The sequence below is a fragment of the Anser cygnoides genome, chromosome Z, assembly GCF_040182565.1.
Source record: "Anser cygnoides isolate HZ-2024a breed goose chromosome Z, Taihu_goose_T2T_genome, whole genome shotgun sequence".
Taxonomy (NCBI): Eukaryota; Metazoa; Chordata; class Aves; order Anseriformes; family Anatidae; genus Anser; species Anser cygnoides.
In genome coordinates this window covers 71,521,767-71,665,945 of record NC_089912.1, presented here as the reverse complement: position 1 = coordinate 71,665,945, position 144,179 = coordinate 71,521,767, and the positions used below count along the sequence as shown (strand labels likewise).

The following is a 144,179-nucleotide window of genomic DNA, read 5'->3' as shown; positions in this document are numbered from 1 at the left end:
GAGGGGATGATGGGTTTCACCTTCCCTCACTTAGGGCAGATCTGTTTCATAAACAGAGAATTGGTTTCTCATTCCAGCACTTGCAAAACAACCCTCTGATCCTTGGTCATGGTATCCTGGGCTTGTTTCTTGAACCCAAATAGAAGGGGTGAAGTTCTCTCATTGCTGGGCCAGATCTTGCCTCCATTCCCCTGAGCAGACAGTTCTACTTTTTTTTTTTTTTTTTTTTTTTTTTTTCCAGCTTGAGGCCATTATGCAGTGCCCATCCAGAAACTTGGACAGGTTCAGAACGCTGATCCTCATCTCATCTGTTCAGCTGAAAATGTAGAAACCCAATAAACTAACTTCTTCCCTCCTTCCTGGATGCCCTGGCATCCAAAGGACCTTACCCCCTTATCATACAGCCCCAGCAGCTCCGAGGGCTGGGAATGCCTTGAGCAGTGACCTCTGGGTGGCTGCAGGCAGCAAGTTCTGAATGCGGGGTGTCATCTGTGGCACGGTTCAGTGCAAGGGCTGACTAACTTCACAGTTTAACACGCTCCTTTAACAGCATGGCACAATGCCAGCAGCTCTGATCAGACCACTGCTGACAACGTCTCAAAATCATTTGGGGAAATGTTAATTCTGTTGGCTGCTTATCTCAGTTTCTCTCTCCCCCTTTCAAGCAATCAGAAAATCTTTCTGGGAAAAAAAAGGGCATTTTTTGAGAATTTGACATCAAACTCAGTATTGGGAGTGTTAATGAAGTGTTGTTGTCTTACAAGGGTGTCAGTTATGTCTGGAGCTTCCACAGAATCTCCATTGCCTGTCTGATAGGAGCCGAGACCCATCACGCTGCTGACATCCAGGCTATCATCACATGAACAATTGTTTACAGGCATATTAACACATTGAAGTATGCATGTTTTTAGAGGGTGACTGCTACATGACCTGTAGCTAAAATATTTTGCCATCCAGACAGAACAATGGTTAAAAAGAGATGAAACCATGTCAATATTTCTCTGTTTTTATCTAGGTTTTATGCAGTGCCCTTGAATGTGCTGTCTGGGCAGTACAAGCTGCTAGCTGTCTGGGGAAGAGGTTTTGTCTGATAGTTAATCTATTCTGGTAGTTAATCTATTTCTAGCACTTCTCCTCACATCAATACTTAATCAATTATGCCACAGTTTTGTGTGGTTGGAACATCCTGACTTATCATAATTCTCCCACAGCTCTTTCTCCTTTGTTATCCAAATAGCTTTACAAGCTCACCAAATTAAGCCTCACAAAATTCTCTCCTCAATTGAAGACTTCTTTTCCATTCCAATTTGCAGAGATGGAGTTCAAATGCACAGAAATGTTGGCTTGAAGTTCATCCAGACTCTGAAGCAAAGCTAGTGTTTGAACATTGACTCTCACTGTAGTGCTTCCCCTTTGCAACTAAGGCCTTCCAAAGATGAGACCACCAAATCAAGGCTGTAATCCTTTAATATTAAGCTTCCCAAAGCACTTTCACTTTGGTAACCCAGGCAAATTCATCTGGTAACAAGGGGCTCGATTTCACTAATCTCAAGTAGCACATGGTTTTGTGGTACCTTGTAAACAGTTACAGCTCTCTTCTGCAGCAGTTTCAGAGGAGACCTGGTGGAGTCCCGGCATGGCCTGGATTTTATTTTTCTCAGAGACTCCTTTGGGATAAAGGCTAAATTTTGCATCATAGTACTACGGTTTTATGAAGAAAATGTGTGTGCAATAGAGTAATTTCACCTGATACAGGAATTGTACACTTACGTCTTGGCTCATACTAAGAAGATGATTGAACAATTGCTTTCATGAAAGACTAATTTTAAAGAGTCTTTTGTCTAAGCATTTCATAGATTTTGGCATTGTCTTTTTGATGTATTCTATACAAGAAAGGATCTATTGGATGTAGTTCGTTTCTTTCAGCTGTAGCTAAACATTCACAACTATCTTTTGAACAATGTGAACCCAAACCCAGACAGCCACAAAGAAAGGATATCTGTTCACAGTTTAGAGTCTGTTCTACTACATATTTCAAACTCTTGCTATCGGATTAAATTATATTACCAGCTATTTCAGATTTATTGGCAGTTCATGTTGTTATTTAAATGTATTATTCATCTTTACTATAATTCACATCAATTAGTTTCTATTTTCAGACAATCTGAAGTTCAGATTAGATAAGCTGAGTTGTGTAATTGCATGCTGTAGTTTTCAAAGTTCATATTGATTCTATTTAAACCAAATGGGTCCATGTGGCTATTTCAGCCTCAAATACTTTGTACTGTGTTAAATTTATTTAGTCTTAGTGAAAAATTAGTGACAGGGATTACAAGTTTCTTTAACAGTAAGTTATTTAAGACAAAGTAACTTATTTTTAAATGAAAATATACTTGCAAATGAGCCATGCTGCCGTTCTATGTCTCTTCTGAATGTGATATATCCATCTGTACAGTTATCCCTGACTCACTAGAGCTGAATAGCAATTGAGCAGTGGTAAGACCAGACAGTGAATCACCAGTGCCACTTCTTGCAAACCATACTTGGTTTTTCATTAGATCTCTCTCTACCTATTGGTCTTCATAATATGAAAGATCTGAAAGGCCAGCATTCAAATGCTTGATTTAGGAAAACATGAGGAGTGTATAAGCCTAGTTTCTTTCTGGTTTCCTTCTGGATTCACTTTCTGCATACTACTTCATACAAGATTAATTTCCATCTGTCATATTTTCCCTGTCCTAATCCTTTCCAGTGTAATGTTTTGGGATGACTAACACCCAGGTGAACCTTCATGCTCCATCTGGCTTCTTTGATAGGGGCTTACAGGAAGATGTATATTCCTCCCATATTGCCTTTCCTCATTTCATCTTCAGACCTTGGTGTTTGTACCCATGCTGCAGTTCCCACTTGGTTTCTGCTGTGACGATGGGGAGCAGTACCAGGAAACAACATTAATTTTGAGTAGTGTATTCCTTTCTCAGAGCAACTCACTCTAAATAACCTACCACACTCTGACGTTTTATAAACTTTTGTCCTTCTTCACAGTTTTCAAGCCAAAATAAACTGGTTGACTGATTAAGTGTAGCTTTATTGTAAATCTTCTAACAGTCATCTGTCTTCTACAGCCTGCACAAACCAGGGCAACAGAGCTTCGCCAAAAGCAGATATGTTTGCTGCAGATTCTAAACATATGACACAATTTTTGTGCTGTATCATTTCAATTTTGTGCTGTTATCCTTTCAGTTAAGAGACTGCTGTTTCTTTTGTTCCTGGGGACAAAAGGAGAAAAAGCCAACACATAACAGACAGTCTCTGGTCTGCAGTACTGAAACAGATGAAGCATGTTTCGCTATCTTGACTGTATCACTGCACTCAAGCTGGATAAACGAACTGAAGAGGCCTATGACCCTATATAATGGTGTTAAAAATGCCTTCTTGAGTTATACTGAATAAGAACCGGCTCTATTTTTAAGAGGTTGTATCTACTCTCTCTGTCTCTCTGTGTTCAGTCCTGTCTCTCCCCCCTACCCTCCCACCCCGCCCGCTGCCTTTCCTTCTTAATTCATTTAAAGAGGGTTTCTTTCAGTTCAATTTGCATTCAAATGACTGTCAGGGGAATTTATGGAAATAATATAAGTGCTTTTATCATTGTGTATTTAGTCACATGTGCTAATTTTCAAAAGACGAACTTGTCTAGCATCTTAGCCAAAAAGCAAAAAAGAGAGTCATGCACCATCCTTGTCATGGCTACAGAGCCAACAATGCCCAGATCAGCACAGTTTAAAATTAAAAATAAAACCAGAAAGCCCAACAAATGATTTCTTGCCTCTGATGATGCATCTTTGTCTGTTTTTAACTTTGTCTGATGTTTGGCCCATCCCATCTATGGCCTGGGAGATCTTTTCTGATTCTTCCTCCTCATTAGCTGCAAGAGCTACCCATCACTAGGCCCACAATACAATGAGTACTCGTCTTTGTCTTCAGTAGTGAAACATAAATTTTACGATTTTTAGAAATTTCACTATGCTTTTTTTTTTTTTTCCTTAATTGGTGTCATGGCAATGGTTTTCTCTTAATTAGCAGAAACTCCACAAAGACCATCATGAAATGCCAGTAGTTACCTGTGTGTCACTGAGTCTCTGAACGCTGACTCTGTCCTCTTTTATTCTCAAAGTGGCAATCAGCAGGCTTCCCAGCCCTCACTACATTTGGTAACATCTTCAGCAGTTTCACAGCCAAGACGAACTTGATTTGACCAACCTGGCAGCAATGGCTTGTCAACTTGAGTATTTTGCTTAGGCAACATGAGGGACTTTTTGCTCTGGCTCATTTCAAACCAAAGTAACTTTGCCTGTTCTTTTTGGCACTTGAGGACAAATATTTTCTTCTTCCTTTTCATGAAAACTGCAGAAACTAGGACAAAATAAGACTTGCATGAAGCATTTAAGTCCTTAATAAAAATAACTGGTCGCAGGAGAGTGGTGGTTTCTCAGAAAATAGCCAGAGATTTCTTTTTTAAGATGTTTTACTGATCTGCCATCCTGGTACAAGGATGGCAAATTGTCGAGAATACTTTTATATATTTTCTAAAAGAAAGTGAGAAATTATGCAGTGTAAGTATGAAAATGAAAACATTTCAAGCCTTTCAACCTAGTGACCTGAGTTAGATTATGTGTTACCCTGCACTGCCTATTTAATATTAAACAACTATTATATAATTTTAAAAGAGAGCAATTAATTATGGGAGTGCCAGCTAATGATTTATTTGTGAAGTTCCTAAAAGGGAGGAGGGGTCAAAGGGGGAGCCACAAATGCTATTGAATCCACAGATCAAGAAAAATAATGCTATGTCCAAATATATTTAGTGAATGATAAGGCAAACCACAGGAAAATACAGAGAAGAGGAGAAAATACATTCCCTGGCTCAAGCTGGGAATTTATTGAATGCTTAGAGCCAGAGAAACAATAATTTAGAGGGGAGTATTTCCCTGGATTCTCCACTACTAATAAATCATTGCTGGTCATGCAATTTTTAGTGGTCCCAACAACGATTACTTCTTGTATACATTGGTCACACTTAGAAACTACATATTTTTCTTTGTTCTACTCTCTGTATCACTAATGCTTTGTGTGCTTTCAGACACTGAGGAAAAATGTTTTCCATATACAAAGAAAGACGTGTGTGTTTGTCTTTATGCACATATGTTCACACCACCCCTCAGGTCTAAGAAAAATATTATATATGATAATTTTTTTTTCTGAATTATTATCATAAAACGTTATCAAATGTCATCTATTGGGTAGAAGTCCTAAAATTTAAATGAAATTTTATCTATGAGCATATTTCCCCTGTAAAGAGGACAAGAAGCAACTATTACAAAACCTGCCAATCTACCTCAGCTGGTGAGAAAATGGGTTGCTTTGTGTTCACAAATACATTAAGATTCTTAGGAGAAAGGCAGTTAACAAACAAAAAGTATTATAACATTAGACTTGTGATATATGAAGCCTTTCCCTTAAGCAATTGTGATTCCTTGGGGTGTCAATGTTGGTAAAGAAAGTGCTGTAGGAAAATGGGGGGAGCAGCTTCCAGAGGAGGTAGGTTACAGCTGGTATATTTCTCTGGTATATTACCAGCTGTAAGAGCACAAAGCCTACAAAGTGATGGAGGAAAGAATGAGAGTATCTCACTTATTCTCATTAGGGGTGAGGGTAAATGTAATATAGGCGAGAAACAACTACAAAGCTATATACATCTTCCAAGTCTCTGGGAGAGCTATCAATAATGCAGTTATGGATGAAGTCATGAAAGGTTGTAATTATTGTTTGTTGGGTCAGAAAACCTTTCTTCCAGAAAGGACAAAATGTAAAACTACCCAGTACCTAATCAGGTCAAGAATGGAGGAAGTCACAAGAGATTGGGTAGTAGAAAGTTTTAAAAACATCCTTATGAACATCTGTGAAGGACACCAAGTACTTTCTGGAAGGCAGAGGTGTTCCTTCTTCCCTGGGGAGCTGGTGGAAGGACAGCCCAGAGACTGCAGATGAAAATCCTGGCACCAAGTGGTGAGACCGCCATTCAAAGAGAACCTGCCGAGAGGAACAGTAAACCTGCAGCCAAGCCCCAGCAGTGAAGGAGAAAAATTTCTGCAGATTATAGAAGACTGCCAGGTGTGCTGCTACTAGGGAAGCCACTGGATTGACTGGAACAAAGCCTGGAAGCAAGATTTGATCTTCCTTTGAAAATTCACCAAGATGAAAAGTCAAGTCATTTGTACTCTAAAACTGTATCTGACTTAGGTGTTGCCACGGTGTTGAAGAAGTGTCATTGATTTAAGTTCCAGCAGAGCAGGTCACAAATTAAAGGAAAAAATATTTTTTCTTAAGTTTGTCTGGTAAGTGGCTCACTAATTTGCTTAAAACGTAGACACAGATGAGCGATCTTTTAGAGCTTCTTCCAGTATTAGACTGAAGAGGTATAATATCTATTGACAAGGGGAAAAAAAAGGCTAGAGATAGTAAAAGTCTAGTAGTCTCCAAGCTGAATTGACTAGGTGCAAATCACTAAAGAGCTGAGGAATCATAAATGATCTTTTAAGTCAGAACTGCCTGAGTATAGGGAAATTTCAGTGCCTTTGACTGAAATGTCCAGTTTCCAGGTTTCTGTGGAATGGCTAAACTGGACTGAAGATTACTCCAACCCACAATCACCCTATTTGCACCTTTCCCAGACACATGGAAGAGCAATCAGGTCCTATGCTTGGATCCTGTTTTATTAAAATGGGTAGCCTCATGCAGTTAGTTGAAATGAACTGACAAACGTGTTCTGCTGAATATCAAAATGCTTTTCCTTATAGAAGAAACCCTTAGCTAGGCCAGCTAATAAAGCCAAGTGGAAGATGTATCGTATTTGGGCATCTTGGTGTTAACTAGCTCCCTTGACAACACCCATTTCAGAAATACTGAAGTATTTAGTGTCTCTGAACATCTGGACTTTCTACTTGTTTCATAAGTCTCTAACAAAAAATATCTACACATCATCCATCAATCCATGGCCACATTCTTTTCTCACCCTATCATGATTAGATTCCTAGGGAGGTTTTAGGTAAATTCTTTTTTTTTCTTCTTTTTCTTCTTTTTTTTTTTCCTAATGCTTTCTCCCAGTTTTTCTGGGACGTCTTTGTATTATTAATGGGCTCGATATGTGCTCACTTTGAGCCATTAGGAATTAAGTTAGTGTTTTTAGTAGTCATTATATAAGCTGGAAAGAGTGGGGACATTTATCATAGAATGGAATTATCATCATTTGGGGCCCTGACCTCCTTACTTATCAGCCACACCTGACCATTCTGGCAAAACTGAGACAAATCTCATTCACTTTTTGAGGAAAGCCCCCCCCTCCTCTGGCGATGTGGAGAGCAGTGGTGCCGTGTCTTGTCCAAGGCAATTTTTTTGATAGGAACGTCCAGGTCAGATGCTGTGTTGCTAGGGCTGTTCTGCAATTCCTGAACTCCTTCAGAACTCCTAAATGGTATATTTACTCTCTGAGCAAGTGGCTAGCTGCTTGCTGTAGACCAAAGTCCTCACAGTCCAAGGACTGGAAAAGGAGCTGCTAAGGACAGCTGGACCTTTCTTTCCTTACCACATGAGTGGACTGGGGGGCATGGCAAGGAGAGATCCGTGGAAGAAACTCAGTTCTGCCAGACATTTGTGACCTGCAGTGCAACAGAGATCTCCTGCATTCAGCCTGGTGTGGGCCTGGTCTCAAGGAACTTTAGGTTGGATATTAGGAAGAACTTCTTTACTGAAAGGGTTTTTAGGCATTGGAATGGGCTGCCCAGGGAAGTGGTTGAGTCACCATCCCTGGAGGTCTTTAAAAGAAGTTTAGATTTAGAGCTTAGTGATTTAGTTTAGTGGGGGACTTGTTAGTGTTAGGTCAGAGGTTGGTGATCTTCTGGTCTCTTCCAACCTAGAAGATTCTGTGATTCTGTGAAATCCTCCTGTACAGCCAGCTGTTGGTAAGACCTGAGCCACTGCTCTTGCCCTGCTGCAGCACTCCGTGGAAGTCTGCCCCATCCACATGGGTGTCCCTGGGCAGCGTCTCCAGCAGGAACAGGAGGGCAGCCAGGCAGTCAGGTGGCTTTGTGCAGATGCTAGGCCCTGCAGGCCAGTGCACCTTCCTCCCCAGTGTATGCTGATGGGCACTCCACCTCCCTCCACCGCCTGCCCACTGATGCCAATGTCTCCTTTTTCCAAGAGAGTTCTCAGCTGGATTAGTTCTCTGACCCATCTCAGTAAGTAATTGCTTGAGTATGATCGGTGCAAGGTAGCTGTAAAATTAGTTAGCTGTAAAATTCCTGAATGGGGAGCAGGAGGGAAGGTGGGGGCAGAGCAATCCAGACTGAGACCACCCGGGGCTGCTGTGGCAGGGTTTCTCATACCCTGAGCAACCCCTTGGAGCTGGCCAGTTTGCTGCCAGGTAACGTGAGGAGCGGGCTGATAGCGGAGTGTTGTGTGGGGATTGTTTCATCTGTCAGGCTGCCAGTGGATACAAAACAATTGCAATTTCCACCACTCCTCCCTGCCACAAAGATTAAGGGAGTTAGTCATGTGGAGCTGGGCTGGGAGACTGTTAAGAGAGATGATAACAATGCGCAAACATTGGACTGGTGTAAACAGAAGGAGAAAAAGAATGGTTCAAGGATGTGTGTAGTTGAGAATAATAGGTTGAAGAAAGCTTTTTTTTTGTTGTTGTTTTTCATATGTGTCTATTTTTATACAACCTCTGTCTGGAACTCAGCAAATAAAACTAAAGAGGAATACACAGTCTCCTCAAACACTATTGCGAAGTGAGACCTTGCTCCTGAAAATAAATCAGTGTGCCAGACTTCAGCTCATTGATTTTATTTGTCTGAATCTCAGGCTAATTAAGAAAAAACAGTCTGAAGAGCAGACCCTGCTTTCTGATCAGCCTGTGAAATAGTCCTGTAGGGGGAAATTGAGAGATGTTTTGTATGGTTAAAAACCCTAGAAACCCTGTTGTGAGTATCAGATATTTTGTCTATGTTCAGTAATAATCTTCATAATAAAAGTGATCTGAAAAATAGGGTATGTCTGACAAACAGAGAGAACAATGTGAAATGGTATTTTCCCTTCTGACCTTTTTTAATGCTAGGCAAGAAATTTCAGAAAAAAACATCGGCAACAATATCTGGGAAAAAAAAAAAAAAAAGCTTTTTATTTTACTATTAATCAGAAACACCTTGTAAGAGCCCAGACCACAGGATGAGAACCTTGCACCTCTCCCTGACCCCAGCCTGGAAGGTAAGAATGGACCCTTTCCATGTGACAGAAGTAAAAGAGGGGAAGATATTGTGGACTGAGGAGGACAAAGGTATCCTAGGAGTGGCTGATGAGCCCCAGTGATCCATCCAGGAGCTCTTAACTCATGATGCTCTCTGTTAGCACTCACCACTGGAAAGCCAGGCCAGCTCTTTAATGAGACACTTGCCTGGGCTCCTGTTTTGTTGGGCACCAGGATGGTGATGTCGCCAGACACGTGAAATCCAAACGTGTGATGCTCCCCACATGTGATAGCTCTTGGAGATCTGGAAAAGGGATGTAGGGTCTGAGACATTCTCTGAGGATGTAGGTCAGGGCACAAGGTGTGGAAAAGACAGGAAAAGGAAACAGAGAAGAGGAGGAAAGGTGAAAGAAATGTGGAGGGCATTGAGAGCAGTGGCAGTGTGTTAGCAAGTGAAAAAGGAGAAGGGTGGACAAAGACAGAAACACATTTTGCCAACACCACACTTCAGATGTGAAGTCATATGAGATACTCTCATCCATGCTTTCTACACCATATAACTGCTCCTAAGTGCCTTTACCCACCAAACACTGCAAAACAGTCAGCTCTGCATGCACTGGGCTCGTATTGCACCAAGGCAGCTGCAGCTACCCATCCAGCCCGCACTGGAAACTCAGGAGAAGGGAAAAAAATAAAAAGAAGTTGAATTCTGCAAGATGGGATGTTCCAAGAACTTGAGCCAGAAAATAGGTAAGTGTAATAGAGATTTAATATCTTGTCAACACTAATTAAAGCCATGCCTTTGCCAGCAAAACCATTACAGACCACCTTTTCAGACACATAGAACTTGGCCATAATAACTTGTTCTGGGAACAACAAATTTTCTTTAGTTATAGAATAAAAAGTCATTGTGGGACTGTTGAAACAATGGAAGCTGGGAAGGATAAAATGTGAGCATCAGTGGGGGAAGATGGCAAGGTGCAGGAAGAGGAATAGTCCCTTCTCACAACACCTTTAAGATACTGAATACTAAGTAGAGCAGAGATAAAAAGTTAGGCTCAAACTTAGGCAACTACCTTAAACTGATAACTCTAAGGATTGCAGTAAGATTTAGTTAAAAGATGGTATAAACAAATATGATTTTCACTGTCTTATGAAACCTGATAACCACATGATAACCACAAGGCTTTGGCACATTGCCAGAAGAACCAGTCTCATCAGTGGGGAGCCCAGAACTGCTTTGCTTCTACTTCTGAAAGATAAAACACCATGAGCTTGAAGAAAAATGAATGCAGCAGATTGTGGAAGCTGTGCAATGAGATATAGGAAAAGGGCCTTCCATCAGGTAGGTGACTCTAGGATTGCTCAGTGATTGAGAAATGAATCGTCAATACCTTTTATTGCACCACAAAACTACAATAGCAAAGGGTTGAGCAAAGGGTTTTCCTCTGCTTCAGGTTAAGTGTTCTTAAACCAAGGTTTATGAGTGAGAACAGGGAGCTTATCCTTCCAGATTTGTGGAATAGCAGGTATTAAGCATAAAACTCATTAACTTTACTCTGCCCTACATCCCCCCTCAGGTAGGGTTGGATATCACCTGCTTTCACACTACTGAAAAGAGTCCCATTAAAAATCATACGCTCCAGTTGCAACCTGACACTGAAGTCTATCTAACCTCTGACTTAATGCTACCTCCTTCTTTGGGAAGGTGCTCTTTAACAGTAGGAGCCTCGTTTTACGCTGGATAAGACAGACAAGTGACTTGCCACAGAGCAACTGAGAACCGACCAATGTGCAGCAGTAGTAGCTGTTTGTCTCAGGGATCACTAAGTAAGAACAAAGTCATATATTGATCATCCATCTAATTCAATGTGGGACTCTTCAGAACACTTCTGTCATATTAGTTATGCCACAGTATATGAAATTCATGCTAGCTTTATGCTTGCTGCAGAAGGTAATATATACTTCATGTGGCACAAAGCCTGTGGTTACAGCAGTAGCACAGTAATGAGTTTCCATGAGTTTCCACTGCATCACAGCTTTGCAGCATGTGGCATTTCTGGTCCAGTATGAGAAGTACCACAGCTGGATCTAGCTGGGCCATGGTCTGATCTATCAGCAAAGCTCATCTAATGCTGAAGAAATACACCAGCATAACAAATATATGTATGCATAATATATATATATATATACAGGCAGAGAGAGATAGAGGTTAATGAGTTAAGGATTTTAAAATTAGGCAAGATGTGAATCACTGGCAGATGGCCTTAGTAAAGTGGCCAGCCTAATTGTATTATACTGTATCATCAATAATCCATTAGGAGAGTGGCAATATTTTAAATGCAGCAACAGTTTGCTAAGAGAGTTCCATGTATTTCATAGCAATGGAATTCGTGATTATGTTCAGAGGGGAAAACAAACAAACAACCCTTTTAGTTTTGAAGGAAAAATTTAAAAATGCATGGTGTAATCCAGTGCACTGTCATGTGCTTCACTCCAATGAGAATCTGAAACAGTATCCCTGACTTGCATGAACCGTTCCAAATAATCTTAGTCTTGGTCCCCAGACTCAGGCCCTGCGTTCAGCAAGTAGCATTACAAGTGGCTATGTAATCTGGCATTTCATCAGGATGCCACCAAATTCAGCATTCCCTTGTGGAATTCCCTATTTTGCTGCAGGCAGTTGCTCAATCTTTTCTTTTCTGTCTCCTGACCTGCCCCTTGCCTTCTCTCCTTTCCCCATGGGGAGGAGGTAATAGGATTACAACGCACGTTCCCTCCACTCCTCCGTGGAGGCAGGCAGCAGGGGGTTGGAAAGCAACCATCCAAGCCGAGCCTGTGGCCACAGAGCAAAGAGCCAAGTGTATAGGATGGCACATTGGGCCTTGCGGGGTGCTGAGCAGCCGTGGGGAGCTGGGGAAGGGCTCCTGAAACTGGCTGCAGATCCCTGCTTCCCTGGCACACACGAGAAAAGAAGTTTGAGTTAGGTTTCCAAGACAACGTCATGGGAACTGAGACCTGGGGTATAGGCTGGGGCCATCAAAAGCACGATGGAAAAAATCCCACCCTTGGGAGTAATGGGGGTGAGGAGGGAGGGGATTTTTGAAAAATAATCAAGTGTTGCCAAATCCTAAACCTAGTCATCCGCCCCCTCCTCCCAAATCTTGACACAGAATATGATATTTTAGGACGCTTACGTTGTTGTTTCTTTTTCCACATTTCTTTATCTTTAGAATAGACATGTATATGTTTGTGTGTGTGGCAACCCATTAATTGTCTCACAGCTCTCCTGCATGTATGGAGCCAAGTGATTTTTTTGGCTTGTGTTGTGAAAAACTTCAGGGCTGCCTGGTAATGCAGAGCCTCAGCCTCCTCCCTTCCAGGTTTTCACTCGTTCCTCCAGCAGACACACACTTGTCCGTCCTCCAACTTAACAATTAAAAAATCCACAGCAACTGTTCTCCCCTCACCCCAGCTCCTCCAGTGCTGCCTGCCTGGCTCCATGTGGTGTCGTGTCTTGACTCCAACATCCATCTTCAGCTGGGGCTGCATTGTTCCTCCTGGTCTTGTAACATTAGCCTTCACTTTTACATCAGGGAACAGCACTCTGCTTTGGAAATCCCAAAAACAGCTAGCACATTTTACACTACTTAGTGGATATAAACATTACTGAGTTTGTGTGAGGATGGAGTACAAGGAAAAAGAATACTTCAGGGTCCTGAAAAGTGTCTAGAGACTGGTAAAATGGAATTTAGTCCCATTTTGCCAAAGGAAGGCTTTTTCTTCTGGAATTCTTGCAACGAAGCCATTCTGAGAAAGAAATTATGATTAGCTTCTACATTGTCATAGCTTTGTGAAACACCATGCTATGAATAGGCTCTTTATGCTCATGACTGTACATTCATATTAGGAAAAAAAAAAAAGTAGTTCTTGCACCACAGTCATTTTCTCTCCTTCTCATTTCACTATGACCTAATAAAATTGGAATTGAAGGAACAGGATGGCATCCTGAGGGTCTTCTCAGTTCTGCTTCTTCAAGCTCAGGTTAATGACAGGTATTTGCAACAGTACAAGTTTCACCTTTAGATTTACCAGCCATGGGGAGTTTGAAATCAGATTTTAACAGATAGGTTTCAAAATAAATTTCTTAATAGAACAACTGGGTTGAAAAAAATGCATATATATATATTATACAGTAACTGCCTATTGTCAGAATGTTGTGTCTCTGCAGGACAGTGGGCTGAGGATGTACAGGGGCTGTGAGGTGAGTGTGGATGGTCTAACAAACAGCTCTGTTGTTTTTGGCTGTGTAGCTGTGAAGTCCAACTCAACCTTGAAAGTCTCTTGTTTTTCTGTAGTGATATAAAAGACTAAACAGTTCAAACTTTGTTTTGTCTGACACTATAACTTACCACCAGTGTTGTTCATCTAAGCATTCTTGGTTTGTGATTACATTTTCATAAGGAATAGCAGCATTTACAGCTTGCAGAAGAAAACAAAACTCTCTGGGTTTTGTTTTATGCATGTATTTGTGTGGATGTTTGCAGACATGAATGGCTATTAGTAGGGTATTGACTGCTAACAAGATCCTAGCATGGTCAAGGCACAGTAAGCACAAATGTCACACCTAAGTATCAGGAAAGAGGACTCATAGGGAGTGTGAGTTGTGAGAGTGTGTTGTGTTAGTGAGCTATGATTTCAGGTGCTTTGAACTGGGCTGCAAATCAGTTCTTGCAATATGTTGCACAAAGCATCCCCAGATAAGAAATTCCCTTTAGTATCCTAATGCAACAGCAAACAGTTGTTTTGTATATATTGCCTAAGGTTTGGCTGCATCTCCTGCTCTTACTTTGATAAAACATTGGTATAATGTCAACAAACAATAATTTCTCCAGGGAAAATCATATCCATTTAATTAACAGAAATCGCCTGTTACTCCCAACCCTTAAAAAGAATGGAAATTCTAACATAGTTTAGGACATTTTACTTGTAAGATCTGGCTCTTGTGCACATGCTCACCTTCATTTTTGCCAAAGTCTCAGGAACTTAACGGATGAAGTTAAATGTGTGTGTAGAATTTGACCACTGCTCTTGAAAGCCTCAAGCAAGTTTAGCAAACAAAGCCAAATATAGAAAGATTAAGATTTATTCTGACAAGTACAATATATATTTGGTTGGACTGCATCAACAGAAAGAATTTTGTTTAAGTGGTTTCAACAAAATTTAGTAAATGTCTTTAAAGCCCTCTGTATTTTTTAACAGTGCAAATCTCTTCCTGCTGGGGGAGGGAGAGTGATGTGAGGACCCTTTAATTTCTGGGATGTGTTTTTTCATAATGCATAATATTATAAAAATGTCCTAATAGCTTTTTTTTTTCATTAGTGTTTCTTTGCTCATTTCTGATGCGTTTCAAATGAGCATACATTGATAAAAGAATCCATTTCCTATAAATCATCTTACACAGGCTTGCTTATTCTCTTTTACATTCTCTGCATTTTGCTAAAGGAGTAATGCTGAGAAATACATGAAACAATCTTAAAGATCAAATGGGAAATTAACAATCTGAACTGTAAGAAATCTCATATGGTCTGTGTTGATGTGTATACTTTTAATTACACTTCATTTATTAAAATACAGTTATAAGCCCAACGCAAAAAAATATTCAACAGTTGGAGTTTGTCAAGTTTATTAAATAAACCAAATTTTAAAACATTCTGTAAATGATTTTTTTTAAACCATTGACATAAATTGTACACTTAGTGAGATTAAGTTGCTAGCCCTTCCCTGCAGCTTTGCTGAAACAAAAAACAATCAGAAAATAACAGCTGCTCATTTAAAAGCTGTAAAGTGTCTGAGAATTTCCTTATTAAAAATAGTAATAAATAAATAAAATAACACTTCCACAGAAGTGATTCATCATTCAGGTTATATCTTCTGTCTTCCTCTAAAAGGCATAAAAATTAGTTGAGTGAAAAAAACTAACAACAACAAACCAATGAAATGGCTGCTATTCCCATAGCTTGTTACAAGTCTTTGTGTAAAATCACATTTTCTTCCTTTAAAGTGCCACTTAGATCTGAGGAAAAATGCTTTAAAAAATGCACAGAATGGAGCTCTTTTTCTCTCTCTCTCTTTTTTTTTTTTTTTCCCAAACTGAATAGGTCTACATAATTGGTGAGGGCACAGTCATCTCATAGTATCTGTTTTTTAGGTGCCAGTATTTAAGTATTTGGGTGCCACAATAGCAGCATTGGTGTTTTGTCTGGGACATTATTTCTTGCTAGAAGTTTGCATGATACAGTTTAAGCTTTTCAAACGTGATTTTTTTTTTTGAAAAAGAAAATATTAGAATACTTTATAATAGATACATCCTGTGTCAAGTTGGCTAAGTGTTATCTATTGTAGACAATTTTCTATCATGAGAGAGAAGCTAATCTGTACGGCATCAAAGCACACCTTATTATTTAGATGCTTCGAAGGTTCAAATGTTAACTTCCAGTGTTTTCAAATGTTAACTCCCAGACTGTTGGAGTTCTGCTTGGGTTTTTGATTGTAGACTGATTAGCTGTGTTATGTCACTAGTGTAACGAGAAATAATCTTTTTTTTTTTTTTTAATAAAAAGGAGGAAATTCATATTTCTAGCATTCAGTTTGGGATATGAAGCAAATTTCACAAACTATTGTGGGCTGCTATTTCTGTTTGCTACTATCTCTAGGTTGCCGTAGATGGTACAACATGGATGAAAGATAAGGAAGAATTCGACTTGAAATTCTGGGATTAAAAAAAGAATCAGATGTCTTTTCCAAGACAGTCACCATATGATTGCACTGCAGATGGAGAAAAAAGCCTTAAGTTTTTGTCTCCCATGCCCCCCTTTATATACTACAAGGGAAAATGCATCATGTTCGCTGAGTGGGAGATGTATTGCATTTTTAAAGAGTACGTAAGGTTTTTTTTTCTGCTCGGCAGGGAAAGTATATAACACATAAATTGTTAACTCTCCAACGAATCTTCATCTTGCAAACAGAAATCAATCAATTCAAAGAAAAAAATCAACACAAGCATCTCACAGACAGTGAGGTGATATTAAATGACAATATTATCTAGCGATGTTTCCATTGGAGTATAAACATGTCTCGGTTTCATGCTCTGGGAAGCAGCTGGAGGAGAGTAAGGGATACTTGCTCCTCCTCACTTTTGGTGTTTAAAGAGTATCCTAACCACGACGGGTTTCATTGGATGGGGCTACTAATTATTTTGTAGTCAGAAAGTGCTCTATAAAAGGCATAAGAGAGTAATTCAATGCAGTTTCCTTTTATCTGCCTTCCCAATTGATGTCTATACAGAGCAAGCGGGGCTCCCCAAACACGTCAGTCTGTTTCAGATACACAAGATTAAGTAGCAAGTGACATTCAAGAGCAATCGGCCCACCCAGGAGGAGTGAAACCAGCGGAAAAGCTGTCAGATTCCGCCTTTTCTCCATTAATCTTGAAGCTTTTCAATGCTGCCAGGTCGCATCTCCATCAAACAAGCTGGGAAGAGTGTGGGCTATTTTCTTTTGGCTCACCCCCTCCCCTCCCCATCGCCCCCATTAACCCCTGCAGTGCCAGGGTCGTGTTTGGGAACAGCTCTTGTCGTACCCCCAATAGGTGGGGCAGCATGTAGGGCTGGATGGAGCCCAGGGTAGACTTTGTCTTAGCTGCAGGCTGATATTTAGGTGGCTAGAGAAGAGACAGGCAGGGATTTCTTCCAAGATGGAACAGTTTTGAACACTTGTACAAGAAGGAGGGAAATAGCAGGTGTGTTTATCTTCTATAGACATATAATAAATATGTCTTCTATAGACCATATAATAAAGTTCTCTCTTCCAGGTCTTCCAGGTTTGGGGAACGAGCTGTGTTTTCAATAATGTTAGCTTAGAAGAGGGAGGCAGTTATGCTTTCCTTCACTTAGGGGTAAATTTTTGCCAGTTACAGTTGAGTTGGTTGCATCAGGTGAGATCAAGAATCTGACCATGACACAGAGGTATAATTCGTTCTTGCCCTGGGTGGTTCCTGCAGTGTGCAGAACACGTTGTGTAGCTGTCACAGAGGAGGCGTTCAGGCTGGCGGCAACCTTCAGAAGTTGAATCATAGAAGCAGAGGGTGGCTGAGTGGCCGGAAAGTGGCACAGATTGTGAAGTGCACATGGCAGGGATAAGTGATAATACACGTTGGAACAGGAGCCAAGTGACTGTGTTCCTCTGATATGAGAGGATGGGTCTGTTTGAAAGGAAAGAGGCCTCTTTCCTTCATTTCGTAGGGATGGCAGCCTGAGGATGATACTGGAGAGGGTGTGGTGTTGAGAGGGAGGAAACTATGGTGGAGGTAAAGTCCAGCTCTGAGAAGCTAGACACGTGAGCCTAACAGTTGGAGCTGTGAAACCAATGATCCATGTAGACTGAATCTCAAGTCAAATGTCTTGGGAAGGTGATATGGATAGATACCATCACGGAGTGATAGCTCATTGGATAGTCTTCTGTCTTGCAGCTTACAGATAAGGAATTCCCCTAGGCAGAGGTGGCATCTCTCTCTCTCCACCTCCCCCTTTTTCCTGTTTTGTGATTTTATTTGTGATGCTGATGTGTATTATTTTTGCTCAAGAAACCTCTTATGTTCCTCTCTCTACAAGTGATGTTTGGATTTCTAATGATAGCAGATATAGGGACTGTGGATTAGTTTCTACCATAGTCTTCCACTCTACTCTGCGCTGGTGCGGCCTCACCTCGAGTACTGTGTGCAGTTCTGGGCACCACAGTACAAAAAGGACATTGAACTGTTGGAGAGTGTCCAGAGGAGGGCTACAAAGATGGTGAAGGGCCTGGAAGGGAAGACATATGAGGAGCGGCTGAAGTCACTGGGCCTGTTCAGCCTGGAGAAGAGGAGGCCAAGGGGAGACCTAATCGCAGTCTACAACTTCCTCACAAAAGGCAGTGGAGAGGCAGGCGCTGACCTATTCTCCTTAATCACCAGTGACAGGACCCATGGGAATGGCGTTAAGCTAAGGCAGGGAAGGTTTAGGCTGGACATCAGGAAGAGGTTCTTCACCGAGAGGGTGGTTGCACACTGGAACAGGCTCCCTGGGGAAGTAGTCACTGCACCAAGCCTGTCTGAATTTAAGAAGAGATTGGACTGTGCACTGAGTCACGTGGTCTAAACTTTTGGGCAGACCTGTGCGGTGCCAGGAGTTGGACTTGATGATCTTTATGGGTCCCTTCCAACTCGGGATATTCTATGATTCTATGATTCTATAAATTAGAGAGTGAGAATTATGATGAAAGGAAGTCCAGTGTGTGCTCTGATACAATTAATATATTGGTATTCTCTTCCTCATTTTCAGGCATGATCAAAGCCAGAAATGGTCAGAGGCTGCAAACTAAAATGATCTCAAGTCTCCAACACCTGAGTTGATGAGCCTCGGGGTGAGATTATCAGGATTATCAGGAGATGATGACAATGGTTCGTCTCCAGGAGACCAGAGCCTGCAGCCTTGGATGCGCTTTGAGTGTTTCCACCAGATCTCACCTTGCAGGTTAGAGAGCGAAATCTGTTCTCAGCAATTCACTTGCAAACAGTTGTTTTTTTTTTCTTTTTTATCTTTTAAGCATTTTATGAAGAGTTCTTTTATTGATGTTATCTAAATCACTTCTAGTTTCTCCTTGTTAGCTACTGTCTTACTATACGTATTTTATTTAAACATGCAAAAATTGCATTTTAAAATACATTTTTCAATTTCTGCTTAAGTATGCCAGCAGTTAATATGTTTCAACATACATAGTTTCTTAGGCTAAGCGTGGAGATAATAGGCCTTCATCATTTTTCTAGACAGCTGCTTTTGGTGGCTAACTGTGCATAGCATTCTGCTCTGGCTCTTTATAAGTCCCCTGGCTGAGTAGTTCCACTGAATTTTTACCGATATAAATAAATTGGTCACTCTCCCGATACTGTACAACACTGCCTGGTTGGCAGTCTGTGTAAACTTAGTTAATTTTGTATGCAGACAGCACAATCTTCAGCAAATGGGCTATTAACACCTTTAATGGTTGTGACAGAGGAAGCAGGTTATTGGAAAAGCAGTTGTGTCATTATCAAATGCGCATGCAGAAGGACAAATGGAGTGATGTACAGAATACTGGGGGGGAAAAGCAGCCAAAGCTGAGAAAAGCCAAAATGGATACTTAAAAAACAATAGGTGTATTGCATGGGACTAGTGGGAGCAACACCACCACCCTGACTTTGTTCAGACTGCACTGGGTGAAGGGAAAAGATGCTTCATAAAACAATATATAAAACAATAAATACCCCTTAGCTACTGTGCTGGCTGCAAGAGCCAAATACCACTGTTCAGTATAAAAGCAAAAGGGAGACCTGCTATGCCATGAAAGAAGGAGACATGAAGAGTTTGGTACATCTAAGAGCACAAACAGGCTTAAAGACTTAATACTTTCATGAGGAAGGCTGAAGATTTCTAGATTTGGCAAACCAACATTAACCTATTAAATACTGAATTTAGGTAGGGAGAATTTGTCTATGTCAGAAGAGATAAAGACTTTAATATTAAACCAGGTTTAATCTCTAATTGACTGCTTGGATCTGTGGTAGCCTGTTGTCTGTTGTGAACTGGTGTGGTGCAGTTTCGTTAGCAGGTGTGATAGCAGAGGTCTTTACGAACAATCATCTGATTTCAGTCAAGCCTCTCCCCCCCCCCACTGTTTTGTTGAACATGCAGGCAGAAACATATGGACGTGCTGAGATAGTCACCAATGTACTTCATGTTTACTATTCTTTGGTTTGTACTCAGAAGTCAGAGCAGGAAAAAATAATGACATTACAGTGCTAGTGTAAGAGCTGAATAGCCCACTTGAATAGGACACCCTTTCCCCATGCTCACTACTCACCCACGCACCTGGCATTCACCAGGCCCACACAGCCAGTATGTCCCACTCCTAATTTTACACAATGGCTAGACATGAAGTTTTTCCATTATGTTCATCTATAATTCAATGACATTTATCTTTACTAACAACTACAGTAGCTGTCTGTTCTCCACAATGGATTACTGCCAATATACAGAATTGAATGACCTTAAAATGTCTCCCTAAATATCTCTCTGCTGTTTCTTTTCCCATGCACAGTCTCCACCATACTCTCCCCTTTCAAACTGCCTCCCCATCCCGTACTGAAAAATAAACTTATATCAATATTTCTTCCTTCAAAAATAAAATTGTTCTCCCACCTTCCTCTTTCTTTCCATTTTCTAACTTCATAACTCATGTCCTTTCCTCACTCTTTTTTTTTCCCTCCTGTTGTATCTATTTATTTCTTGTTTTGACTGCCTGGTTCTGCATGCCCTCTTAAGATAACCGATCTGTTCTGTAGCCCTTACAGCATCTATACTCACTTTATGCCACACACCTTTCTATAGTCATAAGTACTTCTGTACTGCTAATTGCTCAGTCTGCTCACATTGCCATTTCCATTCAATCTTTCATCATGTGCCATGAGCTTTAGGCTCCAATGCCCTTCCTTTCAGTCATTGGAGTTATATTTCTTTGCTTCTTCAGCTTCATTTTTACAGCTATATGCTAAACACAGGGTTTGGGACATTTTGTTTGTGCCTGCTAGGCCATGCTAATTAAGGCCAGAAGATCTTCATGACTTGTAACCTCAGTGGTACTTCTGGGTAATCCTATAGGATAGCAGTATATTTTGGAACCAAATTTGTTTCTGAATTTCCATGCAAAATCTCCCCTTAAAAAAGAAAAGAAGGTGGTAGGGGGGTGGCTTTGACATCATCTCCACATAAGTGTCAGTGCTCAGATGTGGTCATTCTCTTTGAAACAGCTCCTTTCCACAGAGTGTAATATGTTCCATTTCCACCAGTTTATCTTCCTGGATAGTCTCAGTGTTGTATAATGAAAAACAACCAGAAATTCCAAAGGTCATGAAAAAAAAGTTCATTACATTCCTGCCTCTGTTTAACTTTCTTCCACCCTTCTTTTACTTCCTTCTTCTTTAATTTTTTTATTTACAGCATAATTCAGACATGAAGGTTAACTATATATATATTTATTTAATCTAAAACTGCAATCTGTGAACTGAAAAAGATCTTGCTTTCATCAAAATGGTCTTTTGAAACCTGCACTATTTTTTCCAGAAGCACAAAACCAGCCTGGAAAGAACTACATTGCTACTTTATTCTCTCTCCTCTTCTAGTGTTTCCTAAAAGAATCAGACTTCACTGGATCAACAGATTCAGACGTGTTTTCCTGATAACATTATTAAGTTACTATCTAATGTATATGACTAGAATAAGTGATGTTCTAAATAATTGCCAGTAATCATACCTTAGACCAGACTGACTCACAAATAAATATAAGTAGGGCCAACATTGGTATGTTTAACATCTTATCTAGCTATTTATTAAATTCAGCAATGTTTCCCGTGTCATTGTCAGGAAAATGTAAGTAAACTTCTGGCAGAGGAAAATATTTAGGAACACTGTGACACTGTTAATACTTATTTATAGGGGGAATCATCATGTTCTCGCAATGATACTTAGAGCAACATGTTCCAAGAACATTTCTTTTCTTGTGGAGAAGCTCAGAGGAAGTTGAGCCCTGACTTTCATACACTTACAGTGTAAAGGAAGGTAAACTGAGCATACTTTGCAACTTCAAATAGAAAAATTAGAAGTCGTGAGTCTACCTGAGCAAGTAATAATTTTTTTTCTTTTTTTTTTTCTTTTTTCTTTTTTTCTCAAGTGCCATAAAGTAACATAATAAATAACTGCTCTAGAGCAGCTTTTATCTCTGTTTGGGTAGTAACTCAGGAATGAACTCTGAGAAAGTGTGTGTAATTTTATTGAAAAAAAATCTAGATCTAGCAGACAAAAGGTAGGAAAATAAAGTGGAATGTCTAGTAGACTTCTAAATCTCTCCAACCTTATACTCAACAGGATTTGAAAATCCTTTTATTATCAAATTTCAAAAATATTTGTGATTTTTTCATAAACTGTTTTATTGTTCTTAGCTCCATTCCAGTTACTGCAGCTGATTTATATACATATATTCAGTTATAGTTTAGAGGCTTTAAAATATTGTTTGTCAGCCTATACAGAAATGGTTACATTTTCTGTTATTCCACTATAACAGTGATGCAAACAGGAGCTGCTGTGGACCACAGAATGTACAAAAACAAGCATAGTCTGGCTGCTGTCTAATGCTGGGAGAAAAAAACTGAAGACTGGTTTTGAAAATGGATTTTTCCATATAGGTATCATTGATCACTTTGTTTTATGTTTACATTTCTAACCCGTCCTCCCCTCTCAGTTTTAAAAGAGAGCTCGTGCAAAGTAATAAAAGAAAGACAACTCAAAGCTACAGCCTCTGGGGTTTCAGAGCAACTGCTATATATTGCATTACAGGAGCCAGAAACCATGAAAAACCTCAATTTTTATGTTGGACGTACTTTCTAATAGAAGAGTATATTGACACTACTCTCTCAGTAAAGTGGAATTCTCCATGTCACTCTAGCTGGGGACTTCTGATGTGTTCAAGCACCTGCACAGGATTCGTATTCTACACACGTAGCAAAAGTTTCAACGTCTGACTTTGAAATCATAACTTACCTACAGTAAAGTAGTAATGTAGCAGCAGAGTAGCTAAAATGATAGACCTGAATTGTATGTCTTTTTTCTTTTTTCTTTTTTTTTTTTTTCCAGAGGATGACAAAGAAATTCCCCTGGCACCTGCTGCCAAAGGTATTTTGTGTTCTGATCATTGTCCTTCTTCCTCATTGGTACACATGCCTGCTTTGTTATGCACACATAGTCTGACCAAAGGGTAAGCATGTTTGCAAAGACATTTTTGGCAGCAGGTTTGCTATTTTCTGAGACAGTAGATTTTAATACCAGAAAATGTGACAGGACCTTCGCTGTAATGGTGCTGTGCAGTCTCAGGGAACTTAACACAAAATTTTATGGCTGAGGTGTGAGAGAGACTCCATGTTGCATGTATGTGAGGCAGTGGAGGGTTTAAAGAGCGATAGTGTAAAAAACAAGAATAGTGCAAATTATTCATTATCAGGATAATAGTTACAAGATAAGAGTAATTTGTTATTATACATTGGAGCTTAAGAAAAATGTCCGTTACCTTGTAACTTCTTCCTATGTACCCCTTTCCAAGAGCAGTGCAAGCTGCTGCATGCTCACCTCTGCAAGCCAAGGGACAGCCATTGAAATCCCCACAGACAGCTACTGCACATCGGTATTCTTTCACATTAAGAATGAAACATATCCAGATTGATCAGTTTATCATCACTCCATCCATCCTGAGGTTCTGCTACACCTTGAGAGACAGGTATCAGTGAGGAGCTCAGCACTAGATACACCCAGCAGCGTAAGATACCAAATGGGAAAGAACACAGAGGCAGGCAGAACTCAGTTGAGTTAACATCCTTTGGTTTGTTTGGTTGGTTGGTTTTGGGGGTGTCGTTTTGTTAGTTTGCTTACTTGCTTTAAGATAAAATCTGTTTAGTTTTCTAAATCAGCCAAAAAGCTTTAAATTCTAGATCTTATTTGAAAAATAACATCCATTGTGATAAGAGAATTCAGGCAATGGAGTCATACCCTTACTGGCTTACCACATGAGGTTGAAAGGTTGTGCCTGTTCATGTTAGTGGAGACCGCACTCACAGGGTGTATTCACTAGTATAGCATTACACCATTTTTTCTGGTCTGTGACTTCCTGGCCCGCTATCATGGGTTCATGGCACCAACAACTACATTTTTAATGCCACGTAGAAAGAAATGCTTGCTGGTGCTGTGTTTTGAAAGGCAGACCTGCCTTGGCTGTTTAGGCCAGATGCTTTTTGTGAAAGTGATGCAAGAGCAACAGAATTTACTGTGATGATTGCACTTGCAGTGCAGCCATCACAGTAAATTCTAGTTCACCAGATATGGATGCTCTTCAAGACAGCATGTTCAAAAAACAACAGCAGCAACTTTATAATTCAGCAATGAATCAACTATGCAAAGCCTGGTTTGGTGATTTCATCTATACTTTTTCTCACTTCTGGAGTCCTTCAGCTTGCTCTTCAGAGTGCCTGGTGTCAGTACCATGAGACAAAGTTTAGCACCTCACATCCACGGTAACCAAACATTTAATTCCTTGATACAATTTTTTGATCACACACACACATGCGTGTTGCTAATACCATCTGATTGATCAGTAGTTTCCAAATCCACTTTAATGCTAGAACAAATGCTAAACCTACTTTAATGCTAGAACAGAAGGGAAATTCTTGTGTCCGTAGCCAAGCTTCAGCTCTTCACACACTTCCCTTGCCCCTTCCCTCATCTAAGATATATATATACACTTGTATATATGTGTATCATCTGGTATCTCCCCCAGTGCAAAACATCCTCTAGTCATTACACTGCAATGTATTTGAAGGACTTGTTCTTGAAAGCTGTTTTAGTAAAGCAGCTGTCTAATTAAAATAGTTACGTGCTACACAATAATCTATTCAGCATATCTCTGTTGCCAGTTTTTAAAAACCAGCAACCTCAAAGGATAAATTTTGCCACAGGACTTAGGAATTTCATGTAAAACTCATACTCTGTTTGGTACCTGGACAAAAATTGTTTGCTTGAATTCTGTTGAAAATTTTTAAAAATGAACTTTGTTTACATTCTTTGCTTCTTTTAGAAGAAACTGTTATTGTCACTGTTGTAGAAGAAAAGAAAATTTTGATCCACTGGAAAAAGTTAGTCTAATGATTTAACTGAGTTGTTAATATTAATTTCATTCAACTCTACACATTTATCTATGGTGGTTTTTTTTTTTTTTTTTTTTTAATCTGTAAAGTTAAATTACAATTCGTTTAGTTTCATGACAAGGGAATGTAATTTCAATAAAAGTTTACACTTTTTGTTATAAAAACTTAGTTTGTCAGTCCTTAAATGAGGAACAGAAAAGCAAAGCTATCTAAAGAATATCTTAACACATTGCCTTTCCTAAACAATTTGGGCTTAGCAAATCAGCATTTGTTGCAATCCTGATATACATTGACCATTGTCACATTGCAGTCTCCAATCTTAATGAATAACTTCCCTTTCTCCTTCATCTATCTTATTTGTGACTACACACAAATAACCACCAGATTAGCAAGCTGTGTTGCAAATGGAAGGTAAATAATAGTAGTACAATCACCACCACGGGCACTGTCATTCTAGTAAGAAAACAACTCCCATTTGTTATTTGTTGACTATAGTCAGCTGACTTTTCCTTGTTGTTTTAAAGTTTATACGTAAGACAAAGTATGTAGGGGGAGGTGATAACATTTTTAGGCCACCTGATGATAGATTTCTCTTTAAAAAAAAAAAAAAAAAAAAAGAAACTGAAAAGAGAGATTTATCCTCAGTTTCTAATGCTTCACATTTCTCTGTTTTAAGATAAGTTTCTGTTAGTCTAATCTAGTTCCATGGAAATGTCTCATGTATCAAAATATATTGAAACTGAAAGAGTTTCTAAACCATCAGAAGACAATTAAAAACTACTGGATTAATCAACTTCATGTTTGATTACAATTTACTTGTTAATGAATTAACAGTGTTTATCTGAAATTTTCCTTGAAAACAACAACAACAAAATTCAGAGCACAAGTTTCTTTTTTCCCAGTGTTTATCTGAAATTTTCAGTGTTTCCATTTGATCAGACTGATATCCCAGGTTCCTTACAAGCAAAATTCAGAGTCTGGCTGGTAAGCCACTGCCAACTTTTATACGTTTCCTACTTCTGAGAAAATTATTTGACTGTGATGTCTTATACTTACATTATCAAGTGCTGGTGTGAGTTAACTGCAGTAACACATTCCTTCACCTCCAGAGCATCACCAACTCTAATAACAACAAACCAATTTCCACTCCTATTTCAAATAATCTTTTTGGCTTTGCGTTGGACAGTATTTATAGTTGGAAGCAAACTGGTTGAACAGAAACCTTCAGTTAAGCCTTCCCTTTTGTCTTCAGACTGAAATGTACTTTCAGTATTGGAAGAGGCTCATTCTTTATGTATGGCCCTGTAAAACAAAATAAGTTTTATAGATACACTTATCTTCTAACAACACCTGGAGACAAAGCTATAGAGAATACTCTTGTCAAAAGAAATATTGCCAGCGGTTAAAATTGGGTATGCTCAACTTGGTCCTGCTTATCTTGTAGCTCTCTGTTAGAGTAGCTGTCTTAATATTGAAGAAAACTATACTCTGCCATGAGATTATTAGTGCTCTGAAAGTGGACAGCATCCAAGGCAAGATAAGGCTTTGTTTAGAGTATGTCCATTGATTACCACTTATGTTACAAAAGGAATAGTTTAAGACAGAAATGGCTATTGTAACAATTTGGGAAATGGAAAAAGAATGAGATAGAAAGTGATCAATGTGTTTAGTAATCAAATGCTGAAAAGTAATCTGATAGTTTTATTATTATTAGTAGTAGTAGTATTAAAACAGAAAACACTTACCAGAGAGGAATTATTGGCTAAATAGGTGTATGAACTGGTTATAGGCCAAATTAGTAAGGCAACTGGAATAGAAAAATCAGTATTTCAGAGGTAAGCCATTCTGGACTGGTATTTGAAACGCCGTAAGGATCACAAGGAATATAATTTTTCATGAGAGCAACTCACAAGTGTGTAAGTGGGATTTGATGCCAGGATAGAAGTCATTCTGATGTTGAAAATTAAAACTTGTGATTTGTATCTTGGGGTGGTTAACTTCTTGTATCTGTAACGGAGGCTTGAAAGGAGACTGAATTTCCATATATGTATTTTGCACTGTATTTTAAATACTTTAATCCTGCCAGCTGTTTACCTGCAGGGGCCAGAAGGATTTACATTTTCCCTCAGTGCATAATTTGGCTTTTGGGGAATGAGGGTAGGCAGGGTTACTTTCTTTTGAAGCATTAGAGAATGGCTGCAGAAAGTGATGGGATATTGGGGCAGAAATCATTGGTATTTTTTATGCTGGACAAAAACCTTTTCGGCCCTGCTCAGTTGTTTAGGAAAACCCTGACTGCCCAGGTCAATCAAGTTAAGTCCATTATTAAGTATAATACAATATTAAGCATGACCACTAAGTACAATATGCATTCCTCTCCCAGGTTCAGCATGTGTTGGCAGACTGTTGACAGAGTCTTTTCTGTTTTCTGCCTTTCTTTGTGGTATCAAGTAGTGTTCATTTTCTAGAATCCCCTACGCATTTTCTTTAAACAAATGCCCCGTTACTGCTAAGGCTGTGGTAGGGATGTTCATGACATCTTTATTTTTTTCCTACTTCATTCTTGCATATTATCCTCCCTGACAATTTTTTTTTGTCTTTATGCTGAAAGTTTTGGGTTAGATACAGAGTGGCAGAAACTTTTATATAGGATTTTGAAGTTTCATGGGGAAGTGCCATAGTTACATATTTAGGGCAGTCAGAGCAGATAGTTTTGTAGACAATTGTGGAATTTGTGGTTAGCTGAGATTGTTCCTTAGCCCTTCAATCTCACCAAATAATTGTCAAATCTAAGATTTTTAATTTGCTTTGGGAAAGACTGAAAAAAGAACTGTGTCTGAAATCCAAAGGCAGGACTGAATCCCCAAGCAGGCACCTCAGTTCAAGAAAGAATTAATTTGACTGGAACATTAGTCATGAAAAGTCCTGCTCTGTGGGACTAGAGCTATTCCTGTGGGAAGCAGACTGAAGTTCAAGGTGTTCTGTGACGGTAACTATTTAGAATAGGTTTGCTGTCCTAAAGAACATTAAGTATAGGCAATTGCTCCATATGTCCTTTAATTGAACATACTGAGAACATACAGTTTACAACAGACACTTTATTTTTTACTTTTTTTAATTTTATTTTTTAATGTAGTCACTCATATGCCCTTCTCTGTTTCACTGGTTCATCAGCTGGAAGAGTAAGTTCTAGCTTCTGATGGTGCAGGAATATAATAATCACTTATCTGTGTTTCCATTCTGACTTCATTGTGTGCACAGGTTGGCAGTATAGCAGGATTTTGTCTTTGGACAGTGATGCTGAAGATGTGATGTTAAGGGTCACAACCTTCTACGCCAAATGGCATTAAAAGCATTACTGCAACTTACTTATCACTATTTTTGGTACTGTTCCAAAAGCAGCCCAGAAGATTGGACAGCCTACAGTAGGGTCCTTGCTCAGCTTTGTAAGATGTCGCTCAACACCTGCTATCCTCAGGCTTGACACTTGGAGACTATAGGCCACTTCATTTATTTCTTCCAGATGTATAAAGCCAACCACTAGTTCTACAAGAAGATTTATGTCAATGAGCTATTTTTGGAGGAGGAACTCCTACTGAACCACCTCGGTCTTACATCTGCACCTTGATGGCACAGCAAGGTGCACCTTGAGTGCTGTGCACACAGCAATAGAAAACCCTATTCTTCCTAGAAGGGAAGAAATACTGATAGGGCTAAAATAAAAGTGCTTATCCCATTTATTATGAATTCCCTGACAAACATACTGGCTGGCCAGAACAGATTAGTTATTCAGGAAAGGATCAGTTTTCTAAAACCACAATGATCCAACCTGCTGGAGCTAATAGGATATCTATTCCCTGAGCAGAATTGTGATGATCCCTTAAAAGAAAAAGCACCTATATATCCTTAGTTGTTACTGAGTGAGTAAGTTATATTTGGAATTACAGCTCAGATGTGGATAAGACAGTATAGGATGTAGAGAGAATACCCAGCAATGGTTAACAGTACGCAGACATCAAACCAGTTGGATGCCCTCAGGGAAACATTTGAACATAAGCTTATTTGATTAAGCAGCATTTCAATCTTTATTTAGCTAGATGGTAAGCATCTCTTTCCTATCACTGGATTAGCATTTGCAAGGGACCAACAGTGAAAAACACAAATACTCACTCAAAGGAGACCAAATTGTTTCTTCTCCTACAGTTGCTGTTTTATTAAATCTATTTGTGCAACAAATCTTTATCTGTTGTGCATAAGAATATTTAATCCAGAGCTGTTACATGTTCCTCATTTGAGTCTTAGGTATCCCCACATCACATTCAGGGATGTGTAAAGGGACAGATCAAAGCCAAAGGCCTTTTATTTCCTTCCTTTATAAATCTGTTAAAAGCTTTTTAATAGCAGGGCATGGAATACGTGTGTGTGTGTGTACACACACACTCACAATACAAAAAATAGTTAATTTGTGGAAGTAATTCAAAGGAAGGAGAAAAAAGTATCATGTATTTTACTCTTGGACATGACTTCAGTGGCAGGAGGTAATTGCTGAGAGTCTGACTGAAGATTAAAGTACCACTCTATCAAAATAAGCATACATCCTAGACTTGTCCCGCAGGGAGCAGTGTTTCATAAATGCATAAACAGGTGGTATAGTGCATACTCCAAAGATGGGAGTATTTCCAAAAGAAGCTGCAGAAGCTTTTATGGAGTAAATCTTTATCTGTCTGGGGAGAAGATTCTCATTTAGCTATCTGTTAACATAGTGTATTTGAGTTAGCAATCCATATGGATTAGTTTGGGGAGAAAATGTGCAGCACTGCTTGCAAAAATGGTTTCCTTTTTTACTTTTTCAACAAAACCAGTCACCTCAATTGGGTTGTGAATGTTTTGGTAAGATGTAAGTCATCAAAAAGTCTTCTAACATATACAGCATATGAAGCCTTTTTATAGTATTTAAATGATTGACATGGAAGGCTTACAAATATTTGAAGGACAAATTTTTGCTTGGGTATTAAGGTAAAATGGAATTTTATTGGTTCTCAAGAAGCAGAATTAAAATACTCATAAAAGGTCCTATAGTCACACAGAGGCAATTTAATAAACAAAATTAATGAGTCAAAAAACAGCCCCCATTCATTTCACCTCTGATGCTAGAAGGGAAGTGCTCAGTAACTGCAGAGTAACCACACAGCAATTCTTTTGAGCATCTAAGAAGCTGGATGGATTGCTGTCAAGTACAAAGAAAAGCTGATAGTTGATCAGACTCCCTGAGTCTCAGGGAAATAGGAGGAGCGCTTATTTGGATGAACATAAGATTGCAAATTTTTATCATCAGCATCACTACAGGTGAAGGTTGTGAGAACAGCCTTATACACTGTAACAGGATCCTTCCACCAGACATGACAGAATGTTTTATTCTCTGAATCAGGATGTCAGGCCAGAAATTCTTGCATATAACAAAGACAAAATTTGGCTTCAAGAGAAAAGGATGTGCCCAATGGCACGTGACTAAGTATTCTTAGATCCAGGGTTATTGCTGCCTACGGATTTCTCTAAAATTGAAGCTAGTTTTACTGATTCCTGTTGATGCTCTGAAATCCAGAGTTTGCAAATTCTATTCTGCAGGATGGCATTAGAAATTATATTATTTTTCATTCTAAGCCAAAATTTGGCAGAGATTTGAGAGACAGCATATTCTGCCTGTGATCTGGCAAAGAAGATACCCTAAATTAACTAGAAGTGGGTGGGGAAATATTATCCCTGAGGATCTTGCCTGGAAATAAAACATGGAGCTTTTGAAGTTCCTTGCAAAGAAAAAAAAAAAGTGCAACAGAGAAATAAACTAGAGCAACTAATAGTCACACCAGCTTCCTAGGATACATCAAATCTATACTGAAGTTCTGGCTCCAAATCTGACCTAGGTCATTCTCATAGGAGACAAGTACCCTAACCATATTTAGACACATTGCCAGCTTCTGTCCCTTGATTGGAGCAGTCCTATTCTATACAGATAACTAGGTATTAGTTGGGCCAGGAAAATGGAGAGGAATTCCTTAGAATTCCTTAGAGTTTGGGAATTCACCTGGGATGTAGCAGCAGCAGGTGCAAGTCCCTCGAGTGTGCCTTCCCAGATATTATACTTTCCAGCTATTGGCTCATCTTATGCAAGTTCAGTGATTTGATCTGAAGTGCCTGGGCGGCAAAATATTTCAAAACTCATGTTTACTTAAGCCAGAATTTCCTCATAAATCACAATGATTTCAATGAATCCACATTTCCCAACATTAGTTCATTTTTTTCAGAGAATATTTTGCAAGCTGCCAAGACTGAGAGCTGTTTATGTTGCTGACAACTTAAACAGCAGGCCTCTGATAGGTTAAAAATAATTCAAAATGAAGCCTAAAAATAAAACCTTCTTGAGTTACCCTAGTACTAGATTAATGATATGCCACAGATAAAGAGAGTTAAGTGCCTAGACACTACTAGCAATTCTAATCGCAGATGAGACGGTTGGCTACACTGCCATTTTATGCCCTCAGGAGATGGAGAAGGTCATTCAAGTGCACAGATGTGGGATGCTGAGCCTACTGGCCAAAAAAGAAATTCCAAACTCCAAAAAACGTTGCGCCAGGATGGAATACATATAACCACATCATTCAAAGAATGACTGTGAGTCTTTAAGGCAATGCCTATGGAAAAGAATAAAAGGCCCAACAGGCGCCGGTAAGAACTGGATTTTTGTGTGACACCATTTGTTTTCTATTATGGATATTTGCGTCTTAGGTTAACATTCCTCTGAGATAAGACTTCATACCTGATAACATTCATCCTCAGGCCAGGCCACAGATATATGTCCCTGGCACCATACAACTATTTCTATCTGGAATCCAAAATACTCCCAAGAACCACATCACTTTGTCTCTCAGTTTTTGTTGTTGTTGTTGTTGTTTCTTTTTTTTTTTTTTTTTTTTTTTTTTTGGTGTAGAGACCTTGTCAGAAAAATTTGCCCGGGAATAGAAAAATGAATCGTGATCCTGGAAAGAGACCCTGAGCACATATGAAAGACCATATGGTAATGATCAAAGTTGAGGAAAAACAAAAAGCTGCCTTCCACCTGCAAAACAGAATTGTCTGCAGATAGTGAAATGGGAATGCTTTGAAGATAAGCCATCATGCAGTGTGGGAAAAGGAGGCAAGAAGTGAAACCTGGTTTTGAGACAATTTCCTAAGGTGCACTCTGTGATTGGTGAGTGGGGGAGCCAGGTGCTGATTATTTTCTACTCTGTTCTAACATGTAAAAGTCAGCAGCAGCAGTGCTAATTGCATTTGTTACCTGCTTTTCCTCATAACCTGCCTTCCAGCGGATAGAAAGCAGGCAAAGGAGAAACTGAAAATGATCTCAGCTCTTTCTCTGAAAAATATTTCAGGTCTGTCATCTCCCCTTCCTGAAATGGGATTCCTGTATTGCCTCCCATGTTCTTCTCCTGGAGCTCTTTGGGAAGATAAAGGTTTAAGTTCAAACATGGGCTCTGCATTTTCTCTCTCACATTTCTTAGTCTGAAATCCGAAGGTAGGCACTGATGGGAAGTGAGGATGCTATTTTGGAGGTCACATCCAGAGAAGTGAGTATACCTAACTGCATTCCTGTTGTGTTCACTCGTAGCATCTATGCCTCCGTCAGAAAATATGTAGAATCTTCAGACATTGGCAGGACTTCATTACTGAACCAAACTACTAGTGTGAGAAAAAAGAAAGGTAAAGAAGGCATTTCCTAGCCCATCTTTGTAGCAGGGACAGCTGCCTCAGCCATCTTTTTTAAGGGCGGCAGGAAAATACCTGGAACTTGAGATATGACAAAATAAAAATAAATCTGTAATTCAGGCTTAAGCTGCACAAGGCAAGGAGAGTCAGATCTAGTGATGTCATTTTGACAGTTTCAACATCCCTCAGTTAGTTAGATAATATTTTACGGATCAAAAAATTAATCATCGCTCAGACACGAACAGTGGTACTGATGACTGATCTTGACATGCTTACAGTGGAGATAGCAGCAGCTTAACTAGTCTCTGTTTATAGTCATATAAGCGATTATAAGAACATAAAGGTGGTTACCGTGGCTCCATCTAGCCCACGTCCTGTTTCTGATGGGGAATGAATGTAGGCAGCCGTCTAGGTCTGCAGGGATGCCTGCTGAGTCGTATACCTTCGAGTATTCTCACAGCCTCCAGTCATTTATGCATAAGGGATTTCTAAGCTGGAGGTGGCTTCTATGTGTTTAATAACCTTTAATGATCTCTCCCCCCCGCCCCCCAATAGCTTGTTTAGTCTCTCTTTTCAGACATATAAACACTTAGCATTCACATCACGCCTATGGGAGTAGACAAAAACGTACCTCTGAAGCTCAGTGCATCTCAGCTCTTCAGATTTCTACACTAGCTAAATGGATCAAAACCTACCAGCTATTAAAGGAATCCAGTTTAAGTGTGGATATCTGCACTGTGGACAGGTGGGTAGTTCTCACATCACCTCACATAGAAGCAGATACTGTACAAGTTACAGTGATGGGCTGCAGCAAAGTTGTTTCCAATTTACCTTTCTTTTTAAAATTTGGATTATATTGACAGTGGCAGGTTTTGCTTTTTTATAGCTTAGTTACTTAAAAATAATTTTGTTTAAATCATTTGATTTACATAGTTATAACACTTGCACAAGTACAAAATGTGGAATCTAGTTACTGCATGGTTTCACTGATGTTATTTAGCACTACTCCCTGTTGAGCCAAACGAACCATTCTCTCCTCTGAGTTGCTCTATGTATACCTGCAAAGAGCGATTGCAAACCAGGGATTATGAAAGTGTTAAAGAAAACATATTTAATTGTAGTGGTAACATATTTAATAGTTTCTTTTATAGTGTTTCAGTTCCTTTTTTTTTTTTTTTTTTTTTTTTTAATCTGATCTTATGCCAGTTGTGATTTTTGGGTATTTTACATGTTTAAAGTCTACACTTCAGGACGTTGACTGGTGAAGGAACTTTGCTGTCAGTACCCCTATAATAAACTCGAAATCTGTCTTGCCAAATAGAGAGAAAAAATGCACCATATAAAGCTAAAAATCTCATGACCTATGCAATATAATAATAAATGAGACAGTCTACAATGCAAAGGCCATGCTTCCCCAGCCATGTCTAACACTCAAAAAGATTTTCTCAAGCACTGTGCAGACACCCCAGATGAGGCAATAAAAGTGGTCAGGTGGGGGTGAGGGGGAAGAAAGCAAAAATACATTTCATTTCTGAGCAGCTCTCTATGTAATTTTGACAAAACACCTACTTGGCAGCAACTTATCAGATTGTCTGTAAACCAAAATGGTGAAACATCCAAGCACTGATCAGAGAATATATTAGGGACTGGTTGTAGTAAGTGTTCTGTTCAGATTTTACATTTACAGTATTTCTCAGTTTGATGTTTTACTTCCCTTAGCTGGTTAAAGCAGAAGGCAGCAATGACAAGCCTGCATTTGATTAGAAAAATCATCTCAATAGACTGACTAGAACTTTGCATACATATTCCTGTAACAGACATCCAAGGCAGGCTAAAAGACAACTGCTTTACTTGATAGACACACTAAGAATTTTCTCATCTTCTCTACATAATGCAGAAAATTTAAATATCTTCCAGTATTTATATCTGCAATAGCTGGGTAAACAGTATCTTCGAGTCTTCCTTGCTACTTCTGATTATAGTGATACCTGTTAAGAATAATTGTACTTACTGTATCGAGTACTGTAAAGCCACTGTTTTACTGGGATATTTTAGGAAGGTAACCTGTACGTATATGAAAATACTTAATATTCATTTAAATATTTCTGCAATATTAAAAAATAATTTTGAATCTGTGAAGTTTAGCCACATGTAAGTACCTGAGTATGATAACTGGCTTTTAAAAAGCTGATGATCACTACTGTGAAAAAAGAAACACCCTACTTATTCTTTTTTTGCCCCGAAATATCCAGCATTTCCAGCTCTCCAAAAAATGCACAAACTAGAAGTTTCTTGCTAAGTGACATGTATATACATGGTTGATCCTGTAGTTCACATACACTAGCAAAATCCTAGGTGTAAATTACATCCCCAAATCCAAGCAAGAACTTGACACAGTTTGTATCCAGAATAAACACACATATATGTGTTTATATTCTCCACTTAGTAGTTAAGATAGACAAACTTTCTGTTGGTCTGTTGTTACCTTTTCTTGCCTTTTATTTTTAGGTGCTACACTAATTCAATTCCACACATAATGTGATATTAAAGTACCCAGTGATGAGTCAGGAGTGTCTAGAGCTCCCACAGACATACTAACTTTACCACTCCGAGGTGTCGCCTCAGAACTTCATGCACAGTTTGGCAGGTGCAACACCCCAAGCAATGTATACCACTGAATACATGCTAGCTACATTAGTCTGGGAAGCCCAAAAGTTCTTTGCCACTGAATTCCAAAATTTGCTATGTGAAAACCCTCTGTAGATCCAGATGGATTACTGGAGTCACTTTGTTCACTGACTCCCCTGAAGGACATGAGAAAGTGGGCTACAAAGATGGTGAAGGACCTACAGGGAAAGATACGTGAGGAGTGGCTGAGGTTGCTAGGCCTGTTCAGCCTGGAAAAGAGGAGGCCAAGGGGAGACCTCATCGCGGCCTACAGCTTCCTCACGAGGGGCAGTGGAGGGGCAGGCACCGATCTATTCCCTTTAGTGACCAGTGATAGGACCTGTGGGAATGGTGTCAAGCTGCAACAGGGGAGGTTCAGGCTGGACATCAGGAAGAGGTTCTTCACCGAGAGGGTGGTCGCGCACTGGAACAGGCTCTGCAGGGACGTAGTCATGGCACCAAGCCTGTCAGAGTTTAAGAAGTATTTGGACTGTGCACTTAGTCATATGGTCTGAATTTTTGGGTAGACCTGTGTGGTGCCAGGAGTTGAACTCGATGATCCTTGTGGGTCCCTTCCAACTCGGGATATTCTACAATTCTACATGTGTAAAGTGAGTTACTTTCTTAAACAGCCAAACTGACCCATCCTTTTTATATTTTATCTGTGCATGGCAGTATATACAGAGACCACTGGAGGGGAATAAAACAAACAAACAAAACAAACCTGACATCAGATTTGTCATGTTCTGTTATTCAGGTCAAGAAATAGTTTTAAGCGAAATGTTTAAGCTACAGATAATAGTTCCACAATTTCAAGTTTCTTTAGGCCTGACAGCCTTCATATTTATTCTAATCACGTCTCCAAAAAGTTTCCATTTATATTTTCTGTGCAGGAAAGCTTCCAGGCAGGGACATTTCTATGATCAGTCATGATAAATGTGGATGAGAAGAATCCTTATTTTAAATCCAACTGAAATTCAACTTTCAATACAATGTCAAAATAATTTACCTTTTTGTTGTTATTATTGTTGAGTTACTGTAGACACATTTACTTCAGAAATCTTCTGCTGTTGCTGATACTCTCTAGCATTAGTCAAGTACTTAAAAAAAAAATCCTCCTCAGAATGTAAGGAGAAGATGACAAGGACTTACCAAAGAAAGCTACATTGCCAGACATACTGTAACTTATCATATGACTGTCTAAAATTATTTTGTAGGTTACCTCAGGTTTATTTGTAGTTTTGTTCTTTTTGGTATAATAAAATATGCTGGCATGCCCAGTAACCAAATGTAAGGTCAGATGTCTGTATGTCTGGCAACAACAAACTACACAAGTTCCTGGTGTGAAATTACAAGTAAAAGCTAAAACTAGTCCAAATTAACTTTTCCTTCTCTACCATGACAAAACTTTGCAGATACGGGTAATTAAATTTTCCATTTCATAATATCACTTAATAGTCTGATTGTTTTAAATTATCCATCAAACTGCACAGTTAAGGAATATAGTAGATAGAAATCTGAAAATGTGCTCTTAGGTCCCTGACAGTCTTTAGGTTCCATTACAACATCGTAATTTTAAGTTTTAAATATTTTTAATAAAAATGTATTCATAGGAAATATGAATGCTACCCTATCTTCAAAATAATGTGTCCCATAAAAACCTTTATATTTTTATACATAAAATACCTTTATATTTTTATTTATATTTTTTTCACAACACAAGCAAAATATATCAAAGCATACGCAGGTACACACCCACATTTAGTAGGAAATCTAATACTGCAAAGAGTATATTAAGTATTTGTATGTGAATTCAGCAATAGGATGGGGAGCATTTACTTGCAGCATTTTAATTTTGTTTAGGTAAGAGAAAAGACAGCATAGTATATAGATTAGGGTACTTCCGAGCATTCCCAAGACAGATAATGTTGGTTGGTATGGGTTTTTTTTGTTTGTTTGTTTTTTTCCTATGACAAAAGATGACAGGAAGAGGGAAATGCAAATGCAGGGTAAAAGAAAAAAAAAAAAAGAGCTAAAATTCTAAAATTTAGCCAAAATATTCCTGGTTTTAAGCAGAAATTATAGTACTGCAGTGGCCAATCTTCCAAAAACCCATGCATTAAAGCTTCCACATGGTAAGGGGCATAAAATAAAAGAAATGTACCACATACCTTGTAGACCTGATAGGAGTAAAAGTAGTAAAGTTGTGAATGTGTGAAGCCACATGCTATTCTAACAAGCTATAGTTACACAGAAATGCATGCACACAAAGTAACGACTTCAAAACTTTCTTAAAAGCAAGCACATTCACCCATATGTAACACAAATACTCCAGATCTCATTGTGACATGCAGTTTCCCAATAAACCAATGAAAGATAAGCCTTTTTTTTTTTTTCTCAGAAAATTGGTGATACTGTAGAATGATTTGATAAAACTGAGACAGGACTTAGTCAAGTAGCAGATTTCTGCCTCCAGAACTCCTTCACATAACAAATACGCAGAAGTCTGCGTGTAGACTTCTAAACCTTAAAGGTGTAAACCTTAAAGGTGTAAACCTTCAGGTTAGGCCTTGCTATTTTTTTGTGTAAGCCCTTCCATAATAATGGATGCTACTGAACTGCAAAAAAAAGTTCCCAAATCTACACAGCTCAATGCAAAAGTAACACCTATGTAAGGCATCTCTACAATGTTGGCATGCAATCGTCTTGTGATTCTTTAATATTTTGTTTGTTGTTTCTGTTTAAGATTGTAAGATATCTTAGATGCATGCAAATTCCACTGGGTAAATAATGTGCTTTATTTGTTGGGAACTTTAAAGTCTTCTTTCTTCCATGAAGAATTTTGATGCTTCCAGAATTCTCAAACATCGCTACCAGGAAAACATCTGATTAGTTGTATGCAGCACAGCTACATCCACCACCACCAAGATGAATCTCTAACCTCATTCAGCATTTACACTGGACTCCTGAAAATCACTTTAGATTTCCAATGTCAGATCAATGGTTGAGGATACTCAGAAGACTAATTATGGTACCTGCTGTCTTTTGTTTTGATATATTCTGTATTTGTGAACAATTTTACCTGTCATAACACAGGTAAAATCCACATGTGGATAAAAGCTGGTGTTCAACAATGAAGCATTCACTTCTGAAGGAATGTAACTAAAGCTGATCAGATCATCTTGTACAATTTAAGTTTAAGTCTAGTTCTGTAGTACTCTGAGTACTCTGTCACTCTGTATGTTAGTGAAAGGGGAATGAAGTTTAGTATCTAGTGTGTTTTTTTTTAATATATCTAAAATATAATCCCATTGGCACTAATCTTTTGTCTCTTGCAACTGTAGCACTCAATTTTACTCCTATGTTTCAAAAACTATAGCAACAATAATCAACTCTACCAGTGTCAGCATGCTCATTCTCAAGAACCCCTACATCCTAGATCAAAAAAATGCCCAAGTCCTAGGAAAGTGGTCGGAGAAAAAGAAAGGCTTGGCTCAAACCTCACTAAATAACTTCAAGGTGGGGTGCATGTCAGAGAACCATAACGAAGATGTGTGTGAGTATATATATATGTATAGATAGATAAAACAAATGAACAGCAGCAACTTTCTCTACCCTCTTTAAAAAGAAATTTAACAAATGCTCTTTTGAATATTGTCATTATCTTAGCTGAAGAACCAAAAAAACTCTGCTCTATGTGAAACTGTTTCTAGTTACGAGCGGTATGGATTAACATAAAGCAGCTCCATAGATTAGGCTTCCAATAATCATGACAGATATTTAATGTTTGTCAGTCATTACCGTGGACTACGTAACTTCAAAAATCAAGTTGCGCATCTGCTGCATTAGATACTCAAGCACTTTTCTATTTTAATGTTGACAACTATCTCACAAAGCTTGAAGACAATTAAAATAAGATCTTCCTGATCTTCACTTGCAAAACACAAAAGGAAGAAAAAAAAGTCACCGAATAGCCTTTATTATTACTGTCTCATTAGTAAGGACAGCATACTTAGCTTAGCTGAAATACAAAGAGATGCAGTAGATTCTGGACTGTTAAGATTCTAGTTTGGTGCACTTTGGTGTTCCTGGAGGAATGTAGGCTCCACTGCACAATGCAGCATTCAAAATTCAATAGGAAGATGAATTGAAGTAATAGTTCTTGTCTGTGGTAGGAAAACAGCGACATCAGCCAACTGGCTGATTACACTGAAACTGTGTCAAAAACAATGGTTTAAACAAATGTTAGCCAGCATATAGGGCAGCTGGTTAAAACTGAAACAAGTATATAAGCAAATCCAGACAACATAAGGTAGTTTTATGCCTTCTTTTTGCTAACATGCAGTGGATAGCACTTCCACCATTCCTGATCTCCATGTGAAGAGCGCTCAACTGTTTCTTTTGTGAGAGCTGGTTAGGATAAAATTCTAAGTTGCATGTGAACAAGGTGTACCTTTTCCCCGCTTTGTAATAAATTTCTCTGATCTTGTGTTGATACCTCAATTTGTTAAATACAATTTAAAGGAAAAAATAAATAAATCAAAAGCCGCAGACATGTAAGACCAAGGATTCCAAACATAATGTTGTAGATTATTATAATTAATGATTTAATGTCTTGTAACACAGACTGAGTTTAGACTATATATTCAATGTTAAGTCTGAGATGCTATCACGACATCTTTTGTTAGGCAACAGGAAACTTCAATGCATATAAATATGCAACTAGCAATAAAAAAAAGTATAATTATATAATTAGTGTATGCTGATGCTGTGTGAGGCACCTGACACTCTTTGGACTTAATTCGTGAATATTTAACTGGTTTAGTTTCATGCTGGAAGAGCACCACAGAGAAATAATTATAATCTCAGTCTTTTGGACTAAGCCTCCTGTATATTCAACACAAAACCACTGGTTTATATTGAAGTTATTCTATCTTCTTATTCTGGAATAATGTCAGTATTGATTTGAGCAGAAAGGACCTTATATAACATATATTTATAAAGAATTGTGTCAATTATGGTCAAATGTTAATTTTTGTATATCACACTGCTATTCATCCAACAGATTTATCTTGTATATAATGAGAAAAATACACTTCTGTTGAGAGTTTGTACATGCAGAGTTGATACGTTTAAACAAGATATTGAATATAAAATTACCCAGAAAGATAAACCATAATCTTTCCTTAAAGTTGCAGCTGATTTCGAACATTCCTACTGATAGATTCCTAATGCAGCAAATTTTTAGAAGTATGAACACCCCAAATCTCCTCTCCATATAAGGAAGTTTGTAACAGGTTCAATTGGAGACATCAAAAACATTTTAAATAGACATCACAAGATGCATCTGTAGTTTAAAGGTCAAATTTATTAGGAGATTAAGAGATGTATTATACGTGGACTATAAATACAGCACAGCTGACTTTATTCACATTCAGAGACAGCCAATGCCAACTTATTTTGTAGACACCCTTGTTCTTTTGTTCCAAGAAAAGTTTGCACCATAAGACTTGGATTTAGGTTTTGGAACCTTCTTCTCTTCAACGTCATAGTTCCAGCCTGGGGGTTGTGGGGGAAATGGTCAGGGGCAGGGGGGAGAAAAAAAAAAAAAAAGGAATTTTAAATATTCACAGCATATAATATAGAGCAAATGCAACTTAAACCTTTTAACTTTAGTATCTTTTTCTCCAGATAGGCATCCACTAAGTTCTTCCTTTGCAGCTGGCAGCAGAGAATACAGAAGTGCCATGCACGTCATACATGCTTGTTCTCACAATTGAGATATTTCACCATACTGCATACCTCAACTTTCACTACTCCTCCAGAAACCTTGACAGTCATCAGTGAAAAGCTCAACAGGGAACACCAACCATTTCTGTATGCAGCCCTGCAAGTTCACGGCTTCACAAGCTCTATAGCATCTATGTTACTCTATAGCATCACACAGGCACTCTGTGTATGCTGGGACAGGAAATGAAATAGCTAGGACAGAAATAAAGGTGAAGTGACATAAAAAATAGCATACAGGAGACCAATACAGTAACTCTGGGAGTGAATGGAGACATTGGAGACAATGGATATTGGAGAAAAAAAGAAAGGTGGGAGGACCAAAGTAAGGAACAGCAAAAAAAAAAAGTCAACATTAAAAGGGAGTATAATACTTAACCTTTTTACAAGAACTTAAAAAAAATTAGGAGTAAAAGAGAAGGGAATGAAGTGATAGAAGACAAGTAAATTATGTGATAGTTAAGCCAGAGAAATGCTAAAAAAATGTCAGAAAAGAGGAGGTGAAGATATTAGTGTTTATGTAAATCAAAATGCAAATTGGTTGCAGCCTCCAGGTGCCTGGAAAGTTGCCAGGGCAGCACTCAGTATTCCAAAGTTTGGTCTCTTTAACTGCAACATTTCACTCAAAGTTGAAATTCTTGAGTTGAAGCTAGAAGTGGATAAGAATGCAGTTTTAACTGCTACTAATAAGATGATACATTTCTTTAGTTTTAAAACAAAAATTTGATAAAACTGAAAAGGTTTAACATATATCTGAAATTCTTCATTTGTTAAGATATTCACAGAAAACACTCAAAATGCATCTACACATCAAAACATGTTTTTTAAGATACACAAGTTGCCCTGTCACTGTGCCTCAATTTTGTGTATTCACAAATGCCAAAATTTTCTTTGTTTATTAGGTTGAACCAATGTTAATTTCCAAGTTAACTATTCTCCATAAGAAATACTGGAATAGGGGTGAGGTTTTAAAAACATATTCTTTCCATGTGTGAGAACACTGACTTTTGCCTACTATTCTGATTAACAATTTAAGCTTGAGTGAACAGCCAGAACTACATCCAGAGACAGACTGTGGTATTGCAACATTCGGCATAACAACACCTAACTTTGAGGCACTTGGTTGCTGGAAAGGAATCTACAGCCCCAAGTTATTGCTTCATCTTTTTATACACTAGATAGAGAGGCACTGAATACCTCCAAAAGAGATTTGCAACTGCCAGCACAATGACTTGGCCTGCCATAGCTATCCAAAATCCACAAAGTTAGTTACATTTACCTTTGGATTGCAATAGACAGCCATATGTGATAAGGTTTCACACTCTGGTACACGCTCCTTGAGTTAGGAACCGTCAGTTTTTCACAACAAAGAGCAGAGGTCAATTTTATAAAAATATTACAGCGCTGTAAGAGATTATTTTTGCCCATAACGCTGCCATACAAGCTAAGTGGATAGAAAGCAGATTTCACTGCCTGTGGAAGAACATCCTCTGGAAGAACATCCTCATCATGTGATGAAAGGTTACTTTGGAGTAGAAAAACTCTCTGTCCTTGTTACGAAAACTGTATGTTTTTCAACAGTGATGTCAGACAGGGAAAATTTAGGTCTACAGGCTAAACTTTTAATTTCACCCAGTAATGAGCGCTTCCTCCTTGATTCAACTTCAGACCATCCTGAGCAGTCACATTTTGGACAGAGATCTCTCCTGTTACTGTATTCTGTGCTCTTATTCCTGCTAAAGAAGTTGCTTCAGAACGGACAGGCACAAAGACACCTTGCCTGAGGTTCCTCAAGTCATTCAGTGAGAACTGTACCAAAATCATATCCCAATCTTATAAAAAATACCTGCAATATCCAGGATTTGCAGAAGCTAAACATGAGATTTTCAAGGAATTTTGTTAAGCAAAACTTGGGTAATTCTTACTGAAAGGACAGAGAAGTTATCTGTGTTCCCAGACTTCGACGTATTTCAGTAATATCAGTTCAGAAGTTGTACCATTCTAAGTGAGTGCCTACGTTCCTCATTTCTTTCTAAAAGTACATTTGTAAAATTTCTATTTCCAGCTGCATCTGATACTGAAGCTACTACTACAGAAAATATGATGCACATGTCATACATATAATCCTATGCCACCTTAATTTAGCTAACACAGTATCTGCAGAAAATTTTCATATATCTTATGGTAAAATTATGGGTGCAAATTAAGTAAATATTGAACTAATAAATACAAGTCACAGCCTTAGTTTAGTTGGTAAAATTTCTTTGTAGCTTTCTGCACAACGGGGATTCATTACTAATTCAGTGAATGCATAGATTTCCTACACGGAACATATGGAGTATTTAACTTGAATACGCATACCAAAAGGGTAAAATATATCATGTCCAAAGAGATAACATAACTAGCTCATTAACATAATAGCCAGGATTCCGTTTTTTTCTTACAGACTGAATTTCCTAAGAAGCAGCATTAACAATACACAAGTGTAAGTAAAGCAACACTAGATTTCCCATAATTTCTTATTATTTCTTATTATATTCTTATTATTTGCAAAACATTACAGAATACTATTAAAAATGTCACAATAATTTATATATCCAATGCAAATATGATGATCCTATTCATTTCTTAATGAATACAATTTATTTTTCAATACAGTTAAGACCATTAAGTTTAAAAATGATCTAAGAGCAACAGGGAAATTTAATATGCCAGACTTTAAGTAGTGCAAATAAACTGCACTGGTCTGAATGGTTTAGCTTTTTAACTGTAAAAGTTAATGGATTCCTCTTTTTATGGGTGCATAGTAGAAATCAACCAACAACTTCATACAATTTGGTCTGATCAAGAAATTTTACTTCTTAATTACCCCAGACTAAATATAGATGCAAGCTGCACACCACTGGAAAAACTGCTGAAGAAGCTTTTTGCCCCATGTGCGTTATTCCTGGCTTTAAGTCAGTGCTACTAATTCGTCACATTAACCAGGACTAAGCATCAAGCTGAATCTATCATACTTCATAAATGTAATACGCACCGTTTTTTTCAGCAAAGGCAATGGCATCTTCTTTAGTAGCGAAAGTAAGAACCATGTTAGATAAAGGATCAGCTCTGTAAGAAATCAGATGACAAACTCTAAGAACATTTGAAATAAAAAATAATTGTATCTGTGTCTGTGCTAGCCAAAAGCTGTATTACACAAGTCATTGTAGTACACCACCTCAAAAGCAGCCTGAATTTCAGCCATTCAAAATCCCTAACATTTTTAATTAGTTCCAAGATTAACATTTACATTGTGGAGAATATTGTTTCCACTTTTCAGTTTAAAATTCCCTCCCAACTTTCTGCTGAAATAAATGTTTTAAGTTTTTTTACTCAATAAATATGTCTAACTACCTGCTGAATTTATAATAAATGCACTGCAACAATCTTTTTGATTCTGAAAGCTGTGTGGACACTCTTTTTGGGTGACTGGGAGGATTACGGCAATCTCGAACAATTCATGGAGGCCAGAAGTCTGAGAGTAGCTAATGAGAGAATAATCTTATGCAGAAGAGAGCAGAATTTCAAACTGAACAGAGCAGGAATTAATCAAAGACTGAAAAGATGTGAACAAATTCATAGTTCCGATTTGGCTGAAGTCACATGACCACCAAAAATTGTTCCAGTACATCACTCAGATCTCAGGCCACCAGTGAAAACAAAGTTCAGAAACTCAAACTGCTAGCTAAGTAATTACACAGTGGTTATTTTTAGATTATCAGCTATTCTCAACCACATTTCTGAAAGGAAGCAAATAAGTAAAATGTTTTTTGAAACAAATTAAAATCTCAGTAAAAAACAAACTTCGTTATTTGTTGCTATAAAAGACTAACTTAAAAGCAATGATAAAGTTTTAAAAAAGAAGGACTTTAAAACTAATCCACAGGACTTTTGCAGACATAAGATAGGGGCTGTAGGAGTGCAATGATTGCATAATGCTTCCAAGAGCCAGCCACCACACATGAGCCTGGGAGATAACTGCAAGACAAGACCAAATTGCAACGAACTATTGAAGGAGCTGCCTCTGACTGCTCTCTCTTTGAAGCTATATGGGTAAATGAAGAGAAAAAGCAACCAAAGAAACACTGAACTCTACAATAAAGGACAAAGCCTGTGACTGGCAGAGGGGGAAGGGAAGAGGGGGAATCTAGCTTCCAGCAAAGACAACAATGTAATTTTATCTGATGTACACATGGAAAAATGGAGTTCACTATACATCCAATATATTCCCCAAGAAAAAAAAGAATAACAGGATAAAGGCAGAAATTACACTTTGACATGCCACTGTGATGGGCTTTTTTAAAAACATGTAAAGATTTATCTTACAAAGGCAGTACAGAGAATTAGGGACTATGAATTAGTCCACTGTGTGATCACGCAACCAAGTATATTGCAATATTGTGACAGCTTTTGCTTATTGGTCGTTTCTTCTGTGACTGAGGTTGGAAAAATGTAGTCAACTCACTACTAAGTGGGAAACAAAGAAGTTTAAGTTTGATGTGTAGCGAGGAACTTGTACCTGTTCGGTACTGAAAGTTTACTGAAAAACTTCCAGGATACAGGCAGTTTGGAAATGAGGACTGTGCAGAATTAGTGTGTTCTGCTCTCTGGTAAGATCATCCATCGTACAATTGAAATACAGCTTTTTGATTTCTATTCCTCAATGTGCAATCCATGTATTTAAATTTGAGATAATCTGTGAACAAATGCTAGAGTTCAGAACAGCCAGCAGGATGTCCTACCCATAAGTATTCTTGTAACCAAAGTTCCCAAATTAAAAAAAAAAAGCCATGAATCTATTTTATTCAGATCTACAACTGGATAATTTGCATTGAAAAAACTACAACCAAGAAGAGAAGACAATGAGAAGACAAAAAAAAATAAAAAATGAAATGAGATTGTAAAATCACAGAAATACTGCAAAGACCTACAGTAAGTAAGCGTATGGAGTTCAGAGGAAAGGGGCTCACCAATAATTACATCGCGTTATTCAAAAAAGAATGGGTAAACACAGAATCCTACCCAGAAAAATAATTTGTCTGAAGAAGTTAAAGTCAGCTGAAAACCAAAGGGGAATTGAAGAAAAGTTCAATTCAACCTGAAATATAAAGCTGGTGTTACCGGCACTGGTTACAGTACTCTAATCTGTGCAGGTGTATAAATGGACTGGACACTGGTGGCTACACACTTTGGGGGCTCACAAGACAGGTGGAAAGGTGTATTGCTTGTCATAAGTCTTTAAGTTAATTTAGGCCACTGTGAAACAACCCAGTCATTACTTGCTAAACATAGCGACTACTGGCAGTAGTGGAATCATCCAAGCTGTAAGTGTATTAAAGCATTGAAATCTTACCTTGAAACAGTAATTTTAATATGCTTAAGATGAGATGGTGAAAAAACCCACAAATTGCTTAAGATGAGGTCATTGTTGTATACAAGCTTAAAGTTTTAAAACAGGTATTTTAACAGGATATTTCAATACAATTGATATATTAATTTGTAATTACTATTTCTTTCTCATCTAGTCAACACTTTAGCTTCACTTCCATAATTCCTTTGCAGTTACTACCACCAAGACTTTATAGGTTTTAAGTCTCAATATTTTATGGAAAGCCAAAATAATAGAACGACTTGATTCCGGAGTTATTTTCAACTAATATTTCATAATTTATTTTTTTTTAATCTCAATTTGGTCATAGACTGACTACATCTTTAGGAAAAAAATGCATTCCCAAAATATTTCATAGTTAAGCATTTAGCTTTTTTATCAGAATTTTGTGTTGATTGTAAATGCCAGTATGATTGCAGCCAGACATTTTCAGTACACACTGCATCCTTTCTGAAGTTTGAAAGTTAATTTCCAGTGTTTAATTTTTGTTTACAGATAATAATTAACTTTCCTGATAATGCCTCTACAAAACAGCTTCATAACAAAATTACAGTATCATGATAAAAATTGCTGTCCAGTTTACAGGAATTCTAACCACATTTAACATGTAGGTAGTACATTTAGAAAAAAAAATTAACTACATCTAAGTTATACTTACATCTCTAAATTATAGCATTACTCTTTTTCTAGATTTTGGTGCATTTAAGATTTTTTACTACTCCTAATAGCAACATTGAAACAAACTCATTTTTTAAACTGTTTGTTAAAAATTAACTGTAGCTCCTCATTTCAGATCGTCACGGTATTTATATAACTTTGTAAAAAAAATTAGAGAAGCTAGGTATCACTAGTTTATATTTAAACAAATTTTAAATTTGGCATGCAACTGACAGTTGAGAAGGGATTCGCTGTTTCAGGTACCTAATAGCCTTCTCTTCTTGATGCTGGCATACAGTAATATCACCACAAATGTCATAGTTGAAATTTCTGTTTAACACTTACCAAACTCTTCCAGATGATTTCGTGAGCTAAAATCTGTTTTTACACAATCATTAATCATATGACTAACAAACTCAACCACTGTAAGTAGTGTTAAAACACTAATAGATTTACAGGTAGGAAAACAATTTCAGACTTAAAATTTACATGACTAGTAAGAGCCAAATATAGAAGAAAAGTATCTCAAAATTCAGTAACTACTCACGTAGATGCCCAACCCATTAGAGGGTTCTCCCAGCGCTCCCTGTTATCAAATTCCATCTTCCATTTCTTCGTGTTGTTAACTCCCGCCTGCATCGCATTACGTGCCGGAACAAAAATGTGAACTTTCCTGGTTTTGATGTGCTCATCTGGAACACCAGTTAAAGAAGTGATATCCTGTGAAAAATACAATTGGACTTGTTAAAAAAGAATTCACATAAAAGACAGACTTCTAAAATAATATTCCTTACGCTTTTTACACAATTTCTTCTTCTTTTTTTTTTATTACAATAAGAGAAGTTTTGCAGAAATGTATGAGTCTAGCTTTATAAAGCTGAAGCAGATTCACAATGGGACAGCTCTCATCCTACTTCCCGTGGCTGAATTAGATTTAACATGGATCAGCTACCTGAACCTGCTCATCTCCCAGCTATACAACTGATAGTGCCAGACGATAGGCAGGAGATATTCCCTCCAACTCTCAGACTGCAGCTGTGAAGGCAGGACTGCTCCAACTTGTACCGGCTAAAGCACCCATGGAAATATATCGTGAACTCTTCTTTCCCCCTTAAACAAAGAATTAGAGCATAGACTGAAGCATCAACAACTCTGGAAATTTTACATAAACATTAGGAACCTACACCTAATACAAACAGATCTATTCACCAAGATCCTGGTCAGCCATCTATCTGATGTAGTATAAATGCTTTCACCTGGGCTTAAGTTTGCATATATATATATAATCAAGAGGCACCAACATCCACAACGAATGAAAAAGGTATGCTTAGTATGAAGGAAGAAACAGAAGTTATCTTTTCCACAATAATCTATTCACTGTAGAGTAGGTTACCAGAACTCAGCTCTCTTACTTCTCTAACCATTCATTATTACATAAAGTTGACCTCTCCTCTTTGAAAAATCAGGCCAAGTGCGTTGCAAGCTCTGAATATCTGCTTTGAGAGTCACATCGTCTCGAGACTACTAGTTGATATCCAAGATCAAAAGAGGAACAAAATTTCACATACATCAGGGCTCTTCAGCTGACTTACTTACCCCCTCTCAGAGTGCAGACCTATTTTTTTTTCACTCTAATTCAACATATGCAGATTATAAGGCTACCTAATTTAGCACTATTCATTCTAGACCAACAGTAGGGACTCAATCTTTTAGGATGAGTAATAACAACACTGCACAACCAGTGGTGTCAGTTTGAGTACATGTCTTTTAAACAGGTATTATACAGTAATTTGACATTTTTTAAAGGGATGTTCTTCACTTATTTGCACCATTTGACACTGGTAACGCTCATAGGTATTTTTGTGAAGGATAAAAGTATTTAGGAGATTCCAGCCTTCACAAAAATGGCTTATAATGTGTTATATTGCCAGAAGTAGGATGCCCTCCTCAACTAAGGTTTGGCTTGTAAGCTTTCTACAAACAAACCTAACAAAGATAAAAACTGAAGGATCACAAAAAACAGCCTAAAAAATATATTTTTTTATGTTGAAGCTGACTTCAACACCGAATAAGAAGGAAAAACCTCACTAGAATTGCTACAAAAAAATTACTCTCAGTAGCATCTGATAAAGTGAACTTTCTCTTTAAAAACTAAACAGTAATTACATAAAATTAACCTGTCAGTTCACCCTAGTACAGTAAAGAGAGTGAAATCAAACATCAAATCCTGAACTGCTCCTGTTCCTTACATACTTAAAAGGCCAGTGGGAGCTCCTTGGTCTCCCTCCCTCCCCTCCTCTCTCCAAGAACAAGCTGTAAAGTGGTTAAAGTCCAAAAAAGACTAGCAGAAATCTGGGCATATTGAATTCATCACACCAGCAGTGGCATGAATTGAATGAAAAGGCAAACAAGTTTAGACAAAATACTGTGGCTTTACATGTCTCTAGCTACTAACTTTATGGGATTTTGTTTTGTGGCAAACTTAAAAGCTCTTGGTGCTGTCACCAGATAATCCTTTGAAATATGGCAAGTATCATTTTTTGTTTTACTTCAGAAAATAGTCTTTGGGAGATCACTCCCTCAAAACTGCAGCAGGGAGCATGTTTAAAGCATTTGACTTGTATTTGCAATTAGAACAGAAGGCGACACAAACAAACATGCAAACTGATTTTCCAAATTTAAAATTTTCTACCCAGACTACCAAAAGGCAACTGTCAAAATATCTTAACAATTCCATTATAAATGATTTCATTAGGATCAAGTAATGTTTATTTTTAAAATGAGTCTAGCAATGATATGAAAAAGAAAGACTACCAATTACTGAACTGTTGCAACACACAAGAAACACCTCCTGACAGACTGGCATTTCTGACTGCTGAAGCTTGAACCACAGTTTCAGAAGGAAATAGCTTCAAGTCTTCTTATTTGAGCTGGCAAACTGCTTTGTTTAATCAAATTTTTTTTTACATGCAGTAAAAGTTTGGTGGGACTTCAATGCCTTTTATATCATGCCTCCAAGCTTGCCTTTTAGAGACCTGGACAAGTGTATTATTCTTTACATCTGTATTTTAACAAACATGTTTCTATTGAGAAAATATTTCCCCAATATTTCATTTTCCCTTCTGAAATAATCTGGATCCTGCTACACTGATAGATTCTGGTTTAGTTAGCAATCAAATACCTCTAAATTTGCAAGCTTGAAAATAGCACATCTTTTTTTTTTTTTTTTAATTATTATTTTTAACTCAACAACTTGTATGTCCATTATGAATTTTATGCTTCGGATTTACAGGTTTGTGAATTACTTCTGAATTCTCTGTGATTAAATACTATACTAACTAGCATTATAGACATATTACATTTTCTCTTTTGAAGCCTCCACACCAGAAAACCATAAAAACACTATGTATTAGTGCGTACAGAACACTATTTAAAAAAACATTATTAAAAACCAGCAAATGCTATATATATGAGGTAACTGTGGTAAAGAAATGCCTAGACTTGTTCATCTGGATGAAAACAAAACCAATAACCCAGACAAATCCTAAACTCCTTCAAGCCATGTTTTTTTGGGAACTTGTTTGGCTCTAAATCAAAGTTATTTTACTAATAATATAGGATTCATCCCATAAAAAATCTTTTCAAGGTGAAAACTAAAACCTGCCTACTTTCAAAAACTGAAATATCTACATGATGTTGCTAGCTCTTCACACTTTGATTCATTATCGCTAAAGCTTCCATGCCTTCTGGGAATCTAGCAATTGTTTATTGATATCTTCCCCATTTTAAAGCTGGCAATTGAACAGACAGTTGTTAGGACAATGAGTTTCTGGTTTCTGAAGCCCAAGTTGTCCTGACATAAAATCACTGTTTTTGCTTGCTGTAGACATGTAAGGTACTGTAGCATAGCTGAGCTGTTGCCAAAGATATGGAATAAAAAGGCTTGGCATCTATCACATACTTGACACCTAAAGAGCACAGAAGCTCTAAAATTCCTATTCCCTGTAGGCGCACTCTTAGTCTAGACAAACTGATTTCTCACACTTTTAAAATGCATTACAACACTCTATTGTGATCATTTCATCCACACAGCTCCAGCTAGTGACAGAAGAACCTGTCCTTTAAGCGACATTTCAATGGGCTAAAGCTCCCGCTCCAAGATTCCATTAAAACAATATAATACTTGAAAAGAACTGTGCTGCACTGGGTTGAACTCTCTACTGTGTCTTCAGAGCTTTGTTCTGAGTTCAAGTTTTCATTGAAACTACCTGTGAACCAACTTTCCAAAACAATGATGTTTTTGACAGCTAGTTTCACACTACTATCTTTTCCTTTTTAAGTGTTCTTTACTGAATTTTGCTCTATTAGCATATAAAAATATTAGTGAGGTGTTCAGCATTACAAATTCTAAATAATAAGGTGATAACATAAAAGACTTGGGATTTGAACTGTATAACTTTGCAGTACTAAAAATTAACAATTCTGCTTCATGTTTTTAATGCATGCTACCATCTAAAAGATGAATTCTGACCGTTTCGTTTTTGGATTATTTATCTACACACTGTTTTTTTTTTTTTAACAGTAACTTCAATTTTTTTTTAATAACCATTTGTGGCAATTTTGTTCTTGAAATAAGCTCAGAGAGACAAAACATTTATTTAAGCAGCAGAAATAACATCAAACTGCTTACAAACCAAGAGGAGTTTGTGTCTTTATTACAACTTACACTACTTAAGAACACTTGTCATGGTGGAAAGGCTGGTAAAACTGTCCTGGAAGGAGTAATAAAAATGATGAAAGTGCTATACAGGGGGGAGAAAAACTCATGCACAGGCAGAGAGTCAACGAAAGCAGGATTCAGCATAAAAATAACTTTTAAAGGAAAGGAAAATTTCTTTAAGTGCTCCACTAATAACACAAACTCCAAAGACGACAAGGAACTGAACTCTGTAATTCAAGGCAAACAGAGAAACGACAGAAAATCTCTCTGAAAATAAGTATTTTTGAATGGATGAGTCAGGTGTTCGCAAAGGTATCATATTTCAGCTCTGACATTTCTCCCCATGCATAGGCAAAAACTGTACATAACTGCTATCAACTATACTGTTTAGCATCACCCTCTTTTTTTTTTTTTTTTTTTTTAAATAAAGGAAACAGGGAACAAGCAATGGGAAGTTGATGTCAAAACACAGAAAAACCTCCCAGCAAGCTTCCCGCAACCACCCAGGATTTAGAGTCTTGCTAGCCGCTCTCTTTTCAATACGAGAATTTCACACATTTCAATGACCATTATGACTTCAAAGAATCAAATTTTCATCATTGTCCGTCATCTGCCAGTTGATTTGTATAAAGGAGTTCTTCTGCATGCACTCCGGACAAAGGGCTCCTTACTTTCGTGGCTATATATCAAGTTTAAAAGTTCTGTTTGTGACAGTTGTGTCTGTGGTAAATTAGGGTAACACTGAAGGAGTGCAGCTGCTCGGCAGGAACCTCCTTTTTGGCATCATTTCACTTAAATAAAAACTGAATAATTAGCTTCTGCCTTTATTAAACCGCAAAAATGCCACTGGCCTTAGTAATTACTTCCGGTTGCCCCACCTACTTAACCTCAAGAGTTTACACTTGTTAGAAAGGAGGGAAAGAAGTTTTCTGTACTTTACAGGAGTTCACAGCAGCTTGCTTACTTCCCCACCCCCAACCTGTTTTACCAGCCTAAGTTCATGAAGTTTTGCTATAAATTCCCGTTTCACATCGCAATACACTTTCTGTATGAGCTGCTGTTTCAAAGCATGGACCGGCTTGCACAATACCCATCAAATAGCAGCTGTGAAAGAGGCTTTTTATTTGGTGGGCTCAGCTGCTTAGGCTGGAAGTCAGGATGAGGATATTTACATTTCTACATTTCACTACAGTGTTTTTGAAATACGTGCAAGAGAACAAAGTCTACTATGCAAATTGTGAATGGAAAAATGGAGCAGAATGAACTCAACATGGTCAGACAACATTTATCTAACAGCTACAGACATAACAAGGGAAAAAAGCGTATTTGCCCTTAGGAAAGTCTGTATCACACAGAATACTGTTTTCTTTCAGGCTTCACAATCTTTTTGCATTATCACAGTAATCTGTGAACAACGTGTGTTACCCATACTATGTTCTCCCATCTAACTGCGCTGCAGAACATTAATAAAAAAGTTGAAAAGCAGGGAAAGAACCACATTAAAACAAACAGAAAACCAAATACTGTAAACATGAGATAGGATTCAATAATAATAATGATGGCAAGAAAGCTTTTATTTAAAGAAAATCTCTTTACATAGACAGTTTTGCAGAAAACACTGAAGAGAAACTGGGTGTAGAGAGAAGGATATGCCAAGAAGCGGGTCTAACAGAAGCAGAAATTGTCACACTGCTGGAATCATCGTAAGCTCATTTAATACTTTTAAATCTACACACTGCCACTATGGAAAGGAGGAGTCAGTTTCCAAAACAGTTCCATAGGCAATGGGACTTCTGCAAATCCCATGTGCTCTGTACAAATTTGAATGGGACTTCACAGCAATAAGTAGAAAACTTCCTCCTCACCAACCCATCTTTCAATTCTTGAAGCACTTTATTTATAAGCTGTTACATTCCCAAACTGTGTATTCACATTTGTGTCCTGCCAGAGTAACAGAAAAATTCTATTTATAGACGTGATTAATGCTAAAATTTACGTAAAAAGCTGCTGAGTTGTGCTTTTGTGAGTTTAAACCATAATGCTCAAAATAAGGACAGAAATATGAGATTTGGCATCTACTGGTACACTGAAAAACCTCAAAGCAGAGAGGAATTTTTCTTGACAAACCATAATGCATGACAAAAATGCAGAAAATACTTACCATTCAGCCTGTACTTTTTTGATGGACAGGTAAACAACATTTTAGAAACTTAAAAATAAAGTATTCAAAACAAAGTCCCATTTTCAGCATAGACAGATATTTCATGCTTAGTATAGGTTTTTCGGCCAAGAAAGAATCAAAGGGCAAGACAAAAGCTATTATTTAATTATTAAGAACGCCTTTTTTCCTGTAACAGTACCTCCTAGTTTTACAAATATTGTCTGAGTAAATGTCATGAAATTAAAGAAACGAGGAATCAAGTATCTGATTTTACATTTCACAGTTAGTCTGTAACATATACGACTGTAATTAAGAAAATCATTATTAAATAGAGGGAGTACAGGTGACCAGGGAAGGAAAAATGGAAAAGAATATATTTTTATGAAATATATTGATATTGCTACTGCTAGCCCTCTAAGAGACTTCAGTGTGTCACGACATTCTTTAGACTAAGGAAATTATAAACCGCGTGCTTATCTTTAATGAGGTAGAAAAAAGCCTCTGAGTTATTTATAGCATATCTTGTAAACTACTTTTTCTTACAACAAAGTAAGATTTAGATAGCACATATTACCTAGAACTCATTCAAAGCACATGTAAAAGCAAACCTTACACTTCCACACACACAGATGGCTGGCTCTTTTACTGTCATTACCTGTAAGGCATTTAAAAATACATGTGTTTCTACAGTCACTCCTCAGATTAATATAAGAGCAAAAAATAAGAGAACAGTGGAGTTTTTAGACCATAAACCTTCAAACAAAGGAGAGGCACTTTTAGTTTACCTGCATTTAAAAAAGCTTCCAGTGTATAAGAAGTAGTTTTGATAATGGACAGCCAAATCCCCAGTCAGCAGCTCAGTGACATTAGGAATAATTTCTGTACTTTTTGTGTGTTTCTGATGCTATTTTAGTGAAGTCCTTATTTTAACATTCATTAGAAGTTACCTGTACTTATGTGTATGTATTTACAAAATAAATCATACACATATGACCTAAGTATATTTCATAAAGTTACCGTTTTCTAGAAATTCTGTCACAAATGAGAAAATGAACAGTTCTGACTTGCTCTGGGCCCATCTGAAAACCCTACAAAACCTCACATTAAGAAATTTTCCAAATAAGGCCCTGGTAGAGCCCCCCGATACTGACACCGCTTGTTTTATCATCTCCAGCCTTTGGAGGGGACAGGGTCTATCTAATATGCGTAAGATGTGTGGTCAGTGTGCCTTCTCCAGATTTGTGGAAAAGCTCCACAGTTCAAGCTGCAAAAGACTCGAGGGAACACAGCATTCAGAGGCTGACAGTGAACTGGGACACTACTTACGTATAAGCTGTGCAATTGCTGCAGTGAAGCAGAACACCTGTGCTTTTATTGAGACAATTCATAATCTAGACAGCAAAGACCTGAGCTGTTGAGTTCAAATTTGGATGCATGACCAAATTTTAAGACTTGATAACTCTAGTAAGACTTCTTATGATGAAGTTGTAAGTAACATCATCACTACAGTATATGAAACAGCTACTGTGGATTCAGTCTAATTAGCCATTAATCTCCCTAAGCCAGTAGCTACAGCACAGAATGCTACAATATTTTTAAAGAACTCCACTATTGTGCATTCCAGTGTTCTTTCCCTTTCACCTCCCAACTACCTATTTATTCTGTCCTTAGTGGTAATTGTGGAACACTGTTTAACTTGAAGGGTTAAAATTTTACAAGCTATTTAGGCTTTTATTAAAAAAATATCTTCATCAAAGTGGGGGATGGGGGAGCAAAAAGTAGCATTTTCAAGTTTAATTTGACAATACTGTCACAGTAGTGCATGGTCTGCTACTAAGAACAATATCCTGAAATCCTGAGTTCATGTAAACCGATGCCTGCCTCCATTGTGATGCATGTTCTCTATTCTCTACATCTCCTTTATAATTAAAGTGATTTCTGTAACAGATCTTTGTCACAAAGTAGCAAGTGGTATGAGGCACACGGGAGAAAAACAGCAAGCACAAAACCCCAATCAAGAAATGCAAATTTAGAGGAAGATCACTGCCGGCGCATGCTTTTTAGAAGAGAAGTTGCACTTAAGAAGTTACAAGGAAGCGAGACTGTTAAAAGCTGTCCCTTACCCTAATGCAAGATGCAATGCTTCTATGTAATATGCATGGACTTAAAAGCGGGTGCTAAATAGTGTACACGATTTCCATACACAGCAGGTAGTGAAGCAAGAAAAGAAGAGACACAGTTACCCTCCTTAAAGAGATGCACAATAGAGAACTGTTATGCAGTGTTAGCATACTGAAGGTCTATCCAGCAGGGATGCTGCGGCTATTAGCTTAAATGTTCACTGTATTTTGTTAATTAGTGCACACAGCTTTTAAGCCTTCGATGTGTTTTAGGAGGATCTTTTCTAACAGTAACACATTCATTATTCCCTGGTAGGTTCATGAGGCCTCAACTGGTTAATCACAATCCATAAATACATGGCTGAATTCCACTGGACAAAAGCTATTTCTTTAAATTTACCTATATGGCTAAAATGGAAGCTTTCTACAATCTCTCTGTAAAAAGCAGAATCACAAATAGAATGTATTAGTATTATTTTACAAGCTGTTTTTAGCTTGCTCTATCTAGAAGTTTGTCACTGTAATTTGTGCTTTGGCTTTTATATACCTGGCCTTAAAGGTTACTTACAGGACAGAAATCATGGTCTTGTACATTCTAATACAATAGAGAAACCTGTCATGAAGATAAAAAACTAGGTATTCAAATTCAGTAATTCAACTTGATCCACTACAGCTTTCCTTTTCAGTTTTCTATTACTGTGGGAAAAAAAATCAAAGGAGACTACAATGCACTATTATGTTTACTAAACAGTGATAAAATAGTAAGAAATTGTTTTGGAAACAGACATTACAGAAGATGATATGCAACTTCTGACTTATCAGACAGCTAGAATTATTTGACCCAAGAATGCTTTCAAATGGAGTAGGCATGGTGGCAAAAATGTGGTCACTTACGAAAGAATAAAAATCAGAAGAATACAGAATAAAACTATATTTAAATAAGTTGTGCCTGGTTAACATGTTACTCGATGAAACCTTTCAAATATATGATTGATGATGGTGATGTTGGCCTATATAGAAAATGTTATCTATTTTTTCACATAAATATTTCATAACATATATAAAATGAGTCTGTAAAGGAAAAATTATCCAATTTTCATACGTTGGTAACAGGAATTGCTCTTCATATCCCCCCCCCTTTTTTTTTTTTTATCATTTGTGACATAATTATAACATCTCAAAAAAAATACTGCATTCATTCAGTATGCCTTTGTCAGTGTTTTTTCAGTCAGCACTTGGTACAAATTCATAATAGCTCATGCTCTTCCCATTTCTTAACGTAGTGTTCAAGCTCATAGTTAACAGGATGGAAGTTATTTCCCCATCAAGCAAAGATTTTCCTTTACACACAAAAAAATAAATGGATAGGCTTTATGGAATGAATAGCACTGAGTATGTCAAGACCAAACAAGAGATTGAGAACTTCCCTACAGTGCATGCAAGACTTCACAAGACAAGAACTAAAAAACTCTGTGGTCTGAATATCAGTTGCTCTCTCCATGGTCCATGTCCTCACTTAACACAGTTTAACATTCCTGATTTGAGAAAGCAACTCCTAAAGTAATTCAAAGGCACACAACAAGCTGTCAAGAACTGGAAGAACATCAGTTTCCATTTCACCATTGATCATCTGAGTAGAAATGGGTAGTAGTTAAAAAGCACCAAGCTCTTCTGCAGCATGCCCAATCTTATGGGATTACTGGGCTGCAACTTTCCCTTCCAGACAAGGAAAGCTTCTTCTTTCTGACTAATAAAACAATTCAGCTAGAACTTCAAGACTAGAAACCGCTTTCAAGTCTGTACACAGAATTTTCTCAGAGAGTAAGCAGAATGTGTGTCTTATCTATCTAAATTTGGATTTACTACACAAATGAGGAAAGAGACATTTTAGTGGACAGAAAAACAAGGTCTCTACAAGGACTTGTTTATTCACTATTCCTCACAAGACAAAAAGAATTCACGTAATCTACAGAAATATTCAATAACAGGGGATACTAACTAAGCATTCTAGACAAGGCCAGGGTAACGGCATTGTTTATGAGAACATGAAAATATGACCTAGTCTTTAAAAAGCAAAACTACTAAACAAAACAGCTCCAAAACTGAAGTTACTTCTTACTCCTCTTGATTACTAGACTGTATCAACAGCTTACTTTTATTCTTTCTCGCAGATTAGAAACACTGCTTGCATATTTAGACTTACAAAACCAAACAAGTATTTGCATGTTGAATAACCCCTTGGAAACCAGACAAACTAAACATGATATACTCCTTTTATTTTTCTGAACAGCCATTGTAGCAAGCACTTCAGAACGAGTATTCCTTGATAGAAAATAAAATACTGTGTAATGAAACAAAACAATCTCCTGCATACTCTTCAAGCAGACATATTCTTTGACCCAGTGCTCCCAGACTAAAGCCTTGAAATTTTTGCACAAGAATGCTGCATGAAGGAAGTCCAGACAAAACAGACACTCGAGATGTTAGGAGGTTGTGTAAGCTCAATCTCAGTCACTCCTCCTTCCAATACCCAGCAGAGACAGCACTACCATCCACCAGAAGAAAAGGCTCTCAGAAGAAGAAATCCAAATCATTTACCCTATCCTAAAACTAAACAAACCTATACAGGGATAAGGGTGCAACTGCAGCTCATTGATAAAACTATGCAGCACTTCACACTGGGTTCAAGGCCATGTGCAAAATGTAAAGTTTTCTGTATTTAAAAATATATATATATACATCCTAAGCTTCGGTTTATTTAAAAGCTCTTATAAGAGGCTAAATGTGAGGACAATTTATGTAGTTTCTATAACCGTTCAGAGGTAACAGGAGGCTTCTTCATCTTGTGGAGTAACTTGTTGCCTGCAGACATTCTTACAGAAAGCTGTCTATCAGTATTCAGCCAACCAGGTTTTCCAAACCATTGCAAGCTTCATCAAACTACAATTGCTTACAAAAACAAGTTGTAGCAAGCCGTACAGGCTGAACTAAGATAGGATATTCCAATTACTTAATTACAAATATACTGAATTAGCACTGCTGAAAATGTGTAAATGGCTAGATAATCTGTAGCTCCACACACACACCCTACACCTGAGCTTGTACTGTACTATAGACCAAATGCAACTACCAGTCAAAACTACAAAAGAAACTGACATGTCATTTAAACCGAGTATCACTGTTTAGAAATAAACAGTGCTCTGGTAGACAGACCAGCACGGTGTACGTGAAGTGAGAAAGATTATCACCATTCCCCAAACCATTAAAACCTTTAAATATTAAACATCATATCAACAGCTTGACAAAATCATCCAAGACAGTCTTTTTCTCCCCAGGGCAGAATTTGTTAATCTTCACTGAAGAAAAAAAGGAAATAGAAAAATGTTTTTAAAGATTACGTTTTCCAGTAAAAAATGCACGCACACAAACTATTAGTCATTCTAAAAAGAGTAAAGGTGTTTAAGTATTTAACTTAGCCTAAGTCCACACTTAAATTAGACAAAATTCAAGTAGATGGATATGTATTTTTACTTGCAAACACTTAAAGTTTTGAATATTTCATTTATATTGAAAAAATTCATTTAATTTTGAAGTACTTCTAGAACGTGACTTAATATCTTAAACATCTTCTGCACTGGCAACATTCAAGTTTGACACATTCAAGTGTCAAACATCACAGCTACAGATGACTAAATGTAATCTAAACACAAAGCATTGAATATGAAGTGAAACAAGACAAAACACACTGCACTAAACATTTTCTATACCAGCACCAAACCATTTTTCATCTATCCTGAATCCTGAGTACAATACAGAATTCAAATAACCTGGCCACCTGCTTATGTGACACAACTGTGATGGAATAAAGTACCTCTTCAAGCCACGGGACATACAAAAGGCCATTTTGGCCAAAGTATAAGGCACACAACATTTTTTGAAGTTACGTTCCTCATCTAAAGAGGAACGCTATCCTAAACTGAATTCTTTATGGTAACCAGTTGAATAAATATTGCAGTTAGAGTGCATTAAATGAAGAAAAGATTATTCTAAATTCTTTCATCCTGTTAAAATGCTTTATGAACAGCTTGAACTAACCCTCAAGGAATCACCCACAAGGGGTTAACAGAATTTTGAAAAACCAAAACATAGAACATCCATGATATCCTTATTATCTAACACAGTGGTAATGCTTGGAGAATTCTTGGCTGAATAGTAGTTTCAAGAAAAGGAAATCTAGTAAGCCTGTCTTTAATAAATGGATGCTTTGCCAAGTATTTCTTTTCACTGAGTTGCAAAAACAGCTCCTATAAGCAGTCTTCAAACGCAATGTCTCACTGTCTTGCACGTAACTTTATGACACATTACTGCCTTGTTTTTCGAAGTGCAGTATATTATATATTCTCGGTTCTTGGGAAAGGCTGATAGGAACAATCACACTTCAAAAAGCATGTTAAAGCTTGATTTACTGTGTCCTTTGTTTCACAGCACTGTAGACTATCAGATTGATATCCAAATAAGTTTCATCATTCCAGGCTATTTTTCACTTGTTTGTATATTTTATTTTGAGCTGCAGTATTATCCCTGTTTATTATAATATACATACAGTCCACACTTCACTCTTCAAACTGAGATCATACAATTTCACTACATCCCAAGCCTCGCCAAAACTGGGATTTGGATGAAGGTGAACAACTATGACACAATCCTGAAAACACCGTGTGATGTTTGCTAATATTGCAGTCTTGTAGAAAAAATGGACTGGAGTATTTCCTCAACTAGTTATTGAAAGTCCATGCATACCTTTTTTCCCCAAAGAGGTTTGTATTCCGAGAACCCTACTAATACTGCTACTCCTGGATTATCCCGTAGTAAACACTAACTGTTGTTACCTATGGACAGCCAAGAGGAAGCTGCTAAGACTCTTGATCCTCATTTCACAATAGTTACTAAACAGTTTTGGCCTAGGCTGCTGCAGGATGCAGTACTGCCTGCTAATCGTGAACATGATCTGAAAAATATGAACTGCTCATCTCCTAAAAAGGGTCAGATTTTTCTGTGCCAAATTCAACATATACTGCAGCATGCAAGGTATTGTCAATGACAGCTACATGCAAGTTTGTCTACAATCAGAAGAAAACTGTCCCTCTACTAATTTTCAGAACTGAGACTTCTGAACCACTGCTGAAAAAAGGTTAATTAACAGTATTGACAAAATTTAACAGTTTCAGGACAGCAGCTGAAGTGTCAATAGCATTATTGTGGTTAGCCTGCCATGCTTGTGATATAGCCTACATGTCCCGGAATGGTGCAAAAATCACTTTAGTACCATGTCAATTGCACTTGATAGTACTGCTCTCAAATGCTTAACTCTGTGTAGGAACCCATCCTATTTCATCTTGGCCTAATACAGAATAAAAACATCTGTGAGATGGCTGCAACTAATAGCTGATCCTTAACCACTGTTCCACAATGTTTCTAGCATCTCCCCAGTGACCAAACTCTACAACTGTGCTTACGTTCATTTTTGCTTTGAGTCACTGCATATATGCTACTGGTAGAATATCCTACTTTTGAGATGCCTAAGATACCTTCTGCCCTAATTTTGAAATACTAATTTGTATATTTAGATATAGTCTAATTTTGAAATACTAATGCAATACTGGTATCACTTAACCATTATAGAAAAGTTCTTTTAGTGGCAAATATTTGGGGGGAATTTGCTATGGCACCTTTCCTATTTAGACAGCTACTTCCATGAGTGTTTCTAGCCTCTAGAAACTCCACACTAGACAACCACAGTGCAGTGTCACCTGTGCTGACTAGGAGCCTGCTTAAAGCACACATGCTGGACTTCTTTTAGCTAAAACCAATAGTATTGATGCACTGTAATTATAATGACTGAAACAAATCATGGTAATTTTGAACAGTTTAAATCCCAATTTTAGGCAAAACCACCAAAGCCTGATGTCATGATCATGGACATTAAGTTACTCCATACACACAAACAGTTAAGCTGTTTGTAACATTACCTGAGGGAGATTTGCTGCCAGCAGCTTTTGTCCTCTATAGCCCAAATTTCCTAACACAAGCAGGGTCTTGAGAGACTACTTTTCACCCAGCTATTTGTCCAGACTCTTGGAACATGACCTAATTGGTGGCCAGAGATTCAAAATATGATGCAAGAACTGTATTTTTGTTTAGCTTTGTTCAATTTGTATTACTTTCTTTGGATTTAACTGTCCGTAAAATATATTTTACTCAACATTCACAGAAAACGACTAATAATTGTGACAAAAACATCATTTCTTGGATTAGTTATATATAAGCGGAGCATTTAACTCCTTTTACATTTAAAAGTCCCATTTTCTTCTGATATCCACAATATAACTCTTAGACCACGTTCATTTTCCACTATTTCATTAGAGCTCATTTTTCTGTTGCATTCAACACATGCTGGGCTGCAGCAAGAAGGCAACTGACTACTGCTTAATAATTCAGTGTTATGATACTCTTCCTCCTCCAATTTCATTTGCGTTTACCAAGACAAGGGATGTTTCAATACTTTCAGATTCAAACAGGACTCAAGGTAATTCAAAGGAATCCACATTGATCAAGTTCTAGCAAGTGTATGCACATGTAGGAATACAAGGCCCACAGAAGTACTGGGAACTCAATTACAACAGGCAATTAGACTCTTTTAATAACCACGGTGTTACTCTGTTACCTTGCAAGCATCTACTCATGGAGGAGTTCAGTTTCAAAATAAGAGTTACAAAAGGAATACAGCAAATGGATAACCCCAGCCCATTTTCCACCTGTTCTTGCTGCTCCTTTCTGATGTGCACAGAAAAGCCACCTGTAAGTTGATGTCAGACTATATCTAAATATCCAAATTTAAACCTTATAAATGTTATTCTAATTTGACATCATTTTGTTTCAGGCCCCACAAGAGTCTGGGGGAAAGGATTTGTGTATTTAGAATGCGTGCCTACATGCACAGTACCGTAGGAAAATAATATTCAGTCTGACATTTAACTTAATGCTGGAAAGAACTGAGGATAAAAAGATCATTTAGTTTATATGTACCAAAAGCCGACAAGCAAACAGTAGTATTGAGCAAAATGATTCAATGGCTGATCTGAAAAATAAAAAAAAAAAAAAAACCAACTACGTTAAGAATGCCTTCAACTTGATGAGAACACATAATGACATTAGAAATAGCCACCTCATTTATGATTCATTTACACTAGCACTGAGAGAACAGAACAGTTGTATTTCGAATTAGTATCACTAACTCAACTGAAAGGATAAACTCTCATAGACAGACAGGGAAATGAAAAACCCTGACTTAGAATAATGTACATTTAAATACAAAACGGAAGATAGAAGAGTATTTATTTTGCGGGTCTGTCTTTGCACTGCAGTCTCTTTCAGACCCATGTATCTATCTATCACCTGAGATTACATTAGGGAAATGTGACGCTGTAAATTAAGGCATTATAAAAATGTTATTTAGATTTTTTTTTTAGTATTAAAGAACAGTGCTACAATAAACAAACACAACTCATAATATGTTTAGGGAAATGTAGATCTATTGACTTGGTGCATCTTGTTTACATAGTGACTCATGAACTCTTGTACATCAAATGAAATTTCCTGAATTCCAAATTATGAAATTAGGTAAGCAAATAACCACCCTCACTGAAATACAGTATTATTTTTCTTTCCTTATTTGTGAACCTGACATGATGTTACTAATTTTTAAATTAAAAAAAAAAAAGTATATAAAAAAGCTGAATGCACAGGCAGGTAAAAAAAATCTCTCTCTACACCTGTACTAGAAAACATTAGAAATAAAAGCCCTAAAGAGTTGCTATAATAGGTGCATTTTTTCCTAATAATCTGTTAAAGTTGAGCTGTCTCCACTCGCAGTTATCATCACAAATGTTCAATTTATAAATACAAATCCCAAATATTTCCTCTTGTTCGTAAGTAGTTAACATAGCTTCAGGGATACAAGAGAGCAGATAAATATGAACTGTCTGGTACATATGATGGGATTTTTTTTTTCTTGAAGATTCAAAAGCAGTATGAAAACCAATGAAAAGCATGCTTTTGCTGTGACGCATTCCCTCCAGAAGTCTTACAAAAATTAAACTATTGAATAATGTAAACATAAGTGTCAGGTTGCATCTAGAGTAACAGACCACACATTATGGAAGAACTTACAAGAAAAGATTGCCAAATTTCTGATCTGCTACTGATTAGCAGAAGAATGTTATGCATTTGTTCCTAGTTGTAATCTAACCTTCATGCATATTCAAAAGCTAGAGTATATGTACATAGTAACAATAACCTTGCATGCTTCTTTACACACTCTCTTTAGTAATATGGGTCCTAATGAAGATAATTTTAGGAAGCTGGCAAATCCTGTATGATTTCACTACACAGAAGAATATCCAGATTTCAAAAACAGCAAATTTGTTATAAATTACGGTTCATACTAGTCCTTGACCACAATACAATAATAAACAAGGTACTCATCATTTTATATTGCTTAATACTTGGAATGCCGTATTTCCTTCACATACTTGTTTTACTAATGCTGCCTTTTTAAAAATGTATGAAGGATTTTTACTTTGTAGTTCACATTTGTATGGCTTTCCTAGAAGAGCGGAGAATACCATACTGAATGCCTATTGTGCAGAAATAACCCTGAAGGCTGTATCATAGCAGTATGCAGTAGAAAACCCTTACCAATTTTTCATCAACTGTGATGAGTTGCGTGTCTCGAGTTTGGTTCTGTGCCAGCCGCCATGTGGAAGTGCTCAGTGACCTGCGGTGCAAGACTTGAAGTTAAAAAATGATTCATGCAATGAGAAAATAGAGGCAGACAAATCTTACATAAACAAGTTACTTTAACAATATCCGTCTTGTAAAAAAAATGGAAGAGGGAGAGATGAGGGCACAAAAATCCTTTTTCTCCCCAATTAGTTCTGTCTGCTGAGTTTTTGGCAGACTCCCACTTAGCAGTTCACAACAGGCTGCACTTTATGTCAGCCTACAGGCTCTCTGTCACAGAGAGACTGCCAGTGGCAAGGACTGTACTGCTCTATATGAATGTACAGTAGCTGGTTTGTCACGAACAGACAGAAAAATACAAGGCTGCTGCAAGCATTCTGGAACTCTGATCCTTAAAATGATGGCATCAGAGGAAAAAAATCTTAAACGTATTTGTAATGGGAAAGCTCCAGTTCTAGGCTTCAACAACAGAAATTAACCTTTTTTTTTTTTTTTTAAGAAAAAAACAATAAACAGCACGAAAACATTAAGCTGATAATTCAAACACAATTTTTTATCTCTGAGTGGGCAAAGCTCACAACTATTTTGCTGCACTCCTGAATCAGTATGGGCCAGCTTATTAGCTTCCAAGAAATATGATTAATCCTTCTGCATAATTGCTAAACCTGCAAAGTGAAGATGGAAATATGGAACCCAATCCCCCATCACTGAATTGAGAAACAAAATTTGTCATCAATTTGCATTATGTCACTGATGTCAGGATAAGGCCTTTTGAGTGCAAATCATCTTTTGGCAAAATAATTCAACAGCAAGTGAAAGAAGCCAGAAAGCACAGTTCTCTGAGCTAGTAGTGTGCTTCACATTTAATTAAGGTCACTTTAAACAAATGAGGCACAATAGTGCAAGAATACAAATAACTGAACAGTAAGAGGGGCTAAGCCACTTCAGTTTCAACTCTTCTTCAGATTACCAGACTTGGGAAACAAGACATACTTGCAAATACAAATGAACTTTTGAGATTTTGTCTATGGGATGCTTACAACTGTACTTCTAGCAATTTAACACTACTGATAACATTTACCTCTCTTTTGAGGAAACCATCCACAACTGCCTCCACAAAAAACTCCACAGCTTTTAAAACAGAGTTCCAAGACACTCAAAAATCTGCAACACTATCAAAATTCAAAGCCCCCCACTTTGCCCAGTTCACATTCAGTAATTTGAAGGTCATATTGGGATGAGGTAACTTGCATGAAGTCATTCAACACCCGAAGAATTACAACAGTGTACTTTACATAGCATTTTATTAAGCCAATGAGAACATAGAAGGTGTAGCCAGGGGAAAAGTCCCTATAATGCATGCATCCACCCACATCTTCTAGTCTTAAATCCCTCTCCAATTTTTGTGGATTCTGGTGAAAATGCACTTCATAGACTCATACAACCACAGAATGATCTAGGTTGGAAAAGACCTTCAAGATTACCAAGTCTAACCATCAACCAGAACTACTGAGTCCTATCACTAAACCATGTCCCTCAGTGTCCCCATATCTGTGTCCCATCCCTAAACCATGTCCCTCCGTGCCACATTTGAAGATATTAAGTTGATCTCTTGGAAAAAGCCACTCATAATTCCACATAACAAAAGAATAGCTGTACTGGATTTAACACATTAACTAAATGAGCATTCAATTTTCAGACAATGCTGGCATGGTAAAGTTTTGACGAGGTAAAACCTACAATAGAAGGAAATTTAAAATCAGCGACTATCAAGTAAGCCACAAAAATCTTACAGATCTACGCAAATGGAACAAAGTTCAGTCCAGTAATATTTCAAATGCAGATTCCCACCAATCTATACCTCTAACACAGAATACATGCTACTAAATTATCTTTGATTTGAAAACAGCAACAACAGAAAGCCTCCATGTCAAGAAAAATGAACTCAAAGCACAAAATTTATAGAATCACCCTACTTTCTGGTATGGACAGACGCACATTTGAAATGACAAAATTTGCCTGCAAGGATATTTTGAAGTAGTAGTTTTGGGAGAAGCCAGGGAAAGCAAGAATTTCACATCTAAATGATAACCACTCTGTTAGCTCAAAAGCTCTGTTTCAGAGAACAACACAGATGTCATTTTTTAATCTGCACATATCGAACAAGTATGGCATGTGAACAGGATACAACGATAACTGCAATATACTATGAAGATGCTTTTAGATGATCCTTCTTCAAAATCGTGCCCAATATGAAGTTATCCTAAAAGTTTCTCGAACAGGAGTATTACACGAGTTCCAGTGGAAAGCAGCTGAAAGCACACATTAAGCAAGGCAAAACACTATGATAGGAAAATAAGTTTCTTCCTCCATCCCAGGCATTTTAGTATCAAAATAGCATTCCATGGTTATTCTAGAGCACCGTGTGATATGGTATTCACTACGTTATTAAATATACGGCCAAAGAAGAATATTGGCCCATACAATCAAATTGGTCCTTTCTGAACAGAAAATCTGATATAAATCAAGAAGTTCTCAGAACCTTGCTCTGTGAAAAGGTCTGATGAACATGTGAAGGGTTTATGTAAGCCAGGACTGAAGTAACTAGGCTGATCAGAATCACACATTATCCCTGTAATGTAGATGCAATTTGAACAAAATTTAATGTATTTCATGCCATGCCCTTCCAAACTTATTTCCACTCAGCGTTATGTCACCTGACATCTTTATTATTCAGGTGATCGTTCATTTTGAAAATTTCTGCCTTTTCAGAAAAAAATAAACATTAACAGAAAAAGAACTGATACTGGTAAAAATCCCATCAGATTAAAGGTGGGCAAAATTGCACACAGAAGGAGATAATTTATTTGCACAAGGTGTCTCTGTCAGATGGGATGAATTGGAAGGCTCTCTGCGATGTTTTAGCTCTTCTTCTTCAAAAGCAGACAGACAGTTTACTAGCCTAAGTCAATTTCTGCTACTCTTCATCATTTTTCAAAGGCCACTTCACTTGACTACACAATTTTTGAAAAAGCCCACCTGCCACTGGAATTTGCAACCTTGTTCCCTTATATATGCAGACTTCTGCCCAGCCCCAGATTACAGTGAGTTGGAACTTTCTGTAAGTACTCCATGTTTGAAAACTTGTTGAAAATGGGCATTTGGACTAGACTAAGAATCTGGAGCTGGAGTCCATGGAGGTCTCTCTGTGTAAGACTACATAAAATACCAGCTTTGCTTTAAGGATGACAGACTATTGACACTGCCATTTGTTGCACCTCTCATAGGAAAGTACCCTGGAGCTTTCCTATGTACCAACAACTTTGAAATATCACGTGATCTGAAATATTACTATTTCAAAGTTAATAGAAAGCGTTACTTGATTCCCAGAGCACTGGTTTCATTTTCAACAAGTTTCATTCATTGCATGTTTGTCCCTAGTGTTAGACACTTAGATCACAAAATCACAGAATATCCTGAACTTGAAGGAGACCCACAAGGATCACCAAGTCCCACTCCTGGCTCTGCACAGGACCACCCAAAAATCAGACCTTCTGTCTGAGAGTGTTGTCCAAACGCTTCCTGAACTCCAGGAGCTCGGTGCTGTGACCACTGCCCTGGGGAGCCTGTCCCAGTGCCTGACCACCCTCTGGGTGCAGAACCTTTCCCTAACCCCCAGCCCGACCCTCCCCTGTCCCAGCTCCATGCCGTTCCCTCGGGTCCTGTCGCTGTCCCCAGAGAGCAGAGCTCAGCGCCTGCCCCTCCGCTCCCCTCGTGAGGGAGCTGCAGGCCGCCATGAGGCCTCCCCTCAGCCTGCTCTGCGCTGGGCAAACCAAGGGACCTCAGCCGCTCCTCATGCATCTTGCCATGTAGACCCTTTGCCATGTTTGTAGCCCTCCCTTGGACACTCTCTAATAGTCTAATGCCCTTTTTATATCGTGGTGCCATAAACTGCACACAGTGCTGGAGGTGAGGCAGCAGCAGCACAGAGCAGAGCGGGACAACCCCTTCTCTCAACTGGCTAGCCATGCTGTGCCTGATGCACCCTCGGGTATGACTGGCCCTCCTGCCTGCAAGGGTTGTGTTCAACTTGCTGTCAACCTAGACCCCTTTCCACAGAGTTGCTCTCCAGCCTCTCATCCCCCCCAGTCTGTACATATAGCAAGGCTTGCCTCTTCCCAGGTACAGAATCTGGCATGTACTCTTGTTAAAATTTCATATTGGTGATTGCCCAGCCCTCTAATTGGTCAAGAACCCTCTGCAAGGCCTCTCTACCCCCAGTGGAGTCAACAGCTCCTCCCCATTTAGTGACACAAACTTAGAGCACTTTCAAGTCCTAGCTTAACTGAGGAGATAACCATGAAACAAACCTCTTTCACGCAATCTTCTCTTTTCAAACTCCCACGACAAGAAATATCATTTCATCACTCATATCTCCCCTTAATCTTGACAACACTTATTTAACCTTCAAATTAAATGAATATAAAATCTAAATCACTTAGGTGACTACTCTGTTTCAACCTTTTATTCTGTCCCCAACAGTAAAGTAACTCACACAAAATTCCCAATTAATACTTGCCTCTGCCCACATACACTACGGACCTTTAGGTGGCTTTTTGTGACAGACTGAATTGCAAAAGTATAAAATACACTTTTTACTGTTCCATTCTCATACGATTCTCCTTTCTTTGACCTCTGGAACAGTAATCTGTTTTCCTCCTTTCTCTTTCTAAGCAAAATGGCTTCACGTTACAACATCATGCCTTTCTTGACTGCTTATGCTTTTTTTTTTTCTGTGTTGGTACCTTAAGAGTCCCATTTTTTACCATTCTGTGACAAACCAAGCTCTGTTTTAAAATTACCATAAACAAAATATTTTAAATAAATAGACCAACAATTTAATTCTAAACTTCAGAAACTCTGCAGAAAGTTTTAGATACAGCAACAATAAACCCTGCTATCTTCCAGGCTAATTCATCTCCTATTCAAAATACAGATCAAACTTCCTTCAAACTTAACTATCTAATAAAAAGAGTGATGAGATTCCAAGCTTGCCAGATCCATTGTGAATCTGCCCAAGCATTTTTCTTACAGTGAGATACTGATGAACAAACAAGCTTTTAAATGCAAAAGTCTGGTTTCATAGAATCCCCGAATGGTTTGCTTTGGAAGGGACCTTAAAAATCATCTAATTCCAATCCCCCTTCCGTGGGCAGGGACACCTCCCACTAAACCAGGTTGCTCAAAGCCCCATCCAACCTGGCCTTGAACACTTCTAGGGATGGACATCCACAACTTCTCTGGGCAACCTGCTCCACTCTCTTAGTAAAAAAATTTCTTCCTTCTATCTAATCTAAATCTCCCCTCCTTTCACTTAAAGTCATGATTCTTGTCCTATCACGCCACTCCCAACAAAGAGTCCCTTCCCAGCTTTCCTGTAGGCCCCTTTTAGGTACTGGAAGGCTGCTGTAAGGTCTCCCCAGAGCCTTCTCTTCTCCAGGCTGAAAAAAAAAACCAACTCCCTCAGCCTGTCTTTGTAGAAGAGGTGCTCCAGCCCTCAGACCATCCTCATGGCCCCCCTTAGGACTTGATCCAACAGCTCCGTGTCCTTCTCATGCTGGGGCACCAGAGCTGAACGCAGGACTCCAGGTGGGGTATCATGAGAGCAGAGCAGAGGGGGACAATCACCACCCTCACCCTGCTGGCCATGCTTTTGATGCAGCCCAGGATATGGTTGGCTTTCTGGGCTGCAAGCGCACATTGCCAGCTCACATCAAGCTTCTCATCAACCAACATAACCAGGTCCTTCTCCTTAGGGCTGCTCTTAATCCATTCTCCACCCAACCTGTATTGGTGGTTGGAATTGCCCCGACCCAGGACCTTGAACTTGGCCTCATTAAACTCCATGAGATTTGCACAGGCCCACCGCTTAAGCTTGCCCAGGTCCCTCTGGATGGTATCCCTTCTCTCCAGCGTGTCAACTGCACCACAAAGCTTGGTGTCATTGGCAAATTCGCTGCGGGTGCACTCGATCCCACTGTCCATGTCACCAACAAAGATGCTAAACAGCACTGGTCCCAATACCAACCCCTGATGAACACCACTCATTACTAATCTCGTTATTGAACACTGAGCTGTTGACTGCAACTCTTTGAGTGCAACCATCCAGCCAGTTCCTTACCCACCATTGTCCATCTGTCAAATCCATGTCTCTCCCATTTAGAGCCAAGGATATCAGGGAGGACAGCATCAAATACTTTGCACAAATCCTTATAGATTATGTCAGATGCTCTCCCCCCATCTGTACTTTAAACTGTACGTTAGTACAATTTCTGGGAGGATGTGACCCATGACCTTGCCATGAATAGAGGTGTGACTTCTAATAGAATAATTAGTCTTTTAAAACAAAAGAAACAAAAAACTCAAAATGACTTAAAATTAAAATTAATATTTTATAAAAAAAATCACTCGTGTCCTCTATAATCTTCCCGGTACTTTCTCACATGCTCATTATGCAGCTAATCAACTCTGCAGCTTTGTGGATTGTAGCAAACCAAGGTCTCCTGGTCTCTTAAGACGTTTTTATTTCTGCCATTAAAGAGGACTGGCTACAGCTGGTTAAGATGCATCTAGCACCATCTCCCTTCTCCCCAAGGATACTTTCTCTCTTAAATCTCCTAGCCATTGTCTTAATGGAAGATACCTTTTTTGTTCTTTACACATTAGTCTGTCACACAAACAAGGTATATTTGTCTTTCCACAAACATGACTAACTTGGAATGAACCTACAGCAAGTTCTTTTGCTCAAAAAAAAAAAACCAAAAAAAACAATTCAAAATGTCATATGGTTTACAATTACAAAAGTGGTATTTTCTCCCTTCCCACCCCCAGAGTACTGTGTTGGGCATTTAAATTCCTTAAACTTGATCTATATGATCCTGCATAATCGATTCCAGAATTATCATTTAATCCTATCATTTATTATCTTTTTATTATATTACTTGCTGCATTTCCCTTAAAAATAACTATAATACTTTTTTTAAAAAAAAAAGCATGAGTTTAATCATGGCCCAGCACAGCATGAACTCAGCTTTAAGATCTGGTATAAAACAATACATGTTATGACATTTCTGGGTTTTGGTGTTAGGAATTTAAAAAAAAAAGCTAAGGTCACTTTTTCTTTCAAAATGCACTGTTCTTGAGAATGGCGTTACAGGCTGGAACATTACATCCAGACTGGGTTATGGCTACAACTTATTGTTTTAGAGTCCCACAGTAAATTCAAAGTTATTTTATACTCAATAGAAAGAGTAGAAACATAGAAAATTGGCAAAGAGTACACTCAATGGTTTTCTTGTTAAATACTTGCAAAAAGACTCACACACTAGCTCAGTAACAGTGAATGAATTAATGATGAATACTAGTGAAAATGTGAATTTGCAGAATTCAAAAAATTATGTAAGTTTCACTTATTTTGGAAAAACAAATTCTGTGATCAACTAACCACATGCATGTCTTCTATGAGAAAAGGTTATTTTCCACCCACAGTCAGTGAAGTCACAAATAGGTTCTGCATCTCAGCTACACAAATGGAGAGGTCAATTACGAAGCCATTTGAAATTCTTTAGTCTTCACCACAAGATATGTCAGGTTTTAGTCTCTCAACCATCTTATCCTGTCATAGAATAAGGAGGTAGCAGAGTTCCTTGGTTTCAGGGACGTCTTCTCCTCCCTTCTGACAATTAAGAGGTCACTGCTCTGTTGATGGCATTAATTAACCAGTTCTGTTGAACTGGAGAAACCAGTCAAAAACAGAAGTCTTCCGTGATATTTGGATGAAGGAAACACTAACTTTGGATATCTACAGTCAACTTGTAAATATTACCAAATTTGAAGTTCTCAAATATCTGCCAACAACCGATGTTTAACACTTATATGCTTTTGTTTATTTAACCACATATGCTGCAAAATACATTGAAGTCTTGCAGAAGAGAACACCAGGAAGTGTCACAAGGAAGTCCCACAAGCCTAGCAAAAGGTGACAAGCAGCCATATTCTTAACGCATGCATCTGCCTTCCACAAAAAGCAACACTGCTACCAGCATGTTATATATGACATCCAGATGCAAAAACTTGTATTTACCTGTACTAATCTAGGAGTTAAGATTGAATTCGTTGCAGGAAAAAAAGGCTCCTTAACCTCTTCATGCAACACATCTGACTGTTTGATCTATTAGCACCCCCTTTTGGTCAACTGTTGGAGATATATTAAAGAAAACTAGGTATCATGGCACATGTAACCAGATCACATCAGAGATGAAACAATGTCCTAAAGAAAACTTCATGCACCTCATAAAAAATGAAAGCACTCATTAAGTCTAAATGGAGTTTTAAGTATTCTGATAATGAATGACCAGAGCACCAGAGGATGCACATATGCAGAAGCGGAACTGAATGCTTTGATGCACAAATGAGATAACCATTCTTAGAAAAGCAACTTTTTTTTTTTTATAGTAAGGCATTTATGAGGAATAATATAAGCTTCACAACATATAGCCACCCTAAAAACTTTGAAATTCTCAACAAGAACATGGAAAAACTGTCAGCTCAGAACTTTCCACAGCATCCAACCTAGTCACACACTACAATTAAGTAGACTAAAAACAAATTAGCATAATGTTCATTCGTGTAAAATGGGAACATTAATGACTGCCTGTTACATGATGTCAGATACAGTACAGATCATGGTATTCAGGCCCAATATAATGCATTTTTATACAGACAGCTTGTAAAGTTGAACTTGTGAGAGACGAACTTAAATACAGTGGGATAGTGCTTCCTTGGTAGTAAATTTACTACTGTAATACTGTAATTAAAGTGACAATGCCTTATCAGAGTCACTGATATTTTATTTTTTACCAGGATTCTTTTATTATTTTTACAACATCCCAACATAAATTAATATGGGATAGTTTATAATGCCAAACAGTCCACGTGGAGACCATGAAGGTCTATTTTGCAGTATGAACCCACACGAATAACTTTTGGGTTTGGAAGAGAAGCAAGTTTCCCATTTATAGCTACATTTTCAGACAATATTGGCACATCATAGTTTTTACTTTGCCTGCAAAACGATGTTGAATTATAAACACTGTAAGTTCTGTTTCTGAATGAATGAATACTGACTTACTTAATCTAAAGTACTGAAATTTCTATATTATGTACCAAAAAACAAAAGACCAAAATTTAAATAGGAATATATAAATACTGCATAAGAACATAAACATAGAAGGTCACATGAAAAAACATATATTTCTGGTGTGGGTTTGGAAATCAGGGCACGAACTGATCGTGCTTTATTGTTAGAGAAATCTATTTATGAGAAGAAGCACTGGGCATCTAACTGTACTGAATAAACAAGAAAATAACTTCTAGCATTCAAGTTGTGGTTTGTAACTTAGTGGGTATTACCAAAGCAAAATATTAAGTTGGTTTACTTTTGGAAATTGAATTAATGTAATACTTCTAAATATTTTACTAAGAAGAAAACAGTCAGATTTTAGTTCTTTGGGATTCTACTTTAATTACCCCATGGATAAAAAAATTCTAGTGACGGCCATGGCACCAGTTGAACCACAGCACTATGCAAGCACAGCTCCAGTTCCCAATACTGCCCTAGGACCAGTGCATTACATGCACTTGTGGCACCCCAGTGAAGTCCCCAGGACAAATGCCAGTTCTGTGAGCCGCCACCAGCTGGAACACAGCGAAGAGCAGTGCAGCCCTTCCTGTGGCTCAGCAAAAGCCTGACAGAAAGCACAGGCAGGCTCAAACTATTCCTGCAGTTACACAAGTGTCTCTACCATGCTCCAGAGCACTGCCAAACAGCAGAATTGACTAGGTGGCACATGCATGGCACAAGCATTTACACACTGAAAACTGCTTGACCTGAGGAATATTTGGGGCAAAAATCCACACTCACTCCAGTTCATGTCAGCACCCAGGCAAACAAGGGCTCTAAGTCCTGAAACAGCTCTGAGCCAGCCCCAGGCTGATACCAGACTGTTTTCTCAAACCTCTAGGATGTAAACTCAGTCTTTGTTTGCAAATAAACTTCATAACAAAGTCATGCAAGTGCTTTTAGATCCCTATATGCACGTAATTCAAAGTATCCTAGCCAACACTGGTGAAAAGACTGGAAACACTTTTGACAGAGGAGATTTACATGCTAAGAATGACCCAAAAATATTTACTTATTTTTTGTAGTTGAAATCACAAAACTCACTAGGAAAAAAAGGATATTTTGTCTACTACTTTTTCAGCAATAGAATATGTAATTTATAAGATGTCCATCTGCTGTCAGGTGGCGGAGGAGCTCTAAGCTGTTACCACCTGTACAGCTGCTGATCAGCAATTCCATTACATGCTAGTCTAAAGAATAAGACCTAATCTTAGAAATTTCATTGCAGATCACAATTTGAAAATCGCAGCTTGCTGAGGACCACTAAACCTTCTGTAGGCAAGTCATCTGAAAGACAAATAATACTAGAAATGCTGCACAACTTACTATCAACTATCAATTGAATTTTACGTTATCTAGTTAGAAAACATAATAAAGTTAAGAAGGAAGAGAGAAAAAATTCTGTTGGGAGTAAACACAAAATACACAGGTGACATATTTGCTTTGTTTGTGCTTACTAAATGTCAAATTTCTCCCCACACATACACATTCAGGCATTCACATAACTAGACAGTAACTAAAAACTGTGCTCTCTTTATAGCAAGAACAACAAAAGTCAAAGGGTTTAATTCCAAAACTGTGAGGAATGAAACTAATGTTCCACAGCCCACCTCTGTGTTAGGGAAGACTATGCATTTCGAACAAGAGCCTTTTAATTATGTAAAACTAAACAAAAAATGCAAACATGCAAGAATCTTTACTCAAAATCTTTTACGGCATAGTGTGGTCTTGTATTTTGTCCCTGTCCTCTTAATTTTGCCTTCCTATTTGACTGAGCACACGTTTATGTAACAGATATTCTAACAATCCTACGCTAATCTCAATCTACAAAATATAGCATACAAATTAAGGCAAGTTTTCTTATGTTACTGTCACCAAACATTTCAACTGTAAACTATTGAACTGTAGTAAAAAAGAGAATCAATCCCTTGAAGTGCTAATGCAAAACTACAGTTTATAACAGTTCACAAAAGTCAATGAATCTATGTGGCTAGTATGCCTCAGCTGTTGGGCAGCTATAAAAAAAAAAAGTGTTCAAGAGCTGTTTATTCATTTTTGTTTGTAGTACTTCATAAACATCACAGCCAAATGGCTCACAAATGGAACATGACATACAGAAGGTCACTTTCGGAACTATATGCTCTCAGCAGTTGTTCTAGATGACAATGGGATAATCTAGCTAACATTGTGGATAATTTTATTTCACCCTTGCTTTGTCCAATTTACCTCATCTCAGCCACCTTACTCTTCAATTTCCTTCCTGAGGTCAAACTATTGTTCTCAATTCCTCCTCGAACTGTCACCATTCCACAATTATCATCTGCCTTTGCTACTTTCCACAATACCACACGGCTTAATTAACCACAGCCCATTTTTTCTTCTTCTGCCTGTACATATTATTCCTTCATTGAAATAATTCCAACTCATCCATTCCACACACCTCTGAGTGGAAAAAATACGTTATTTGTTATTGTCAGCTCTCGTGAGACCTACCCCCATGGCGGGGGGTGGGAACTGGGTGATCTTAATGTCCCTTCCAACCCAAACTATTCTGATTCTATGGTAATACTTCAGTAACTCTTTGCCTACTGAGTTATATGCAGAGAAGAAAACCAATGGTGCCATCTTATATGCCAGAATAATTATGATTTGAGCTTTCAAGTCAGCTTGCTCTCTTAACATTAACAGCATGAAGACCAAGGCTGCCAGACCACGTGTCAGGGCCCTGAGGGCACTAACAGGCCGTAGTAACTCTGGTCAGTTTCACCCACAGCCTCCGTGAACACCAGAAGCTCCATTTAAGCTCAGCTCTGGGTCTTCGTTCCCTGCCTGAGTGACAGGATTAACTGTACCAGTGTCCAGTCCTGATTTAGGCTCCTGTCTCAATCCCTCAATCCCCAAACCTGCAGTATGGCTCCAACCATGTTTCTATCCTGTTGCCTGGATGGACTTGAGACACACATTGTAGCTTGTCTTCAAACCGGTCTCTGGCTCCTTTTGCTCCTGACTGGACTCCCTGGATGGACCCTGGACCTGGGTTTTATCACTTAGCTTTGTCTGGGACTGTTGACAGACTTATCAATTGCACTTAGCTCTGCTCATGCTGAGATGCTGAAGGACTGTGTCCTGGTCAGTGAGGGCCCTGTTCTTGCTGAGATCACCTTTGCTTTCCAACTTGCCTTCCCTTCAGGCAAGAACGGAAGACTTTGCTGCTTCCTACTAGCCATTAATTTCTATCAAGTTCAGATTCATCAACTGCATGTAATACATTTGCATGTGTTTTTCAGCCTTATTACTTTGCAGTCAAACCAAAGGACAATTTTTATCTAGTTTCTCTACAACGACCGATTTTTTATCTTACCACTTTCTCAAAAGATACTAACCACACATTTTTTTCTGTGTGGGAACCAGTGTGATTAATTAGCTTCTACAAAACCCACCCATCCTTAGGTTAAAACAAATGGCTGGCTGCAACCTATGTGGCCTATGTAAGTGTCTCCAAATTAAGTTTTACAGAAGTTATCACATCAGAACTTCAAATGCTATTCTACACTTGAGTGCAAGTAGTGATTACATAGCTCTAGTTCATAAACAGAAGTACTTCCTTCTACAGCATACCGTACAAACATTTGCAGTCCTCAGACAATTACTGATGAGGGATAAACTATGCTGTGGTACAAGGGTAATGTGAAACTGTCAAGTTCCTTAAATGAAGTCTGCTTTAAAAGAATGGCTGACTGCACTGTTGTTCCAAAATTATCTTACTGCATTTTCTTTCCATTTAAAGCTATTAATGTAAACACATCTTACAATCAATTTTTGAGAATTCACCTTTGAGATAAAAATAATTTTATTGGCTACCATATTTGTGTGTTTCTTTGTACTCTTATTTATACATCGACTCTCTTCTCCTCCACTGGTGCTGTTCTTTCCTTTTGCTAGTCTCTTTTCATAGTCCTACTAGCTATTAGCTCCCTGAAAGTAGACTTGCTATTACTCACTCTATTCTTAAGTGGAATAAACCCTTAAGGCAAAACTGGTGCTTCAAATGCAAACCTTATTCTTGAATTGCAGTTCAGACAACAACATTCAGATTATTTGTCTCTTTCTCTGGTAGGCACAATCAACATTGACGTATGACAAAACATCGCTGCTGCAGAATTCCCCTTGATAACTTACGCAGCACATACAAATATGCCTTGAATACATGACAGAACAGTCAAAACTACTGCATGAAGAGCTGTTTCTTTCCTTAATTTAAAATATAGTAGTTCTAACTGATGGTAGTAAGACAATTGTTTATTGTTGGGTCTTTAAATAGCTACAAAATACAACTCTACTTTTGTAAAGAAAAAATGGTACTTCTGAAGATTACTGAATTCAGATACAATATTCATAAAAATCTCTAACTAAAACTATTGAAATACACAGAAAAGATGAAGAATTAAACTGTTATTCTATGGCTCAAGACTTTGTTTTGGACTTTATGGCATCACTAACATTAGTAGGACGTTACCTCGTTAGATTTATAGCAAATGACAATATCAGAATAATTATATTTGTACTGTACACATTCAAAAAAGATCAGACTTCAAATATTTTATATAAAATACATTAAATATGAGTTTTAAAAATAAGAAGAAGCTGTTCATGAGATCTTTCATGTTAACACTGCAAGAATAAACAGCTGCAAGAAATGTTTGCCCACACACATTCTAGAGCTGCCTACAGTCTGTCTAGTCAAGTCAGAAGTTAATTTACTTCCTCAACATCAGTCACGGGTCAAGGGAAGATTAAGTCATACACAGATTACTGATGCTTGAAAGTGGCTTGTTAATAAAATAGTACCTAAACATACTTTTATACTGGGCAGTAGGGAGCAACTGCACTAACTCAGACAAAAGTATGCCATTAATTTCTTAGGACATGCGTATTATAAAGAAGGCAATGGTAAATTTTCAGCTTGCCTCCTGCTAGCTTAACAGTATTTTTATTAGAAACAATAATGCACATAATCTTAAAACTGCTTGGATGTGTACTTTGTGACATACTCAGAATCCAATTCTTACAAAACTTTTAAAAAGCATATCAAAATCCACTGTATTGTTGTGAGAATGAAAACATGTACATGGATGAAACTATAAAAAAAGCTCTGGAGAATTATAAAATATTCTGAAGTTGTTAGTATAAAAGATTTTTTTAAACTTGTTCTCATTTTTTTTAAATACTCTTTTTAATAGGCTTTATCTTCCCTGCTTAGCATTTCAATACAAATAACTTTTCTCTTAAAACAGCCAATTTTGTATACAACAGCCAATTTGCTCAATAGCATAAAAATCAATAGCTGCTGCAGGAGGTAGAATATCTTTCATTTCCAAATTTTCTCTGAATACTACAAGTTTAATTTCTTACAGTAACAAAAGAAAATGCAGACAGAGTTCGCTTTTAAATAATCAAAAATACACAAGCTTAAAAACAAATACTTTCCTGCATCACTAAGATCAGTATAAAGCATAATAACTACGAACGAGACTACCTGTTACGCCCAGACAGAACTGAGTAGTGATTTTGCTTTTGTATTCCCAGAAATTTATCTTACACCTAACATTGTTTTCAAGCACGTTTAATGTCCACAGATTCCTTAAAAAAATAAAATTGACAGACACTGCCACAGATTGCAGATGAGTAGAAATTATTACTATTCTAACTAGATGATTTGTCACTAAGATGTTAGCAAGAGCAATACTGAAAATTGAGAACACGACCGAAAGTTTAAAATATCAATCATATTAACTGTAATTAGTGTTTCTATCACCATTTGTCAACATGAGCTTAAGAACCGGTGAAATTACCAACAATGCCACAGAGGAGATTTCGTACATTGGTCTAACATACTGAGACCTATACATTGGTCTAACAATTCCTACTGCATTTACTTCCGTGCAAAACAGAAATGCTAGATATATAGCATGAATGCTAGACATATTATAAATAATCTGGCTGTAGCTAGTTGCAAGTGAAAGGCCAGAGCAGCATGCTATTGAGATAGATGGCAATTAAATTCTTGAGTTACTTCATTTTTGGAACTTAAGTTCTTTTGAATCTCACTTGTACATTTTGCTAGTACCTGCTTTTGCGAAGAACAGCTTTAAAGGTGACAGCTCCTACCAGTCAGAAATACAAGCTCAAAACAATCATCTCCTGGGCAACCATATATAGGTACTACATTGAGTTTAAGATTTACAGTGGAAAAAGACAGTTAACTGAATCATAAATATCAAACCTACGTTAAGGGAATATCAAGGTTATTTTGCAACCCAAAAAGTTTTTCCCAGTCTATACATGCTGAACAGTATATATTAAACCACTGCAACTAAAGCAAATTTTATTATTTTGTTCACATAGATTTGAAATGCTATCTATTGACAGCTGGCATTCAAATTCCCCTTCTTCTTGTATCCATATGGCATTTCTTAATCTATAAATTTCATGTTTGAAGTCACTGTAACATGTTGTACAAAAACACTTCTCTTAAACTTAGAGACACCAAATATTTGGTATTAGGAAATACCACCATAAAAGCCTTTTCCATGAAAGAATTTGTTTATTTTTGTTTTTGTATTTTAAACCAAAATAGGCATCATTTTCAAACACAGTATCAAAATCTATTTTAAACTGTTTAGTCCCTAAGGAAAATATTATGTCCTTCTGTTTTAGGATATTAGTGCCAACAAACTTCACCTCTGCCCCCTTCTTTTCTTTTTTTTTTTTTCCTCTCATTCTCCACTCCTCTTCAAATCCTCAAAGTAGAAGGAAGACCACTAAGTGGACAGATCAGTAGACATACGAAAAAATATATTTTAGAATGAAATAATGTTTTTTTAAAGATATGCAGCGACCAGTGGTTCTGAACTCAAACTGACTAGTTGCACTGAGCTGGTAATAAAAGCTTTCAACTGTTTTAGTGCAGAAGCAAACCCACACCTTATTTACTTGCTATCTTCCCATACAAACATACCTTAAAGGTCTTCCTTCTTTTCTCTATTAAACCTCTTACTAAAGAGGTTGTCATTCCTTCTATCTTCCTCTTTGGGGTTCTAATTCCAAAAGTGAAGGAAACAATAAAATTAAAATAAGTCATTCCAAGTTACATGCTCAACTGTGAGCAGCAATTTAAGAAGTCTCATCAGGTATGCTTTGCTATCATCACCTCCTGCACTATTTACTTTTCTCCGTTTACAATAGAAAAACAGTCATTTCCAGAACAACACTTCTCACCCTTTCCCCCCATTCTCAAACTTTGGCCCTTCCCACCTCTTTTCCCCATCCGACCCTCCTATTTCCACATATTTCTGATGATCCTCTTCCTCACCTAGACCAACACTGAAGCTATCTAAAATTTAAGAAACGTTATGGGAGTCCCGTAGAACATTAAGGACAAGAACTAGAAGAAGGCTAAATAATATGAAACGGTATTTTTCAGTTGTGTGTTTCTCTCATCTCTGACAGAATTCTTCATTTTGACAGCAACATTATAACGTTCCCAATGTTTCATTACATTTCCTGTTCTCCGTGTGGCCTTTCCGAAGCATCCTCTTTCCATCCTAAAGGAACCAGGGAACAGTCCTTCACCCTGCTCCCCATACTGCCAAAAGCAGGAGATGGAAAACACTACTCTGGTTCACCAGAGCTGCTCTGGCCTTGTACAGATCTGCATGATGCTAGGTTCATGCATATCCATGAACAATACACCAGTCATGAATAACACAGTATGCTGTTGGCATGTCAAATATTGCAGGACAGAAGCAAGTAAGGATTATCGATTTTGACATCCTACGTAATGTACTGCAAAAGGACTTGAGTTATCCTACTCGTCAGAAATCTGTCAAAGCATGAAAAATTGATGCAGGAAGAGGTTCTTCCTTCATAAGAAAGAGAGACCAGATTATGATTCAAGAGGCATGTGACAATAAAAAATAACCACTGATTATGCTTTCAGACACAGTGAATACTCAAGATGTGACTGCTAGACTCTTTTATCCACACAATCATTGTTTCAACAGTGTGGATAGAGTCAAAAAGAATGGATTTTAAATTAACTATACACTTAGATATATGTAACACCTACTTCTTTCAAACTGGTGCTTGAGGCTGTCTGCAAGATCAGATGAAGATTCACTGCTGCCTGGAGTCTTGTTTTTAAACTTATCTTCATTATCTGTACAAGCTACAGCGTTTTTCATCTTTTTCTCCCCTTGCTGTGTCCATTTGTCTCTCCACATCTTTCACCTTGAGTGTGCTCCAAACCTCCACGTCACTGTAATCTTATGACTAAGAAACTCCCTGGAGCTTTGTTCTGCATTTCAGTCGGCAGTTGTACTACTGTGGTAGTGCAGTTTGATTCACCATTATTTCTCTGATATGCATTAAAAACAAAATAAAATTTAAATTAATTGAATAAAATTGTAAAATCCAAGTTAACTATATAATACTTCAAAGGTCTTTTTCTCCCATAAACAACCAAAAGAAACTTACATTGCAAGGTTAAGATATCTATGAACTTTATCCCCTGATCTTTTGAAATTTTAACCCATACAGTGTATGCAGATGTGGTTAGTCACTGGTATCAATTTTGGTTAAGTTAAATGCCGCAAAACTACTGTTTGTTAAAGAAAAATCAAGAGTTTCTGATTTGTCTGAACCTGACAACACCACATGTACATTATCTTGTACAGCATATGACAGTATGTGGCTGGCATGAACAACAGGTGACTGAAATAATAATAATAAAAAAGAATTGCTGCCAATTGTTACTTATTCAAAGTCTGAAAAAAAGTCACACTGGCTAGCACTAACATTAGCTAAACAGTGCTTCCATTAGCCAGGAACAGCAAGAGCTTTGTGAATTATTGTGCAGCTCTCTGGTCAACGCAGATCTGTCTCTGGGAAGTCTGAAGTCTGCCTACTAAGACATACTTTAAGAACATGCAACAAAAGCTAATGCTATTTTGAAGAAAATAAATAATAATGATAAAAAAGACAGTAATATGAAAAAGTCAGTTAATCTGAGGAAAAAAATTAAAAAAAAATCTATTACTGATGAAAGAGCAAGATAGTAATTGAACAATTTGATGGGCTTCTTCTGCATTTAGAAGCTATTTTCCCACAAAAATGGCTTCCTGTCTCATTCTGTTCTGTTCTCTTGCTAATATAAATGCCAACTCAAGAATAAGATTTAAATGATGCCCCAAGTTGCCGGATTCTCTTCAGCATACAGCATAAACTGAGTAACTGACTTCCTACTACACAAATGTCCTTATTTCTTCACTCTCATAACCTCAGGTGTCCATTACAATGAACAAGCAAAACATTTCTGATCATCCTCAGAGTCTTTACAACACAATTACATGAGGCAGGGAATACATTCTGAAGAACCATCATTTATCACTGATAAGTGACAAGAAAAATCCATTACTAAGAAATGTATGGATAGTATAACCAGGTATTACACCTCCACACAAAATATTCCACTTCTGCAACAGAAATGAGAATCTTTGTATCTTGACTGCAATACACTGTGAAACAACGAGAGTCTCAAATGCTAAGTGGTTTTGGAATGAATAGCTCCAAAGTTCAGCAGAAATTGGTTTGTTGTCAAACACAGAACACAGAATCACAGAATTGTTTGGGTTGGAAGGGACCTTAAAGATCAACGAATTCCACCCCCCTGCCATGGTCAGGGACACCTCCCACCAGACCAGGTTGCCCAAAGCCCCATCCAGCCTGGCCTTGAGCACCTCCAGGGATGGGGCATCCACAGCTCCTCTGGGCAACCTGTGCCAGTGCCTCACCACCCTCTGAGTGAAAAATTTCCTCCTAACCTCTAATCTAAATCTCCCCTCTTTTAGTTTAAAGCCATTCCCCCTTGTCCTATGTGCTCATTTAAAAAGTTTTATAAGCCGCAATAAGGTTTCCCCATAGCCTTCTCTTCTCCAGGCTGACCAATCCCAACTTCATCCACTTGCCTTTGTAGGAGAGGTGCTCCAGCCCTTTGATCATCTTTGTGGCCTTCCCTTGGACTCAGTCTAATAGGCCTGAGTCCTTCTTGGGCTGGGGGACCCAGAGCTGAACACAGGACTCCAGGTGGGGTATCATGAGAGCAGAGCAGAGGGGGAGAATCCTGTCCCTCAACCTGCTGGCCATGCTTCTCTTGATGTAGCCCTGAACACGCTTGGCTTTCTGGGCTGCAAGCGCATATTACCAGCTCACGTTGAGCTTCTCATCAACCAACATACCCAGGTCCTTCTCTGCAGTCTCAATGAGTTCTTTTCCCAGTCTGCGCTCATGCCTGGGATTGCCCCAACCCAGGTGCAGCACCTTGCACTTGGACTTGTTGAACCTCATTAGGTTCACATGGGCCCACTTCTCCAGCTTGTCCAGGTCCCTCCAGGTGGCACCCCTGGCATCCCTTCCTTCTGGTGTATCGACTGCACCACTCAGCTTGGTGTCATCTGCAAGCTTGCTGAGGATGCACTCGATCCCACTGCCTGTGTCGTTGATGAAGATGTTAAACAGCACCGGTCCCAGGACAGACCCCTGAGGGACACCACTAGTCACCGGCCTCCACTTGGGCACAGAGCCACTGACCACCACTCTCTGGCTGCAGCCATCCATACAATTAGCTAATCACTGAAAAGCCCACCTTCAAATCCATCTCTCTCCAATTCAGAGATAAGAACATTGTGTGCGGACCGTGTCAAAGGCCTTACAGAAGTCCCGGTAGATGACATCGGTCGGTCTTCCCTTGTCAACTGAAGCAGTCACTCGATCACAGAAGTTCAAGTGCTCTCTTCCCAGTTCAGCCTATCCACATTCTCTAACGCATGACAAAACTGCAATCTTTCACAAGACATTTAAGACAGTCCCTCCTTTGTTTTCCTTTTACTGTTTTTCTTTCTATTTCTATTCACATGAATCTTGAAAAAATGTGCTATTTAAATTATACCCTTAAATCAAATTTTGGCTGAGCATAACTTAAAGAGCTCAAATTTGAAGTAATTCAGTGAGACAGACAAGCTAGGTACGCCCTTCTTCCCAGAGAGGTCAAACTCGGAACATATTCAACATAATTTTAAGATCATTAAACTTGATGGATCTCACAGTATAAAAGTTTCAAAACTGTGATCTAAGCAAAAAAGGCACTTCTACTTTCTGTATCAGCTCAAGCCACCTCTTAATGGTCACCACTAGAGAGAAGAGTGATGGACTCAGTAACTGCTGCTTCAGTGATTTAAACTAGACATACACTATTTCCTTTTCCTAAAGGTATCAGGAATACTGTTGTGTGTGCTCCTAATTTATGACTAAACACTTATTTCCCTGTTGTGTTAGCAGTCAACACTTCAGAAACACTAAGCAACTTAGGCATGTGTATTCTGAAGTGCTTAAACATGCACTGATAAATTCAGTTTTGCATTACAGGAGGATACAGTACTTGTAAGGATCAAATATAACTCATGGAAATCAGAATATAATCTTTTCTGACTACTGGAAAATGATATTGGGAACTGTTTTCAAAATCAGAAGGAAACTACTATTCTGTTCCAAAAACTGAAGAACTTGTTGGAGAAACTTGTTTTGCATGAAAAACAAACAAACAAAAAAAAAAAAAGAAAGAAAACAAAACAAACCCACTGCAAATAGAACTGTTCCTTTAAGGTTTTAACTTTAATCCTACAGTGGTCAAACAATAAACCGTATTACTCCCATAATTTCAGCAAACAACATGAATCTCTAATTCAGTGGTTTCACAGCATCCCAGAAGGGCTGAGGCTGGCAGGGACCTCTGGGTCCATCTGGCCCAACCCCTGCCCATGCAGGGACGCCCAGAGCAGCCTGCCCAGGACCACATCCAGGGGCTTTTGGAGATCTCCAAGAAGGAGACCCCACAGCCTGTCTGGGCAGCCTGTGCCAGGGCTCCCTCACCCGCACAGCACAGAAGGGCTCCTGGTGCTCGGATGGAGCCTCCTGTGTGCCAGGTTGTGCCCACTGCTTCTCATCCCACCACTGAACACTCCTGGGTAGAAACTGACCCATCTTCTTCTCATCCTTCCTTCAGACAGTTATATAATGATAAGATCCCACCAAGCTAGAGTCTCTTCTCCTAGTGAGCAGTCCTGTTCCACGCAGGACAGAGGCTGCAGTTCCTTTCTTATCTTCATGACCTTTCACTGAACTCTCTCTGGTAGCTGCATGTCTCTCCTATACTGGACAATCCAGAATTTGACACAGTACTCCAGGTTTCCTGGTTCCAAGGAAAATTTAGTTCTCACTTTTCTAACATGCAATGATTGCAAAAATGTGTCAAATTCTACATAAGAGAGACTCACGGTGCTTCTCCCTGCCTCTTCTCCCAAGCCACCTGAAGATTTATGATCAGGTGACTTTCCCAAGGAATGTGAAACACAAGTTCAACTTCCTCTGAGATGAGCATCTCCAATTTCTCTTTTACTGAAAAAAATAAGGACACTAACACTCCAATCTCCTTCTGCGGCAGAGAAGGAACCTGGAGCATGATTTCAAAGATCCTGTTCCTGGAAGAAGCACCAACCTGACAGTCCCTACCTCACACCTCCATGCTGCTCCTTTCCCACCCCTGCTACATCCTACTACTTGTTTTGGAATAAATGCTTATGAGGTAGGGTGGTAAAACTTCCAAACAAACAAACAAAGCTATTTTTAGCCTGGATCAGTTGACTGACACAGTTTACAAGGTACAGGGGACAGTTGTATCAGCACCACAGAGGACCAAACAGCGGGCAGAAACAAGTGAACATGAACAGTAAGTTTCTGCATTACCACAGAGGAATTCCTAAATTTATATTTGGGTTCCAAAGTGTTTTTATGAGACTGAAGATTAATTTTCAGCACTGTAAAGCAGGTGTCATTTTAAGGAATAAGCACAAGTGACTAAAGGGCCAGTCAACATAGAATGCGTAAAAGAATAGTACGATTGTAGTCCTTTTTCTTCTCTGTATGTATGTACAGTTTTCTGGGTGTACATTTACATATGTACATATAAACATACACATTTAAAAGAGTCACTGTAACTTTCTACAACCCACTTTTATATTTAAAAATTGATGTAGCACTGAAAGCCCTCAAAATCGCAGTAGAGTGCCTTGAACTACATCTTTCTGGCTGATCAGAGGAGCTCAGAAAAACTTGTCTCGTGGCGCACACAGAACATGCGCACACACCTTCAGCTACGGCTTGGGCCACGCACTGGACCTTCGATACAGGTCTCTACAATGAAAAAAAACAATAATAAAAAATAAAAAAAAATAATAAAAAACAACACAGCAGCACCAAAAATTATAAGGTGATTTCCAGTGTTATTTCGAGGCGAGTGGGGAGACAGCGGAAGGGCGGACACGCGTCCTCTAAAAAAAATTACATAAAATTAAAAGACGTCGGGGAGGGGAAGGGGGCAAAGCCACGGCGCCCGTACGGGGACAGGGATCCCCGGGAAGGCGGCGCCGCGAGGAGCCGCGGCGGCTGCCCACAGGCCGGGCAGGGCCAGCGCCGACCCCCCCGTGCCCCTCCTGGAGGCCCGGCGGCGGTCGGGAGGCCGAGCTGGGACGCGCGGACACCCGGGCGGACACCCGGACGGACACCCGGGCGGACACCCGGGCGGACACCCGGCCCGGCCCGGCCCGGCCGTGCCCTCGCGGCGCCCGCGGCGGCCCCGGCCCGGCCGCAGGCCCCGGGCAGCGCGGCCTCCCCCGCGGGCCGCCGCCTCCGCCGCCCCTCGGTGCCGCCGGTGCCGGGCGTTGCGTGGCGGCGTCCGGCGAGCGCCCGCGGTGCCGTTACCTGGCGGGCGGCAGGCGGGCCGCCGCGCGGAGCCTCGCAGCCGCTGACATTGAGAGGGACGCCGCCATGACGCTCGGCGCAGCCGCTGGGGGACGGACGGCGGCGGCGCTGGGACAAACCTCCTCCGCCCGGACACAGGAAACGCGAAGGCGGGCGGGGAGGGATGGAGGGGGCGGGAGGGGCCGGAGGGGGGCAGGCACCGGCAAGGGGGAGGCGAGCACCCTCCTCACACCGCCCTGCCGACCTCCTCCTGCCTTCCTCTTGCTGTCCTCAGCGAAGGACGTGGGGACTGAAGCGCTTCGGGAGGGCCCTGCCAGGCCTCACGGCACCCTTGGGTGCGGGGCACCCCGGGGTGGCAGGGGCTGAGCCCCGCTGTCCCTCATTAGGTGTCCCCGAGAAAAGGGCACGCTCCATGCAGAGAAAGCAGAGCTCTGGTGTCTTCTTGCACGTCTTGACCTATTTCTTAGTTTTTCTGCTTAAAATACACTCAGGTGCTTGCTGCACTAAGGTAAACAAGTATCTAACATGCTGTGCTTGTAGGAGCCCTGTTTTGACTTTACACCAATTCTAGACTTAACTTCCTATAGTCACACAAGGAAGATAAACCACTTCTAGACTTATTCCCCTAGTCAGACAAGGAGGATAAACCAATTCTAGACGTATTGCCTATAGTTAGACAAGGAAGACAGACAAGGCCCCTGTTCTCTTAAAGTTGAGTCATATTTTTAATGCATTAACTGTAAAAAGGCAAGTAAATAACAGCGCACACATCCTGGAATATGACGCTTCATTCACGGTTAAGGAAGATAGATTGCTGTAAAGGAAGAGTCAAACGCTGTGGTACTCAGTGCCAAAACCTCAAATGACCTACACTTTCCGGAAACACATGGTGTGAAAGCGCAGGGTTAGAGAGGGATCTGCAATGCTGTGAAGAACTGAAAAGTTTCTGGTTCTGGGGAAGAAAAGTCTGCATTCTTAACATCATTTTAATTATTTTGAAATCTGTTGCCATTTTTGAAAAAAGAAAAAAAAAAAAAAAGAAAAAGAAAACCCCTTATCTCAAGTTTCAATTTTACTGAAAAACTGGAAAAATTATAAGAAGCGTTAAACAAAAAGTTGTGAAACTCCTACAGGAGATGTTAGTTTTGTCTAATGGTTTGTGAGTTGCTCCAGGAGAAGCCTGCCTTTTTCTCTATTGTGCAGTTTGACAAGATCAGATACAAAAATTCTACACAAGCAAGTTAATTCAGTGCTTTCTTGTCCCAAATAAAGGACAGAAGAATAATAGTTCTAATGAAAAGTTAAAGAAACTCTGAACAAATGTTTTCTGCAGTTATCAAATCAACAGAACATTAATTTCCAATGAGAACAAACAAACAACACCCTTGTATTATATAATCCTAATTAAACGTCAGACCTGGAGCCACTATTTCATAGTCTTTGTATTAGACAAAGGTTGCAAAACAGTTTCTGTTGTAAATCATCCTGTTAGAATGTTCCACTCAAATACGTAATTTTCTACACTATCTTCCCGTCAAACATTTCCGACTTACAGGGAAATGAAAAGTATACTATTTTTCTCTTTCAAAACAACAGCAGCTATGCAGAAAAAGAGGAAAAATGAAAAATCATTCTGGGCAGCATAGTACAAAGACAGTAAGGACAGTGCTTTACAAATTGGGTGCTTTTACGGATAGGAGTATTTAAAAGGAATTTTTCCATCATTAGTAAATATGGTCAAAGTCAGATGTAGTATGACAGACAGCAGGAGTAATCCTGTAGCAATGATTAATTGAGCATGGCCTATATGGAAAAGTGACAGCTTGTGTTAAATGTCAGTGGGAAACTACACTGCACCTTTGCGCTTACTAGTTTTTCTTCACATGTTTTGAGAGGTCTTGAAAAACTGTTCCCTGAGGTTCTGTGATTTTTTCAACTGTATCAGTTACCAACCTAATAATGCACGTTCTCTCTCACACCGAACCTTCATGCACGTTCAGATAGACAGAGTAGGAATATCTGCCTCTCGGAAAACTCAAGAACTTTTATCCCTCTGTTCCAAAATCTTTTTCCAGTGGCCTCAATGATGGTAGGTTATAGGAGGCCTTCACACCAACTCACGTTTACTTCAGTTAATCTAAACTTGTACCTTTTGTGATGCCACAGCTAGGAAAAATCTGTCGTTCCCTGGAAGCAGGGGAAGATTAATGCAGTTCAAAGGCATCAGCTGGTGAAGAGTGGTTTGCTGAGGCCAGTTGCCCTTGAAGGTCCGAATGTAAACTGAGGCAAGCTGTGTGAGTCTGTCTATTCTCCATCAGTTGTCAGATACTCAGAGCTCATCTGAAGACCTCTGGGGTGGACCCCGCTTTCAGGGTTTTTGCATCTGCTGTCTTCTTTCACTGTCAGAGATGGAAACAGCAGTTTGGGCAGCATGTGAGCGCATCACACGGCTCTCTTCTTTGAACTCGAGCTCTTCCTGCTACCTCTCCTGTGGGTGATGGGGAAAGGACAGGGTAGTAGCATGGGGCAGCTGGAGCTTGGAGCTGCCGCTTTATTAACTGAATCCATAAAAGGAAGGTGCCAAAATCAGGAGCTGCCTTTGGCAGCTGCAGGGACAGGACTGTCTTGTGCTAGATCACAGCGACTGATGGGTTTGAGCATGTGTGCAAGTGAACGTGCTGCTAATTGCTAGCACAGTCCCTGGAAAGGTTTTGGCCCAGGCCAATTAGCACCGTCCCAAACAATGTCTGAGCACAGTCTGGGAACCAGCGTGAGCCTGGGACTGTTCCTAATAAGCAGTGTGGATGAGGCCATTCTGGGTTTTGGATTGTGTTTTTGGAGCTGGGGAGAAGAGGAGAAAGAGTTTAGTTCTACGGATGTGAGCTGTGCCACGTAAGCTGAGCTGTATCAGGGGTACAAAAGGGTCTTTGGACTGTTTATTTACTAATATAAATGTAACCATAGCATTTGTTGCTGAAGTATTATTGTATAGTAGTCACAAACACGAGAGACTATTTCTAGACAAATAACCATAGCTCTCCAGAGACAGCATGTGTGGCAATTCCAAGCACACAGTTTACCGTGAAATTAATATGCACCAACAGTCCCTTGCAGTCTGGTGCCTCGGAAAGGGCGAGAGATACGAGTTTTTCTCTTTCCCACTTTTGACAGGAAATAGACCTTAGAAATAGACCTCTAAGATATTCCTGTAAAGTTTTAAATTAGGTATGTACTGTTTTATCTGACTGGCTTAACTTTGTGTAAATGTATTCTTATATATGATATAAGACCTTCTTAATCGTTGCGTCTTAGGTCGAACTAATCAATTTGTGTGCTTATACACAGTCTTAGAAAATAAAGCTTTACATGCAGTATTCCCCCAAATAATACAGTAAGTTGGTTTTTGAGGTGACCGCAAAAGAATCATTCGAAGTCCATACTTCCATGAAGGCTTAAACTTTTCATTCATAATTCTGGCTGCAAGCTGGTCTTCTGTCACTGATATACTGTGAAACACTGTCCCTCAAGACTGAAACAGTTTATGTGCCAGCACTTATTGTGCTGTACAGTATGCTCACAGTTTCTATTGTCTCACTCTATGAGAAAGCTTATTAGCTTAACTATGCAGGGTTAGAGTCATATTTTCTCTTCACATATGTGACCACCACACATTGTGAGAATCTGAGAGGAAAATCTAACCTTTTACTTTTTTTCTGTGAGAGTAAGGTTGTACAATTTTACTCTATGCCCAAGGAAATCGATTCAGATACAAATAATTTCATAGTCTCAAATAAACTGCAGTTAGAAGTGAGAAATCTAGAGATACTCCTTAGTGAATCATTGTTTTGAATTGTTGCATTTTATCCTGGGTGGCTTGTAGGAACTATTCAGGAAACGAAGTCAACATTCTCAGAGATCTTGACAGCCCTATGTGGCAAAGCAGTGGTAGAAATGGGGTACAAGACACAAGCAAACTGATTATACTGGTTACAGCTACATGTATTCTCACTCAGTTCCATGTTGTGTGTTGTCTGTATTGATTTTACGTACAGAAACGATCATTTCAGTGTTGGACAACTCTCGGATTCTGACCCTTCATATATCTAAGCATGGCGGTAGCTTAACATGTACTTAGTTATTCACATTAACTTATACAGGACTGGAATTTAGTCTTTCAAATACCAATTTTTGGTTTGAAAAGTATGTTTTGTCTTTTTAAGAGCTCACTGTGTAAGTAGTGACTCTGTTGGCTCCATTTTACCCACAGTAATTTCTTTTGCTGGTGAAATATCAGCTGCAGTTACCCTTAGAGGTTTTTTGTTTGTTTGTTTGTTTTTCCAAGCATTTGCAGTTGGACAAAGACTATTTCTCTTATATAGTTATTTACAAACCTTACCATGCTTTCAGTGCCAGGATAAATTTGATGGAAGATTTTGTCCCAAATGTCAATTTCTGTGTTAAAAGATGAGTGATCGTAAGAACATGATGTTTGGGGATTTCAGTATTTATTTACATTCCCTACATGGCAGCCAGGTTGGTAAGGAAGATGACAATATTCTCAAAGTCTGTTTGATTGCAAATGAAATTTAAAATGCAGTTGGAGCTGTCTGGATTTAATTTCTCTCTCTCCCCCCGCCCCCCCCCCCCCCCCCCCCCCCCCATATGGGAGAATAAAACATCTCAGCTCATACAGGAGAAAAAAATTAAAACCAGGCAACGCCAGCTCCATTGTGAGCTTCACATGCAATCAAACAGTCTCGCAGGGAAACTCCCCTTCCTGACTGCACTGCTGCCACTTGTGAACTACAATTAAAAAAAAAAATCACTTTTTATACTCCCTGCTTTCAAGCTAGACATTGACATGTGAACCAAAATCTTCTTTTTAACTATTGCCCGGGAGGCCACCAAAGAATCCCAGCTGACCCCCTGCCATCAGAGTGAGTGATGGTAGGCTGCTGGTGTTGCAGCTCGCTTCCCTCGGGCTGCCACCCTGAGAGATCCCACCATCCACCCTCGGTGTGAGTGACATTAGCCCACTGGGCTTTGAAAACACTTTTCAGGTCGGTCATCGCGGAGAGATAGCTTCCTTCACACACAGCATCAGGGTGAGTGACGTCAGGCCGCTGGGGTTTAAAATACAGACCCTCAGGCTTGCTAAGCTGACACTGCTGAGAAAACTGCTTTTATTGTTTTACATCAGCAGGGACCTCTTTGTCTTTTTTTGTATTGTTTACTTAGAAGCCAGCCTCCCCCTTCCCCGTCTCCCACCCCAGACAATTATTAACATCTGTAGGGTAATTTCTAGTGCTTTTTTTGTTTTGTTTTGTTTTTTAAACTGGAGGTGAAGCAGATTTTAGTCTTTGAATTTTTATAGCCATCTGCTTTCTCATATGATTTTTTGAAAGATCCTGGGTGTGCCTGAGTACTTGTTAGTGGGAGTGTCTTAGCATAATAAAAGGAGAGCAGTTCTTAGAGATTCTGTTCCTTTTAGCCATCCTGGATAGATAATGCTAATATTAATTATTCTTCCATCAGAACTTTTCCTGAGGTTCGTGGACTTCAGGAAATGTTCCTCTCTAGTCTTAACTGAATATAAGTCTGGCTGGCACTTGGTCTTTCAATTCGTGATACTAAAATTAAAAGGTTCCTCTGTAGCCAACCATCATAGGAAACCTGATCAGGTTTCATCAGGAAACCTGATGTTTCTGATATTATTTTATCAGCTCTAAATTATGGTGATGAGATTTTAGGGGCTTTGTGAAGTAATACATAGGATTTAGGATAAACCCCCCTAAACTGGTTAATGTGAAAGATAAAGTTTTAAAACTGTAATTATATAATACCGCTGAACAGACTAAATCATTGAATGGTAAGTAGTGCGTTGGAACTGCCATTTTTCTGAACTCTATTTCCATTTCATTCAAAATTAGGAACTATTTCTTAATGTATTACTGAAAAGAAGTAATTAAAAAAATACATATATTTTAAAGTTTCTAATTCTTTATGAAAACAGCAGCCAGGTGAGCTAAAATAAACATAAAGATTTGAGAATTTAGAAAAATAAAGTCTAAGAAAGATTACTTGGTTAAATGATAATTTAGTTAAAGGTATATAATAAGTTTATATTGAAACTAATATTTTTGTCTTTTTCTCTCTCTCTCTTTCTTTTTTTTTTTTTCTTTTTTTACTGTTTGCCATTTGAAGCTCACTTTATCAGTGACCTGATCCTCACTTGGATGCATAAACACATTTCGTAGTCAGATTTCACAAGAGGTACCATCACTCTGTAAGAGAAATTTAAGTTCTTTTAAAACTAGTTTTAAAGTATTCTCTTTCTTCTTACCTAATTTTTTGAATAGCATTTACTATGGATACTAAATGTCACCAGTTTCATTGAAGGAAGAGGCTTTTTAGTGGTTTTGGTAGATTAGCAGAGAATTATTAAAATATGTAGTAACAATTAATTTTTATGAAGCAGCTACGCTGTCCAATAAGAAACCTGTGAAAATAATTTGCTTTAGTCCTATGAGAACTTCTAAGGTGCTTCTAATGATAGGAATGCAGGAGAAGATGTCATCGAGTCCTCCAAGCTGGAGTTCTTATCCTCAATAATATCTTTAAATTTAAGTTTTTTTCAACTCAGAAATGTTCTCTGAAAGACACAGTTTTGATGAGCTTGATGATATTCAGTGGTAGGAAACACCATAAGACAGTTACGTGTTGTGTGGCATTTTTTGAAATTATATTCCTAAGTTTTTCATTATTTCCACATCACTTTCATATAAACAGGACTTTCAAGGCTGGCTGCTTTTTTATGCCCCATACGAAATGAAGCAGGAGCTGGATCCTGGACTTCTGCAGTTCAGAATCAGCATCTAACTACTGTGCTGCAAAATTTACAAAAGTTTTTTTCTTTCTCCTGGTGTGACAGTCCATGTGCTATTCGCCATTGTGCTCCTGTTTTCTTGACCAGACTGAAGAAAACCCTATTTCTTGCTCTTTGCAGGCATTGGCGTGTTGCTCAGAGCTCACTGATGAGCAGGCTTTCATGCTGCCAACATATCCCAACAGCTTCCATGGCTCAGTTCTTCTGGGAAAGGGCAAGTGTTCAGATCTCTGCAGTTTAGCGGTTCCCCTCTCATGGAAATCCCCAGGTCTCCATCTGCTGAGAAGATTGACCATAGTATACTTTATATGGGGATGGAGTCTATCACAGACCTGGTGTTACAAACCCTTCTGTTCAGAAATGTGAAGCTGGGCTCAGAGTGTCATGAGTTTTTTTGTTGTGCTTTGTTTTGTTTTGTTTTTTAATAATAAAAATATGGGTTACCTTCAGATTTTAGGGCCTTTTTGTTTTACTCAGTTTGCATATTCAAATTATCCTACAGAACCACGAGTATTATTTTGGATCTTTGTTGTAAAATGAAATTTGAATTGTCTCTTAAACACACAGTTTGACCGTCTAAGATTCACAAGAGTTGCCAAAAAGTCTGTAATATCTGTGACTGTTCATATAGAAATGAGGGGTGGATGTCCCTGTAGTAACTGGAATCTGAAATCAAGAGACGGCAAAAAGAGGAAGGCATCATCCCAATTGGGTTATGCTTGCTTTCTCTCTGAGTGCTTTGGATAAGGAATTACAGATTCTGTAATTGTCTTAAGCAGTGGCATGCTGGTCTAGAAAAGGCCATACATGCATTTCTGCACCTTCTGTATTTGGATGGAAGTGATCAAAATCTTACACTGTAGTACAGCCCACTGTATTGTACTTCAGTTGTGACCATCGCTGTATTAACTGTACAGGGTATGTGGTTTTGGTGACACAATGAGTTTCTACAAAAAGGATTGTGGTGCCAGGAAAATAATATGATTTCTGTAAAGCAGCTGTTGGAATTCTTAAGGATTAATGATTCTGTTTCCATGGAAGTAAATGACGAAAGTATATATTGGCAGAATATTTTCTAAATAGAATATTTAGAAAAATTCCAGGAGAAAAGAAATTCTGGCTCATTTGTAAGAGGAGATATTGAAGAATGTCCTGGTTTTATTTACTACACTGGTGGAAGACCATTATAGCCTCTTCAAAATAACTACCGGACAGATTACGTGCTGAGGAATGCATTTTTAATACAGATTCTTGGCAGTGGCATCTTTAGCTTGCATGCCACACCTTTCCCAAAATGTGTTGTTATTTTTATAAATTAAGATACCTGATTGCTTATTCTCAATTAATTTTCTATTTTCTTCTCTAAATGGCTTTCTTTAAACACTTTTTTAGTGATTGAATCACAATGACACCTGTGATGCACATCATATTTCCTACTTGCTAAGATACTATAGCCTGTATAAAACTAATCACAAAAACATTCAGAAAAAGGATGTCTGCTTACCTGTATAGTTTTGTACTAAGACCTGAGGTGTACTTTGTCATTAGTAGCGTACATATTTGATTATGGGATTATCATTCTGGTAGTCATGCAATTTCTATTGGATACTAAAATTTGTCTTCATGATTGAAAAAAGTACTATAAATTAGTTATTTCACTGCATTTCTTTTTTTCTTTTTGAGGTAATAATCACATAATCTAACAATAACAGTAGGACTATGAATGCTACAAGGTTTCTACTTACAAGAAATAGGTAAGTTCTTAATTTTGGAGAGTATAGCTTGATGTTTATCAAATCAAACTTCAGAGTCTTAACATGAAATAAGTTGTAGGCCTGTTTCAGCATCAGGGTAAAATGGGATGGTTCAGTCCTATGCCACTAAAAGGCTTAACATATTAATTGGTCCTATCAGCCATTCAACTGCAGGATACTGTTATATTGAGGAAGAGAATACTTACATCCAACAGGAAGCAGTGGCAAAGCAAAAGTGATATTAATTCCCTGACAAATAAAATGGAACTATTGAGATAAAATAAATCATTTAAAATATATTTTAAAATCCCTAATCATATAATTAATTAGTTCTTTTAATTTGGGGTCATTTTTATTTCAATTTCTATGACATTTTCTTGATAAAATTGTTGTTTTAGTTTTGTATCAGATTTAGTTTTCACCAAAGGCAGTTCTATTTAAACACCAAATATATATATATAATATATATATATATTTCATCTGAAACAGAAAGTGTTAGACACAAATAGTTCTTTTCCACCCAGTTCAGTATTACTGGTGAGTTTAATTTTAGCTAATACAGTAAAGTTATTCAAATTTGTGCCTTTTGATGCTGATACTACCATCTCAGCATCAAATAGGGGAGGACCTAACTCACCCATGTGTTGTTTCATATGAACGGCTCATATCAATGACCATATAGATCATCACTTTTTCTTTTCTGCTCTTCAGTGAAACAGTTAAGCATTTGCTAGATTAATTGGCTTGTGAAATTACCTCATCCTGGACCTTTCCTAATTTTATCTGTATATTTATTATTCCTCTCCTTACCTCTTTTCACGCATTTGTTCTGACCTCTAAGCCTTACATTAGCAGTTACCTTTTGAGTCATTTCATAGGATGTATTTTTTGAGAGATTAGCTCATTCCACAAAGAAAGCAGAAACAGGTTTAAATAGAGACTTTATCAAATAGACTTGTAATCCCTGTTGTGTCTGTGTATTCTTGTCAATTCAGAAAGCATAAAAAAAAAACCCACCACCCTTTTTAAGACTACTTGTCTCATATATTTTCCATTATATACCCTTGAAGTTTACAATTTATTCCCTTTTTATAAACAACAGGCTAAATATTACTATAGTTCTCATATTCCTTTCTTCACTCTTTATTTGCCATGTGAGACTTCGGAGACCCTTCCTCTTTCTCATTTTCTATTTCCCTCATAAGAAGGTGAAGGGTAGTAATACCACAACAGGGTAATGAATTCCTTGTACACATGTACATGTCAGTGGTCACAGAAATTGTGACTGAAATGACAGATACAATAAGTATTCTTCAGGGTCTTTTGTTAGTTTGGATTTAGGTCACAAAGTGTATTTCCCAGGCTGTCTTTCTACGATGAGCCAGTCTGACGACATAGATGTTGTTTTAGCTTTTTCAGAGCCTCAGCTATGTAACATCATTGAATTAATAGTTTTCAGAACTTTTTAAGTGTTCCTAACAATCTGCATTAAGCCATAAAGATTAATTTTTAAACAGTACTTTTCCTGCTTAAATCCTCAGCCCATGTTTCCATATGGTTTCATTTTAATGCCCATGATTCCATACTTCTATTATAGCTTGCCCCCTTTTACTGGAATTCACTGGAGGAAAGTGCTATTAGGGTTTTCCTTTTGCAGAAGGGAGTAGTTGTTCTGAAAAGAGAGCACAAGATGAAATAAAAGGGTACATTTATGAACAAAATGGACATAATGGTCAAGGTTTTCTATTGAATCTTTGTGGTCTAGAGAGGATCACTGGCATTCTGAATGAGAACAAAGGCTCTCAGAAAAAAAAAAATTCCAACATTTTCTGGAAGTCTGAATTTTATCTTATGCGTCATGCTTCTTTCTAGTTGTATGAATCTTAGAAATGGTAAATATATCTATTCACAAAGATTATTTTTGTTAAGCTACACGACAACTGTGTAAGTTGTATCTAACAGGTTCAGAGAGTTTAGAGAGCTTTTACCTTCTTATTTGGATACTAGAGGTACCACTAAGTTACATTACCTCATTAGAAATGCATCTTAAAAAATAGACATATTTTGAGCACATTTTAGCCTAAAAGACTTTATAAAGTCTCCTCAGGTGTGTTTCAAACCCAACAGTATTTCTCACATTCACATAATAAAAGTCCTCTGTATGTTCAGTGAAGATATTCTTGGCCCTAAAGAACATGCTAAAATGCATTGCTGAATTGACCTATCTGATTCCAGTGAACTGAAATGAATACAAAAAAGTACAACTTCCAAAAGATAATGATTAAAAAAAAAAAAAAAAGCTTGTCACAATTTTCTGCTTGGATTAAAAAAAAAATGCAAAATTTTGCAGTGACTTGAAATACGCTCTTTATTTACAAACTTAGAAATTGCACTTCAGAAGGATTATTAGTATCTCCTTCACAGAGGAGTTTTCCCTTTCCTTAGTTTTCTGTCTTTAAAAACACCGACAAACTGTTGAAACTTGCTCTTACATGTTTCTGATTTTCAATTTCTAGAGATAATTCTTGAAAAATGTCCAAGTTACAAAGTCCATATACAGCATTCACAATTTCTGTATCTAAATAGCGATCACCTTGTGACTTGTTAGCAGGGAAAATTAGATATTCAGAAGAAAAAATGACATTGATATTCAACTGTGTTTAGCTGCTAATTATTTACTACAAAATAAAAGTGAATTTGACGAATTCTTATGTAAATTAATTTGAGCTTTGCCTTGAATAATTATTGTTATGGCCCTTTCCATCACCACAGCCTTCAGCTGTAAGGGTCTCCCAAAGAAGGAAAAGCCCATGTTTTCTTTCCCTCATTCTTTCCTAAATCTTCTAGTGGCAGGTGTCCCTGCCCATGTCAGGGGGTTGGAACTAGATGATTTGTAGAATCATAGAATCACTTAGGTCGGAAAAGACCTCTAAGATCATCAAGTCCAACTGTTAACCTAGAACTCCCAAGTCTACCGCTAAACCATGTCCCTAAACGCCATATCTATGTCTTTTGAATACCTCCAGGGCTGGTGACTCAACCACTTCCCTGGGCAACCTGGTTCAATGCTTCACAACATTTTCAGTGAAGAAATTTTTCCTAACATCCAACCCAAACCTCTCCTGTCACAACTTGAGGCCATTTCCTCTGATCCTATCACTTGCTCCCTGGGAAAAGAGGCTGACCCCCACCCCACTACAGCTTCCTTTGAGGCAGTCGTGGAGAGCAGTAAGGTCTCCCCTGAGCCTCCTTTTCTCCAGCCTAAATAAACCCAGTTCCATCAGCTGCTCCTAATAAGTCTTGTTCTCTAGACCCTTCACTAGCTTTGTTGCCCTGCTCCAGCACCTCCATGTTCTTCTTGTAGTGAGGGGCCAAAACTGAACATAGCATTTGAGGTACAGCCTCACCAGAGCCAAGTACAGTGGGACAATCGTTCCCCTAGCCCAGCTGGCCACACTACTTCTCATAGGGGCCATGATGCCATTGGTCTTCTTGGCCACCTGGGCACACTGCTGGCTCATGTTCAGCCAACTGTCAACCAATATCTCTAGGTCCTTTCTAGGTCCAGGCAGCTGTAAAGCCTATTCCAACTCAAACCATTCTAGGATTCTGTGATTTATTATGGTTTAACTGTTGCCTTAAAAGGTTAAAACTGTTGCCTTTAAAAGGTTAAAAGTTTTCCATAGCAACTCAGATTTCTGTATGCAGATTTTCCTTTTTTTCAAATGGCTAAAGAGTTTTGCATTTATAGCTTCTCATTTTGAAGAACTGGAATAAGAAAATTAACTGCAATAGAAAATTGTTGAATACAGGTTATTGTGCTTTGAAGTCATATTTCTAGAAATAGTGGCAAGGTGTTATGGTCTTTTAAAACATATATAGGGACTGAAAGGGATCTTCTAGCTCATCCAATCTTCTCCTATTTTAGGAAACTACATCATCTAATCTTTTTAATAAATTGATGGAATTTTGTTTTAAGATTATCTAGGCTATTTTTGCCCCAGTGCTCCTTCTGGAAGACTGTTAAAGAACTTCGTGCTCTTTGTATCCTGTCCTGGGATTGTGTTTGACTTATAGGATGTCGGGATCACACGATTGTCTTGTATTGTTAGTAGTCCCACTGTCTAGAGTCTCATTCTTTTTTCTCTCTTATAAATTTACTGGTCCAGTTCTTTGTAGGTGCTATCTGTGGTGTCTTGTGTAGTGGCTATATATCCTAACTTTTGTTATGAACATATGTATGCGTGGACTTTTGTCACATCTTTACAAATATTTTAAGCATGATTTTTGAGGAACACTCTGGTCTGATACTTCCTTTCTCAGGAATACTTGTAATCATCTCCTTTTTCGTCTTTCTGGACATTTTGTTTTACCTGCCTTACTGTTCTTCTAGTAATCCTCACCTTCCTCCACCATAACTTAGGCTTTCATTTATGGTGTCATACCACATTTTTTTTTTCGATGACCAAGTGGGTTACTGTTATTGCATTTCCTTTCTCTGAAAATACATTATCTCATCAAAGAGTGACAGTATCTGACCACTCAATATCAGTATGACAAAATGTTTGTCTAGCATTTTACCCATCTCTTCTTGGTTTCCTTTTATATTAATTAATTTAGTTATTGCCTTCTGCTGTGCCGTTTTGCACATTGGTAGGGTCATTCTAGCAAACCCATAGAAACCATCTGAAATACGTAAGACAGAAATTAAACTTCGCTTACTGATGGAAAAAGACCATGTTGGGATGTCTACAGCTGTAAATATCAGTGAAAGTTTAAATATCTCCATATGAAAATAAGCTCCAAACTCAGATTTCCTAGGGAATGTTTTTTATTTTGAGTTGATTCTAGCCTAGTCCAATTCTATGCTTATTTTTGTATTATTCATTCCCGTTTTGACAAGGCACCAAGTCCTGCTTTTTTTTCTTCCTTTTTTTTTTCTTCTTTTTTTTTCTGGCATAGGTCATACTCCTTTGTTTATAGCAAAAGTAGGTGGAGAGGAGTCATCAGAAGGAAACAACACAAGGTCCTTTTTTTTTTCCATATCATTCCACCTAAATATCTGGAAGAAGGTTGTATTTCTTTCTAGTATCCTGGGCCCTGATTTCCCTATCACCAGTTTCTGACAATAGAATTACAGTTAGAATACGATTACCATGCAGCCTGTTAAAAGATGTCTTGAAGACCTCTTGCAGAAGTGTCTCATGATGACTGAAAAGGTAGTCTGTTTTCAGCAAAATATGTGAAGAGAATATATTTCTATTTGTTTATTTTCAGTGGTTTTTATATGAGAGGGCTTTTTCGTAAGATTAATCACAACAACCTAAACGCTTAATGACTCTTGTTTTCTAACATCTAAGACCCCATAGTTTTGTGGATTTTGACTGTAAAATACTACAAAAAAGATCCCTGTTGTTTTGCAGGATGATTGTAGTCAGTTTTCAAAACTCCCTTCCTTTTCATCTTATTTTTATATAGACAGCAAAAAGTTACAGCTTTTGAAAATATGGGTGGCATTTTCTTTTATTTAAAGAGCATAATTTTTAGGGATGAATGTAACTTCCTTAGTAAAGGACTTCTTGACCGAATCTTTTAATGGTGTGCAAGCAGTCTGGATTCCTTGATGGCAAAAAACACATCTTTCCCTCAAATCATCATGTCAATAGAAAAATAGAACAGTCTTTTCTTCCGCCATGCAAGGACCACTAAGTAAGTGAGACCAAGACTTAATTTTCAGATGATATCAAGAGAATTTTATGGCAGATGTCTTTATTGGCAGTTAGGTCTGCTGAAATAATTAATGAATCTAAGCAAATCACACTGCTAAAATTAGCCTGAGAAATGCAACAGTCGCTATTTTGTATGAGTTTTCCCTTGCCTTTCTTACCGCTTACCTTTATATTGCTAGAGCCTGGCTGTCACTTTTAGCAAGGCTGGTTGCCCATGTCCTTTGCAGTGAAAAGCTAAGCTAAGATCATCAGCATGCCAGTAGCTAATACTTTCAAGTGGTTTTACCCAAGACAGAAAGTTCTCCCACTGGAAGAATTTAGAGAACAACTCATCTTATTGCACGAAAAAAAGTACGAGATCTTCCTAAGAACACCACACTTCACACGCACAAAGCTCTCATGAGTAGAGGAGTAATACTGCACAGTGGCTCACTGGGCTTGGGCTAAGCTGGGTGCCCAAATTTACTGTAGATTTCTCCAGCTAACAATACAGTGAAGGTTCAGAAGCTGTGTTTTCACTTCTTTCTCTTTTGCTCTTTTTTTTTTTTTTCCCTCCAGTCAATCAGCTAGTACCTGCTAACTATGTCTGTGAAATCCTGATAGAGACAAAGCAGTTCCTTTGCTGCTCTGTAGTATGAAGGTAATAGCATAGTCTCTGCTTAGTTAATTCTGGAAAACTAGCTTTCTCTCCACTGGGGTGTTACAAGATGGTACCTTTTAATTACTTGCTGTAAAATCAACTTTCTGGAAAAAAAACAAAGCCACATAAGCCTTGTTTATGCATTTTAACTCCTCTTGCTTGCAAGGGCTAGTAGTCCATCTGGCTATTTTAATATGATTTATTGTCATACATTTTTCCTTTTTTCATTCTTTTACTGATATATTTTGGTATTTTTCTTAACCTTGTAAAAATTACTGGGATCCTTTCTAAAGCAAAGCTTCTTGATGTGTTTATGTTTAGCAGGTCAGATAAATTGTTCTCATGCAGACAGATCAGTGACACACAAGAAAGGAAATGTGAATTATCTGCCCACATCCCATAGTTTAGATAGCATCTCAGACTGAACTATGCACCTGGGATATTCCTAGTGATATCAGGAACCCACGAGGTGTGTCCAATAGTGCTTCATTCCTTCTTATTCTTTGTTTCAGTCCTCCTAGCTATGTTTGTGCATACAGCAGCTCTTTAATTTCAGCATGAAAGAAATTATTCCAAACAATTATTTACTAAGAGTGTCTCCGCTCTTGAAGTAACATGTTGATTCCATGTACCATTGAGACTGTGTTTTGCAGTTCATTACTCAGAGTATCAAGACAGAATTGCCTAATAAGAGAAGCATAAGACAGGATGATTTGCATAGCTCAGTTGAACTTCACAGTTTGCATTTCTGAACAGGAGAAAACGCCAAGACTCCATAAGGCAACTACTTATTCCAAATCTGGCACTTCTCCTATTCGGAAACACAGCTTGTGAAGTTCACTCGAGTTATTCAAATCAATCAATTTTTTTTCCTGAGCACTTTAATAACAAGAACGTTTTCTGTTATTAGTATATTACTTGTATAATATTTGCATATTAAGATACTAATTGAATATATTCACTTACCTGCTATCTCTTTTTTCTGATTCTCCAAGAAAAATCTCGGCAGTGCTGTTAAAGGAGTAAGGAACATGGACAGGTTGATACATGTGTGCCTCTGCTAGAGAATTAAGATGAGTATCGTGCACAACTCATTTGTGGCTTTGTCTTATGTCATTCCATCACTTGCAAGTTATACAAGTAACTCCTAGACCTTATAAGTGAGACGTTTCACACATGCAGCATGTAAATCCGACTTTAAGGTTCTGTCTGTATTAGTGAATAAAATGGACTGAGGACTGTTCTTTGATCCCAGAGCTAATAGGAATGGCAAGGCCTCTGTCTGTGTGATTAGCATGTCTGCCCCTCGCACTGTGTAAGCTGTATTTGAACTGCCTGTTGGGGATGACCCTTGGCCTGGGTGAATCTCTGGAATATGACTTTGAGTTGTGGGAGGGCAGTAGCTGGCCTAACAATGATATAACAAAATATAACAATTTCATGCTGCAGTTGCTCACCCATGCTGTAGCCATTTAGCTTATCAGTGCAGCGTTCTCAGAAGATTTCACTGCACGCTCACCTGCCTCTGAATACCACCTAGGGTTCCTTTCCAGCTCAGTAACCTAAGCCCCACACAGTTCTCCGTACTGAGCATAGCAGCTTAGGGCTACTTGCCTTCACAGAAGGTGTGGAAGGGTGAAAAACACCACCTCCTTCCTCAAACCAGGTTTCTTAGTTGGCAGCAGTGCTCCTCGTTAACCTGGGGAGAGGGAAGAAGACTGCACATAACAGTGACTCTGTCTCACCTCCCTCACGAAAATAAGCAACAGTTGGTTAAGCCACCATCCCCATTGAAGGCTTTAAACAAAGATGTCATCTATGGTTTGCAGTTTCTGTGAAACCCAAGGAAATTCAAAGAATGCTGTGAACAGGATAGTGCAGCCAATTTGCCTGAGACAGACATCAAAGTGACCGTATGTACAAGAAAATGACAGTTATTTGGCCTGAATATGCAAATAATATGTGCAAGCTTTTTTCCGTGAGTTGTTGAAAATTTGACCTTAAATATTTTGCTTTTCATTAAAGAAGATGAGGATTTCATAATGACAGGCATATTCAACTCTTCCTTTTCTCTGTATCAGATATGTCAAAATATTATGTTGTGGGGTTTTTATTTTGTATGTTGTTGTTTTTTCCCTTTATTAACATAATCAGAACAAAGACTGAGAATGTAGGTTCTGGGCTTGATACATGCTGTTGACTATTTTACAAGACTACTATAAAAGCTTATTTGATATATTCCTATATGATTTGCTACTGTAGTGAAAAACATAGCTATTAAAACTTTATAAGCAGCTGTGGCTACTTGCTCCTGTGAAAAAGCAAATCCCAAATGTCAGCTTGGTTTCTGCGGTTCTTCAGAAAATAGTGTATTCAAGTCTGGTCTATACTTAATAAGTTTTACTAGAATGATTATGTTTGCTACTGGTGCAATTTTTTTCATCATCGTAACTGTGCTTCACACTGCCCTAGTGCAGATATAAGTATGCTGGCACTCGTGCTGAAGATTCGGCTCTTGCTATGACCAGAAGTAGGATATACCTTTAAAATCATGTTTCATCTAGAATTACCACTTCTGGATAAGGAGAATGCTTGCCCAATGCGGGACCAATAAAAAGAAATGTTCTTAAGTGCAGACAAGGCTTCAGTTTCATAGACACAGAACAGTTCTGAATAAATAAAATCCTCTCTGCTTGGCAGTCAGCCCTGCTGACTCTTACAACTGTATTGTGTTTTTCGATATTTGTTTTTGTTTAGTTTCTTAAAATCCTCAAGTTCTTGCATAACATGAATACATAGAAGCCTGTGCTTTGTATTAAAACATCTTTCTAGCCTTAATACTAGTGGAGAAAAAGCTTGGAAACATAACAAATACAAATATCTCAAATTTGCAGCATTATAAAAATTTTGTAAGTTTGAATCGAGTTCCTTCGTTCTCAGACCTCCCCTTTTTAACACTATAGTTTTGATAATAATGACTTCTACAAATTTTAGTTGCCTAAGGTGACTTGAAATACGTTGGATCTGATGTATCAAAGTGTTCAGGCAAGAATGTAAATAAGATTTACTTTTCAATAGGATTGCATATATTATAAAAGTATGTTTTGGAGTTTTAGGGGCTTCTGTTCAAAATTGTGACTATTTTGGTTTTGGATCTGTATTACAGTATGTGCACTTATCCTTTTTCAGATATGCTTTGTGAACTGAAATTTAGAACTTGAGCTCACTTCAGAATACTGGTTAATAACGTTTTGAAATTAGTAGATTTGGACCAAATTTCACAAGCACAAGATATCTCACAATTTTGTTAAAATAAACAGTGCTCACACGGCTCCTCAGATGTTGCATCAAGAAGGAGCTTTCTGCCTGTATGTGACTGTACACATCTGTTAATTCAGAAATCTAAATGTGAAATCCAGCACTCAGGGACACCAGGTGGATATCTGATACTCTCAGAGGAGTTTGGGCTTCATAAACCATTGTATGGATTATTCACAGCCATGCATTTTTTCTTCTGATTGTGACAGAAAAAATATGGGTGAAATATTTGCATCAATAATTAATCCTAGTATAAATCAATACAAGTTACTAATAAATGAGAAATAGACACGTCACTGCCAAAAATCAGCTGTTAATGTCTCTTCGCTTACTGAAATGGCATGCTACATATCACAACTGTTCTATTAATAGCTACAAAATATTTCATTAGGTGGAAGTCAGGAATACTCTCCGGTTCTACCATGAATGCTGCATTCATAGCACACTATAATTTGAGATTGGAATAAATGTTCATAGAGCATGAGAAATAAAGAGATACAACTCTCTGCGTCTACATTTAATGACTGCATTCAGAAGTACTCACGTGATTTAGCTCAATTCACTTTTCCACACGTAGGGATCTTGTGACATTTAAAATGCATTACTGTATCCCTGGATTCCTCATGGGGCTGTCAAATGTGGCACAGGAGTTTTGGGAAACTGTGCCCGTTGGGAACAGCAGCTGGAGGCCAACCAGGACATCCTAGGGTGCCTGAAGTGGCACGAGGTGAATGTGTAGTGGCAGCTGAACTGCAAACCTTCAAAGTCCAGACTAATTCAAGCTTAGGATCTGTTCTTGAAGACAGTATATGTGCTACTTCTAAAGAGTAGAGTAAGACTCAGTCTTTTTTTTTTTTTTTTTTTCAGAGTGGGCTTCCCGTTCTATGTAGTATGCTCGCTCACCATTACTGACTCATTCCTTAATGAAACATACTCTTTCTATGCCCCAAAATAATGCAGGTGGTGAGGGAGGGACAACCCCCACCTCCTCTGGTCACACTGCAGAGTGAAGCAAAAATACGTAAGTTTAGCTGCATCCCACAGTGATACTCTGGTGGTGATCACCCTTCTGAAAAATGGCAGATTTTGGTGTGATGGGTGTGATTTCTTCAAGCCAAGGATTGTCAGGGGAAATGCTCTGATCAGTAGACTAATGCGACTGATGGAAGTTTTAAAGAAAATGGTGGGTCTGTCCTTACTGGCCTGATCTTTTCAAGGTGTAGCACGTACAATTCTGAATTTAATTCTCAAATCTTTCTTTATGTACCTGAGACCTGTACTTGAATCCGGCAGTAAATCAGTCAGAAAGTCTCTGAGAAATAGGCATTGTTAAAAACTTTATCCCTCATCAGTGATTAAACTCACCGTCCACATAGGGGTCTCACCTAGTAGCACAGCATCAGGGCTTCCCAAAGTTTTCCCTTAGCAACCCTACTTCCAGGGTCACAACCCCACTTTCATTTTCACTTCCAGGCTTGTGGGCCCCAAGTGGGGTCATGACCCTAACTTGGGAACTGTTCTATAACACATTGAAAAAATTAACATACCAGCCAGTAAATACATCGGCAAAACAAACCCGTCCAGGCTACCCAAGACCCTGCGCAGTCTGCCATCCCTGGAGGCCTTACCTATTAAACATGGGTCAGATTTTCAAAAATGTGTATCTACTTGCAAGCTCACACACTGCTTTGGGTATGGGTTACCATTGTCTTGTAGTCTTCCTTTGTGCTATTTAGCTAAGTTGGGTGTTGACAAATATGTGCTAACACTTCTGAAAATATGACCCTCTTTTTCTTGCTCATTCATATGTTGGAGGTGCTGCTTAGATTTATTATTGCACATAATGGAGTTCACAGTTATTGTGTGTCAGAAACAAGATCTGGAGAGTCTGTTGTTCCCACAGCTGGAACAACACATACACATCTGCTAAAACTGCAGTGTAAATTGTATTGTCCTTACCAATTAATCACTTACAGTGTGTTCTATCAACTCTCCTCCTGCTTAACTCCTACTGGTCTTTACCCTCTTCTCCCTTCATCTTCCTCTGATGTATTCTGTTCTCCTTTCCTTCTGTGTCTCCCACTTCATTTTTTAACCTTTTCTACTGGTGTGCCGTGTTTGGACAAGGAGATGCTCCTATAGGAGTTCCTACTTCTCTTGCAGATCTTTCTACCATTATATCTCAAAAAGCTTTGCATGGGATGTGAAATCCCCCAGGTTATGAAATCTTAATGTCCTTTTTTCACAGTGGGGAGACTAGCACACTGCTCTGGTAAGGGCTGTTACTCACAGTCACCAAAAAGCCAGTGGCAGCGAAAAAGATGAAACTTCATTTTCCTGTGTCCCATGGTGGGCTCCAAGGAATGTTGTTAGTTAATACAGGACATACCAGTAGATGGCACTTCAGCGTTCAAAGCATTGCTTAAACATATGACGGGCTGATAAATTGGCTTTTTGTGTGTAGTTATTCAAGTACAACTTTTAGCATTGTTGGCATTTAGAGAGAAATAACTCTTCAGTCTTGTGCTGTTTTCCTGGGACCTTTACTCTGCCCTTTTTATTTTTTTTTTCCTTTTTCTTTTTTCCCCTTGTGACGACACTTTTCTGTTTCTCCCAGTTTTCCATATGGAATATCTTATTCTTGAGAAAAAAATAGAAAAGGAAATCTTATCAAGTGGAAAACTCTCACTTTTTTTTTTTTTTCAGAAAAGAGTTATTTAAATCCTGAATGACTGAGTAATGAGGAGACCTGAGGTGGGGGGCAGTGAGTAAAATCTATTTCCGAATGTTTATAAGGTCCTAAGCGTGTATCTGAATACCTGACTCCAAAATAGCACTGCAATCACCCCACCCAGTCTGCTTTTACAGACAAAATGGTAATAATACCAAGATCAGTGCATACTGCTAAGCCTCAGCACATATTTTTTGAAGTATGGGATAAGCAATTATTTACAAACTTGCAGAATATTTGTGAAATATATCCAAATGAAGACACTGTATGACCCCAAGCCTAGCTGTTGTGCTACCTTTGCTGTACACTGGCTGCAACTAAACACTTCAGATCCTGCCCAAGACTTTCTTCCAGATAGGAAATGAGGGCTTCTGCTGTGGGCCCTGGCTGGGTTTCACCCCGTCAGCACATGTGGTGCTGCTTGCTAGGTTGCTGACAGTGGCAAGTGCCTTTCAATTAAGGCTGAAGTTCCTTCAGAGCCCGTAAATGGAGGCTGCCAGGGAGATTAATAAATGAATTGTCACAGCTTCCAGGCATGCTGGGTTGGGAAGTGTGACTCTCAAGTCTGTGGGCTGCTTAAATTTGGAGCTCTGTGTCTGTATCATTAGAGAGATAGACTGAGTCCCTTTTTAGTTTCCCATAAAATGAATGAAAAATAATTTCTCTGAAGTTTGAGTCCAAATGTGGAAGTACTCAATATTTGTGTATCTTTATGCCAAGCATTTTAGACTTTTTGTAGTTTTTTTGGTGGAGTCACCATTTGAAACAAGGATTTGAATTGCTCCAACTAAACCATCTGTATGTGGGAAAAGATTATGGGAAACTTCCCTGCAGGGCTCTTTTTAGTTGCTCCAGTGGGCATTATCCATTATTTTTCCAAGTGTCTTGCCTTAGGGTTTTTTTTGCTTTCCTTGCTGTCTTGACCAATCTAGCTTGTACTTGTTATTGTCTCTTTGAGAATTATTGTCAGTCCTAAAAAAAATATTGCAATCTGAACAATACAATAGTTTAAAGTTGCATTTTAACTACTTCACTCTTTCATCTTATTTACTTTTTTCACTTAAAAATACGGAGACAAACTTTAATATGTTTGCTTGCCTTTTCTCCACTATGCATTCTAATCTATATAGAATGAATATTCTAGAGAACAGGTACTGCACTCCTTGCACAGCAAAAAGTTTTGCTAAAATCAACGGGAAAATAGCATTTATGAGGAATTTTAGGATCACTTAAGGATCGTGTAAGGGAAAGACATATTAAAGAAGGAACACTCTATGTTCCTCCTGATGATTGCATCCAGCAGCTGTGGTGATATGGTTCCATAAATGTTTCTTTAGGGAATTGTTTATTTTTAAACTGGACATTCCTTTCTGATTCTGGAGTCTGTAATACTTAAAAATGGGTGGACTTACTTCTTCATAGGATCATAGGATAATTCAGGTTGGAATAGGTGTCAGGAGATCATCTGCTTGATTGTCCTCGTGGGGAAAAAAGCTTCGTTTATACCCAGTATGAACTTCGCTCATTTCATCTGATTCCTGTTGTCTCTTGTCCTGCCACCATGCACTGCTGTGGAGATCTTCCCTCTATCTTCTCCATGACCTTCCTGCAGGTAGAAGGTTGCCCCCAAATCCTTCCTTTCTCCAGGCAGAAGCAGCCCCATCCCTCAGGCTTCCCTCTTAGGGCAGGTGCTCCAGTCCCTGAGCATCCTGGTGGGCCTCTGCTGGGCTTTCTTGTCCTCAGTGACACTTTCTTCCATGTTGTTTAAGGATTTGCATAACTACCTATCTGCTTTATCTATATGTCTTGCCATATTTCTTTCAGCAATACTTCTAATTCAAAAAATCAAATGCACATATTAGTACCTTCTACAAGTTTCTAACAGTGGCCACTTATCAACATCATGCTTGTATTTCCAGGTGACTCTTAAAATGTGAAGTGCTTAAAACTTAAAATAACAGTAAATAACATGAAGCTCAGCAAAAGACTGATAGGAATGTTGTTATCTGAATGACAGCATTCCAAGCTGCTAAGGGATCTTGAAAAATATATTAAAACTTATGTAAAACTGTATTTTTGCATACAATCCTGCTACAGAGGAAAATATTTTATTTTTTTTTAATGTTGTCTTTGTTGTGAACCTCTAACATACCATCAAGAAAGGTTCCAACATTAATTTAAAAATATTTCAAAAATTTTTAAAACCAGGTTAGTAAAATTTAACTCTTCAATGGGAATGCAGTGATTTCAGTTTTGGGGAGTTCTGACTATCTATAGACCTCACTGGAAGCATTGGGAGGCTCTCACACTGTTGCTGATTTGCACAGGTGGAAATTCATCAGCCTTCAGGCATTCTGATCTACACTGGACCACTTTGGTAAATTCCTTATCCTGTAACTGCATCTAGTAAGTCTGATAACCTGTTATCACAGTCCAGAGTTTCCTTTCAGTTTTCTGACACAATAGTGCTCTTCAATCCAAAAGGAAAGTGGAACAAATCATTTTAAAGTTTAAGAGATCATAAGAAGGTACCTATAAATTAGAGGAAAATGAACTGTACACGTTTTAACTCCAAATCAGTCTCTAAACTGAACACAATGGCTCTCATCTTGCTTTCATATTATATTTCTACACTGCTTGATAATTTCATTGGCCGTATTTTTTAAGAGTAATCTAACTGAATTATACAGATAATCCCAAATGAGCATCAGCAAAATTCAGCCACTGAAGTCCGTTATTTATTTACACCTATCACAAATAAATAAATAAATACATAGTTAACTTCTGAGTTAACTATTTTTCACATACCCCTACCTGTAAAATTCATGCTGCCATAATGGGTCAGGCAGGCCTTGGAATTACAGAAATATCAAACAAAGAAAAAAAGTAATTGCCTTATCTTCAGGGAATTACGAATTTAAAATCTGATAGCTTGTGAACCTCTTGGTCTATGTACAAATGCTTTGCTTCACCAGAAAGCATGGAATCCTAGTTCTTCAAAGGGATAAGATACAGATGTTTCTGTGCTGGTGATTCGTTATATAGTAAAATGTCACTGCCTAGAGAACAACACTGCATACTGAAATTTAATTTCACCTGATTCCCATTTGGAGGGAAAGAAGGAAACATTTTTATGTAATAAAAAAAAGAAATGGCAGCTGTTTGAAATTTGCTGAGGGGCTTGGAATGTAGTTCTAGGTGAGGTGCATTAGCAGGCAGAAAGCAAGCAAAGAGGTAAAAGGTGCAAAAGAGGTCCATTATATTGTTCTTAAGTCTATCATATGAACATAGCTATCAGGAATGCTTTTGAGTGTGATCAAAACTGTCTACACTCGCTTGCATGTATTGCGTGGATGAATACATTTGGGAACCAGGGCTTTAGAAGCAATATTCTTATCATTCAAATGCCTCAAACCGAGTCTCTTGGAATTAAGCTGATTTTGCTTAAGAGCCAGAGCATGGGTTTCTGTTTTCAAACATATACACTTTGACATTTAAGTGCCTGCGTTTGTGAACGTATTTCGAGGTCTGGGATTCAGTACATTAGTACATGCCATGGTGAACTAGGAGTTCACTAGGAGTTTCAGAAATGTGATTTACAGCAAGGGAAATACTTATGCCAGCTGACAGAAAACACCGAAGAGGAAAGATATTCCTGAAAATTTATTTCTCTTCTGGATTTAGGAGCTTGTGCAAGATGGTTTCAGAGCTGGAAACTACCTTCTTGAACCCCCCAGAAAGGAAAGGAATTAGAAAAAACAGATTCAGCACCTTCCTTAGAGTGAGGGAATTAAGACCACATTTCCACTTCCCAGGAAGTTCCCCACATACAAGTCTGGAGGAGAGAAAAGGAAAAAGCAAAGCCTCTCATGCTGTAACTATGACTCAGTGTAGAAAGAGATGTGATATTTGTAATCTTGATTTAAACAGAGGGTTAAACATGATTTCATAGCTCAAGGATGGAAGCACTTACATACTAGGGGAAGGAAAAGGGGAGGCAACCTGGATTCTGTCCCCTGCTTCAAGCATTATTTATGTATGTTACTCAATTACAAATGCAAAACGTGTAGGCAGCCCCTGGGGCAAGAACCCAAGACTTCCTCTTCAAAAGGAGCACCTATTAGGGTTGCAAATTATCCTCTCTCAAAGAATCTTGCTTCCTCTCCGACACAAGCATGGCTTCAGGAGGCATGACAGACAGTTCTCTGAGCTTCACCTTGAGCTGCTGGTAGATGTGCTCTTGGGAGATGTGGGAAAGATCTCCTCAGGAAGAGACTGGCGATGAACCTGCATCTCCCACTTCATCAGCAAGCACCTTATCTCCAAGTATGATATTATGTAAAACGTTGGCAGCTGTGCTGCCACTACCTCTGGACGTGTTTCTAGGAGAAAGGCTCTGGGGCCATCGTGCCTGATGCTGAGGTTGGTGTCTGTTAGACATGCTCAGAAAGCACCCACCTCATGAAGCTTCTCGGGAGATGCCTCACCTGTACACCACAGGCAGGCTTTGGTGCAAGGTAGGTTTCGAGGTTTTCAGCTGCATGGAAATAGCAGTAGTGATGGAAAATGTCATGGCAGAACTTTTAGATAATTTTATCAGCAAAACCCTAACGTAGATATATCTATCTATTTATTTATTTATTTTTATGTGTGTGGCTGTTTCGTGTACATGTACATACATAAATATAGCTTCCTGGCATTTTTGATGCTTTTTTGAATTTGGCTGTGACTTTGTGAAGCAGGACGCAAAATTAGAACCCAGAAATCCTGCTCTGCTACAGTAAGACATGTAAATATATTTACAATTAAAAGCAGCCTTTTAATGTTGTCGTTTTGTTGGAAATGAGGTAGCTGGCACCTACCTGAAGCTGAGAAAACTCTCCCCTTGTACTCGCCACATCTATTAAGCATTTCATCTCTATTTCATTGTCATGTGTTTATTAGTTCGTCAGGAGATTTTCCGATAGGGTCTGTTTCCATCCCTCTATTTTCCCAGCCCCCATTCTTCTTTATTCTGGGTTCTGTTGCCCTCAGGAGACTAAAATCCTGCTCACTTTGCTCCTCTCATCGTGCACTTCTTTCCAAAGAGATGACTTGTCTAAACGAAGCAACAGGAGGAGGAAGGGCAGAATTTTTTTGATATTATTTTGAATACAATATTATAAATGCACGCCTGTAGTCTTTATGTGTTCATAGATGAATAAATTATATTTGCTTTGGATGATGCTAAACAATCCATAACAAATTACAGTTTACTGTATAGTAAGAAATACACAGAAGACTATAGCAGGAACAGGCTTTAAATATGATTTGTATTCAAACAAAACGGGTAAGTCAATTTCCGCTCTGAAACCTCAACTCAGCAAACTGCTTAAACGCTACTGAATAAGGTGCTTAAGTACATTTTTAAGTTTTGTGCAGTATGACAGGGAATTTTTGATAAGTGGAGCCTTGTTTGGAAGAACAGCATAACCATGGTAGCATAAAACAAGATTCTGATCCCTGCTGTGCTTATGGCTGGCTGTTACCTTTCCTCTGAGTTCACTGGACACTGAGTCTTGGACACTAAAAGTGTTCAGACTGAAGATTGGTTCAGAACTAAACAGATTTTCTGAATTAACTCTCCTCTTGGGAGCAAAGAATTTCCAAGTGACAATGTGCTGTTTGATGCATCATTTTTTTTGTCTGTTGTGCTGTTACCCATCTTACATTTGAGCAACAAGTTCATCATTTGCCCTTTCTATTAGTCATCTAAAAAGATACAACAAGAACCTCACTAACGTGGAACTGAAGCTTAACACAATCTCAAATGCGTGTTCAAAACCTCCTAGAAATGTGCAAATTAAAGATGTCCAAGAAATGACAGACATTTTATTCTCAGGATGGAGAGGGAAACAAAAATGCTGAATCTCTTCCCATCCTTCAGAGTACTTGGATATAAAACAAAGTAACATCAACAGACTGGAGATGTTGCTTCTGTCTGAAAAGAAGTGTTTCTTAACTAGTGTTCCTGAAAGCTTTGGCCTTAACCAGTGTGTTTCAGTGCTAAGTCAGGAACAAGCCTCCTTTCCCCTGACTACAGGTACATCTGCCCTGCACCAGAACCCTTTAGAAGCAAAAAAAAATGAGGACTACATCTAGGGAAAATTCCATTTTTTATTTTTTCACTCATCGTTTATTTACAAATACACATTATAACTTTTATATACATTGCACATTTACATGGTAGAAAAGTACAAAACTATATATTTAAATGAATTTATATTTAACTCGCCATGTTTGAAAATATAAAATTGCATCAGAAAAAAAGTATTATGAAAAGCAAGAAACTTGAACTGATAAAGCTTTGATAAAACTTTTAGTGACACATTTGATCGGGAAACAAAACTTTGAAAGTGGTACTGCAAGACCATCTTAAAGGAAACACCTGATAAAACATTTATGCATGTTACAAAAAAATAAAACATTAAAAATAAAATAAAACTTTTATTCTTATTACAGTTAGCCCTGTAGCTATTAACAACCTTCATAATCCGATTTCTTTGGGTCCGGAATTCGTATAGTACAGTATATATGCTCAGCGCATTGAGATCACGTCAGAATGTGATCTGATCAGAAGCAGAGAAAAGTGAAGTGGAAGAAGTTTCCTTAAAGACCGCCTCACTGCACCCTGGAAGTATATTTAAGTCAGTTACAATGCCTTTTGGTCAGTCAAGATTCCTTGTAAACAAAAACCCGAGGGATCTTTTATGTACAGGACCGGCAAGAAGAAAATCCAATAAATAAACATAACAGAAACCGACATGCAAGTTTGTTAAAGTGGAAAAGAGTTAACTTCAGTGAAACAAAGAGATGAGATCATGTGGGTAAGCTCTAAGGAATGGACTTTTATAGTTTACAAGAAGAAAGAAAAGCTTTACTTTACAAGCAAGAGACCTCACAATAAATAACACTGCTCTTCCCGTAACGAATAAATTTCTTCAAAAAACAAGGTGTACAGTCAACCAGACATTTTATGTATAAATTATAAAACATGACACAGTATAAATAAATGTCTACGAGACTCAACTATATGTATACTTTTTTTTCTCCCCAAAATAAATAAGCATACACTTATTTACAGTATGGACATTGATTTCGTGCCCAATGGCTGTTCCAATAGTGATGGAGGTTTTACCATTCTAGAATGGAAGATATAGGAAAGCTGTAGTCCTGGTCTTCATCTTCCTCTTCTTCCTCTGGGTCTTCATTAATGGCTAGATGGGGGAATACAGGGGAGCTGTTGTTTAAATAAGGACAACAACAGCGCAGAAGCAGCTCAGTGCATGTTTTCAAAGCCCTCTGAACAGCCATAATACAGCGTTGCATTTTATGCGACTTGTAGTGAGATGCTCTTTGGCATCTGCTGTTATGCAATAAGGTTTTTTATACATAATCTATGAAGTCATAACTGCAGAAAGTTCTGAAGAATCAATGGCTCAGGTTTTATTGGCAGATTCCTGAAATCAAATAAAAAGCGCTCTTGTGTTCTAGGTTTAACTGCTTTGTGTCCTTCATTCAGAGTTAGTAGAGGCAACTGTGCCAAGCCAGGTGCTCATGTGCTACCATCAGGCTCGTTCATTTGGACAGAGTTAGAGTTTATCCGAGTGTTAATAAAGCAATCAGCGAAGCACACGAGAGCAGACAAATTAGGAAAAATTGCTAAAAGTATACTCCTAGGGCAACCCGTTTCTGAGAAAACGATTTGTTCTCAGAATATCCCCAATACCCCAACTTGAAAGCCAACTGGATGCTGGACATCTATTGCATTTCATCAGTAACCAAAGCGTGTGCGTGATACATACATACTCGTATGGCACGTGTGCCGTATCTTGAATCTCTAAATTAAACTTTCTTAGGTTTAAAGGCGTAAGTCTTTGTTACCTAGGGATTGCCTTCAGAAGCCTTAAGTGTCTGCAGAGTTAAAAATCTCACTTACAGTTGCAAGATCCAGAGTGCTTTACTTCTAGAAGCACACCCATGGAGCAGGCTGCCTCTTTCATGGCACACTCGCTTGGGTAAGTTGTGTTATCGCTGGCACAGACTGCCTCGTCTGACTTGCTTTCAGGGCAGAGCTCATCACAGAGGGCGCACCGACCTCTGCCAACCTTAAAATCCCACAAGCATTTCTTCCCAGCACTGCACTGAATGTCTTCACAGGACTTTGCTTCTAAAAATATACACAAGATACTAGAGGTAAGTGAAAAGACAAAGGAAAAAAAAAAAAGCAAACCCAAACAACCTCAAACTCCTTTTCTTCCCAATGAACTGTGAATAGACAAAGCTCAGATGCTGTAGATGGGGTGATGTTTGCTGTTTTTAAGCAAGTAGTCCCTTGGACACATTTCCCTGTCTGTACGTGGGGGAAGAAAGACATCCGTGCCAGTACAGCTTGGCCCTGGGAATACAGAATTACATTTGCCTATATTGCACATGACCTTCCTGCTCTGTTTGATGTCAGTGGAAATTCAGCTCCCCAAATTAGTGGTAAGTGGAGAATTTGGCAACACATACAGCATTTCTAAATCAATTATTATTATACTAACCCACATATAGCCGTTGTCTACAAGATTGGAGAGGGAATTCACCTCAACCTATGCCAACTAAAAGCTGTCTGAGATTCCCCGGCATCCCTCCAGCAGTTTGGGGGAGCAGAGGCTGCAAGGTGCTCCCCTGTAACATGCTTCACTACCGCTCCTTTCTGGGAATCACAGTGCAAAATGTCAGGATGCACTGAGATTATTTTCCTATCTTCACCCACCAACTGTCTCCAAACTCTGCAATATTTTTGAAGAGGAAAAAGTGATCAGATGTTTCCAATTAAGTTAACGCAAGCTTTGCCAAGACAATTGTTTCCAGGAATCCAGATCCACCGAATATTGAGACCTTGTTATGCCGTAACCATGTTATTATCTATTTAATGGTGGGTACTTTTCCCTTGGACGCCAATGTCGGCACCCACAGTGACAGCAAGAGGAGCAAGATTTACTTTTACCCTTTTTACCCTTTTTTACCCTTTACTCCCTCACTCCTTTTGCAATCTTTGCAGGTGCAAAGCGCACCCTGGCTCTGCTTTGTCCTGGAGGGGAACACAAACCCAGGGTGCTCGGAGTCTCTCCGGCTCCCCAGCACAAACCCCATCCATCCATTCGTGCTCCCACCCACCCACAGATCCACATCCACAGAAACCCCTAGCAGCCAAGACTGCAAGTTCAGTTCCCTCCAGTCTTATCCCTCCGGCTGAGATACCTACTGATGCATTTTCCTTCGTAGGCTAATCCAATGGATCTGCCCAGCAGGCAGGTGGCTTTCCTCAGGTGGCAGGCACTGGCGTAAGTTATGCCATCATTCCCGCAGAGATACTGCTCAGGAGAGGTAGGCTCAGGGCAAATTCGATTACACGTCACACAGTAGGCGTTGTTAGTTTGATCCACAACACACGTGGAGCTGCCTGGACATAAGACATCCCTACAGGTCTCTGAAATAAAGATGGAAACACAGAGCGATTAATTAGGGGACCCCCAGCATGACAGTGAGAAGCGAATGGGTGACACAATGAAACAAACGATCAGTTAAAGCCTTCAGCAGCAATCCTCATTTAAGGGCCGCTGTAGGGGACCTTCCCATCTCAGGGGAGCTGGACGTAAGCGCTGCTAGACCCTGGGGAACTCTCAGTCCAGCTAGGCCCTGGTCTGCTGAGCATGGTTTAGTTACTGTCTCCCAGCACTTGGAACATCACTCTGGTTACACTGGGGAAGTACGTCAGCTCCTCCTCCCTACATTCAGACACACACCCTTTGGCATTTGAGGGAGATCGGATGAGATTTGCAAACCTACTTTTGCATTTGCCCTGATACTGGACTTCAAGTTCGGGCTGTTCTTTACATCTGGCTTTGAGAAGGGCACACTCGTTCCTGTAGGTTTTCCCATCTAAGCCACACACGGGGCCCTTCCAAGTGATATTAGAGCAATCCGGAGCACAAACACACCGAGGTTTGTTCTTCTTGTTCATTTTACATTTCTTCCCGGGTCCACAGTCCACGTTCTCGCACGTTTCTGATGGAAGGAAAGAGGCACCCCTTCAGTACCCAGCGTGCGGGACACACTTGGTGCCAAAACCACTCAGAGAACGAAAACACGCCGTGACCGTAGGGCGCACAGTGAACACACCTCCCCGCACCCCCACACCCACGCAGGGAAGGGAAGGCGAGGGAAATCCCCCAGCCTGTGAGGATAGGGCCGTGGGGGGCTCCATCCCCTCCACCCCTCTGCACGGTCGAGGAAAAAGGGGGTCCCCCCGGGGCAGCGAGGCTTTCCTGTGGCCCCCTGCCTCCCCCAACCCACTACGCGGGCCTGTGTGCCTGGCAGGGCCCCCCTCACCTTTGCAGGGGATGCAGTTGGGGGCTCCCCCATTAAAAATCATCCACTTGAAGAGTGTGTTGTCGTTGACATCCTCCTCCGTCCACGAGGTTGTCAGGCGGCCGCTCTTGCAGCACTCCTCCTTGCTGAGGTCAGTCTTGTAGAGGACCTGGCAGCGGCCGTTCCTCGCCTGCCGGAGCCAGCAGTTCCCAGCTGCGGGGGGACAAGGGGGGGGGGACACCCGCACGCCTTCAGTGACCGCCACCCCCGGGGCACAACGCGTGCTGCGCCCCGGGCGACCCCGACTTTGGCTGCTGCGACTGATTTAGTTTGCCCCCCTTTCGTAACCCGCAGCTACCCCGGCCCGCTTGGGACCGCGGTTAAATATAATAACAGTAAAAATAATATAATAATAATAAAATAATAATAATTAAAAACGACTGAAAGCACAAGACCAGATCAAAACAGGACGAGGCAGTTTTCCGAGGTATTTATTCCATATGTAGAGCAGAAGGAGCCCTGCCGGCACGTGACAGAGGCTTGAAAAGGATGTGCATTTAAAAGGGAATAAAAAGAAAATCGCGCTTGCAAATTCCTCCCTCCTCCCCCTGCCCTCTCCTCCTGACGGCGGCTGCCCAGCAGCATTGTTTTAGTGCCGCACGCAGTTGCAGCCCCAGCCCGTTTTGCAATCCGCACGGACTGGGAACATTCGCTGTTAGCGAAGTCTTTCGAAATCTCCACATTTCGCTGCTTCTATTAACAAACGTCTTCCCTTTACTAAAATAAGTCAGCAAAGTTCCAAAAAAAAAAAAAAAAAAAAAAAGAAAGTGAGCAAAGTACACACAACGCAAGGGCACACAGAGGAGGAGGTCCCTACAGAGTTTTCAAAATCGATCCAACTGGAAAAGTTGGAGGTGCCGTCTCTCCGGCAAGCATTGCAGAGGAAAGTACACTGTCCTTAAACCGGATAGAGTTTTTTTTTTTTTTTTTTTTTTTACTAGTATGCCTGTTATTCGTGGAGTCACGCCAAGAACATTAGTCCAAGCAACTCCCCCTGCTTTAGCTGGAGAGTTTTGGTTGGGATGAGCCTCTCGTGAATAACCAATGTGACTTCTCCAGCGACTCAATACCAATTGATTCTGGTGCTCATCCAGCGAGGGCTCGATCCTGCCTCCTTACTCCGATGGGAACGTACCGGAGTGAGGGGTCAGGATCGGCCAGCCGGGATGTCGCGGGGCGTGGGGGGACGTGTCGTGTCGTGACCCCCTCCCCACACCCCCTGCCAAAAATCACAGAACAAACAACGCCCTAAAAAATAATAAAAAAAAAGTTTTGCGTCTTACAGTTGCCTACGTTTGTTTAACTTCTGCTCTAGCTCAGGGGCGTGGGGGGAAAAAAAAAAAAAGGAAAAAAAAATGGTAAAGCAAGCAACGGTTAGACATCCAGGTTGTGGGTGGCACACGGTCAAGATAAGGGGTAAAAAGCCCCCGAACTAAAAATCAATATTCCCTTGTGTCGAAAGAGGGCTCTTAAGAGTTGTCAATACCAGGTTCGGGGCTGTTTTGTTCGCATGGAGAAAAAAAAAAAAAGAAAAAAGCAAACTTACTGAAGCATACTCCTCAGCGCAGGAGAATTTACAGCACGTTAACATTTACTCACACACACACACACTAGGGGAGGGAGGGGGGGAAGGAGGAAATCCTAATATTAAAGGAATGTCCGGAAAATGACCACTATTGGTTTCTGAAAGCGTCAGCTGTAATTGTGGGGCTCCCCATCATCACCTCTCCTTCTGTCAGGCAGGCGAGATAAGAATCTGAGCTAAATTACCAACAAACTTTGAGCACTCATTCGGGACCCGCGCCTAGGAAAAGTTCCCCCACGATGCTGCTCTTCATTCATGCTGCATAGTAACAAAAATACCAAGAAACATCCTCATCTGTTCTCTGTGCCTGTGCAGAGCGGGGCGAAGATCCGATCAAAAAGCAACCTAAATGACACCTCTGCGCCTCGGTACAAAGCAGCCCCATGCTCACAGTTAACTTCTTTCCTGTTGGACCTTGGAGAGAGGCGTTTAACACCGCAGCGAACTAAACAGCGCCCGAAAGACGGAAAATTACAGTAATAACAACAACAACAGCAATAAAACGCATCTACGAATAAACAATCCGGTCTTACCCTGCGCTGTGTGGTCTTCCATGAAGTGGCAGAGAAACATCAGGAGTAAGAGCATGCCCGGGTGGATTCTCTGATTTAACATCCTCAGCGTAGCACGGAGTGAGAGAGACACAGAAACAGAGTGAGGGGGAGTAGGGAGAGGGAGCGAGCACTAGCCAGCCTGCTTATGATCGCTCTATTGAATGAACGTCAGGCTCTGAATGCAGTCTCTCTTTAAATCTATACGGGGGTCTTAGCTGTCTGCGGTGGGCGGTCTCCTAATGTGTGTGTGTGTCTGCTCGGGGGTGGGGAGATTTAAAAAGTTCAGTGTGAATCAGGTGACATTTTCCACCTTCTGGAAACCCTCTCCAATTATCTGCTTTAGGTGCACGCACACACGCGGGCGCGCACCCCCACCCCCCCGGGGCGCGCACCCGCGCAAGCTCCGCACCCGCGGGAGGCAGCGCAAAGCCCTGGGGACCCGCACCGCGCACCCGGAGGGTTTTGGCAACCCACGGGGGTCGCGGCGCAGGGAGCGGGGCTGGGGGGCCAGGGGGCTGCGCTGCCCCCCCGAGGGGGCTCCGCTGCCCGGGGGGGGCTCCGCTCCGCGCCCCGCTCCGCGGTGCCTCCCCCCTCCGCGCTGCCTTCCCCAGCCTTCCCCATCCGCGCTTCGCAGCCCCCGGTGCCCGCAGCGGCGCGCACACGGCTCGGCCCCCGAAAAAAAGCCCCGGCCAACCAAGCGACCAACCCCGGACCGAAAAAACAAAACAAAACAAAACAAAAAAAAAACCAGCAAGGAACCGAATAAAAGTTTAATACCTAGGGCTCTGCCCAAGTGACAGCCTTTTTCACTGGGAGCCCGGGAGGACGAGACGGGAATGGGGGCGACGTAGGCGGTCTCCTTTCAGAATCAGAAAAGATTGCAACATCGATAATGAACTTCTAGGGCACTAGTTTATTAAGCACAGTCTGGCATTATTCTCCCCTTAGAAAAGTTGGCGGTCTCTCATTTATAACATTTTTTGGCACCGTTGAATGAAACTGAGTAGGCGATATTTCCTTTTATACAAAACGATTACTTAACGGAAAATGGCATTGTTTATTCAAAAGCTGCCTTTTTAATTTCGATTCTTTCGCTTTTCTGAGCCACCAAAGCACAACAGACTGCGAAGTATGCAGACAGGAATGCCCGGACAGTGCCGGGTCAGGGGCCGGTGCGCCGCGGCCGCCCGCGCCCTCCGCCGGCCCTCCCCGCAGCCCTCCTCCCGCGCCCGCCTCCCGGCCCCCCCCACCGCCCGCCCCCTCCCCACAACTGCAAATAACTCAGCGATAACAGATTTTTTTCCACCAACTGCAGGAGATAGTGCTAATCTTTTAATAAAAGATCCCATTACAATGGGATCTGTCTGGACAGACTATAATAGATCCAGAAATACAGCCGTGCTAATATTAGAAGACAGTTGTTTGGGTGCCTCAGCCCGGGCCCGGGTCCCGCTTTGAAAGTGGGCATGAATCACAATGTCCCCCGGTACCACCTGCAGTCACACGCATTAAGAAGCAGACTGGTAAATGATTGACCTCGCTGCATTTCTTTCTTTCCTTTTTTTTTTTTTTCCTTGTTATTATTATGATCATCGTCCTGAGCAGCGCCCGGGCATTTTGAGCACTTCAGAAGCTCCGGGACTCCGCATCCTTTTTAATCTTTTTCCCAAATTGGTGCCACTCTTCCCCCCACACGCCCCCCCGCCCCGCCTCTCTCTCCTCTTTCGCTGGAGCAGCGTGAATGCAGGGTTGCTTAGTGCCCTCTAATGGCAGACGACATCAACAGTAAATACCAAAACACCCCTCATCCCGGGGAAAAGGGCAGCTTTCCAAAGCCGCCTCTCCTCCCGGAGGGAACGCACCCCGGGCGCAAGGTGCCTACAGGGGGCCGGACCCCCAAGCCCACCCCATCCCCGGGCAATGCCCCCCGGGGAGCGGGGGCAGGGGGCTCGGCCCGGCCCCCGGCGGGGGTCCCGTCCCGAAGAGGCAGGGGGGCAGCGGTGGGGCTGCCCCGGCTGCCCCCGCAGCGAGCGCCCCGCTCCCGGCACCGCGCCGCCGGGGCACAGGTTCCCCGCTCTGCTCCTGCTCTCTTCTCTCTCTCTCTCTCTTTTTTTTTTTTTTTTCCCCCAAGTTTGTCTGTGTTGTTTTTTTTTTCCTAATTGGCCAATGCGGTGTTTATCCTGATAATGGTTTCAATTATAAAGGGGCATTTTCAGGCCGTATTCCTGGAAATGAGATGCCGGATGGGTCGATAAGGTTTGCACATGTGCTTCATGCGTGCATCATCGGGAGATCAATATGATTGCGCTGGTATGGAGATTTGTATCACACCTGTTCTCTGACATCACACAGAAACAGCTGCTCTTTCTTTTATTGTTTTTTTTTTTTTTTAGATGCTAAATATTGGGTTTGTGTGTAACAACATTGTATAATCAGAAATGCTTTCTTCTTTTTCACTGTATGCCTCCCTGTACTACTCCCCCACCCTTTTCTGCTTTGCCAACAATCACATTTAAATTACCAAAAAAACAATAGGGTCGATCTGTAACTGAATTGTCAGGCAGCACACAAAAAGAGTGTTGTTCTCAGCCTGACAGGTTTTAAAACTTCTTTCTACCAAGAAGTGTATGCATTTTAATATATGTTTTTGGATGTGAGTCCAATCTTTGCAGCTGGCCCTGAACTTGGAATAATAAAGCCTTTTAAAACACCCCTATATGCTAACATCTCAAACTTTCTGAAATTTCAGTTTTAGCTCTCAATTTACATAAAATATGTGGCTTTTCCCTATCTGTAATACAGCTCTAGCTGCAACAGACTTCATAATCCAAAATATTAGGTGGCTGTTATCTGAGGAAATTGCAGCAAAACACTGAGTAAGAGGAAGAGTAATCCTCAAGTGTAACCTTGTACTAACCAGGTACTATTAACATACACAAACATATATACACACATACATATATATGTGGAATATTTATTTTGTGGTGTCGATATCGTATTAGCATAATTTTATTATTATTATTATTTTACTCTTCCCCCCTCGTTGTTCTGTCTCTCAACACAGGAGCTGTTGCCTGTGTCAAGGATGGCCAGCTCAGGACCTTCAATTTGATAAAGAGCATGTCTGCATAAAGTTTTCTGCAGGTGTGAATAGAACTGCAAGCAAAAGCTGATTATTTGAAAGAGATCTGGATTTGGGTTGAGGAAATTTGGAAGCCTGTCTTGACACGTCTCTGCCTAAAATTCAGGAGAGATGAAGAAGCCTCTAGGACCCTCCCGTTGTCCTGGATGCACGCATCATCTGATCTGGTTTCTCATACAACTGATAAAACTCATCCAACTCCCACGGAAAGAGCTCAAATAAAGGTAGAACGTCCTCTTCTGGTAGCAGAGAAACCTTGCTAGCTTCACGTAGTTGTCCTGGTTATCACAAAAAGATGGGCCCTTTTTTTGGAAAATGGCACTTTTATGAAAGTTCTCTTATTTCACATCTTCTGTACCAGATTTAAGGACTTTTCTGAGCACCACTGCATTATTACAGTTTATAAGCTTTTCCTTCATCTCTTTGTTTTGTTTAGTTTTCCCGTGTGGGGCAAATCAATCCTTGCCTGCCGTACAAATGTCAAGTACTGCTTCTCAGAGTAGCACAAGAATTTGGAATGCAAAGGTTCATTTCTTGATTTAGCCAAGACTTTTTCATGAAAAACAAGCAAACCAATTCTTGATAAAACTAACCCACTCAAATGTATTAACTAAATTCTGGTATTATGCTCTTCAGGTGTTATGTGTGCTATGACAGTGAAGTTACACATAAGTGAGACGGTTAAATACAGAACCTATATTGTATGGTATTGGTAAAAGTTGCGCTTATGAGAATACAAATACATTCAATTATTTTATTTTATTTTATTTTATTTTATTTTATTTTATTTTATTTTATTTTATTTTATTTTATTTTATTTTATTTTATTTTATTTTATTTTATTTTATTTTATTTTATTTTATTTTATTTTATTTTATTTTATTATTTTTTTAATTGACCAAAAGGTTTTCAGGTAGTGGACAATGGACTGAATTAACAGGTAATAAGGATTTTACCTAACAAATACCACTTGAAAAAAAATGCAAAGGGAGTGCAAGTGTGTTCATCAATAGATATTTTGCAAATCACATCTAAAAAGCTGTCATCACCTTTGACCAGGACAGCTCAAACAGATACTCTTATTTGGAACTTCTTCCTGTGGTTGAATTGAAATATGGAGTTGAACATGGTCAACTACTCCTCTTGTATGTGAGAAATCTGCACTTTTAATAATCCACCCTATGGTGGGTGCTCAGACCTTCTGGAAGGCACCTTAAAGGTTTACTTTGATTCGTTGCGGTTCATGGGAAGAACAGGAGGGTGGTGTGACAAGTGTTACTGTGGTCTTAAATATGGGAGTTTCTGGTAGCCCATGGAGGTTTTGCCACTCTCTCTGTGCCTTTGTTCAGACCAGAAAAAGGGCATGTGGACAGGTGTCCTTCACGTTTTAGGTCAGATAAAATAGACGTGTGTGGGGTATGAGACAAACTGGCCCCCTCCCTACCTTTCAGTGGTGACTCAGGAAGTAGTAACCAAATTGTCCCTGTGCATTTGGGTGGATACTTTCACCTTGTTGAAGGCCAGGTGGGACAAGCTGCGTTAGATACTCCAAACCCATTTTCTTCTCTTGTGTAGGTGGCACTGTGAACCAGCACTGAGGAAGTGCAGCAGGCCTTACTATTCAGTACCCACTGCAAACGGGAGGTGAGGTTTAATGCATGAGTGGAATGAAAACTATGACAGGTTGCTAAACTAGTTACAAAAGGTTTCCAAGTTACTGAAAAACTGGACAAAAGTAGAAAATTACAATGGAGAAAAAAATGTAAGGGAAGCATTAACGTCATTGACTTTCTGCGGAAGTTAAATGCAAAACGATAAAGTACACCGATCCATTGCTACACTGATCTGATCTATTGATTGAATACTTTTCTTTGTAATTGCAGAGAACAGAAAACAACTAGAAGCACAGACCATGGAATCTCTAGGGCAGAATAAGACTCTCCAGTTTCTGAGATTGCAATGCATTCAGTAGCAGGAATTCCAATCTTGATTCTAAACGAAATTTTGAGAACTTAGAAAAAAGAAAATGTAGTAATTGCTGGCAGCCCACTCTGAACAGCCATTTAGGCTGCTGCTGTTTTGAAGAAATGCCTAAATGCCAGAAAGGGATCACCACCATCCCTAGACAACCCATTTTCCATGTAAAGGCTTAAGAATTGTCATAGAGGAATGGAGCATGGAAAGAGCAAAGATGTCAGATATAACAGTTCCTGGAAGACCATTTTGGCTTGGGCAGTATTAAGTGAATCTTCAGTGGTCCTAAGTTGTGTACTAAGTGCAGAATGGCTCTTGCCCAGCTTCCTGACTGGCAAATTGCCTTTTCTACTTCCATAACTCTGCCAAGTGGAGCTATGTCAGAATTGGTGATATAACACCACATTTTTAAGTTAAAATAATAGATGAGGCACATGGTGCTTTGGGAATGGTAGGGTTATATGTGGTTATTGTACTTTTAAGGTCTGGAACATTTAGTGTGGCAGACTTCAAAAGACATGTCAGTGGGCAATCAGTTGCAGCTGGAACAGGATTGGAGACTAAACTCAAGATTAAAGTGAGGACGGACGTAGTTTGTAAATAACTACTGTGAAAATTCAATTAATTTTTGCTGTTACATTATTTTTCTTCTTGTTATTTTGATTCTACTAAAGATAATGCAGAGGGCATATCTGATTCGTTGGAAATGTGGAGTCACATCATTTTCTAATCCAAAAAAGGATTCGTTTTACTGGAGGTCCCAGCCTGAAACTTAAATGGAATAAAAATCGTTGTTGAGAGTGCTACCCATAGCCAACTGTGAAAAACTTCATATAGCGTGGAAAAAAAAGGGTAACAAATGGACAGTTTCCGGCTCAGTGCATATACATGGTGACATACTGGATTCTCTTTCTAGACTGAGAGAGTAGGTGCTCGAGTATGTCAAACTTACAGCTTTGTTAGGAATAGATCATTTATTGTGAGGTTTATATTTATTGCCCATCAAGGAAGAGGATCAGTTTTAATGGTTTACTTTCAAAGATTAATGGAACCAAATGGATTTTAGAATACTATTCAGTCAATTGCAGCTTACTGGGACATTATCAAAACTGTCCTATGCAGTACTTGTGTTAAACTCCAAATGTCACCTCCTAGAACAGCTGGATATTTTGGTGAATATATAGCATGTCAGAGAAGAAATGAGTAAGAAAGACCCCCCAGCAAAAATAGTGATCTAAACAAGACTAATTGCGACAAAGAATTTTAGAAAAGTTAAGGTCATGGCTATGACAGAAGCAAAGAAAAGCTTTTTGCCAACTGTGATGAGCTTTTTTATAAGCAGAAAAGGAGTATCTTGTGACTATCCTGATTCTTTCAATTTTTTATTTTATAACAATGTATATGCATAAAAAGCAGTGAGTGCTAAAATATTTTTATTTCAAGATCTGCTACAACATCAGATGTATTACAACTCTTCATAGATCATCAAAATTTTCTTTTCAGTTCATTAAAGAACATTTGTACTATTGCATAAAAAATAGTGACTTTCCAGAATGACTTTTAGTACAAATTAAATGTTATGTCATATTGTATTATAAATGTCATTGCATGTAACTCTGTAGACTTATCATAGCACAAAACAGTGGTATCTGTGGACCTCCTAAATTATTTTGTAGTCAGGGCTTTATGGGATGAGTAAGACTGTAGATATTAGCTAATAGAATGAGAAGGAAGAATTAGTCCATGGTAATTTATGTCCTTCCCTTCCCTTCCCTTCCCTTCCCTTCCCTTCCCTTCCCTTCCCTTCCCTTCCCTTCCCTTCCCTTCCCTTCCCTTCCCTTCCCTTCCCTTCCCTTCCCTTCCCTTCCCTTCCCTTCCCTTCCCTTCCCTTCCCTTCCCTTCCCTTCCCTTCCCTTCCCTTCCCTTCCCTTCCCTTCCCTTCCCTTCCCTTCCCTTCCCTTCCCTTCCCTTCCCTTCCCTTCCCTTCCCTTCCCTTCCCTTCCCTTCCCTTCCCTTCCCTTCCCTTCCCTTCCCTTCCCTTCCCTTCCCTTCCCTTCCCTTCCCTTCCCTTCCCTTCCCTTCCCTTCCCTTCCCTTCCCTTCCCTTCCCTTCCCGATCCCACGCATGGACTGCTGCAGGTCTGTTGGCTCCACAGTATGTAATGTGAAAGCTGTCGTCCTCCAGTACCACAATAACTGGCTTATGCCCTGTTCATGTCCAAGGAGGGGGGTCTAGGAGGAATCCTTGTGTCTCAGGTCCACTAACTTTGTCAGTTCATACTTGCTTTCTTCTACCTTTGATCAAGAGTTGACTTGAGGAGCCACAAGTCTGAATAGGAGGACTGATGTTCAGACTGCTAATGCTTAGATTACAGCAAGCTTCCTTTCTCCTTGGATGTCTGGAGAAAGAGCAGACAGTGCACCTTTTTTTTTTTTTTTTTTCCACAGGACAGCTACTTGTGTCATGGGTTTGCAGGATGGTCCAGAATGCATAAGTTTGCTCTTCTGCTTTTTTGTCTCTGCTCTGGCTCTTACCTCTTTTAAGGATCAACCAAATCCTTGGTTCCCCCAAGTTCTCAGAATGGGGCTGATAACTGCGGGGCCTCCAGCTCTGAAAACCTGCTAATCCTTAATGGTTTTGTTGTTCAGCAACACTGTGAGAGCAAGAAGGGTAAGAACAGAGATTATCTGGTGAGGGACTGAGGTACAGGCAGGAGAAGAGCTTTAACCATTTTCTCGCGCAATGTGCCTAAACAATTGGGACTCCAGCTGCTTCTCCAGAAGTGTGTGTGTCTGGCGCAGATGTGCCATCATATCTGTTAGCCTTGTATGTTCTAGGGTACCCAGGTGACATGACATTAAATGTCTATGTTTAGGTAACTGAATCAAGCACAAAATTATGTACCCAAAGGTGTATGAATAGGTTGTGAAGTAGCAGGGAGAAACTCCAAATCCCATCTAATTCTGTCTCCCCTGGCCATCTTTTCTTGCTGCTATTTTACTTTATCTTATTCATTCTTGCAAACATCCATGGCATGGCTCCATGCATTAAAGTGTGAAATGATAAAGAAGATTATTAAAAGAGAAATTGTTTCACAAATCATAAAGTCCTGACATTCAGGATTTGGTCTGTATTAGGTGGCTCATTTGTATATTACAATATTGATTACTATTGAATCACTTTTTTTTTTTTTTTAAATAAATCTTGCATGCAGATGCTCAGATAACCCTGGAGACCCAGGAGAGCTACCTGAGGTTTCCTCATGTAGTTTGTTCAACCTTCTTTCATTATGGGCAGTGAAAGGAAACCATGGTTTGTCCCAGGCTCCATGTGTTCCTTATTTCTAACTGTATAGTTACATCTTTTCTGCACGAACTCAAAAAGTCTGTGTTTTCAATTCTGAACTCTTTTCCTAGACCCTCATCAAACTCATTGCTGACCTGAGTTTTTTGATCATTGTTTATAAGATCCAAAAGGAAGATGAAATTCTGCAGTGGTGATGGTGAAAAGATCATAGAATCATAGAATCATTCAGGTTGGGAAAGACCTCTAAGATCATGTCCAACCTTTAACCTAGCACTGCCAAGTCCACCACTAAACCATGTCACTAACCACTACATCTGCATGTTTTCTGAAGACATACAGGGATGGTGACTCAATTACTTCCCTGGGCAGCCTGTTCCAATGCTTCACAACTCTTTCAGTGAAGAAACTTCTCCTAAATATCCAACTTAATCCTCCCTTGGTGCAACTTGAGGGCATTTCCTCTTATCACTTGGTGCTTGGGAGAAGGGACTGATCCCCACCTTGCTATAGACTCACTACAGATGTTGTAGTCTCCTTTCCAGCTGTGATAACATAGCTTTGTATGTTAAGGAGGCCATCTCTTCAAATGGGATAGGCACAGAGTAGTCCAAAACTGAACCATCAGCTCATTCAGGTGCCTTCTAGGCAGAATGCTGTAATAGTGCTGTCCACTATGTATGAGCAAAACCAGCAAATCTGAGTGAGCCTTGGCATGAGCTCATTTCTCTCTGGCAATAGCAGTAATGGTTAACTAAAGAATGCCTCATGTCTTGCTCCTGTCACCAGCGACTCTTCTGAGACTTTGCCCTTAATGGCTGCTCAACTCAATGAGCTGTAGTATTACCAAGGTCAAGTGTACTGAAGGTATGAGTATTGTGAGGTTCTACTCAAACAAGTAAGCTTAAATAGCTTGTTTTTTATTGTGTTCTTTTTCTTTCCTATTTTCTGTTTTCTGAGATGGCAGTCACATTTTCAGGTCTTTCTGCAGAACGATGAGTTTTGGCATAATTTTTGAAAAATGGAAGCTGAGATTCTTATATGATGTTCCGGTTCCAGTAGCTAGCATCATCAAATATCTCCTTGGTAGGAACACCAGAATTTCTAACTAGGAAATTTAGGCCTGCAACATATGGGGCTGTGCTGGCCTTGGAAAATGGGAAAGCAGGATAGCAAAAGCATCCTACTTTATAGAAATATGGTTGTCAGAGAAAGACCTTTTCCTTCATTTACAGCAATTCAAGAGCTTTTGGTGGAGGGACAGGGTAGAAGGAAGGGAAAGGAAAGTGTACGGGTGAGTAATTGAATAATTAGAACCTCCAGAGCAGACTCTAAAGCAGATAATCAAAACAAGCTTGTGCCTTTAGATTTCAATTAGTTTTCAGATTTTTTTGGCAGAGAAAAAAAGTATTAAAAAGGTATCTTAGCTGGGAGGTTTTAAAGAAGAACTTGAATATATGAAAATATATTCATTTAAAATAACTACCACAAGCTGACTTATATCTACAAGGAATTTATAAATTAAGAGAGACCTCTTGAGGACTAAGGATGAATTCCCTTAGCTCTGTTCTTAAATGTCTGTGTAACTTGCTCAACTATTGGTAAAACAAAGGAGAAGAGAATAATGGAAAGCATTCATGAGGAGACCTAGGCAAAAACTGTTTTGACATCTATAAGTTGGAGAGAAAACGTATGAGTATCTACAGCCAAGTGAGTGCTTTATCCACAAAATTTTGAAGAAAGGTTTAGTAACCTGCTACTGGTAAAATACAAATCCTTAAAAGAATTAATTCTGATATATCTCAAAGATGAAGACATAACAAATCTAGACAAGAGAGACGTTTAAGCATCAGACTCTGTGCTATTTGGCTCAAATTGCCATATACTGAAGTTCAGTGCTGCAACTGAAGTAACTGTTTTCTGAGGAAAATAACAGCATATCAACAACATAACTTGCAATGTCTGGAACCACTTACAAATGAAATGAAAGTAGTATTTCTACCCTTATTTACCCTTGTCTTGTTTAAAGATACGCACAGTTTTTAAGATCTTCTTCAAGCCTCCTAAAAACTTTGTTTGTACATGCTTGTTGTCTTTATGCTTCAGCAGGATAAATGCAGGTAAATTTTGGCACTTTGCAGGATATTCTACTGAGTGCAGTATGAGTGTTGATTTTATTCATCTTAGTTAAAAAAAAAAAAAAAAAAGAAAAATTCCAAAATGTACTTGGTACTTCTCAGAAATAAAATCATATTCTTTTCATGGAAAAGGGAAGTCAAATCCTGGGCAGGATCCAACACCAAGTTAAAAAAAGAAACAACTCGACACAAAGATGAATGCTCACAGATAAGAGTATGTCTGCATGTTAGGAGAGAAGGTGGATGATATGGGTTTATTTGTCATTAATGTTTTTTTTTTTTCTTTAATGACTTAACAGTTTTGTTTAAAGAGATAGGATGTTTGTGATTCAATTTTAGCAATGTTATTTTTAGTGGCAGAATTAGGATTATCTTCAAATCTGATATCTCTTTTCTTGATCATTCCAGTTCAGACAAGATATCCAGGTAGAGGTGTTGTCTATTACCAGACCGAGACCCATCTTTCTGTTAAAAGGTTATTAGGAATGGCCTGTTATTTTAGTAGAAGTGTTCTGCAATAGTTTTTATTTTATTTTAGTTTTTTAATACTGTGAACTTTCTATATCATCAAAAAAATAGTTTTTCTGTATGGTAGAGGAGAAGAGACATCATTTAAGCATTTTTTTTTTTTATCTTAATGTCTTATCTTAATATCTTAATCAGACAAGTTTTCTTGTTCTGCAGTCAGCAAAGTCAGACCAAGAAGGCAGTGTCGTGGGAGCTTTGAAGGCTCAGAAGCTGTGGAAAGGACAACATTTCAGGGTTTTTCACTTCACAAATTGCCTCTGCAAGAAGAACCAGTGGTGGAAAGTAAAGGCTGTAACCCTGTATTCAGAAAATGAAAATTATCACAACGCTGAGGCAGATCACACCAGACTGCCTGTTATGCCGCTGCTTAGGCTTGTCCTTTAGCCACAACCCTCTAGTGGAACAGGCTGGGATTTCAGTCGCGTGTGGGAAATGTCTCCAGTGTCTTTCAAACGGCATGCCACAAGGGATGCTTGCCTTGAGACCACTCTGATCATACCCGAGCTCTGATGCTCTGAAAGGCATATAGAAAGACAGATGTGCAGCGAGCAGCTGTACAGAAGGACATTTATTCTGTGTTCCTTGAGGAGTACTCCCACCAAGTCCATGGGATCCCCTGAGTCTGGGGTCTATGAGGTGTGCTGCTCTCTTGGATGTCCTGCCTTTGCCCATTGCCTTCATGTCACATTGAGGACTATGTGTGGCTGCTCCCTCCTGATTCCCTCCTGAAGCCTCAACTGTTTTGCTCTTGGCTTCCGAGCTTTGGTGGCCATTCCCCTTTTTATGGAAAAAAAAAAAAAAAAAAAAACCTTCTATTAATACGGATTCCTTGTAAAAGAAGACAAAAAAAGAGAGAGATCCCAAGGTGAAAGGAGAATTGTTTTTATTATTGATTCTATTATTATTATTAAATATTTTATTTATTTCATTTCATTTTATGTTAGGGAGGTGGGTGGAGGGTCATCTTCAGGATCAGGAAATTGGCTCCTTTTAAATTGAGATTGTCAATATCTACTTCTCTGACTCCCTTTGCCTGTGTATTTCACCAGATGACTTTTTCAAATTCTTGATGATATCTTACTTTGTTTCTGGAGTGGTTTCTTCTCCCCAGATATCTGCTCTAAGAAAAGAACGAAAAAATAATGGTTACCACCAATGGGATGTGTTAGCTGCTGCCAGATTTAAAGGGTTTATTGATCCCATCAAAGGCAGTTGGGAACCAAAGAAATGCTTTATTTTTTTCTGAGATCTATTAAGCATTTTGCAAGAATACCTTCAGTAATTCACTGCTAAGGAGTAAGTCATTGGATATGAATGGGCTGACAAGTGTAGTGATAAGGTTACTTTGCAAAGGAGAAAAACAGATTAGGGGTTAAAATAGTACTTAGAAATTGGAAAATCACGACTGGTCTTTCATGTGTCATTCTAAGAAATTAATTTCATTTGTTTTGTCCTATGTCACTGTTAACTTATGGTAATGGTAATATATCTTCATGTTGCACTCTGAGTGTAATTATGAATTAAATATATGTTCCTGGGGTATTCTGAAACTCTGCTGTCGAAAGCAGAATGCATCCAAGGTAGCTGCTGTATCTGGAGCTTGTGTTAACCCTGGTGCCTGATAACCCAGGTGAGGGACACCAACCCACGTCCTGCGTGGGAGCTGGAAGGTGCTGTCCCTGAACAGTGTTTCATCTCTTCCAGCACATCCCAGCAGGCCTGCCAGCACACACTGGAACAAGGCACAAAAGGCTTCTGCCTCCTGACTCTTTCCCTTCATTACTTACCAAGGATGGAGCAGAGGGGAAGGTGAGAAGAAGAGGTATCTGTGCAGCGCACCAGCCAAATAAGTGGAGGCACGGAGTAACTTCTCTTGCTGGCCCTGAAATCAAGATAGTCTGTGGCTGTGCAAACAGTTGTGCCTCTGTAATTGATAATCCAAAACAGGTCACTGCAGTAGCCAGTTGCTGTCTGTCCCCAGCCTGCTGTTTAATGCTGCACTCATTTACTCTTCAGGTAGGATACATCTTCCAGGGTTGTGCAGAGCTCTGTCCCCCTGCCTAACTTAAGTGAGTGTACTTGGATTTCCAGGAAACCTTGCAAAGTATCTATGCTGTTTGTTCTTCAAGCTGAAGGGGAATGACAGATTCCCAGGACCTGGTCTGTCATCCATACTGAGGCTTAACAGTGAAATTTGTGACATAATCTGCCAATTTTATGGGTAGGTCCGCAATTTAAAAAATTGCAAGAGACTTGGTCAATGAACAGACTTTACAGGTGCAATACACAGCAATGCATGACAGGTAAACTTAACATTTCACCAGGACCTAGCCACCTATATATTTCATAAAGCAGAACTTGTAAAGGGCCTTGTGGAAGCACCATCTGCTGATTTCCAATAAAACTGCAAATGCTGTGGAAACTTTCTGCTGTTTGTTCTGTGTTGAAATGGTTTCAGTGCTAAATGCTAAACCCAAGGCGCTTCCAGCTTGGATCCAGATTTGAATCAGAATGAGTTGTTTATGTTGCTCTGTAGTTTATGGAATGCTTTTCTTTCCTATGCAAGTCAGTGGAGAAAAACTACTACAACCTGAACTTCTCCTCTCTGCTTTCCAGACCATGTGACGTATCCTCTACAGGATTGTTCCTGGTACTTTTAATAATGACTCTTCATGATATTTATAAACATTCTAGGAGATTCCACTTCCTGATTACTTAGATGATAATTATACAAAAACAAACCACCTAGGTCTAGTACACAGCCAAGATACAGTATGCCAACTGAATACACTAGAGTCAAAAGCAATGACTCATTTACAGACCTGTTCTCCACAGTCATTTATAAACAAAAGAAAAAAACATTGTCAAGGAAATAGTGGTCGAATGGATTTTCATAATTGTTTCTACGTAGTACAAAAAGGGGTACATTAAACCCATAAAACATAAAGAGGATGTGATATTTTATTATATTGAACCATATGTGAGAAGAAACAGGGCATCCTATTGCTTTGTCAGATTTCTTTTTGCATGTGGACAACTCTCCTTTGTCTTACAGGATTTAGTCTGAACAACTCAAGAGCAGGACATACATTGTGCTTCAGACTTAAGAATGCTGTGAGGTATGGTGAGGGCTGCTTCATAACAACGCAGCGTAATTTTACAGAGAAGGTAAACCATGACTGTCTTCCTCGGGCTAGTTGTATAAATAAAGTTTGTGGGACTACTCACATGAGTAAAGTGAGAAATATTTGACCCATGATCTTACATATCAAATATCGTTACATATTATTAACAATCTATAAAGTTGGACATAAAAATGTGACTACTTAATGCCAAACTTATGTCATGTGGAACAGGAAGAGAAAGAACAGAGTCTTTCCTATATGGCTTGTCAAGACCTTATTCAATAAACTCGTAAGTGGCCCATGGCCATAGGTACAGATTATAAATTAGCTTGGAGGCAGGTGTTTCCGTGGCTGTAAGGGAACTAGTGCCAACATGTATTCACAGACTGTATCCACAATATCCATACTAGACGTATGTGCCAGTGCTTGCAACAGACAACAAATGGAAGGAAGCTTATGATGCTGGAACAAATTTCTTATCTACTGGAACTAAAACTGGAACCATAAGTGCTACAGCTGGAAGATTATTTTTGATCTCTGCCACCATTAAGATTCCCATCTCAGATATTTTGCTTGTAATTGTTCTGTTTCAGAATGTAAAAACATAAGTTTTTTTCTTCTCTCTTCTATTTGATCCTTTTTCTCTTCTATTGTTCCTATCAAACACACAGAGATAAAAGGTAAAAGAAAAGAAATCAATTTTAGTTCTTTACCTGGGACACATATTACTATAGCAAGTTGGTTAATGCGTCAGTGCAGTATACTATCTTTGAGAGAGATCACCTTCTCAAGAAACCCCTGAAAAGGTCCAAGAAGCCCCAGAATAGACAAGTAATGGGAAAATGTGACCAGAGGGAAGATTCTTCATTGCAATAGTCAGTTAGCAGTCAGTTCTGTGTCTGAAACATGCGTCTGTACTCTCGCTCTTACAGAAAAGGAGCTTGTCTGTCTTATGTAACTGCAGGAGTTTTGACCTGTCACAGCTCCTAAGCCTTTTGAATCCCGTTAAATTCTTTGCCTTGGTTTTTATCTTGTAGCAATGAGTTTAACACTTAAGTAATACAAGTCTTTTCATCACTGCTAAAAATAACTCCTATTTTGATGGAAATGTGAATTAGAAACATATCATTCTGGACCGCAGCCGTCTAGATTCTTATCTCCATTCATTTGCAGTATTGAATTCTCCAGAAAGGAGCATGGGGAAATATGTGATGTACAGCACAAAAGGTTTGGTGTATGAGTGGGAAACGCTTGGAGCTCCTTCCTTTGGTGCTGCTGTTGTGTCCCAGTGGTGACACACAGCATGGTAGCTGTGTGCCAGCAGAGGGAGAAAGGGATGGAGGGTGAGAGTGGGGGAACTTTGTCCCTGATTTCTGCACCAGCAGTCCCTTGCAGCATTCCAAGATCTCTGGTGGCATGTGAGAAAGGTTGTTTTCAGCACACATGTTGTCCTCCTTGCCCACACCTTGCCCCCAGATCTGTTGCTTCCCAGGGCTGCATGAGCCTCTGCAATGTCTCACTTGGGGCTATGTTATAGGAGGGTATCCTTTTTAACATTTAAAATGTGTTGCCTTTTAAGTGTAATTGTCTCCTTGTTGTTTTACGAGGACAAAGGGTAAATAAGATTATTCTTGTTTGTTGTTAGATTGCCTAGTGACCATCTGCGGGCCTCACTGTGGTAGCTGTGGTTCAAATTTAGAGTAATAGACAGTCCCTAATTCTAATATCCTAACATTGAAATAGACCAGACGGATGAAGTGTAAGAAAAGTGGCAGAAAATGCAAACAAAATAGGAGTATTCAATTTACATCCTTCATACCATTTTATTTCATGATGTATGCTTGCACTGTGGCTGATGGTTTCATTTATTTCTAAGCTAAATAGTCCTAACATTTCAAGACTATGGAATCCTTCTCATGGCTGCAACATGCTTATCAGCTGTCTCCAGTCACTTTCTATTTCTGTTAAATCCTTGCTTAGGTGGAGTAATCAGGACAGAACATAATATTCAACATGAGGGCATACCACTGATTTGCATAACAACATTCAGATATTTTCAGTATTATTCCTATTACTTGCTGACCAATGCAGTTGAAACAGTTGTTTCCCCTGAGCTGTACACAATATCTACCTGTTTTTCTTGAGTATATGGGCAGCACAGAAGCAGTTCAAATTATGCTTGCCATTGTACATTGCTTCCTGAATTAGTGTAGTAATATTATTTATTATCTACTCATGCTCTGCAGAAAAAAAAGGCATGTTTTTTTTCACAGTGGACTGTGTAAATGGGGATAGTGGAAAGCTTCCCCTCTCTAAGACTGCAAAAATCATGCCTTTCTGACAAATATATTATTAAAACTGTTCTTTGCTGAATTTTTTGGATATGGAGAAATTTCCAATTGCTACGAATGGCTGCAGAGAGCCAAGACTTGGGAGGTTGCGTAATGACTGCACACTCTGCATCTTTCATAGGGCAGCCTTATCTACAGGCTGTGATCCTGCATGCGCCAAACACTTAGGCTTGGTAGCTGACTTTTTCCCTTTCCCTTTTCTGGAGCTCTGCCTGAAGGACAGTCAGCCACACTTTCTGTGGTGACTGCTAAGGGTGACTTTCTTCTGACCCTTTTTAAACAGACACTTTGGGTAGTTTTCAATGTAAATAATGTAATAGGCTTTAGCCAGCAGTTCCTAAGGCTAGTGCAGCTATAAGCATCTTGTTTGTAAAATAACAATCTAGCCAAATACATTCAGTCCTGAGGCTTCTGCCGTGATTCAACAACTCTTTCCTCTCAGCACCCCAGTAAAACCCCACACCAAACAGTGCAGAACAAAACAATAGCTAACATAGAGCTGTAGAATAGTTGTATCTGCAGATATCTAGAATACACCTTTCCAAGTAATACAGCATGAGTATATTTTTTGTCACGATATTTGTACTTTTAATTTTTTTGAGAGTAGATTTGTCAGAAGGCTATATCAAGTAAGTGAATATTATATTTTGCCTTATTACCTTACTGTCAAACAACAGAATCACATGTCTACCAGTGCACCTGCACATACCCTTTATTTTATGTTTAGAGGCATGAAAAGGAACAATTCTGCAGTATCCCATATTGAGACGTATGGAGCTGGCTTCAAGGCAGTGCAGACCTGTATGAAACGAGAAAGTTTGAGGGCTTTGTGAACTTTTATAGAGGATCAGAAGAAAGCTGTTTGGCACAGGTGTTTCTGTAATTGTGATACACTGGAAAAATTCAGCATGTTCAAGGGCACTTACGCTGTGGCTACAGCTGTTCTAATTCATACTTCTGCATGGACAAGGTGGTGTTATGGTGTTAGCACACTTGGTTGTGTAATATAAAACAAGTAGAAAAGGGAATATTAGTTAGACCAAGGTGGTGCTCTTTCTTTTTTTGCTGTTTTATGAGTTTTTATTCCCTCTCATAGAAATGCCACTGGCAAAAACTATGTCATTACAAAGTGGCTGGGGTGGAGAATGGCCAGATATCTCCCAACACCTCAGGTTCTCCCGGCTGTTCATCTTCATGTGCCACTCAGTTTCCTTGAGCTAGGAAGCTTGAAGCACAAATGCAGAGGGAGAGACTTGAGGGCATGGTGGGGATGTTTTGGTTCTTTCCCCTGTTCTGAGGCCAATATATGGCACTGAAGGCAGCAGTGTAAGTTATCTTTTGCTCCCTGATTTGTGCCTTGTTCCATTGAAAAGAAAAGGGGTCTTGAACTCCAAGGTGATTGCATGACACAGAAATGGTTCAAATCTATCAGGGCTGTACTGTGATCAGGGCTGTACTGTGATCTGAATTTATATCAATACCAGCACCAGCATTATCATAGCTGCTACTATCTCACCTTTTGCCATAGGGCAACAGATGTATTTCACACAGAGAATTAAGGGCATGGCCCCTCCCCACAGGAGAGTCCAGTCTGTGCTGGACAAGGAATTTTATGCAGTCTATGCTCTGCGCTTGCAGTCTGCTGCTACGGGGATGGGTGCTGGCTCAGGAAGACGTGTCTAATGCTCTACCTGGCTAGCGGCTCTGGATGATAGTGATGTTATTCTGTAGTGTATTAATCCTAACAAGAGATCCTGCATCTGTAGCCACTTAGGCATTTTCACAGCAGTTTGAGAGAAATTTAACAGTGGGTGGTACACTTTATTGCTAGTAGGTCTCTAAACAGTGAAGATACTGAAGGGCACTTTCTCATAAAGAAGTATTTTGTGGTTAGATTCCCTAGTGTCTAATAAGATACAGAGTCACACCACAGCCTTTTCAGGGACATTGATAGGGGCTAGTTCCTCATTCTGGCTATCTGTTTCTGTGAAGGTCGTAGAAACTTAACATCGCTGATAGTGACTCCACTCTGGCATGTTGGCTAATGAAATTGTGTAGTGGTTTCAGAAACTTTGAAGGATGGCCCAAGTCAGTAAGGGAGAAACACACAGATGCATATGCAGATACACACACACACACACAATGCTCACTGTAATTAGTTTAACAAGATTAATTTTCCTAGAAAAAGAGTTTCAAAATATAAAAAGAGAATAAGGAACAAAGTTGGTGAAACTAATGGAGCAAATTCTATGGCATAAACAAAAAAGAGTCCATAGCTTGAGTTACATATGATTCTCCTGATTCTTCTGGTTCTTTTTTCATTAATCTTGGTGTGTCTATAATGATTTCATTGTCATTCATTGTCTTATTCACACTGGTGTAAGTGAATCAGACCTAATGGAATGAACAGAATGTCTCTTGGTAAGGGATTCTGCTGTTACCATCAGCAGTGAGACATACAGGAAGGGTACATTTTTGGACAGTTTTAACATAAAATCCATTGTCATTTCGGAGGCCAAGCCCTGTGCAGGAACTTCAGTGGTGTGATGCCAATTTATGCCAGACTCCAAGCAAATGAAGAGTTCTAACTTACTGATGCTTCTAGCACTCACTCTACTTGTTTCCTATACTTAGAGTGACACTTGACAGACTTTGTACAATGGGTGGAATTAATAATACCTAACTTCTTTTTTAAAAAGATATGTGTTTAGTATAGGTTAGTTGGCTAGAAAAAGAGGAAGCGGATAGTCATTTTAGCGAGGATTTTGGAATGGAAGAAATTGCCCTTTGGAGGTACTTTGATAGACATCCTAGACTAGTACTTGACATGTTGCGTTTGGATTGCTAATGTGAGGTAAGATGAAAATTGTCTAGAACCTCTGCAGACACACATGGCCTATGTTGAAAAGGTCTTACCCAGAAATTACCATGCTTAATATGGCTTGAAGCTTTTTATGACTTAGGAATTATCTACCTACTAGCATGCACTTGAGATTTTATTCCTTTTCAAAGATTTGCAAATTGCTAATGATGGAAGACTCCTTATTGTTGATGTACATTTCACCAGGAAAAGATTCATGGTGCTAATGTTACAGTTCTCAAGTATCTAACTGGTAAATTGACTTATCACCCTTTACAAGATATTCATGCGATCCAAACACTTCTAGACTTCTATCACATTATGGATATGAATGACCATGTATTATTGTTCCCAAAGAACAGTTCAGAAGTGGTGAAACTTTGAGCGACTGTTTTTTGTCAGAGTATTGTCTCTCCTTTAAACAATGTTTCTCATTAGACTGCTCCATCAATCTTCTTGTAGAAGAGTGATAATATCTTATCACAACACACAGAAGGTAACCTCCATCTTCCATTTGTCTCATGATTCATACCATTTGTATTTGCTGTTTCAGTGTGGTTGCAGGTTGACAGATATATACTTGGCCTTTTTTCTAAAAGGTAGTGAGTCTTATTATTTATTTAAATAGAACAAAATGATATTATGTTTGTTTAATGGACATTTCTTCTATCAAATCTCCTGTGTTTTGTATTAAAGGGTTACATGGGTAATCAGGTTAAATTATAACTTGGTTATACTAACAACAAAAGTTACTAATAATAGCATATCACATATTAAGCCTGTAAAAAACACATCAGACTGGAAATCTTACTGCTGATGATAAATTGAACTTTTCCATTTCTACTACTACACAAATAAAGAGGGAGAGTTAAAGACCAGCCATTCTGTATGGGTTGAAAATTCTACCCTTTCCTGGACTGGAAATACATTATTTTCTATTTTTATTCCTTTAGCAGACATTCATATAAAAAGGCTACCTCTTATTTTATGAACGTGTGGTTGGTGCACACATCTGTTCATTTAGCTGTATTGTACTGTTGTGCTACAGCTGTCTTCAGGGCATTACATTAAAGTCAAATCAGTCCCGCAAAACCAACTTACTACATTTGTTTCTTTCCTCTCTCAGTTTTTCTCATCTCTTGTATCTATCTTCTAGACTTATTGGATTATTTACATTCATTTGACATTGAGTTTTATCAGCAAATATTTTCAGGGCACTCCATAATAAAAGTATCCTGGTGTACTGTAGACAGAAAAATATGGCAAAATAGCATTTTATTTATTTATGCTATTTATACATTTAGTTATGTATCACTATGCTTTTAATGATCTCTTGCTAAAGAAAAATATTTCAGAACTTGAACTTAATATCTTATCAGACAGTAAAATCAAAACTAACTACTCTGTAAGTGGGTTCGTGACAATTCAGAAATCTATGTTGTAAGATCCCAATCTACTGAACAGTTACGATGATACTAAGATATTTGCCCATGGGCCTTTAAAAGAGATGCAAATGTGGCTGACCTTCCTGTCTCCTCTTGTGTGATCTGACACACAAGGAATATCCTGAAAGAATCAATGAAGTGAATGGTAGTAAAGCCAGAGCAGAAACCTGACCTCTGAGATGATAAGCATGCTATGAATGCTTTGATAGAAAGACAGAGAGGCAGGCAAAGTTCAGATATAAAGGGTTTCGTAGAAGGAAGGCTGCAGGCAAAACTGACAAGAGAATCCAGAGAAGACAATTAGGAAGAAATGCTGTCAGCATTGACGCTGAAGTGGGAGAGAAGGGAGAAGGAGAGGAGTTATAGCTATGGGAAATGGAAGGTATAAAAAATCCTGATGTTGTATGTGAGATGGTCAAATTAAGTTGTGAAGAGTGAGTCATGTATGGGATATATCCTGGATATATGGAGTCCTAGCAATTACAGCAGTGGTAGGAGGTGTTGGCAGGTGTTTCTTCAGCAGTGTATAAGCAAACAGGATGGAATGAAGAAAGGCAAAAGTGATTCTGCTATCTGTGGGATTTTAGTGAAGAAATATTTTTGTTTGTTTGTTTTCAAGTGTGTTATTGACAAAACATCAAGACATTAAAAGAAAAATCTCTGATTTGAGAGGGCTAGAGAAAGAGGAGTTGAAGATGTTATAGTTTAAGAAGGTAGGTGATGGAAGAACAAGGGAAATATTTTACAAATGTTTAAATGTTTTATTGAGACAACAAAGAGCAAAGGTGAAGGAATATCCAGAAGGTAAAAAACATGGCTCAAGACATGTTTCTAAAATCAATGTTTCTAAAATAATGGTGAAGAGGGAAATGAGTAGGATGGTTTGTCACTATAATAGTACCAACTGAAGTAAAGGTTTATGATGTGAGTTGGGGCCTGAGGAGGAATACAATCTGTGAGACTGCAGATTTCCTTCCATGCATATGTTTACCTTGCTCCCAAGCAATTGGGTCTTGAATTACATTTAGAGGCCCAGATTCATTCTGCCTAAACATGGGTAGGAAGTATTTGTGACAATGCCAAACTGAGGCTTCTAAGTCAGGGATCCCATCACCTTGTGTTTCTTCTCTTTTCAGTCAAATTACACAAGAGATTACCATTAATGGCAATAGCAATGGATTAGAGCCAAGGTCTCAGTTCTGTATGGAGGGGGCATGGTTCCATTTATGGACAAGTCTTGGGATCGTGCATCTGCCTGTCATACTTAATTTAAGGGAGATCTGGATGCTTAAGTGTATCCTGTATACTTTCACTAG

At 39.0% G+C, this 144,179-nt stretch overlaps 2 protein-coding genes and 1 long non-coding RNA gene across 6 annotated transcripts; 1 reads left to right on the top strand and 2 right to left on the bottom strand.

The window, feature by feature from the left end:
* Positions 1-40,899: 40,899 nt before the first annotated feature.
* Positions 40,900-88,497, bottom strand: NDUFS4 (NADH:ubiquinone oxidoreductase subunit S4). The gene is made up of 5 exons (XM_066988030.1): positions 88,343-88,497; positions 65,185-65,263; positions 47,974-48,146; positions 44,376-44,449; positions 40,900-41,110 (listed from the first exon to the last, which is right to left on the bottom strand). The coding sequence occupies exons 1-5, from the start codon at positions 88,408-88,410 to the stop codon at positions 41,007-41,009; spliced, it is 498 nt and encodes a 165-aa protein (XP_066844131.1). The 5' UTR covers positions 88,411-88,497; the 3' UTR covers positions 40,900-41,006.
* Positions 88,498-90,578: 2,081 nt separating this feature from the next.
* On the top strand, positions 90,579-105,343 carry LOC106035578 (uncharacterized). Of its 3 annotated transcripts, none has more exons than XR_007158915.2 (6): positions 90,579-91,234; positions 94,547-94,628; positions 95,349-96,982; positions 103,270-103,351; positions 103,673-103,820; positions 104,347-105,343. It is a non-coding gene; the product is annotated as an uncharacterized lncRNA (long non-coding RNA). The 3 variants fall into 3 exon arrangements; XR_001206857.3 differs by having other exon boundaries at positions 90,579-91,567; XR_007158914.2 differs by lacking the exon at positions 103,673-103,820 and having other exon boundaries at positions 90,579-91,567.
* A 10,195-nt stretch (positions 105,344-115,538) lies between these two features.
* On the bottom strand, positions 115,539-123,115 carry FST (follistatin). 2 transcript variants are annotated; one of them, XM_013180615.3, is made up of 6 exons: positions 121,977-123,115; positions 119,820-120,011; positions 119,277-119,495; positions 118,693-118,917; positions 117,379-117,609; positions 115,539-116,899 (listed from the first exon to the last, which is right to left on the bottom strand). In XM_013180615.3, coding segments are annotated over exons 1-6 (951 nt in total). In that variant the 5' UTR covers positions 122,059-123,115; the 3' UTR covers positions 115,539-116,897. The 2 variants fall into 2 exon arrangements, with proteins under 2 accessions (XP_013036069.1, XP_013036067.1); XM_013180613.3 differs by having other exon boundaries at positions 115,539-116,656; positions 121,977-123,113.
* Between the last annotated feature and the right edge of the window lie 21,064 nt (positions 123,116-144,179).

Bases quoted from the DNA above. Each gene is read 5' to 3' on its own strand.
- NDUFS4 (XM_066988030.1), bottom strand. From the start codon at position 88,410: ATGGCGGCGTCCCTCTCAATGTCAGCGGCTGCGAGGCTCCGCGCGGCG. The intron at 48,147-65,184 runs GTAAGGGTTTTC...TATTTTTCACAG, and splicing joins TCACAGTTGATGAAAAATTG to GATATCACTTCTTTAACTGG. The intron at 41,111-44,375 runs GTGCGTATTACA...CACAACCCCCAG, and splicing joins TGCCTTTGCTGAAAAAAACG to GCTGGAACTATGACGTTGAA.
- FST (XM_013180613.3), bottom strand. From the start codon at position 122,058: ATGTTAAATCAGAGAATCCACCCGGGCATGCTCTTACTCCTGATGTTT. The intron at 117,610-118,692 runs GTAGGTATCTCA...GTATATTTTTAG, and splicing joins CTACGAAGGAAAATGCATCA to AAGCAAAGTCCTGTGAAGAC. The intron at 116,657-117,378 runs GTAAGTGAGATT...TCCCCCATCTAG, and splicing joins GCACTCTGGATCTTGCAACT to CCATTAATGAAGACCCAGAG.